The sequence below is a fragment of the Tamandua tetradactyla genome, chromosome 15 (genome assembly GCF_023851605.1).
Source record: "Tamandua tetradactyla isolate mTamTet1 chromosome 15, mTamTet1.pri, whole genome shotgun sequence".
Lineage (NCBI taxonomy): Eukaryota > Metazoa > Chordata > Mammalia > Pilosa > Myrmecophagidae > Tamandua > Tamandua tetradactyla.
In genome coordinates, this window is record NC_135341.1 from 12,178,071 (window position 1) to 12,322,249 (window position 144,179).

The 144,179-nt window shown below is 40.2% G+C and overlaps 1 protein-coding gene and 1 pseudogene across 1 annotated transcript; one reads left to right on the forward strand and one right to left on the reverse strand.

The window, feature by feature from the left end:
• Positions 1-27,072: 27,072 nt before the first annotated feature.
• Positions 27,073-86,924, forward strand: EIF4E3 (eukaryotic translation initiation factor 4E family member 3). The gene is made up of 7 exons (XM_077128728.1): positions 27,073-27,248; positions 42,337-42,409; positions 59,590-59,684; positions 61,414-61,474; positions 63,892-63,958; positions 68,077-68,232; positions 72,460-86,924. Exons 1-7 carry the CDS (start codon positions 27,073-27,075, stop codon positions 72,504-72,506), a joined length of 675 nt encoding a protein of 224 aa, XP_076984843.1. The 3' UTR covers positions 72,507-86,924.
• Positions 86,925-138,390: 51,466 nt separating this feature from the next.
• Positions 138,391-138,483, reverse strand: LOC143658151 (U6 spliceosomal RNA; annotated as a pseudogene).
• Positions 138,484-144,179: the final 5,696 nt, after the last annotated feature.

A 144,179-nucleotide genomic window follows, 5' to 3' on the forward strand; every position in this document is an offset into this window, starting at 1 on the left:
TCTCTCTCCCCCCTGTTGCATTCAGCACTCCTCAGGAGCTTGTGTTCTGCCCTGGGTCTGTGAGCCCTGAATCTATGTAGCCTGGTCTTAGTGGGACATATGTGTCCACTATGTGGACATATCCTGTGCCTGTATGTGTGTAGGGTTCTAACTCACCGCTGTGAGTGGGTTTACAGTGTGTGTCCCTGGTGGGAGAGGGGAGGGATCCAGGCCACTGCCTCTGAGCAACTCCCAAGCTATCGTGGGACTAAGTAAGGGGAAGTGAAGAGGACAAGCAGGGCTGAGATGGGAGTTTCCTACCTGGCATTTTCCTCTCTCTTAAAGTCAGCATTTTTGAAGTCCTACTCCAGTCTCTGCTGTCCTCCAGAGTTCTAAGCAAGTGAGATTTGTCCTTTCATTCGCAGCATCTCTGGGGAAGTTTTTTTTAGAGGAGTCTTATGTCACCCTGTTGATGACATCACCCCTCATCTGTATCTTCTATTTTAACAAGTCTCCTTTGAAACTGCTTCTGAGGGGGAATGGGAGGCACCCCTTCATTATTGCCAGGTAATAATGAAGTCCAGGTTCCCCTCTGAACCTCTGTTGAAGCCTGGGGTGGGAGAGATAGTTGTTACTGCGGGGTGGGGCGGAAATTCAGCCCCCCACTAGGCCTCCATTAATACAACCAGAGGTACCTCGTTATCGCTCCCCACGTGGCCTCCTTACATTGGGCAGTGGTAAGAGTCCTGACTCCTCAGTTGGCCTCCTCTGACGCCACCCCACTGGGGAGGGGGTGGCACACCATTTTACTGCTGGGTGGGGGAGGAGATAAGTCCTGCGTCCCCATGCGGTCTCCACTGGCACTGTGGAGGAGAGGAAGCCATGCTCCTGCACAGCATGGGTGGAAGTCCAGCTCCCTACTCAGCCTCCTGGGGCTTGCCCTGGTGGGGAGATGGGGGCACCTTATTACCACCTGGCACGTGTGGGCCTTTCGACTCCCTGTTTGGCCTTTGCTGACTTGGGTGGAAGTGGGGTTACAATTTTTTCTGAGGTGTTTGACTGAATTGGGGCAGTTACTTTCTAGAGGTTTCCTGTCGTGCCAGGCTGCCCCTTTTCTAGTCCTTTGGTTAGAGTTAAGTATCTTTTTGTTGGAGCTTTCTTTTGTCTGTGCCTATTGGTGTTTCGGGGTTACCATCTTCTCAAACACTGAATCTAAGATGTACCAGGCAAAAGTAAACTTAATGCCATGTTGTTCCCCAGGTCTGAGGATCTAACCACCTTCTTGCCACCTTGCATTTTTTTTATCTAAAATGTTCAGAGATTTTAGCTGTACTGAGGAGAGGAATAGAGAAGTATAGGTCTACTCCATCTTTCTGGAAGGAGAATTCTCCATTGTTTTTGAAAAGATACTTTTTGCTGGGCATAGAGAGAAAGGTATTTCCTACATGAAAACAGCTTTAAACCTTATATTTGTGGCTCTGTATATAATGTCTTTTTTTTTTTTTGGCTTATTTTAAGGTTTTCTCTTCATCACTCGTTTTGGTTATGATGTTTCTTGGTGGGATTTTCTTCATATTTCTTTTGCTTAGGATTTGTTGGTGTTCTTGGATTTATAGTTTTCATCACATTTGAAAATCTTCAGCCATTATTTCTTCAAATATTTTTCTGTCACCTCCTTCTCTCTCCTGTCATTTGTGGACTTGTATTTCCCATTTATTAGGGTGTTTTTAGTTACTGCAATTCACTGATGTTCTATTCATTTTTAAAAATTCTATTTTCTCTCAGTGTTCCAGTTTGGATCATTTCTATTGCTATGTCTTCAGGTTCACTAGCTATTCTGTGATGTTTAATCTTCCATGTAATTTTTTCATCTCACATTATAGTTTTCATCTGTAGAAGTATTTGAGTCTTTTAAAATATCTCCATATTTCTCTTTTTGAATATTTGGAACACAACTATAATGTCTTTGCTAATTCTAGCATCAGTCAGGGTCAATTTTGATAGATTTTTCTGCTCATTATGGCTCATGTTTTCTTGCAACTTGGCAAGCCTGGTAAATTTTCATTGGATGCCAGACATTATAAATTTTATCTGGTTGATCATTTGATTTTTTCCCCATAAGTATTCTTGAGTTTTGTTCTCTAAGGTGTAGGTAAGTTGAAAAATATGGTTTTGCTTTTAAGATTTGTTAGGCAGCATGAGAGGAATATTTCTTTTGACATATTCCCACTATTGCGTTTCCTTCTATTCCTAGTTTTCTAAGGGTTTTAGAGGGAGCTGCATTTTGTCAAATGCCTTTTCAATGGCTATGATCATGTATTTTTTTATTCTCCGTTCTATTAATGTGGTGTATTTTATGAATTGGTTTTCTTATGTTTAACCACCCTTGCATACCTGGGATAAAATCCACTTAATCATGTTGTATAATTATTTTGATGTGCTCTTAGATTTGGTTTGCTAGGATTTTGTTGAGGATTTTTGCATCTATATTCATAAGGCATATTGGTCTATAATTTTTTTTTCCTGTGGGTATCTTTGCCAGGCTTTGGTAGTAGGGTGATCTTGGTTTCATAGAATGAGTTAGGGAGTTTGCCCTATCTTCCTGATCTACCTGAGCAGGGTACGCATTATTTTTCTTGGAATATTGGGTAAATTCACCAGTAGAGTCATCTGGTCCTGGGCATTTCTTTGTGGAGGTTTTTGATGAGTGATTCAATCTCTTTACTTGTTATTGGTCTGTTGAGGTCTTCTGTTTCTTCTTGAGTCAGTGTAGGTAGTTGGTGTGTTTCTAGGAATTTGTTCATTTCATGTAGATTATCTCATTTGTTGGTGCACAGTTGTTCATAGTATCCTCTTATTTTTTTTTTCCTTACTTGGTTTGAGTGTCATGTCACCTCCTTCATTTTAAAATTTCGTTATTTGTGTCCTCTCTTTTTTGCTTCGTCAGTCTAGCTAAAGGTTTGTTGATTTTTTTTTTTATCTTTTTGAAGAACCAACTTTTGGTTGCATTCTTTTTCTCTCTCTCTTTCTCTCTCTGTCTCTCTCTCTCTCTCTCTCTCTGTCTCTCTCTCTCACACACACACACACACACACACACACACACACACACACTCTCTCTTCTTTATTTAATGTATCTTTATTCTAATCTTTGCTACTTCCTTACTTCTGCAAGCTTTGGGTTTAGTTTGCTCTTCTCTTTCTATATACTCTAGTTGTAAGGTTAGCTCTCTGACTGGAGATCTTTTTCTTTTTTAATGTAAGCATTTAGAGTTATAAATTTCCCTCACAGCACTGCCTTTGCTGCATCACATAAGTTTTAGTTTGTTGTGTTTTCATTTATATTAGCTTCAAGATATTTTCTAATTTTCATTGTGTTTTGATTTATTATTTGACCTTTGTTTAACAGTGCATTTTAAAATTTCCACATATTTGTGAACTTTCCTGTTCTTCCTCTGTTATTAATTTTCAGCCTCATTCCATTGTGGTTGGAGAAAAAAACATTATATTATTTCAAATATTTTTAAATTTTTGAGACTTGATTTGTGACTGAATATTATGGTCTATATTGGAGAATGATCCATACGTACTTGACAAGAATGTGTATCTGCTGCTGTTAAGTGTTCTGTATATATCTGTTAGGTCTAGTTGGTTTAAAGTATAGTTCAAGTCTTCTATTTCTTTTTATTGATCTTCTGTTTAGATGTTCTATGCATTATTGAAAGTGGCATATTGAAGTTTCCTACCATTAAGATAGAACCCTCATTTCTCTTTTCAAATCTGTCAATATTTGCTTCATATATTTGGGGCTCTGCCATTGGGTACATATCTATCTATAATTGTTAGGTCTTCTTGTTGAATTGTCCCCTTTATCAGTATATAGTGACCGTCTTTGGACCTCACAATATTTTTTACTTGAAGTCTATTTTATCTGATATTAAGTATAACTACCCCAGTTCTCTTGTAGTCACTATTTGCAAGATATGTATTATTCCTATCTTTTCACTTTGAACCTACTTGTGTCTTTGAGGTTAAGGTGAGCCTCTTTTATACAGTATATGGTTGGGTCTTGTGTTTTTATCCATTCTGCCAGTCTCTGCCTTTTCACTGGAGGGTTTAATCCACTTATTTTTAAAATGACTACTGATAATGCAGGAGTTTCTTTTCCTGTTTTTCCTTTGGTCTTTGTGTATCTTACACCTTTGTCAGTCCCTCAGTTCTTCAATTACTGCCCACTTTCATTTTATTTTATTTTTCTTAGTGTACCATTTTGAGTTCCTTCTTGTTTCTTTATATGTTTTTCAGACTTTTTTTATGATTACCATGCTTAGACTTAACATCATATATATATAACAATCAGGTATGATTTGGTACCAGTTTAGCTTCAATAGCACACACACTACTCCTATATCTTTTCTTTCTCCCACCTTTTTATGTAATTATTACAAGCTATATCTTTATGCGTGGTGTGTCTTAGACCATAGATTTATCATTGTGTTTTAGGCACTTATACTTTAGAACCTGTAAAAAGTGGAGTTATATACCTGTTCTAGTTTGCTAGCTGCCGGAATGCAACACACCAGAGATGGATTGGCTTTTAATAAAAGGGGATTTATTTTGTTGCTTCTTCAGAGGAAAGGCAGCTAACTTTCCACTGAGGTTCTTTCTTATGTGGAAGGCACAAGATGGTCTCTGCTGGTCTTCTCTCCAGGCCCCTGGGTTCCAACAACTTTCCCCAGGTTGACTTCTTTCTGCATCTCCAAAGGTCTGGGCTGAGCTGCTAGTGCTGAGATGAGGAATGCCGAGCTGCTTAGCTGTGCTACGTTGCAATCTCTCATTTAAGCACCAGCCAATTAAGTCAAACGTCACTCATGGCAGCAGACACGCCTCCTAGCTGACTGCAGATGTAATTAGCAACAGATGAGATTCACGTACCATTGGTTTGTGTCCGCAGCAACAGAACTAGGTATGTTCACCTGGCCAAGTTGACAACTGAATCTAACTAACACAATACCAAAACATACAATCCTGTAATACTGACATTTGTAAACACCCGTATAGTTATCTTTACAGGAGGTTTTTATTTCTTTATGCCACTTTGAGCCACTGTTTGTTGTTCTTTCCTTTCAGTCTGAAGGATTCCCTTTAGCCCTGCCTGTAGGGCAGATCTAGAGGTGACAGACCCCCTCAACTGTTATTTATCCGACAATGTCTTAATCTCGTTCTCATTTTTGAAATAAAGTCTCACTGCCTATAATATCCTTGGTTGGCACTTGTTTTCTTTCAGCACTGTAAATATTTTGTCCTTTGCCTTCTTCTCTCACTGATTTCTGATGAGAAATCAGCTCTCAGTTTTACAGAGACTCCCCTGTGCATAACATGTTGCTTTTTTTCCTTGCAGCTTTCAGAATGCTTCTCTTGTCCCTGGCATTTGATAGTTTGCATGTATCTGGCCATGTTTCTCTTCTTGTTTATCCTGTCTGCTATTTGTTGGGCTTCTTGAACATGCATGTTCATTGCTTTCATTAAATCTGGGAAGTTTTCTACTGTTGTTTACATGAATATTCCTTCTACCGCTTTCTCTTCTTCTTCTGAGATTCCCATGATGCATATATTAGTATGCTTGGTGGGGTCCCACAGGTCACTTAGATTCTGTTCACTTTTATACATTACATTGGCTTTCTGCTCCTCAGTCTGAATCATTTCAGTTGTTTTATCTTTTGAGGTCACTGACTCTTCTGTCAGCTCTAATCTGCTGTTGAAACCCCTTAGGGAATTTTTCATTTCAGCTACTGTGGTCTTCAACTCCAGTATTTCTGTTTAGTTTCTTTTTTAAAATTTCCCTCTCTTTTGTGAGATTCTCATATTGTTTATTCATTATTTTCCTGACATTCTTTAGTTCTTTCTCTTTGAAATCCTTTATCTATTTGAGCAGTTTGCCAGTTTGAAAGGATTTATATACCCTAGAAAAGCCATGTTTTAATCCTAATCAGTCTTGTGGGAGCAACCATTTCTTCTCATCCCTATTTAGTGCTAGAGGTTAGAAACTTAATTAGATTATCTCCACAGAGATGTGACTCAATCAGTTGTGGGTATTAAACTTGATTAGATGGAGACGTGTCTCCACCCATTCTACGTGAGTCTTGATTAGTTTAATGGAATCCTATAAAAGAGGACACATTTTGGAGAGACTGCCTTGAGAATGAGGAGCGAGCCCAAGAACCATGACCAAATGATGAGAGAACCACGGAGTCCACCAGCCAGTGATCTTTGGGGATGAAGAAAGAGAATGCCCTGGGGAGCTTCATGAAGCAAGAAGCCTGGAGAGAAAGCTAGCAGACATCGCCATGTTTGCCACGTGCCCTTCCAGCTGAGAGAGAAACCCTGAACTTCTTCACCCTTCTTGAACCAAGGTATCTTTCCCTGATGCCTTAGATTGGATGTTTTTATAGCCTTGCTTTAATTGGGACATTTTCATGGAATTAGAACTGTAAACTTGCAACTTATTAGATTCCCCCTTTTTCAAAGCCATTCTGTTTCTGGTGTATTGCATTCTGGCAGCTAGCAAACTAGAACAAGCATATTGAGGTTTATTTTTTTTAAGTCTTTTTCCAGTATGTCCAAAGTCTGGTGTTCTTTATTGATGATTTCTGGATTTTTATGTTGTTCCTTTAGATGGGTCATCATTTCTTGTTTCTTTTCTTGTTTTATAACTTTTGCATACCATACACTTTATTATTTTTAAATATTCACTCTGAGATTTAGTCCCTGAGTTATCTTAAGTTTGTATCCAGCAAATGATATGACAGATTTCCTTGAGTGCCAGGAGCTAACAACAATAAAAAAAAAATGCAAAAAACACCTTTTATTCAAGTTGACTCTGCATTGGCTGGTGCTGTCCTTCAGAATTTAGCCCTCCAATCAAGAAGATCAGCCTGAGGTGAATGTAAAGTAGTGTCCTATTTGTCTTTTTTTTTTTTGGTATTCTGAGTGGTAGAGGTCACATTTCATTCTTTTTCCATGTGAATATCCCATTATCACAGCATCATTTGTTAATTTTTTTTGGATTGCATGGGCTAGGAACCAAACCTAAGTCTCTCACATGGCAGGTGAGAATTTTACCACTGAACTAACTATACACTCCTTTCTGTCTTTTTTGAGCTTGAATCTTGTCCTGTGCTTGTGCTCACTCATGGCCCTAGGAATTTCCCCATTTATAAGAAGTTAAATGTTCCTGTTTTAGTTTGTAAGCTGCCAAAATGCAATATACCAGAAATGGAATGGTTTTTAAAGAGGAATTTATTAAATTGAAAGTTTACAGTTTTAAGGCTGTGAAAATGTCCAAATTAAGGCAAGGCTATAAAAATGTCCAATCTAAGGTATCCAGGGAAAGATGCCTTGGTTCAAGAAACTGCTGATGTTCAGGGTTTCTCTCTCAGCTGGAAAGACACATAGCAAGATCTGCTAGCTTTGTCTTCAGTGGCTTTCCTGGGGCTCTGTTGATTCTAGTGGCTTTGGTGACCCTAAAGTTTTTTCCAAAATGGTTCCCTCTTAGAGGGCTCCAGTAAGGAACCCCACCTTGAATGGGTGGAGACTCATCTCCATGGAAACCACCTGATCAAAATTTACCACCCACAATTGGGTGAGTCATATCTCCATTGAAACAATAAAAAATGTCCCACCCAGCAATACTGGATGAGGGTTAAAGGACATGGCTTTTCTGGGGTATATAACAGATTCAGAGTGGCACATTCCACCCTTTGGGCCCCCCAAAAGACATGTTCTTTCCAAATGCAAAATAGATTCATCCCATCTCAATATCAGAAGGCCTTAAACCATTTCAGTAACAATACAAATGCAATACACATTTAGCAGAAGAGATTTCCAAATTAAATGTGGAAAGTGCAGCCTGGTTTGTCCTTGCAGCTTATAGTGAAATGCAATGGGAAAGAGAAAAGATGAGAACTGAACTCTTCGGTATAACAAAATCAGAAATTGATGGTGTTCTAGTTTGCTAGCTGCCAGAATTCAATATACCAGAAAAGGAATGACTTTCTAAAAGGGGAATTTATTAAGTTGCAAGTTTACAGTTCTAAGGCCATGAAAATATGCAAATTAAAACAAGGCTATAGAAATATCCAACCTAAGGCATCCAGGGAAGGATACCTTAGTTCAAGAAGGCTGATGACCTTCAGGGCTTCTCTCTCACTGGAAAGGCACGTGGTGAGATCTGCTAGCTTTGTCTTTAGTAGCTTCCTCAGGCCTCTGTCTGTTCTGTTAGTTCTGGTGGTTCTGGTGGCTCTAAAGCTTTTTCCAAAATGGTTCCCTCTTAAAGGGCTCCAATAAACAACCCCACCTTGAATGGGTGGAGCCACATCTCCATGGAAACCATCTAATCAAAAGTTAGACCCACCCATTTGTGGGTGGGTCGCATCTCCACTGAACAATAAAAAATGTCCCACCCAGCAATATTGAGTGAGGATTAAAGGACGTGGCTTTTCTGGGGTACACAACAGTTCCCATGGACTCCCTATAAAATTGATTTTCTCAGTTCCCATGCACTCCCTATAAAATTGACTTTCTCCCCATCTGGGGCTCTATGCTATGACTTAAAGCAGGTAATCCTTTGCTCCAGGTCATTTTGATTTAGTTGTTCCTTACACTGCTTTAGTTTTATGTGATTACCTGTGTCTGCCTGCAGGGCAAGTTCTGGGAGGGTGAGCCAGAAATGAGTTTCCAGTCTTTCTGGCTGCCACCTGTAGATTGGTGCTGACATCCAGGCTCCACAGTATTTACATAGGGATTATTCTGCTTCCTCCAGAATAGGGCAGGGATGCAGTGGGAGCACAGGCTGACTCTACATCCTGCTGGGGATGGGATGGGAAAGGGGCTGGAAAGGACACTATGAGCTTCTCCTAGTATTTTTCAAAGCTGTATTTCTTGGTTTACTACTAACCAAGTTATGTAACCCTTTAACTGTTTTGCAGAGTTCGGAAGAAGATGGCTCTGCCAGTTTTTGCTAGTTGTTCACAGATTCTGTAGAAGAGTGGCTCTCTGGAGTGTCTAAAGCTGGTTTTGGTCAACCAGAAGCCCTCAACCTCTAGTTTTGATCTTCCAATAATCTATTTCTTTCTGATTTCCATGAGATTCAAAAAAGTCAACCTCAATGTCATATACATTACATTAATTTTTAATTCCTGTAACCATATTTTTTACTTAAAGTACTTTTTCATATTCTGAATGTCTCTCATTTATAGCATCCTATTCTTTTTTTCCTTTTTTTTTTTTCATGGGCAGGCACCAGGAATCAAACCCGGGTCTCCGGCATGCAGGCAAGAATTCTGCCACTGAGCTACTGTTGCACCACCCAGCCTCCTATTCTTTCTATATGGAAGCTGTCTTTTCTTTTATCCCTTGTCTTAGTTTACCAGAGATGCTGTGATAAATCCCACACAGTGAGTTGGCTTAAATCACAATACTTTATTGGCTTATACTTGGGAGGCTAGAAGTCCAAAAGCAAATATTCCCAAGGCCATCCTTTGTCCCGGAATCGATAATGTTCTGGTGGTGGCAGTTCTCTGTCACATGGCCATATCTTTGGCTTTCTCCAGGGACTTTCTCTGATTTATGGCTTCTAGGACTGCCTCTGAATTTCCTTTCTTAATAAAGTTCAGTCATTGGGATTAAGACCCAACTTCATGCAATTTGGCCATACCCAAGTAGGATATTTGAAGATCTTATTCATAAATGAGTCCACACCCTGACTTACCTTAACATATACATATGCAAAGATGCTGTTTACAAATGTGTTCACGCCCATTGGAACATGGATTAAAATTTGAACATGTCTTTTCTGGGGTACCTGATTCAATCCCCAACATCCCTCTAAGACTAGGGATTCTCAACTAGAGTGTGCATCAGCATCACGTGGAGGGCTTTTTATTTAAATTAGTATTTTGTATTTATTATTTATATGGTGAAAGGAATTAAATATTTTTTTTCACAACATCATCATATAGCTGTGCCTTTATCATCACAATTGGCTTTTTTTTCTTTTTTGTGAAAAATAACATATATGCAAAAAAGCAATACATTTCAAAGCACATTACAACAATTAGTTGTAGAACAGATTTCAGTTTGGTATGGGTACAATTCCACAATTTTAGGTTTTTACTTCTAGCTACTCTAAGATACTGGAGACTAAAAGAAATATCAATATAACGATTCTGCAATTATACTCATTTGTTAAAGCCTACCTTCTCTGTATAACTCCACCATCACCTTTAATCTTTCTTACTCTTTAGGGGTATTTGGGCTATGCCCATTCTAACTTTTTCATGTTGGAAGGGGCTGTCGATAATATGGGCTAGGGGGATGGAATTAGTTGATGTTCTGGAGCGGTTGGCCCTGGAGAGCTTATTTAAACACAGATTACTGGGCCCCATCCCTATGGTTTCTGATTCAGTATACCTGGGTTGAGACCCAACAATTTGCATTTCTAATATGTCCCCAGTGATGCTGATGCTGCTAGTCCAGGGACCACACTTTGAGAATCACTAATACAGCTTTATTGACAGTTTCCTTCTGCTCTTTGCTTTGCCATTCTCTTTGCCACATTCTCTTGCCTGCTCGGTTATTTTGGCCTTTGTCTGTAGAACCTTTCCTAAGTATCTGATCATCCATGACTGTGCCTTAGTGGCCTTAAGCGGGCATTTAAAAGCTTATTAGAACCTCTGTGTAAAAAGGTGGGCTAATTTAATGGTGGGTCCCTTCACAATGGGATTACATGGGAACTGACCTGATATGTCATTTTCTATTATTATTTTCTCTTTGGGCAATCAGATTTCCCAGAGAGGGATCCTCTAATTTTCTACTGGTGGACTTTGGGGAGAAGAGCAAAGAAGAGCCCTCTGCTTTCAGCTGCTTACTCTTGCTCCCAGTGGCTGTTCCTAGTGGCCCTGGGCCCAAAGACTTTCTAGTTCAGGGTTCTTAAACATTTGTATGCCATAGACCCTTTCGATATCTGGTGAACCTGCAGAACCTTTCTCAGAATACTGTTTTATGTGAATAAAATGCAGGGAGTTACAGTGGATACCAATCAGATTAAAATATAGTTTAAAATATGCATATTTTAATGCATTAAATAACCAAATCTAGTAATAGGCCTAATAATGCCATAATGTTGAAGTAGTGAGGAGTATAAGTTATATTTCAGGATATTTAACAAGTAATCTTTGCATCTATTAGTGACAGGGTCATTGAGACCAATGATATTTCAGTTGCTGCTGTCTACCTTTACAGTGAAGCTAATGCTACATTTTAATAAAAGCTTAGTGAAAATAAAGATGTAAAGTTTTTTCCTATGTCAGTACATGGTTCCCCTGAATTCTGTTTACATGATTAAGGTCTACAGTTAAGGTCTGCTTCAACCTCCTCCTCTTCTGTCTGGAGAGGAGTGGTCACATGATCGGGGGAGAGGCTCTCAGGAGCCTGAGTGCCTTTTTTCTTCTGCCTTTGCTCCAGCCATTCTTTGCCTTCTCTGTGCTTAAAACAGTTACCATTCATCTACCCAATTCTAGCTTCAAAAATGTGATTGACACCTCTCATACTGTTGCTTCCTCTTTTTGTTCTCTTTGTCTTTATGAGTTTGTGACTGTTGTTTTTGTTTGTTTTGTTTTGTTTTACTCCGTATTGGTCAGGGTTCTCTAGGGAAATAAAATCAACAGGAGATATGTAAATTTGAATTTTATAAAAGTATCTCACGCAACTGTGGGGATGCACAAGTCCAAATTCTGCAGGGCAGGCCATGAGCTGGCAACTCCAAAGAAGTTCTTTGATGAATTCACCAGGAGAGGCTGGCTGGCTAAAGTGGAGAGAGAAATTCTTTCTTCTGACTTTTTCTTTAAAGCCTTCAACTGATTAGATTAAACATCTTCATTGAGGAAGATACTCCCCTTAGTTAATTATAGATGTAATCAGCCATAGATGCAATCAACTTACTGATGAGTTAAGTCCACAAAATGTCCTTGCAGTAAGGGTTAGACCAGTGCTTGCTGGCCTAACAACTGGGCACCCTTACTTGGCAGAGTTGACACGTGAACCTAACCATCACAAATTCCTTTACTGTCATTTTAGCAGGGGTTCAATCAGGGGTAATACTGTGTTTCTCAGCACATCCAATCCCACTCCAGCCATAATCCAGGAATAGGTCCTGAAGTGCCCTTGTGGGATGGGATTGGAGAAGTTTGGATGTCTTGGGGGAGGGCCAGGGCAGCTGAGTGACAGGCATGAGCTGAGGTCAGGAGCCATTTACCAACCAGTGAAGAATTATTTCCAAAATGTTTGAACTGGTACAGCTGTCCTGGTGCATACCACATGAGTACCCTGTTTTTAGGAGGCAGCAGAGGTAAACAGTCATATTTGACTGGGATTCCTCTCTAAGTGACTTTCCTAGCAAGCCATTTAGATGACTAGGCCTGTATCTTTGTTCCTTTCTGTTGCAGGATGCCTGGCTTTAAATCAGCCAAATGTGTATTCTTTATTTTAATCATGTATATCTGGATATAACTCCAGGTACACTCAAAGTAACCTTGACAGAGCAATTATAAGAAAAGTAGCTGCTTAGCAGTTGCGAATTTAACAACTCAAAGCTCTGACTACATGGGGTCATTTCACCTACAGACTAAATTGTTCGTGCACTTCGTTCTTAGTGTGCCAAGTGACTTAGCTTGTGAGTAAACCTAGCCAATTGTCCAATGTACATTTTTTGCCTCTAACCAATTGGAATAACTTTCCAGAAGTTATAAAAAATATTCCTCCTAGAAAATGGCACTAGGAGTGTAGATTTGTACAATCATATTGGAGAGCAATTTGGCAATAACTAATAGAAGTGGATTTGCACATACTCAAAGATGCATACGCCATTTTTCCTTCTTCACAACTACCCAAGATAATCTCTTCAACTTGTCCTCAAGAAGGTCTGCACAAGGATTTTCACTGCAGCATGAATTGTAATAGTGAAGAATTGGGCACAGTCTAATTTACCATCAATAATGGAATGAATAAATGAACGGTTTAGGTCATCTAATGGTTTACTCTAAAGCAGTTAAAATTAACCAACAAATGCTGAAGCCATATACCCTCTAGATTCTTTCTACATACAATAAAAAAGTCACTCTGGACAGAGACCCGGGTTTGATTCCCGGAGCCTGCCCATGCCAAAAAAAAAAAAAAAAAAAGTCACTCTGGAAGTCCTGAGATATCTCTTAAGATCTGAAGGCCAATTCACTTCTTCCCTGTCTCGATGAAAAATAAATGACTAGCATCACTGTTTTCAGAGATCTTGATTTATGTTCTACCAATTTCTTGAAGGATTAAAAGTAGAATAATATATTATGTAAAATAAGACATTTAAAAAAGAAAATATTCGAAAACATAAATATGAAATCAATTAGCTGGGTAGAAAAAATTTATCAGATGCCAGAAATAAGTTAATTTTTCAAATTTTACACTGTGCTTAGCTGTGATCCTAACAGTGGAGGCAGAAGGGAAAACTCATCGCCTCTATGGTTCTTTTCTTATTTTCTTTTCATGAGCAGGTACTGGGAATCGAACCCAGGTCTCCAGCATGGGAGGCGAGAACTACCTCTCTAGTTCTGAATGTGTGAGACAAGAAAATATCTGGATTTTTCTAGAGAAAAAATGTTTTCGGTGCTGAACACTGAGAAGAATTTATCTTCTTATTTAAGTCCTGGGATATTATCCAATGACATCTTCAATTAGAATTTTGATAATACAGAGTTTTATATACTCATTTACAAATATTAACATGAATACCACCTATATTTATTATATCACCATTGTGAAAATCAGAATTAAGTCACTCCTCCATAAAGGTGACTGCTGTCTGATATTTGATCAAATTACCAAATAGAACCTAAGTAACATGTCCTTTAAACTCTCCCTCTCCAAAAGCAAATGACTCAGCCCAGCTTATGGCAAATGCTAGACTGCGGTTACTGCCTAGCTGGAGTCTGACACTTGCCATACGTACCTTCCTTAGGTTGCTCATTTAAGAGCCATCCATCTACTTTGGCAAGCACTTTCCCCACAGTGTTCTTTGGACATTTAGGGTCATGGTTTGAATACTTTCCTACATCCAAGGCCCACCTGATTTTTCACATGATATAAGGATAACATCAGGGAGATGAAACTTGTCCTCAGGAGGAAAGTTTTCAAATGGTTAAGAGCACAGACTTGGAACCAAGTAAACTTGGATTTGAACTCCATACCTCCTGTTCTTTGACTGTGGGAATGTTATTTAACCGCAGGCACTACTTTGATATGTAGGTTGCCATGTAGATTAGATGAGATAAGTAAATATGAGTTAAACGCTCAGGAAATGGTCCGAGTGTTGCTGTTGGAATTTTTATTTTATTTTGTCTTAAGTGCTTAGAGGAGGGCTTCATTAAGATCCCAGCATTGTAGACCACAGAGTACACGCAAAAAATTGTTTTGTTTTTTGGGTGGAGGTGTAGAAACTATCTTCATTTGAAAAGAACAATGAAAAGAAGTCCCATAGGATTGCCTTGATGCAGAAGAACTTTAGGCTGCCTCTCAAATCGAACCATGACTTCATGAGTCCTCCGCTCCATAAATACCCTCCCCACAAAATTAGCTAAGGCCATGTGTTTATTATTGCCTTCATAAATACAGGAAAGTGCCTACCTAACGCAGCACCGTCTCTTCCCCTCTGTCTTCCTCAGAAGTCTGTGGATTAACAAGGTCCTCTGTACCTAGAGGCGGTGACATCCACCTGTTAGCAAGTCACCCCACCTTCCAGAGAACTAACTGTTCTGGGCCTGCAGCATTCTGGAAAAAATAGTCACTAATGCAACGGAAGAAAAATATGAACCGTTGTAGGTCAAGGAGGTTTTATATTATCTGATTTCATTCTCCCACCCCTTTGCTCTGCATCAGTAAATTTCTATCATGGGATCCATTTCCTTTTTATATCTTTTTATCTATGCCCCAATTCTTTTGCCAGTACTTTTAATTCTCCATTTTATGAGAGTGTTTGTATTTCTACATAAAATAAAGGAAATGATTGTTTTTAATGCAAATTTGAAAGAAATATAATGGATTTCAACTACAACAGTTTCTCCCCATTTAGGAGAGATGAACACCTAGTTAGATTGAAAAGCGTCATCATTCCTCATATAATTTGAATACATCCTGTTTCCATGACAACTTGTACTTACCAGCTTGCTTGGTAAAAGAAGTGTTTGAATTCTTTCTTTGATAAAAGATTTGTCCAAACACTGGGGTTTCAGTAGTTTAATTCCAGTTAGGGGCTTTTTTTTTTTTCTTCTTAACATGGTCTGCTTTTGGGGGTTAAAAACCTAAGGACCATTTTGGAGGTAAATTCACCTTCAGAATAAAAGGAGAGGAACTTAACAAGCTAAATGATAACAGCATAGGAAATGAAGATATTTTTGCTGGTGGTAATCATTTTCTGACATCTTCTAATTAAATCACATCAACAGAGATGATGCAACAACTTATTAAGATGCTATTTGATTTGAAATAGAATGATTCAGTTATTCATTCCATCTGGACGTTATAATCATCAGACTTGTTTCTTCACTGCTTATGTCTTGCCTTTATGGGTGCTTTGTACCTTCTTATTGCTGAATTTTGATTCCTGCAAGGAGATTGGTTTTATTAGTGATTTTTCTTTGGAGTGAAATGTAAGAAGCTATTTGCATCATTAAGTTGCTTTTGCAAAGTATGAAAAAGATGGAGCTGCATTATTTTTATTGACAAGATTATGTTTCATGCACTATAAAATAGTTTGGTCTAATAAGGCAAAAACAACATGACACTTGGGCATTTTAGGAACAATAGGGCATCCACCCAATGTTAAGATAATTCAGTGTCATTCCTCTGAGAGGTCTGAAAGGTTTTGAAAGTGAAAATGTCATTTTTACTTATCTCATTATTAATGATAGCATATATTAGTAACATGGAAACAACCAGTGCAAAGTGATCTGTGGAGTTCCATATTTATCCTAACCCCCAGTTGTAGACCACATTTTGTAATGGATGATTAACAGGTGTATATTTTTAGCTTCCAGAAAAATACACTATCACTGCAAAAACTAAGAAACTTCTAAAGAAATACCACAGTGTTGCAATTTAACATTATGCACATATAATAGATAACAAATGAAAATAAATAGGAAAGGAGTAGAAATTTAACAATGTCTTTCTGTATTAGGAGTGTGTAGTTCCTGCTGATGGTAAAAGGAGAGATATTAAGGAACTGCAGAGATTTCCTTGGCCTAAAATGCTATTTAATGTCATCTTCATGCTTCCTGATGTAGTACTTTGCACAGTAGTTCTGGTCCTGAAAATTTTATGCAATTATAATTTTTTTTAAAAGTGGCTTCATTTTTAAAAATTCCTTTTCTATGTGCCATGGCTTCTCAAATTTTAGCGTATTCGGCCCTCAAAAGGACATATATTATAGTATATACAGTATATTCTTTAATGAATGTTTTAATCATAGGGGATTCATTCATCACATATAGATGACTATCTACTACATGAACTGTTTTTTGTAAGATTCTCTGTCTCCATCTTTAAGGAACTTAGGCTAATGCACGAAATAAGGTACAGGTGGTTATTTTGTAGCATGACTCATTACCCCCTAAATTTTACTAAGTTTATATTTTCTGTATCAGGATGTCTTATGCTTTAATATTATGCAGTTATTTAAACTTTAAAATAAAGCTTTAGAAAGCACAGTGTGCTTGCTCAGAGCACAGGCTTGCAGAATGTTCCCTGAAATGATTTCCTAGCCATAACTGAAAGCTCAAAACAAAATCTTATCCCTAAAGCAGCCTCTTAGTTATAAAGAAGTAACTAGCTTGCTATTGACTTAACCCACTATGCAAACAACTGTCAGCTTATAATGCAGATAAGAGGATTTGCTTGACCCCATGATGATTGCAGAAAATCAGGTAGAATGAGCATTGCTTTATGAACATGCTAAGGTGATAAACCATACTCTGTGCTCAAATCTGGACGGTTGATCTCTCTTTGAGCTCCTTTCTTCTAAATCCCCAGAGATTGCAAAGAACACCAGTGTTCAAACAGCAGAGAAGATACGGGGTTAACCCTCCAGGAAGTGTGAGAAGGAAACCAACACTTGTGAGGTATTTTATGGCTTATGCAAAGTGCTCCCAAATGTATCAGATTTGATCCTCCTTATTGCATTATGAAGCAGGTATTAATGGCACACATATTTTTTTAAAATGCTTTTTGATAAAATAGATAAAATAAAATTGCCACTTTAACCATTTTTAGGTGTGTTATAGGCATTAATTATACATGGTAGTTTCAGCTTCCTCGTCCACAGGCTAGCCTGGGGCTTCTCTGGCCTGGGAGCCTGGGAAGAGTAGGGGCTAAAAGAAAAATGGGAATGTGGTGGGTGCCACAATTCTCCCCTGCCCCTGTTGTGTCACCCTTGACCATCTTCTCATCAGAGGTCTGGTTTAACCCCTCCTCCTCTACCAGGAAAGAGTTAAGGATGCTTGCCATCTAGAAAACTACGACTTTTTCTGGACCAGTGGAACCTACAGGGCTGTCGGGAATAACTAGTGAAAAGTGTCAAACACAGACTTTTATTGTTCTTGCACAGGACTGCAGGCCCAGGGGGTCAGGCACCTGTGGACCCTCGAAGAGCCTTGTGAGTTCTCCGCAGTAGGCAGGGCAGCAGGGAGCTTCTCCTGCAGGTGGAAAGAACTTTCTTTTTTAGTCGTGGTAATAAATATATATAACATAAAATTTGCCATATTAACCATTTTTACGTTTACAATTCAGTGACATTAATTATGTTCACAGTGTTGTGCAACCATCACCACGATTTCCAAAACTTTTTCATCAACCCAAACAGAAACTCTGTACCCATTAAGCAATACCTCCCCATTCCTTCCTTCCTCAGCCACTGGCAACCACTAATCTACTCTCTGTTTCTAACGCAGGCATTTATTTTAAGTGGACTCATACAGTATTTGTCCTTTTGTGTCTGATTCATTTCGTTCAACATGAGGTTGACACATTGTATCATGTGTCAGAACTTCATTCCTTTTATGACTGAATAATATTTCATTGGATGTATGTACCACATTTTGTTTATCCGTTCATCTGTTGATGGATACTTGGGCTGTTTCCACTTTTTGTCTCTTGTAAATGATGGTGCTGGAAACATTGGTATATAAGTATCTGTTTGAGTCCCCGCTGTCAGTTCTTTGGGGTATATAACTAGGAGTGGAATTGCTAAATCACAACATAATTCTATGCTTAACTTTTTGAGCAGCCAGCAAACTGACTTTTCATTTGAGAAAAAAGGACACCCAATGAATAATTGATTTGCCCCAAATTACACAACTCTTTTTTTTTTTAACTTTTTTATTGTATGGTATAACATATATACAAAGCAAAAAGATAAAAAAAGTAATAGTTTTCAAAGCACTCTGCAACAGGTAGTTACAGGACAGATCCCAGAGTTTGTCATGGGCTTCCATACGATCCTTTTCAGGTTTTTCTTCTAGCTGCTCTAGAATATAGGAGGCTAGAAGGCTTAAATATATTTTTATCACTACATTCGGCTTTTTTCTTTCTTTTTTGAGAAAAATAACAAAAAAACACAAAAGCAATAAATTTCAAAGCATAGAACCACAATTACAAATTTGTAGAACATATTTCAGAGTTTGACATGGGTTACAATTCTACAATTTTAGGTTTTTACTTCTAGCTGCTCTAAGATACTGGAGACAAAGAAATACCAATTTAATGATTCAGCAATCATATTCATTTGTTAAAACCTATCTTCTCTGTATACAAACTCCACTATTGCCTTTGATCTTTCTATCCCTCTCTTTAGGGATGTTTCGCTTTGGCCTTTTTAACTTTTTCATGTTGGAAGGGTGTGTCACTAATATGGGGTAGGGAGATGGAACTATCTGATGTTCTGGTGAGGCTGGGTCCTTTAGGTTTCAGGACTTATCTGGTTCAGGGATCCATCTAGAGGTTGTAGATTTCTGGCAAATTACTCTAGTGCCTGGAACCCTTGTGGAATCTTATATGTTGCCCTAGGTATTCTTTAGGATTGGCTGGAATGGTCCTGGTTGGGGTTTGGCAGGTTATAATAGATAGCAATGTTTAACTGAAGCTTGCATAAGAGTAACCTTCAGAGGAGCCTCTCGACTCTATCTGAACTCTCTGTGCCACTGATACTTGATTAGTTACACACTTCCTTTCCCTTTTGGTCAGGATATAATTGTTGATCCCCAAATCACACAACTCTTAAGCAGTGGGCTCAAACATACATTTTTGGAATTTCCACTAATCACATTACCCCTCAATTATCCATCTTTTCCTGTCCTTTAAAAAAAGACCAAGTTAAATCTTGACAGCCTTTCTTTTCAAGTCCAGTTTCTGATCTGAATGATCCCTGCATGTCTGATTGATTGGCTGGCCTTGGAGCTTTAATGACTACTCTTTGACAAGGAGCCAGTGACTTGTAGAGTGTATTTATTGTCATGTTCACATCATGGAGACAAACATTGGTAACCATCTGTTCTAGTTTGCTAGCTGCCGGATGCAAAATACCAGAAACAGAATGGCTTTTAAAAAGGGGAATTTAATAAGTTGCTAGTTTACATACAGTTCTAAGGCCGAGAAAATGTCCCAATTAAAACAAGTCTAGAAATGTCCAATCAAAGGTCCATCCAGGGAAAGATACCTTGGTTCAAGAAGGCCGATGAAGTTCAGGGTTTCCCTCTCAAGTCAGAAGGCATATAGTGAACACAGTCAGGGCTTCTCTGTCAGCTGGAAGGGCACATGGCGAACATGGCATCATCTGCTAGCTTTCTCTCCTGGCTTCCTGTTTCATGAAGCTCCCCGGGAGGCGTTTTCCTTCTTCATCTCTAAAGGTCGCTGGCTTGTGGACTCTCTGCTTCGTGGTGCTGCAGCATTCTCTGCTCCCTCCAAATATCTCTCATTCTCCAAAATGTTTCTTCTTTTATAGGACTCCAGAAACTTCTCAAGACCCACCCCAGTGGGCAGAGACATGTCATCACCTAATTCAGCTTAACGACCACTCTTGATTAAATCACATCTCCAGGGAAGTGATCTGATTACAGTTTCAAACATACAATTCAAACATAATTGAATAGGGATTATTCTACCTTTATGAAATGGGATTTTTATTAAAACATGGCTTTTCTAGGGTACATACATCCTTTCAGACCAGCACACCATCTAAACATCCAACAGTGGGAGTTGGTTGTATGGACCATTGCTTCTCCAATCAGTGGGGTACCGTGTAGCCACAAGAAAGGTCCCTCCATCTGAGTCTTAGCCTGGCCACGGAACCAGTATTTCTGAAATCATTGATAATATTTTTTTTAATCAAGAAAAAGCACTGTTCCCTTTGGTGGGGTGAGGGGATTCCAGGGAAAAGTAGTATGGGCACCTGCCCAGGCATGGCTTCTCGAACTCTCTGGCTCTCCTAGCCCTTTAGGGAGTATGTTGTGAGAGCTGTCTCCTATGATCAAACTTGTCCTGGACCTTGAAGGATGGTGAAAGAATTTAGATGGATAGGGAAAAGAAGAAAAGTTTTCTGGAGATGTGAACAGTGTGTTCATTGAATATTGATATTGAAAAGATTAATTATTAATTCAGTGGAGCTTATTGGACATCTCCCATGTGCCAGACACTGTAGTAGGAATTGGGTTGCAGTGGTGGAGGAGACGGTTCAGATTAGGAACTCATGTCATGGCAGAGCTAAACACTCAGCAAGGGGAACAGGGGCAAATATATCTGGTTTATATGTTTCCTAATACATATATTTTCTATTTATACACATATATTTCCAAGTATATGTATGTATATATATGCAGATATGTGTGTATGTGTGCTTTTGTATACATTTGGAAAGGTGGGTTGGGCTGTGGAAGATTTCCAGTGCTGGATTAGAGATTTCAGACCTCAGCCTATAAGAGATAGGAAAACCTTGTAAGGCATTTGAGGAAGGAAATAATTAATAAAAGTGATTTTTAGGATGACTATTATGCCATCCATAGAAAGAATGTACTGACAGAGGAGAAAGACGAGAAACTAGAAGATGAATTCATAGAACATTCATTTAAGTCAGTATTTGTTGGATTCCCAGCTCACTTCTTTATCAGACATTGGTGGCGTGCCATCCAGGTGGCACATGCTAGCCCTGGAGTTAGAGGTGAACAAGAGAGGCACTGCCCTGCCCTCTCAGAGTGTATATTCTGGTGTGGGAGAAAGGACAGCTAGATTGGCACAGCTATGCTGTGAAGGAAAGAATAGGGGAGGGGAGGGAACCTGCTTTAGAGGTATAGGGTGGAAAAAGATCTTGCCAAGGGGCCAACCATGAAAACAAAGGGACTGGTGGTTCCGGGGAGGGAACAGTATGGCAATGCCCCATGGGAGCAAAGACTTTGAGGTGGGGGAGAGCAGCAGGCCAGGTGGCTGGAAAGGCAGGCAGTACCCAGAAGCCCTATTGGCCATTGAAATGAGGTTGGGCTTTATCCTGAGCACAACAGGTCTAGTGAAGTGTTTCAGGCATAATGGAATTGATATTGGGGCACAATTCCTCATGGGTTGGAGGGGCAGATATTGGAAGCAGGGGACCTAGTTAGGAGAGTTGTTGCTGTCTTCCGTACCATCCTTGGCTGGAACTCAGGAGGTGAGGACTGGGAGTGGGTGATGCCAATGGGAATAAGCAAGGAAGACCAATGCAAGGAGTGCAGGAAGAACTAAATGAGGATTGTGTGATGGATGGTTGGGTGTGAAAGGTGGGATACTCAGCCCTCATTGCTATACTGCGCAGACTCGGTGACCAGGAAGATCTGTCTTTGCATTGCAAATGTTCAACCATTGTTATTTCCATTACCCCTTTCCCTTCCATTCTGCAACTCTGAACCAAACTTTCAGAAGTCTTTTAAATTCTAGATAAGTATCTGGTTGAGCTTCTTCTATGTGTATCGTGGAAGGAACATTAGATGTGTCATCACTAACATGTTTCTGATGAGGAGCTGAAGCTCAAGGCTAACAATTTACCCATGTCATACATGCTGCTTACCCATGGCTGGGTCTTGATTAAATATGGGATCAGTCTCATTCGAAAGCAATCACTCTTAAACCCTCGCTACAGCCTCCCCAACACTCACTTGCTCACCCAACCCCCGTGTCCCAGGGCAGACCTGAAAGTCTCATTACTCAAAGCCACTTTCCTTTGCTGGAAGCTTTAGGCAGGGCCTGTGCCTCCTGTACCCTGTTTCTAGGGGGGGCTGAGGTCTGCCATCTAGTGGCCACTGCCTTCCTTTTTCTCCTGCACTAAAAAGAAAAAATGGAGTTCCGCTGTGAAGAGAAGACAGGCCTGCATATTTGTAGCATCACGCCTTGCAAACAGGAATCTCCTCAGCCTTAAGAAAAGGAGCCCAGCAACAGAACATAACATATTGGCTGTGATTCCTTCATCCACTCAACAAACAATTTGTATTTCTGTGTGTGTGTATTTCACTGGAATGCAGTCTCCATGAGAGGGCTTTCTTTTGTCTGTATTTTTCACTGATGAATCCCAAGAGCCTAGAGCATAGGCAGTTACATAACAGACATGCCACAAATGTTTACTGAATGTGGAATAAACAAATGCCTAACATTTACTATGTCTTTCCTACCTACCAAGCACTTGATGTGTATTTTCTCATTTATTCCTAGCGACAACTTGGAGAGGTAGGAGCTATTAGTATGCCTATCCCTCACATGTGGAGACTGAGGAGCAGAGAGGATAAGAAGCCTGCCGTGTTTGAGGAGTGCTGTGTTTTGACTCAGGTTTTTCTGAGCTTAGAGACCCTGTGTTTATTGTGCATGGAGTCTTCTGTGAGCACCTCCTGTGGGTCAGGTCTGGCCTGCAGCATCATCACTGTTTGTAATAGTGGTCAAGGTATCTCCAGGGGGCCATCAGCCATCCCACTCCCATGTTTTACCTTTATTGAGTGGAAGTTTTCCTTCCCACAGTGCCACAGTAGAGACAGAGAATGGAAGAATTTTTGGAAAGACTGGCCAGTAATGAGTGCCTGCCACTAGTCAATTCTGTGGCCATGTGACCTTGGATAATGTCCTTGAACCCCTCTTTCCTCATTAGTCAAAGGAAGGGGTTGAGTTGGGATCCCTGCTTTCTTTTCCAACTCCAACATTCTCCTGTGCCTTTGACTCCCAGGGATGTGAGAGGAAGAGAGAGGACCACTTGTTACTAGGCAACCAGCACCCACCTCACCCATGTTGCCATGGTGATGATGAAAGTTGGGCTGATGGGATTACCAGCTCCTGCTAATTGCATATGAGAGCGCAAGGTCTCTGTCTTTTGCTTGCTCGCTTGTACTCACTCTCCCATTCTTCTAGGAATCTCATCCACTTGCACCCTCTCCAAGGCAGCCTGGATGCAATGGAAAGCAACTGGAAATGTCTGGCTGTGCCTCTGAGTAACTGTGTGACCTTGGATAGGTTACTCTGCTTCTCTGGGCCTCCATTCTCTCATTTGGGAAATGAACATGCTGGAATAGTCTAAAGCTCTTCTGGGCTCTCAAATCCTGTGATGCCTAGGGAACATGTCAGGGGAGCAGACCACACTGTTACTAGGCAACCAGCAGGCACCCTGCCCAAGTTGCCTTGGTGACTGGATGCTGGAGGGGAGGGGAGTAGCTGCTGCGGCTAATTGCTTAATTATTTATGAGTGCCTCAAGTCCTTTTTGTTGTTTTCGTTGCTAGGGGCTGTAGGGTCACCTTCTCTTCTTCCCTCCTGCCACCTCAAGTCGTTCGTGTTGTGTGTCATGCAGTGGGAGAACACGTTGGCCTGGATCTCAAGCTACCCACGTTCTAGTCCAGCCTCTGTCATTTCCTAGAGCTGTGGCCTCAGGTAAGTCACCTAACATCTCTGGGCCTCAGTTTGCTCATTTGTAAAATGATGGGCTTGCCCAGATGATCTCCATCGTCTCTTTCTACCCTCCAATTCTAATTCCTGCTGTCCAATTGCAAAATGGGAAGAGGAGGGAAATTTCCCTAATTTGTTTCCTAAGGATGATTCTGAAAAGCAGTGAGAATAGGTAAGTCTCTTACATATTTCAAAAAGAACGAGAATGCAAGTTGTGCCCACTGATTTCTCTGGCTCTCACTTTACTCATGCTGACTCTTTTATTAATCTTAAGTCATTCAAATTTATTTATTTACTACTACTTCCAAAATAGACTTGAGTTCACCGTATAAGATGCATATGTAAAATTACACCCTTAAGCTATAAATAGGAATAAATTAATATAAAAATACTGATGATTCTTCAATGATTAATACCCATGTTGTGATTGATCATAAAGTATGAAACAGCATAAAGTATGACTGAGCATCCTAGAAGCCAAAGTAAAAATAGAGGAAGGTACGCAATTACTATTTAATAAAAAAAAAAAAAAAAAAAAAACTGCCAGACTATTCCTCGTTCTAAATTCTGAAAGGACTTTATCATGTGCTAACATCTCTTTTACAAAACTGCAGATAAAAATTTGCAATTGCCCTTTCTTGCTGAGGGTATTTTTAAAGGATATAAAGAAGCTAAACTTGACAGTTTAACCACTTCTGAATATAGAAGAAAAACTTTCCCCTCACCAGTGCCTTAGTTTTATAAATGTAAATGTCACTTGTTAAATACGAATTTCAGAATCAACCATTATTTATAAATCCGATATATATACATTCATGTGACCACTTTGCAGGACAGTTTGTCAATGTGCACAAAATTTTAAAATCCAGCCAAGAATTCCACTTCTTCATACTTATTTTGAAACTTATACGGATGAGCAAAAACGTAAATATGAAAATGCTTATAGTAGCATTAGTTATAAAAGAAAATGTCTGAAAACCATATAAATGTTGATTTAGGACTACTGTATTAAATTAGAATACTTCTTTATAGTGGATTACTTTGCAACCCTTAAAGTGAAGCAGATCAATATGTTTTGATTTAGTATATCTTTAAGATATCTTTAAGATATACTAAATAAAATAAAGGATGCAGCAATAGTAGAAAATGCTTCTATTTCTGTTTAAAAAGATAGAGATAAAGATTGATCTGTATGCAATGTATATATGTAGATATGCTTGTATATGCATACTTGCATTTTTTTGGAAAGAAGCTGTTAACAGTGGTTTCATTTGGGCCACAAGATTGATAGTCTTGGGAGAGAAGAAGACTTACTCTTCACTGCCTTATTTTTACATTGTGAACCTCTTTATTTTCCAATTAGACAGCAGAGGCTGGCAGTAAAAAAATATAGACTCTTGGGTCTGAATACCTGTGTTCACATCCCAGCTCTATCAGCTTACTAGTTGCGTGACCTTTGGAAAGTTAGTTAAGTGACAGTGCCTTCCTCATTGGAGTGCTGTGAGGGTTTAATGAATAAATAAGTGTGAAGTGCTCAGAACAGCCTAAATAATGCCATAGATATGTTTTCCTGAAAAAAAAAAATGAACAAACTAAACAAACAAAAAAATGCATCTAGCCAAAAAGACCTTCCAGTATCCCAGAGTTGAAAGGGTTTTATTAAATGTCAGTGCTTCCAGCATTACAGGTTGTTTAGGGGCTGTTTACATTGTTGTCATTTTATCTGACTTTGATGATGATAGGCCATTATTATGCCTGTGAAGCTCCTAAACACATCTTATTTTGTAGCTCCTTTCTAGGTCCATCCCAGTGATTGCTCAGTTTAAGAGCAGAATGTATGCTATGTCAGGAAGATAATCTATGTGGAAATGGAACTCTGTGTCCTCAACTGTTAAAGGCCAGAAAGGGACTATCCAGAAATTCAAGCTTAAAGAGGACATCATACCCATTATGGTTATATGTGAGATGTCACTTTTCTTTTCTTTTGAAGAAAATGGCAGAGTACTGAGGAGGAGCTGGGTTGGACCGGTTACTCTTATTTTGGGCTCAGGAATCGCATGATTGCCAGAGGGACCTCCCAGGTTTTCAGAGTTGCAGAAAACAGAAGGCTCTGTGTTTAAGCCTGAGTCCTGGAAGACACCAGTGTTTCTTCCTCCTTTACCTGTGCTTTGGGGCAGGCTTGGAGAACTCTGGCTGACCCTGGGAACCCTCCTTTGAGTGGGCTACACGTCAGGCTGGCCTCATGCCTCGCTCTGTGACCATATGGTGGCCCAAAAGAGGGTGGGATGGGATCTCCGGACCCTTCAATCAGGTGAGTTAGGAAATAGGGCCTCACCATGAGGAATGCAAACTGACCTGCTGCAGCGTCCTGCAGGCGTCACAACGTTCTCAGCTTCTTCCTCTGTCTGGACCTTTCTTTCTGCCCTTCTGAACATTCTGTCCTTTTGACCGGTGGTTCCCCTCACATCCCCTGACACATCCAACTGTGTTTCCATCTGCCCTTCCAACCATTCATCCTTCCCTCCTCCAACCATCTGTCAGCTTTCTCATCCGTCCTTTACACCGCTGGTATGTGGATCCATTCCTCATTACCTCCCACCATGTGAGTTTGCGACTCCATCCCTGGCCCATCCCTCTCTACCTCTGTTTGTAGCCTGTCCATCCTCAATCCTGCCGACCTTCTGTCTGTCTAAACAGACAGAACCCGGTCCGTTCCTCTGCTCCCCTTCCCGCCCCCTCCGCTAATCTGTCCCGGGCCGCCGCTCTGCTAGCCCTTGGACGCCACTTCCGACTGATCCGTCGCTTCCCCGTACGCGGGGTCCTTGTCTGGGCCTATTCTGTTCCCGACCAGGCCGTGGGGCGGCCTGCCTTTGTTTTGCGCCCTCGGCTGCCCCCACCGGGCTGTGCCCCCGCGGCCCCGCGGCGCGGTTCCCAGGCCCGGCGGGCGGCAGGCTCGGGGCGGGGCGGGCGCAGGGCGGGGCGGGCGCGGGACCCGGGGTGACTCAGCCGTCGCTCGCCTCGCGGTCCGCGCGTCCGCCGGCCTCGCAGGCGGGGCGGAGAAAATGGCGCTACCCCCGGCCGCCGCGCCCCCCGCCAGGGCCCGGGAGCCGCCGGGGTCCTGCTCCGCCTCCGCCGCCGCCCCCGCCGAGCCAGCGCTCGGCCTGCAGCAGCTGTCGGAGCTGCGGCCAGAGCCGGGCGGGGTCCCGCTGCACTCGCCCTGGACCTTCTGGCTCGACAGGTGAGGGGGCGCGGGGCCCGCTGCGTCCGGTTCCCGGACCCGCCGTCGCCGCCGTGCGCCCGCCGCTTTGTCTGGACGCCCCGCGTCCCCGGACCCGGGTGCGCTCGGGCCAGCCCGTAGCTCTCCTCTTCGTCCCTCCGCCCCTGCTCCCACACCCAGGCTCCCCGGCCCCCGGCGCCGCTCAGCAATGGCGCAGAGCCGGGCCCCGCGGCGTCTCTGCGCCCGCCGGTGCGCGTTCCAGGGCTCGGGCTGAGCCGGGTGGGCAGACGAGGTTCGGGCGGGGGCGAGCGGCTGGCGACCCCGCCTTCCCGGCCCGCAGAGGAGATGCTTGGTCCCGAGAGTTTCGGCAGCACTTTTCCCCTTTATTCCCTTCAAAAGGAGCTTGCCGTCGGGCGGACGTCCTAGCTTGGCTGTGGGGACACGCGTTCGAACCCCAGCGCCACCTCGGCGGGATAGTCGGGTCCTCTCTGTAGAGTGGGGAGCGTGATCGCTGTCCTCGTTACCCCACAGGGCTCTTGGGGAAGTCAGGGCAAGACGTTAGCTGTGACAGCTCTCGGGAAGAGTTGACCAAGCCCCTAGAAGGTGTGGTGGTACACTATTACCGCACAGAGAGCGCCTCCACACCGTACCAGGCCGAAGCTGCTGTGGACACCTCTGTGAATCCTTCCTCATCCACTAGGCAGGTTTTGAGCACCAGCTGTGGAGCCACACATCTCCTAGGCGCTGGGGATTCAATGGTGAGCAAACAAGCATAGGCCAGGCCTGCACAGGGCGTCCCTCACTTTAAAGTGAGGTAAAGTGGGGACGATTATTGCTTTCTCAGGTGCCATCTCCTCAGAAAGGCCTCCTTGCCTGCTGCATTTAAAATACCCACCTTTCCGTCATTTTGTCTTCCCCTGCCCAGCAACTTTTTTCTTCATAATGCTTCATGCTACAGCATTCTATTTTATACGAATCTGTTTATTTAAAATTTGTCTACCCAACCCCTCAACACCTCCTGACAGTTAAAGGGCAGGTAGCAGGTACTTTGTTTTTGATATTTGTTAGAATTCCAGTACCTAGAACAGTGCTGGATAAATAGTAGTAGCACAAGAAGTTTTTGACATCTGAAGAAATGAGTGACTGCAAAGCCCCTTCTTAGTACCTGCCCAGCAGTGAGAGCCCAACATGGCCATGGGCACTGTCCTCAAGGGTGTCCCGAGAGCTTACAAAAACTTTGATGAAACTGGGACTACTATGGCTAAGTGCTAGAAGAATATGTATCAGTTTTCTGTGAAATTTTCTTAGTAGACCCAGTCTGGTCTTAAAAGACCTCACGTAAAAATGCCTGCAAGATTTCTTAAAAGTGGTTTTCCTCATTTTTAGCAAAGATAAGCTAATTCCTTTTTCTTGTTTGAAGCAGCTCCTATCTATAAGAGTTGACACACAGAGCCATTATCTTTTCCTGAGACATGAAGAAATTGGGGGCGTGGAAGTGGAGTGAGTCTCCAGTGTTTCAAAACATTTTCACTTTCATTTATGAGATGCTAAGAGAGCATTTTACTGTCATTGCAAGAGTGGGTTTGGCAAACTTCAGCCCAGTGAAGTCATTTGTATCTTTGTTTTCAAAGGTGTGCTGTATTGTTACCTGGTATCTGTTTTCAAGGAGCTAAACCTGGATCTGTGGTCTAAATTTGGGAGGCTGTTGACTGGTGGAAACAGTATCAAGACAGTTTCCTTTTAAAAGTCAAAAATTAGTTTGCACACAAAAGGACAAATACAATATGATTCTCTTGACATGAAAGATCTAAATAAGCAAATTCATAGGGACAGTAAGAGGATTATAAAGTTATCTGGGGGTAAGGGAAGGGGTAGTCGAGAGTTATTGCTTAATACAGAATTTCTGTTTTGAGTGATGAAGTCTTGATAATGGATGGTTTGATGGTAGTACAGCAGTGTATATCTAATTAATATCACTGAATTGTACTCTTAAGATGGTTTAAATGTCAAATTAAACATTACCACAATTTTTTCAAAAGAGTATATATATAGGAACAGCACATAAGAATGGTCTAAAATATAAATACATAACACACAACTTTTTAGGACTATCTGGTATCTTTTAAGAAAAGAATAGAGTGACTTTACTGAAGACACAAACTGTATTTTTCCTATTTTTATTTGCATATTTTTCTTCCCTAAAATCCAGTAATCAAATGAAATATGTTACTGCCACAATATCCAAATCTTTAATAGAAAGGGCTGTGTTAATTTAGGACTTATAATTAGTTCCGACAGAGCACATATGAATTCATTCTGCCTGATAAATCATCTCATAGCTTTTATTGAACTTTTTCCACTTCTCTGGGAATCCATTACATTTACTTATATAGGCTGGAACACATTGTGTTCCAGAAGTTTATTTGTAATTTCCTCCCCAGAGAATCAGCATTCTAGGGAGTGATAAGGTTTTCAGGAGCACCCTCACGGTTCCGTTCACCCAACATAGCTGATTTCTGACATCAGTTTTGAGTTCCATGACATCCCAAGCCTTCCTACTACTTAAAACTCCCCTTTGACACCTACTTCCTGGCCTGTCCTGCCTGTCAGCCAGCTGTGATGATAGACAGGTGATCTAAGCCTCACTATCACTGTTTGTAAAATGAGAATAATCATAGAATATATCTTCACAGGGCTGTTTTGAGGATTAAATGAGAGCAATAAATGCAAAACATCTTACACGGTGCCTGACATAAAATAAGTGCTGAATAAATGTGAAATATCAGCATGGTTATTACCAGACTCTCAGATATCTACTTCTCTCCTCCCTGTCCGCAGTTCTCCCCCCCATCCATAGTCCCTCAAGCAGCTTATATTAATTAGTGTGAGGATGCCAGTGATTTAAATTCCTCCCTCTGATGGATGAATTGGAAAGCCCCTCAATAGAGTTATTTGCATTTTCGTAAACTCCAATAAATCCTTCTTTTAAAAAATTACACTGTATTGTTAAGAATTTATGATTTTGGAGATATTTTTCTAGATGTTTAAAACTCTGTCATGTTTTGATTCTTGAAGGCCATTCTGGGTTGTGTGTCTCTGACTGCTTTCATTTTCATGTCATAGTGAGCCCTTTTCCTCTGAGTTTTATCCACAAGGCTCAGTCCCCAGACCTCTTTCCTTCATCTGCATCAGTGATCTCATCCAGTCCCAATGCTTTAAATATCTGCTGTACCATTAGTGATTCCCACAACTTGTATATTCAGTTCCTCCTCTCCATCTCTATGTGGATATCCAATACACATCCGGGCTTAGAATGTGCGAAACAGCCTCATTCTCTTCCCTCCTAAACTTGCCTCTCCCTGTCGGCCTGTTTTGGGAAAGAGCAGGTAATAGCAAAGCCACCCTCCCATTTGCTCAGGCCAGAAATCTCACAGTGATCTACGACTCTCCTCCTTTTACCCCTCTCCTCGCCACTCTCCTCCCTCCTCTTCTTCATCTTCCTCCTCCTTCCCACTACATCCATTATGAACAAATTATATTAGTTTTACCAACAAAATGTATCCAGAGTCCAGTTAATTCTCACCACTGGCATCTGAGACGCTGGGCCACACCATTTCCCTCATCTGGATCACTGCAAGAGCCTCCTGACTGCTCTCCCTGCTACTGCCCTTGCCCCGTACAAATCCATTCCCATCACAGCAACCAACGTTGTCCTTTTTATACATAGTTAAGGCAGGTCACTTCTCAGCTCCCCATTTCACTCAGAGCAAAAACCGGAGTTCTTATAAGAGCCCATAAAACTGCAGCTCTTCCTGCCCCTGCTCAGTACACCTCCAATTCTGCCTCCATTTCTCTCCCTCCTGCCAGCTTTCTTCTAGCTCACTGAACCTTTGCTACCAGTGTTCCCTGTTGCCCAGAATGCTCTTCTCACAGTCACCTGCTTGGCCTGCTCTATCTTATCCTTCAGGACTCGACCCAGTGAGACCTTCCTTGACCACTAATATGGAAAGGCACACATAACCTGTCACACACTCTCCAGCCCTCTGACCCATACTATCACCACCATTTGTCTGTCTTTTCTCACTAGAATATAAGCTTCATGAGGCAAGGAATTTCCCCCCATTGCTTTATACTCAATTTCTGAACAGAGCCTTGCCTAAGTTGACCCTTATTAAATATTTAGGATGTTATTGAATTCTACCCAGAATGAATTTACCTTTTTCCATGGTGGTTTATGTTACTCTGATTATCATTTGCAAATCATCTTTACCTATGACCTCTTTCCTGAGTTCTGAACACATGCTTCCAAGAGTTCAGGAGATCCAAGTGTTCTTTAAATATGGTATTGATTATTCAGTAACTGAGCTAATTTCTTTTCACTCTGTTCCTTGGTCTTCATCCTGTGTGTTGGCTAATCATACCACCCTAGTGCACATTTTTCTCTTGATCTTTGAATTTTCTTCTCTTAGGTACCCTGCTGCATCCGATTCCATAGTTCACACTGTGCATTGGCCCTTGGGAATCTTGCTGCAAATCCAGTCCGTCCCCTCCCTAGTACAGGACTTGGTCACCTCTTACACCAGCCTGTTTCATTACCTCCCTTCTCCAGGCAACCCTCCACTAGGGTTCTTAACGTACACCTTATCTTGTCATTCCAAACTTCTCTGCCCCCCTCCTCCTCCGCCATGGCTGTAGATTTTACTCCATGTCTCTTACGCCTTAGGAATAACACCGTAGTGGGGTTGTGTTATGCAAACAGGTGGGATTCTGGGATCTCTGTCATTACTTTTATCAGCACATCTCTGTTGTTTGCTTTTAAAAATGGGTCACTTTAATTTGAAGAAGGGTTTCCACAGTTTTGGGAAAAATGGAAAACTAGATTTACAGATTATGGTCCGTATTTACATATTGATATTTTTTTATTTGTAATCCCGGTTCCCCTCTACCTGACTCCTTTTTAAATTTATCATCTGCCCCTTTCCAACAGACAATACCATTTAGTCTGTCCATTCTCACAAGGAACATCAGACTGCTTGTCCCATTTCTGGGATAAACACAGACTTTCCAGACTCTGAAATTTGTCTCATGTTCTTCCTTTTGCTTGAAATGCGCTGCTCCCCTTTGACTCCCTGAAAAGCTGCCATGCATCCTTCAAGGCCCTATGAAAATGCAAATTCTGTAATTTTCCTTAAATAGTCCTTATCCAAGGCAGGATTAAGCCCACCCCTCTGTGTTCTCATGGCATTTTTTTATAGTTCAGTATTTCTGTTATGGATAACTGCTTCCTTCTCTTGTCCTTCCCACTTGACTATGGGACTCAATGGCTGCCTCATTACTGTGACTCCAGGGGCTCACATTCCAGTGCTTGACACAGGGTAGACACTAAGTGAATGTGTGTGGGCTTTTGATTTCAACCACAAAGGTGGGCCGTGGCGTGCCCCTCCCACCCAACCCCCATCAGGGTTTAGCGCCACCAGGCCAGTTTCTCAAGAGTGTAATCCCTATCCCTTTACATCAGAGCACCTGGCTGTGCTTTTAAAAATACAGGCTCCCCGACCCTGCCCCAGAACTGCTGATGAGACCTGTGACTACCCAACACAGTCCCCGAACTGCTGATCAGACCTCTGAGGGTAGGCCTGGGAATCTGGAACAAGTGCCTCAGATAGGTCTAGAATGTACCAAAATTTGAGAATTACTGCTCTATTTATTAGTCATATTAATAGAGCATATTAATTGCTGGGACCTGAGCATGCAAAGATCAGTACAGCGTGGGGTCCTCCCCTCCGAGGATGGATGTCTGACATGTCATATGCTTCAGCAGCATCAATGAAGGCTTCAGAGAGGTGGGATTCCAGAGGGACCCACCGAAAAGATTGCAGCACTTTCAAATGCATTCCAGTGGTGTGGGCCATAGGAACTAATCTGACATAGGGAGATGGAGACAGCCTTGACAAACAGGTTCCCGAAGTCACCGGATAATAGAGTGGGCGTAAGAGGAAGCTGGATGGCAGGGAGAGTGACTGATATCTTGACTTTTCCCTTTCTTTTCCCTTCTGAATACACAGGCTTTCTAAATTGCCTAGGATTTTTTTATTATTATTATTATTTTGTAAGGGACAAAGAGCCTCTGGGTAGGTCTGGCAGGGAAAGGCCGCAGACTGTGGGGCCCAACGGTGGGTCAGAGGTTTTCCTCTTGCAGGTAGGTCCGAAGGCCCTAACTACCCTTGCTCAGAAAAGTTGCTTGTCTTCTCCCAGGACCAGATGCTCAAAAAATATATTTTCCTGTTTGTAACATTATAGATGCCATTTACTTATTTCCAAATCTAAGACAATTGTCAAGACTTTAGTGGTCTGGCATGAAGATGGTAGTTAAAAACTTGGCCTTGCTGAATTCTGTTGCAAATGCAGACGCTGTTGTATTTCTAGTCTATCCCACCATGTGTTGAAGGATCAATTAGACATCAAGATGAAAGAGATCCAGCTGCTACCCAAGCAGATCTAGGCTAGGAGTGACAATAGATAAAAGCAGGGAGAAGTCAAACTCAAATAAACAAACATGCAAAAGTAAAAGGCTTAGATTCTGTAGATGGTTTCAATACCTACATTATTAACAGACAAGTAATAGACCTCGGACCAGTTTTCTATGCGACTCTTCAGATAAGAAGCTGGGGTAGCCACAAGCCACAGATCTATCTAAAAGTGATTAAAATGAAATCATCTCTAATGAAGCGAATGATATACAAGGGCACACTTAATCATTAACAAGACCTGAGAAAATTTTTCCCTCTGACAGCTGAGCCAATGCTAGTAAATTTAGCAGGAAGACTGAATTTAGGGTCTTTCCCCTTTTAGGGTGGTTTCCTGGCTGAAATGAAATTATCTTTCATATATTGTGGAATATTGCCATCATTCACTTTTTTGCCAAATATTTATTGTGGGTACATGTATCCTGTACTTAACTATATTATGCCATATAGATTTTTTTTTCTAAGTATCACTGTTAATGCCAGGTACTGTATTAGGGTTCTCCAGAGAAACAGAATTGATAGGATATATATATACTCTTAAGAAATTTATCATAAGAGGTAACTCACATTCCAGTGGGGGCTGGCAAACCCTAATTCTGTAGGGTAAACCACAAGCTGGAAACTCCGATAAAGGTGAAATTAAATTCCCCTGGCTGAAGTAAAGGCAGAAATTCTTCTTTCTGACTTCTAAAATCTCAATTCTGGACTTTAAGGCCTCCAGCTGATTGGATGCTCAGCCCCACATGACTGAGTGCAGTCTCACTTGTTGATAGCAAATATAATCTGCAGTCATATAGAATTTTAAACTGTGCTTCCCTGAACTCATTAATATTAACTATTTACCATTCTGTAGCAGGTACTGAATTGAGTGCTGTACATAAACATCCAGATAATCCTCACAAGATTCAAGTACATCATCTGAGCAGCATTTTGTAGTTAGAAATTTGAGGCTCAGAGAAATTCAGTAACTTGCCGAGGTCACACAGCTAATATAAAATGGAAACTGGATTTGCACTGATGCCTCTAAATCTGATGAGCACTGCTTCCTTGTGAAAATGACAGTAAATGGAACACAGGTCCCCCATACCCTAAAATATTAAAGCTGGACAGAACTTGAGAGGTAATCTGGGCCTTCCACTTTATTTCACAAGTAAGGAAATTTAGGGCCACTTTCATGGGACATACTTAAGGACCCTCTGTTTCAAAATTTTTTAAAGATGAGAGCTTGAAAACCTATGTTTAAGCACCTTTATAGGATTGTCCCTCACATGTAATGATAATCCCTTTTGATAATCTCTTTTTGGGTCAGAGTGGTATGAGAGTAGTGATTTTTATATTTTTCTTGTGAAACTAATTTTACTGCCCAAGTTGTAACCATTTCTTATGGTGACCTGATTTAAATGGCTGTGGGCCATTTAATGTTTCAAATTTAAATGTACGTATGAATCACCTGGGATTTGTTAAAATACCAGTTCTGATCCAGCAGGTCTGGGGTGGGGTCTGAGATTGCATCTCTAACAAGCTCCCAGATAATGCTCCTGCTGGTTGATGGATCACACTTTTGAGTGGCAAGGATGCAGGCAGGGCTTGAGAAAAGCTTTTCAACTTTTTTTTTTGTAAACGGCATCTCCAGGTATTCACATGGCTGGTAAGTGGTGCTATTGCCTGCTGACTCTTAACCAAGTAATGATCAGATGATTTTATTAGATATTTAAAGACCTCTGTCCCCATGAACTTAATTACTGAGTGTATACTGCAATAGCAGTATCGTTATGGGTGGCATTTAATGGGGAATGCATATTTGGATTCCTGGAAAGTCTGAATGAAGGTCTGTAAGCTGCAGGAGAGTTGTGTCATGCTGCCTAGCAGAATATCTGCCATCCAGTTAGTGTTCCGTTTTAAGCTGTTGACTAAGAACAAGGTTGTTGGGCAGCCCTTGGTTGAAGTGTCGGCTCTGCCTCTGAGCAGCTGAGTATCTTTGTGCGAGTTACCTTAGTTCCGTCAGGCTTGGTTTCCTTATCTGCAGAGTTGTGTTGGAAGTATTATTTGCCTCAAGGTGTTTTAATTAGGATGAAATGAGATAATGTGTGCAACCAGCACAGGAAGTGGTAGTCTTATAATAATCTTTTAGTTTTGGGGGGCTCAGTAAGTATTCTTGAATAAGAAAGAGAATAAAATACTTAAATGAAGCTTAAAAATGTTGTCTTATGGGCAGATGAGTAGATAATTAGGTAGATTGGTGAGTAGATAAAGATGATTTGTAATTAGCATACTGAATTTGTGCAAATAAATGATGCTACATTGGTGCTTGGAAACCATTCAAGAAGAACAGTTAGTCCAACCTTAAAGGACTTTCTGCTTTCTCCTAACTCCCCAAGTGAGAAGGAATTTTAACCTGTTTTACATATAAAATCTTAAAATGCATTTGTCTTTTTTTCCTCTTCAATGACTTTTTCATCCAAAGTGTAACAGTGGTTCACAGTATCATCATACAGCTGTGCATGCATCATTACAATTGTTTTTTTTTAACATGTTCATTGTGCAAAAAACTAATAAAAATAAGAATAAAAGTAAAAGAGAACACCCAAAATATCCCATACCTTCCCAACCCCCACTGTTGTTTATTTATTTTTTGTCTTTTTTTTTCTAATTCATCTGTTCATACACTGGATAAAGGGAAAAGGTTTTCACATCCAGACATTCACACCTTAAAAGCTCTATAGATTTTTAATCATCTTCAAGAATCAAGGCTTTTGGATTACAGTTCAATAATTTCAGGTATTTCCCTCTAGCTCCTTCAAAACACCAAAAACTGATAAGGGATATCTATGTACTGCATAAGAATAACCTTCAGAATGACCTCTCGACTCTATTTGAAATTTCTCAGCCACTGAAACTTTATTTTGTTTCATCTATCTTCCCCCTTTTGGTCAAGAAGACTTTCTCCTTCCCAAATTGCCAGGGCCAGGCTCATCCCCAGGAGTTCTGTCCCATATTGCCAGGGAGATTTACACCCCTGGGAGTCATGTTCCATGTAGAGAAAGAGGCCACATCTGAGGAAAAAAAGAGGTTCTCTGGGGCTGACTCTTAGGCATAATCAAGTAGACTTGGCTTCTCCTTCACAGGAATAATTTTAAATGTGTTTGCTTTTAACCCGTTGTTGGGTTGGAGATCAAACAGGAGTGATGGAAAACTGGAGTTGGGAGTTGTGGGCTTAAGTAGCATAAACTGCTCCCCTGATATTTTCACACTAATCATCTACTTGGCAGACCTTGAAGGGTCTTCCTACTTCAGCTTTAACCATCACAGATTCTAGATTGGCCAAGTCCAAGAAGAAGCAGCTCTCACTGTAGCTATGATCTTAAGTCTAGAGATTGGTACCTGGTAGGCTTTCCTTTTCTTAGCTATGCGTGTAACTTTCTCCGGCTTCTTGTGGTCCTTACTCTCTGTCACATTTTCACTATTAGAAAATTTGCTTGGTGTCTTAGTTCTGTTGGCTTTCTTGTCTGCATCCTATTCTGCCCATCTCAGTGATGATGATGATGGTGATGATGATGATAATAGCAGCAGTTGCTTATTAAATGTCAGGAATGTGTGAGTGCTTTATAGAACAGTAGCTCCTGTAGTCCACATAGCATATTAACGAGGTAAAGACCATGTTTCTAGAGAGGACCAGAGTCTTCACAGGGCTGGTAGGTGGCTGAGCTGGGAAGGGAGTTAAACTCAGGTCTGTTGATTTCAAAACTCATGTTCTTACCCCCTATGCATTCCTGCCTCCCTACTCCATCCTGTCTGTTGCTTTTGTTTGATACATTATCTTCCTTCCATGTTCAACCCCAGAAAAGGCTGATGTGTAGATGTGTTCTTCTTGAATTGTGTTACTTGCATGCATTACATTTTGGGATGTTGTGATTGCCACGGATTCTGGCTGCGTCAAACTGTTTCCTGCATCTTTGCTTCTTCTTCCCTCCCAATAATTTTTGTGGCTAGAATGGATTGCCGAAGAGCAAAGAATGATAGGCAGGAGCAGTGGGTAGGCCCAAGGAGGAAATAGATAATCTAAGAAGGGATGAGAGAGGGATTCACCATAAGCAGGTATTTGAGCACCCATGCTTGGTTTTCTGTAGTCCGATAGGAAGGTCGCAGGATCCGAGTCAGACTAGAAGAACAATACAGATGTGCCACTGAAAAAGAAGTTTCCTGCTTATCAGTTTTTTAATCTGTCAAGGGAGATAATGATGCCAACCTAGCAGGCTTGCTGTATGGTAAAAAAATAATAGATGCAGAACTCTTCATATAATGCATGCTCAAAAAAGGAAGCCTTATTAATCCTATTAAATCAGAAGAAAAACAGGTGGGACAATGCATATTCCTTAACCTGATCCATCCATTGGGCATGTGTTGTTCATTGCTGTGCGCTCAGCTCTACCTTATACAGGAGGAAAGTGACACAGAATTGGAGAATGTGCAAGCAGGTCCTAATTCTTTGTTTTCTGTAGCTCTGGCTATGAATTGTTCTAAGTATGGTCATAATCAATATGTATGTATCTCTCTCAGCCTTTCCCCCCACCTCCTTACTCCAAGGCAAATAAAAATGAATCTAAACATTGTTTCTTTGCCTTTGGGAGCCAGTTACTTGAACTCCATGGGATTGGGGCTTTATTTAGAATGAACACAGCTATATTTAGCTATAAAAGGTATGTAATAAATCTTTGTTGATCAAATAAATATAAATCCCCTGAGACTATTGATTACATATCTGTAGCAGGGTTTCTCAGCCTTGGAACTATTTAACTTTTGGACTTAGTAATTCTTTGTTGCGGGGCTGGGGTAGGGGGGTGGTCCTGTCCTGTGCTCTTTAGGATGTTTAGCAGCATCCCTGTCCTCTGTCTACTAAATGCCTCTCCCCCGTTGTTCCAACTACAGAGAGCACCAGATATTTGCCAGGTGTCCTCAGTTGTTGCCAAATTACAACATTATCCCCAGGTGAACACCCCTAGACTGCAGAGAGAGGGTTTGGAGGGTTCTGTTGAGAGGTTTAGGTTTGTAACATGAATGGCATTAAATGATTTTTTTAAGATGTGAGACTATACTGAATATGTGATATCAGTAAAAACATTTTCTTTCATTGAAATCTGTTACAAGCATGGGTCTTCAGTTGCTACAGTTTTCAGAGTGATGGGGCAAAGAGGGGGAGGGCTGTCTGCAGTGCCATGAAACAGCCTGTGCTACTACTTTAAGAAACAGTAACAGTAGACGATACAGCTTTCGGTTCAACTTTGAATCAGGAAGGCCAATACAGACTGACCTTTTTACAAGGCAGATAATGAAAAAAAATTCTCAACTTGTTCGACGTTTTGAAATTGATTTTGCTGATGTGGCCCAATTTTGTTTGTTAAAGATATCTGAGGTTCAGGCATGAGCTTTAGGCGTATGGGTGTTTTTCTTTGATCATCGGAATCAGATTTGGCCGGCAGAAGAGTCCATTCCTTTTGCAGGCCATATTAACCATTTGGTACCAGTAGTTGTTGTAGAGTTATTGTTTTGTTGCTTTGAAATCTGTAATTCATACAACTGTCTGGCATCTGGAAGGAACATTTAAAGTCATCGAGTCCAAAGTCCTCCATTAAGAAACGAGGAAACTGAATTTCCATAGAACATGACATTCCTTTTCAAACCCCAGTGTATCAGCATAATTAAGTGTCAGTTGATCCAAATGGAGCTATTGTTGAATCATCCTGTTGATTTTAGTGAGAACCTTCCCTACCCTGTTTCATGGAAAGATTATTTTAATAATTTCCCCTAAGAAGGTCATATGGACACAATTTTGTATTAAAAATGGGATTCTGCAAAAATCGTGGTCTTGATGATAACTGCACACCAACAGTTTTGTGTCTGACTAAACTGGGTAGCTCACCAGTGGGGGGTGAAGAGTAGGAAATCTCAGATAAGCCACTTGCTTTTGTGGCTTTGGTCTAGTTACCAGACGTCTCTAAACCCCACTTTGCTAATCTGTAAAATAGTGGTAAATAATATTAACAGTTGCAAAGATTAAATCTATAGTAGAGGTAAAATGCTGCACACACTGGCAGGTATACAGAAGATATATATTTAGCTATTGACATTGCTGTCTTCCACTAATAAGTGCTTCCCAATTGTTTCATTCTATACCTGTTTCTTAGGTTCCGAAAACTAGACTTTTCCAAAAGGCTCAGATAGTAAAATAAGGGAGCCTAAATAACTTTGTATGATTGTCTCCTACACTGGCACATGAGTAAAAGACCAAACGTGGAGACTGAGGCCATGAAAAAAGAAGCATCTAGAACATGTTTGTTGATGATTTTTTGGGTTAAATATTATCTTCACATTACATTTGTTTAAACTGACTTAGGGCTATGTGAGGTGAAAACTTAAATTATACTCATTCTAAACCTTCATATATTGAAGTGAAAAATTAAAAATTGAAATGTACAATTTTAATAATGAAAACAGTGCAAATACAATTCCTCTTTTTGAATCCTACCTGCCTCCCCCAACATTTGGGAAGAAGCCCTGTATATAGTCTCCTGTGCTTTGGGGGTTCCGGGGATATATTTGCTGAACATATTTGGTAGAGAGGTCCCCTAAACTTTTCAAAGGAAGGAAAATAAGTATTGGAATAAAAAACAGTATATTTTCATATACGAGCAATAGATTTTTTTGCATAAAAACTCTATTCAGAAAACAGAGTTTTGAAGCTTCCAATTGTTTTATTATTAAAGAAAAAAGAGCACATAAATGTGGATTAAATAGGAAATTAATATTGATTCAAGTCCACATTTGATAACACCAAGCCTAGTCAATCCACACAGGCTGATGTATTTCATCACGGCAGGCACTGATTAGCAAGGTGCTGAGTTACCTCCCTCTTCACTACACCATTCAACATAGTTATTTTAGGTTTCATTCTGGCAACAAAATGCAATCCTGGTGGTTGCTAGGGATTTGCTTTAAAAAACAAAAGCCCTGCAACTTTATAAACAAGAAAAGTGTTGTAAAATCAGTTTAGATTTATTTTATTGGACTTCACCTACTAAATGGGAGGTCCCTTGTTTACCTCTGGACTTATCCATACTGTGCTTCCTCAGGGACCTCCACATGAGGGAGCTGTATTCAAAAATGCAATTTTGTGCTCAGGTTCAGCGAGTTAGGCGCATTCCCTGGTGAGTAGTAGGAGTGTTGGCTGGAGAGCTTGGCCTCTGTGCCCTGTACCCGTCCCACCTGTACCCCTTTGCTTTGCCATTCCCTCTACCTCTAAGCTAAGTTCTGTTATATAGGTGGTGTACAGTGTTTTAAAGACTGTCTGGGAAGTTAACATCCTGAGGGCCCCAGGACTGCATCTCTGAGGGTTGGTCATTGTAAAGAGCATCCCTCTCATAGATTTCAGATTCCATCAGGTCAGCTCTGAACCTCTTATTTTTCACCTAAACAACCAAGCACAGGGCATTGATAATACTCTGGGCATTATTTGCATGGTAAATTATTATCTTAGGCCCAATGTAATTGGACCCCAGCATTCTTGAGCAAACCTGTGAATGCAGTATAGGAAGAAGAGGCAGTGGGTTTGTAGGTCTTACCTTCTAAGAATTCATGTGAGAACCTAACCTCATTTTACCTTCAATCCCAGGAAATGGCGCTTGGTTTGGTTTTTATGGTGAATAAACCTGTCATATATTGCCATCTAGTGGAACATATAGCAAATTAAAGATTAATGTATTTTGGCCATAGAGTTCACAGGAAATAATTAAATTAGCCAGAGAACACAAATGAAAATATTTTCTAAAGGCAACTGTTTTGGAAAAAAAAAATGCAAAGCCAGATGAAGCAAAAGTTGACCTTTAGTAATAATGTTTCTTAAAGCAGGCATAGGTCACTATATTTCTCAAGAGCTTATGGATATTTACCACGAGGGAAATAGATGATCCCTCAGTTTTTCAAGCATACAGCCAGGTCAGGATACTGCATTTTCATTGTCATCTGCACAATAGGAACATTTTCTTATCTGAAGACTTAGACAGAATGCTTGATTATTACAAAGTTATTTTAATCTTTTTAAAATGTGATTTTGGGCAGTCCGATGGTGGCTCAACAGGCAGAATTCTTGCCTGCCATGTCAGAGACCCAGGTTCGATTCCCGGTGCCTGCCCATGTTAAAAAAAAAAAAAAGATGTGAGCAGGCCATGGTGGCTCAGCAGGCAGAGTGCTCGCCTGCCACGCCAGAGGACCTGGGTTTGATTCCCGGTGCCTGCCCATGTTCAAAAAAAAAAAGATGTGATTTTAAGGTTTCTGAGACATACATTTCCTTTTTTTTTTTTTGGTTAAATTTCCACAAAATAAATTATGCTTATTTTTAAGAGAAGCAAACACATTACTTCACAAAGTAAGAATTTTGCGTTTTAAATTCTAAATAGCATCCCAGAAATGGCCAATTCTGTGGCTTTAGACCTGATTTTTTTTAAGTACTGTGAAAATATCTTATGGAATATTTCGTGAACATTGACTAATTAGTTGTTTTGTTTATTCTTTTGCTTATGCTTGCTTAGATCCCTCCCTGGTGCCACAGCAGCTGAGTGTGCATCAAATCTGAAGAAAATCTACACAGTACAAACAGTTCAGGTAAGATCAAAAAAAGGAATACCCGGGATAGTGTAGTATATGCTAGGCAGTTAATCATCCAACTTACAGATTCCCTCGTGTTGCCAGCCCCGCACACGGACCTGTTTCATCGCTGGCTCCCTGTCCATTAGGGTCCTCTACTGAGCTCTCCCCAGAGGCTGGCTTAGTGCAGCCCCAAGTGGCCTGCTCTTCTCTTGGTGAGCTGCTAAAGCATTATCTACTACCTAAATCTTTTGCAGACCCACGTGGAAAGCAGACCATGCTGTGGTTAAGAGGGAAGGTTTTAAGGTATCTGTCTGGGTCCCTGTTCACACTCCAGCCCTGCTGCCCCCTCTCTGCACCTTTAATTCCCATCTGGGAGAGGCCGTGGAGCCTTCCCCAGGGTTACGGAAGGTTAAGAGCACAAGATAGGTTTGAATATAAAAGCAGAGGGTCTCAGCCCAGTTTCCTCCTTCAGGTTCTAATTCTGTCATCCTAAATCAGGCAAGAATCAACTCTTCTTGTTTTTGTAACATTGGTAGCATAATCTCAGGTACCTCCATAGGTTACTGTGTGGATTGAATATAAGATAGTGTTATACCACACTTAGCAGAATACCTGATACATAGCAGGGTCTCAGTAAGTAAAACTCTTAGTTCTACTAGTTCTTTCTCCATCCAACTCTTAGTGTGAAAATTTATTTTTAAAAAAACTGATTTATTTAGTTTATCACATTTCTGTTTTCTTCAAAAGCAAATTCTATCATGTTTCCCACCTCTGCTGTTACAGATAGAAAAAGTCTTTTGAGTTCACCTTCATAGTTGCATTTACCAAATGCACTGAATTTTCTTGGAGGGCTAAACTTCAGATGTTTTTCTGGTAAGCCCCTAAATGTTTTAATGTCTTAAAAATTCCAATATCCTGATATTTAGGTTGTGTCTCTTAGGTAGCCTCTCACAGGAGTAGCACAAAAATAATTTTTTTTTTATTGATTAAAAAAATTAACAAATAAAACATTAAGATATCATTCCATTCTACATATATAATCAGTAATTCTTAATATCATCACATAGTTGCATATTCATCATTTCTTAGAACATTGGCATCGATTTAGAAAAAGAAATAAAAAGACAACAGAAAAAGAAATAAAACAATAATAGAGAAAAAAAAGATTATACATACCATACCCCTTACTCCTCGCTTTCATTTACCACTAGCATTTCAAACTAAATTTATTTTAACATTTGTTCCCACTATTGTTTATTTTTATTCCATATGTTCTACTCTTCTGTTGATATAGTAGCTAAAAGGAGCATCAGACACAAGGTTTTCACATTCACAGAGTCTCATTGTGAAAGCTATATCATTGTTCAATCATCATCAAGAAACATGGCTACTGGAACACAGCTCTACATTTTCAGACAGTTCCCTCCAGCCTGTCCACTACATCTTGAACAACAAGGCGATATCTACTTAATGCCTAAGAATAACCTCCAGGATAACCTCTCAACTCTGTTTGGAATCTCTCAGCCATTGACACTTTGTCTCATTTTACTCTTCCTCCTTTTGAGAAGTTTCTCTCAATCCCTTGATGTTAATTCTCAGCTCATTCTAGGGTTTTTCTCAGTCCCTTGATGCTGAGTCCCAGCTCATTCCAGGATCTCTGTCCCATGTTGCCAAGAAGGTCCACACCCCTGGGAGTCATGTCCCACGCAGAGGGGGAGGGTGGTGAGACTGCTCGTCATGTTGGCTGGGGACAGAGGCCACATCTGAGCAACAAAAGAGGCTCTCTTGGGGGTAACTCTTAGGCCTAAATTTTAAGTAGACTTGACCTATCCTTTGTGGGGTTAAGTTTCATATGAACAAACCCCAAGACTGGGGGCTCAGCCTATAGCTTTGGTTGTCCACACTTCTTGTGAGAATATCAAGAATTCAACTTGGGGAAGTTGAATTTCTCCCTGCTCTCACCATTCCCCGAAGGGGGCTTGCAAATACTTTTCCAGTCACTGATCAAATCACTCTGGGACTCATCGGGGCATCACTCTGGACAAACCAACAAAATCTCATGTCCTACCTGAGATTCCAAATACTTATGACGTTCAATCAAACTATCTACATGAGTTATATTAGGAAATGCTCTAGTCAAAATATAAATTTTGTAACACATAAACATTTTTTGTTTTAGTCTCACACATAAGATGACATTTTAAAGTATTATCATCTATTTTCAGCACCCTGCAATAATGACATTCCTTTGTTCTTCCTCATGCAAAAACATTTTTAAAATTTGTACATTGTACATTTCACTATTATTATACACTCTAGGCATTCCTAGATTATACCATCTCGGTCTTTAACATCTATCTTTCTTTCTGATTTCGTTTATGTCCCCATCCCTCCTCCCTCTGTCATTCTCACATGCAGCTTCATGCAGTGTTTTAACATAATTTCATTACAGTTAGGTAGTATTGTGCTGTCCATTTCTGAGTTTTTGTATCCAGTCCTGTTGCACAGTCTGTATCCCTTCAGCTCCAATTACCCCACTATCTTACCCTATTTCTATCTCCTGTTACCAACGACATATTCCAAGTTTATTCACTAATGTCAGTTCATATCAGTGAGACCATACAGTATTTGTCCTTTAGTTTTTGGCTAGTCTCACTCAGCATAATGTTCTCAAAGTCCATCCATGTTGTTACATACTTCAAAAGTTTATTCTGTCTTAAAGCTCCGTAATATTCCATCGTTTGTATATACCACAGTTTGTTTAGCCACTCGTCTGTTGATGGACATTTTGGCTGTTTCCATCTCCTTGGAATTGTAAATAATGCTGCTAATAATAATGCTAATAATCTCACACAAATAAACATTGGTGTGCAACTGTCCGTTTGTGTCTTTGCCCTTAAGTCCTCTGAGTAGATACCCAGCAATGGTATTGCTGGGTCGTATGGCAATTCTATATTCAGCTTTTTGAGGAACCGCCAAACTGCCTTCCACAGTGGTTGCACCATTTGACATTCCCACCAACAGTGAATAAGTGTGCCTCTTTCTCCACATCCTCTCCAGCACTTGTCATTTTCTGTTTTGTTGATAATGGCCATTCTGGTGGGTGTGAGATGATATCTCATTGTGGTTTTGATTTGCATTTCTCTAATGGCCAGGGACGTTGAGCATCTCTTCATGTGCCTTTTGGCTATTTGTATTTCCTCTTCTGAGAAGTGTCTGTTCAAGTCTTTTTCCCATTTTGTAAATTGGATTGGCTGTCTTTATTGAGTTTGTTGTTGAGTTGAACAATCTCTTTATAAATTCTGGATGCTGGTCCTTTATCTTATATGTCGTTTCCAAATATTTTTTACCATTGTGTAGGCTGTCTTTTTACTTTCTTGATGAAGTTCTTTGATGCACAAAAGTGTTTAATTTTGAGGAGTTCCCTTTTATTTATTTATTTCTTCAGTGCTCTTGCTTTAGGTGTAAGGTCCATAAAACCGCCTTAAATTGTAAGTTTCATAAGATATCTCCCTACATTTTCCTCTAACTGTTTTATGGTCTTAGACCTAATGTTTAGATCTTTGATCCATTTTGAGTTAACTTTTGTATAGGGTGTGAGATACGGGTCCTCTTTCATTCTTTTGCATATGGATATCAGTTCTCTAAGCACCATTTATTGAAGAGACTGTTCTATCCCATGTGAGTTGGCTTGACTGCCTTATCAAAGATCAAATATCCATAGATGAGAGGGTCTATATCTAAGCACTCTATTCGATTCCATTGGTCAATATATCTATCTTTATGCTAGTACCATACTGTTTTGACCACTGTGGCTTCATCATATGCCTTAAAGTCAGGCAGCATGAGACCTCCAGCTTCGTTTTTTTCCCTCAAGATATTTTAGCAATTTGGGGCACCCTGTCCTTCCAGATAAATTTGCTTATTGGTTTTTCTCCTTCTGAAAAGTAAGTTGTTGGGATTTTTATTGGTATTGCATTGAATCTGTAAATGAATTTAGGTAGAATTGACATCTTAACTATATTTAGTCTTCCAGTCCATGAACACGGTATGCCCTTCCATCTATTTAGGTCTTCTGTGATTTCTTTTAACAGTTTCTTGTAGTTTTCTTTATATAGGTCTTTTGTCTCTTTAGTTAAATTTATTCCAAAGTATTTTATTCTTTTAGTTGCAATTGTAAATGGAATTCGTTTCTTGATTTCCCCTCAGATTGTTCATTACTAGTGTATAGAAACACTACAGATTTTTGAATGTTGATCTTGTAACCTGCCACTTTGCTGTACTCATTTATTAGCTCTAGTAGTTTTGCTGTGGATTTTTCAGGGTTTTCGATGTATAGTATCATATCATCTGCAAACAGTGATAGTTTTACTTCTTCCTTTCCAATTTTGATGCCTTGTATTTCTTTTTCTTGTCTAATTGCTCTGGCTAGAACTTCCAACACGATGTTGAATAACAGTGGTGATAGTGGACATCCTTGTCTTGTTCCTGATCTTAGGGGGAAAGTTTTCACTTTTCCCCCATTGAGGATGATATTAGCTGTGGGTTTTTCATATATTCCCTTTATCATTTTAAGGAAGTTCCCTTGTATTCCTATCCTTTGAAGTGTTTTCAACAGGAAAGGATGTTGAATCTTGTCAAATGCCTTCTCTGCATCAATTGAGATGATCATGTGATTTTTCTGCTTTGATTTGTTGATATGGTGTATTACATTAATTGATTTTCTTATGTTGAACCATCCTTGCATACCTGGGATGAATCCTACTTGGTCATGATGTATAATTCTTTTAATGTGTTGCTGGATTTGATTTGCTAGAATTTTGTTGAGGATTTTTGCATCTATATTCATTAGAGAGATTGGTCTGTAGTTTTCTTTTTTTGTAGTATCTTTGCCTGGTTTTGGTATGAGGGTGATGTTGGCTTCATAGAATGAATTAGGTAGCTTTCCCTCCACTTCAATTTTTTTTAAGAGTTTGAGCAGGGTTGGTACTAATTGTTTCTGGAATGCTTGGTAGAATTCACATGTGAAGCCGTCTGGTCCTGGACTTTTCTTTTTGGGAAGCTTTTTAATGACTGATTCAATTTCCTTACTTGTGATTGGTTTGTTGAGGTCATCCATTTCTTCTTGAGTTAAAGTTGGTTGTTCATGCCTTTCTAGGAACTTGTCCATTTCATCTACATTGTTGTATTTATTAGCATAAAGTTGTTCATAGTATCCTGTTATTACCTCCTTTATTTCTGTGAGGTCAGTGGTTATGTCTTCTCTTCCATTTCTGATCTTATTTTTTTGCGTCCTCTTTCTTCTTCTTTTTGTCAATCTTGCTAAGGGCCCATCAATCTTATTGATTTTCTCATAGAACCAACTTCTGGTTTTATTGATTTTCTCAATTGTTTTCGTGTTCTCAATTTCATTTATTTCTGCTCTAATCTTTGTTGTTTCTTTCCTTTTGCTTGCTTTGGGGTTAGTTTGCTGTTCTTTCTCCAGTTCTTCCAAGTGGACAGTTAATTCCTGAATTTTTGGCCTTTCTTCGTTTTTGATATAGGCATTTAGGGCAATAAATTTCCCTCTTAGCACTGCCTTTGCTGCATCCCAAAAGTTTTGATATGTTGTGTTTTCATTTTCATTTGCCTCGAGATATTTACTGATTTCTCTTGTAAGCTCTTCCTTGACCCACTGGTTGTTTAAGAGTGTGTTGTTGAGCCTCCATGTATTTGTGAATTTTCTGGTGCTCTGCCTATTATTGATTTCCAACTTCATTCCTTTGTGATCTGAGAAAGTGTTGATATGATTTCAATCTTTTTAAATTTGTTGAGACTTGCTTTGTGACCCAGCATATGGTCTGTCTTTGAGAATGATCCATGAGCACTTCAGAAAAAGGTGTATCCTGCTGTTGTGGGATGTAATGTCCTATAAATGTCTGTTAAGTCTAGCTCATTTATTGTAATATTCAAATTCTTTGTTTCTTTATTATTCCTCTGTCTAGATGTTCTGTCCATTGATGAGAGTGGGGAATTGAAGTCTCCAACTATTATGGTAGATGTGTCTATTTCCCTTTTCAGTGTTTGCAGTGTTTGCCTCACATATTTTGGGGCATTGTGGTTCGGTGCATAAATATTTATGATTGTTACGTCTTCTTGTTGAATTGTTCCTTTTATTAGTACATAATATCCTTCTTTGTCTCTTTTAACTGTTTTACATTTGAAGTCTAATTTGTTGGATATTGGTATAGCTACTCCTGCTCTTTTCTGGTTGTTATTTGCATGAAATATCTTTTCCCAACCTTTCACTTTCAACCTATATTGATCTTTGGGTCTAAGATGTATTTCCTGTAGGCAGCATATAGAAGGATCCTGTTTTTGAATCCATTCTGCCAGTCTGTGTCTTTTGATTGGGGAGTTCAATCCATTAACAATTAGTGTTATTATTATTTGGGTAGTACTTTCCTCTGCCATTTTACCTTTTGTATTTTATATGTCATATCTAATTTTCCTTCTTTCTACACTCTTCTCCACACCTCTCTCTTCTGTCTTTTCGTATCTGTCTCTAGTGCTCCCTTTACTATTTCTTGCAGAGCTTGTTTCTTGGTCACAAATTCTCTCAGTGACTTTTTGTCTGAAAATGTTTTAATTTCTCCCTCATTTTTGAAGGACAATTTTGCTGGGTATAGAATTCTTGGTTGGCAGTTTTTCTCTTTTAGTAATTTAAATATATCATCCCACTGTCTTCTCACCTCCATGGTTTCTGCTGAGAAATCTACACATAGTCTTATTGGATTTCCCTTGTATGTGATGGATTGCTTTTCTCTTGCTGCTTTCAAGATCTTCTCTTTCTCTTTGACCTCTGACATTCTGACTAGTAAGTGTCTTGGAGAACGTCTCTTTGGATCTATCTCTTTGGGGTGCGCTGCACTTCTTGGATCTGCAATTTTAGGTCTTTCATAAGAGTTGAGAAATTTTCAGTGATAATTTCTTCAATTAGTTTTTCTCCTCCTTCTCCCTTCTCTTCTCCTTCCGGGACACCCACAACATGTATATTTGTGCGCTTCATATTATCATTCAATTCCCTTAGTCCCTGCTCATATTTTTCCATTCTTTTCCCTATAGTTTCTGTTTCTTGTCGGATTTCAGATGTTGCATCCTCCAGTTCACTAATTCTAACCTCAGTCTCTTGAAATCTACCATTGTAGGTTTCCATTGTTTTTTTCATATCTTCTACTGTATCTTTAATTCCCATAAGTTCTGTGATTTTTTTTTTCAGACTTTCCATTTCTTCTTTTTGTTCATTCCTTGCCTTCTTTATATCCTCCCTCAATTCATTGATTTGGTTTTTGATGAGGTTTTCCATTTCTGTTCGTATATTCTGAATTAATTGTTTCAGCTCCTGTATCTCATTTGTGCTATTGGTTTGTTCCTTTGACTGGGCCATATCTTCGATTTTCCTGGTGTGATTTGTTATTTTTTGCTGGCGTCTAGACATTAATTACCTTAATTAATTTATTCTGGAGATTGCTTTCACTTATCTTATCTAGGGTTTTCTTACTAGATGAGTTTGTTGTCTATCTGTTCTTTGACCTTCAGTTCAGCTTTTTCTGGGCCTCTAGCTTAAGTTTTGTTTAACAGAGGATAATTTTTCAGTTCTTGTTTTCTTGTTTCTTGTCCTGCTTGTAAGGTGCCTTTTCCCTCCCCACCTTTAGGAGAATCTGCATAGTTATTACAGACTCCAGCCAGGTTTTCCTGGACTAAACTGGCCTCCTATCAGGGGGAAGGAGTCACCTGTGTCAGTTTTCCCTGAGGGTGAGACCCAGCAGGTTGAAAAACTTTCCTGTGAAGTCTCTGGGCTCTGTTTTTCTTATCCTGCCTAGTATGTGGCGTTTGTCTCCCTGCGGGTCCCACCAGCATAAGATGATGCGGCACCTTTAACTTTGGAAGGCTCTCCCTGCTGGGGGCGTGGTGGAGACAGAGGAGAGGTTGTAGGCTGGTTTTAATGGCTTCAAATTGCCAAGCCCTGGGGTCTGAATTTCTTGAGAGAGGGATTCCACCTGAGTTACGTTTCACCCCTCCCCTGGGGAAGGCTCAGGTGGAAGACAGCCCTGAAAGCAGTCCATTTCTGCCTATGCCTGGGGCAGTTGCAGCCCGAGTAGTCCCACTGCTGAATCCAGAGGCAGCCAAGCCTCCGAAGAAACAACCACAAAAGCCTCCATTTCATCCCCTTTCCTCTTTTTCGGTTAGCCCAATAAACGGCCTCCGTCTTGACCAGTTTCGCCTGAGCTGGGGGCCGATTTTTAGTAGTCAGACTTTGTTTATTAATGCTACAATTAGTGTTTGTTTGGACTCAGTCCCTCCTACTGTTAGAGTGTCTTTCCTTTCCCTCCGGGAAGCTGCCTGTGGGGGAGGGGCGCCAGGCACCGGCCGCCGTGGCTTGGGGGAACTCACTGTTCCGGAGACTCGCAGCCGGTCCAGCTGGTCCAGACTGGGGTACGCTGTGTGCCTGGTCACTGTCGTGGCTCCAGGAGCTGTTCTGTACTGTTTCTGGTTATTTAGTAGTTGTTCTGGAGAATGAACTAAAATGTGCACATTGCTAAGCCTCCATCTTGGCCCCTGGTCTCTCTCCAAAAATAATTTTTACACACTGATCTCAACATTTGGTTCTGGAAATTTAGTATTTCCTAGTTATGCTGGCCTAGCAATCCACTTTACAACATTTGTAAGGTGCTACACACAGCTACGATGGCAGTGGGACAGGGAGAAAGACAACCCCGACCACAGGGTGTCCTGGTCTAGCTGGGCAGATGGCATAAGCATGTGGACAGCAAAATAACAGCGCTGTCATGAATAATCGTTCTGTGTCAGAGTGCAAGTGGTGTCTCAAGGCAGCACGTGGACCACTGCCCAGAGGGACAAATGTTGTCAGAGTCCAGGAAAGGCATCCCCTTTCTTCTCTCTCTGTGCCTTTATGGATTTTCATTACTTCTTCCCAGTAAGCTTAGAGACCTCAGAAAACTTGATTTTAAGGCCTATCTTCGTATGATAGCTCGTAAATCCTATTGTTCTCTTGACTACTCATTAGATTTTTTTCCTAAGAGATTATGTCTCTACCGATTTGAAGACATCATCTATACCTGGGCTTGGAGGGCAGAACCAGTAAAGTCAGATTAATGGGTTGATGTGGTTTCTCTGGCCTTACATGATAAAACTGAGTATCTAAAGGAACCTTTGGCTCCAACTCCACGTGGATGGAGTCTTCAGGAACCAACTCTAAGTACCTAGACTGGCATATAACAGGACTGGCATTTTTTCTTAAAAAACTGGACTCATTTCCTAGGGTCACCATAGCAGAGTATGACAAATTGGATGGCTTAAAACAGCAGAAATTGACTGTCTTTCAGTTCTGAAGGATGGAAGTGCAAAATCAGGGAGTAAGCAGGGCCGTGCTTCCTCGCTATGTATAGGGAAAAATCCATTCCATGCCTTTCTCTTGGCTTTTGGCAATGACTTGCCAGCAATCTGTGGCCTTCTTTCTTCTGCCTCTCTGTGTCCAAGTTTCCTCTTCTTTTAAGGACACCAGGCATATTGAATTAAGGGCCCATCCTTATCCATGACCTCATTCTAGCTTGCCTAATCCTATCTGTAACGACCCTATTTCCAGATAAGATCACATTCTGAGGGTAGTGGGGATAGAATGTCAGTGTGTCTTTTTGGGGGACACAGGCTACACTTCATACTATGTATAAATTATATATATTAAGTGTCCAGTTTGATAAATTTTGACACATGAATGCACCCATGTAACCATCACCCAGATCAACACAGAAAACATTTTCATCACCCCAGAAAATTGCCTGTGCCTCTTTCCAGTCGGCTTCTCACCTCTAGGAGCGACCACTATTCTGCTTTCTATAACTGTAGATTAGTTTTGTCTGTTATTGAACTTCATATAAGTGAAATCACACAGTACTATACTCTTTGTATTTCATTCCTTTCACTCAATAAATATTGAAGAAGTGAATGAGTGAAGGACAAATTAATAGATGAATCCCTTTTCTGGGTCTCAGTAGCCTGCTTATATAAGTGTCTGCTAAGTTGTAGGTCACACATTCTCGACCGGCTTGAAAATTAGTTCTTAGAAGTGCAAAATAAATTTACTCTTTTTATGTATAAAACACAGGCATACATATAGTACATAAGCATATACTGTGTCTCTGCAGTATAAAAATTTCAAGGGGGTGATTAGGAAAAAAAGTGTCTGAAAGGGCTCCTTTGGTGGCAGGAGGGTGGGTGGGGGACAGAAATAATAAAAGATTGAGAAACACTGTTCTAAGTGATGAGGATGTTCCTTCATGTCATTGACATCTGTGCCCCCTTCATTTCCCTCATCTGTAAAATTAATGCAATGATAGCATCTATTTCCCAAGAATAATGATGAAATGAGATATGTAGTTCTTAATAGTTCTTGGCATGTTGTAAGCCCTCAGATGTTGCACATGGTAAATGCATAATAATAATAATAATTTCATCTGCTATCCTTTGCATACTTCTTTTGGACATCTTTTTGTACGTTCTTCATTTGGGCTTTGTATCAGGAAACCATATACCATTGCTTCTAGATTATTTATTTAAAGCGGTCATACCATGGACTACACCACTGCTAACACTTTTACTTAGAAAATCATATTTAACTTTTGGAATTTCAGCTTGTGAATGTCCTTAATACCTGGTGAATAGTCCTTAGTATTGAAGAACTAGCTTGGGTGCTGATTTGTAATTCATTTGAGTACCTGCTCTTTTCTCCCTGTCTTGTTATTCTGTAATTATAAGTTGATTCTTTAACTCTCACTCTGTCAGCACTAAAAAAATATATCCCTCATCGTGTCTGTGTTTTAAACCCACATATGCTTTGATAAAATATAAGAATCATGCTATTAATGACAGCTGTATATAAAGACATAACTTGTCTTTTTCATATTTTGGGGGCCTTCAGCAAAATAGAAAAGTTGAAGTGGGGGATATAATTACCCCCATTTATTAGCTATAGAAATTGAGACTGAGAGCTAAGTGGCCCATCCGTCCAGCAGAAACAACTGATCATGCCTTGTCCTTGGGACTGAACGGTCAGTTCTTCATGCCTCCAGAGACCCAGTGACCCTTACTGAGGCCATTCTCATCACAGCCAACAGTAATTTTTTCTGCTTGGAGTGCAATTTATTTCCTATTTGCCTGCCTTTTTTGGAAAATTCCATTTTTTCATCTAGATTTGTTTTCCAGGCTATTATTGATTCCTTTTACTCTTTTGTAAATATTTCCAAATTTTCCACATTTCTCCTACATTTTTGTATCCTGAACGGTTTCAGTACAGAGAAGAACATGGCTTCTGAACAAGGCCCATGTAACATGTGGGAGAAAGAAGAGCTATCTGTGCATGTGATTTGCAAGGGAGTGCTTCCTTGTCCCCAGTATCTTCTTCAGGCCTCTGTCCTAGTTTGCTTGCTCCTGGAATGCAATATACCAGAAATGGGATGGCTTTTAAAAGGGGAATTTAGTAGGTTGCTAGTTTGCAGTTCTAAGGCTGAGAAAATGTTCCAATTAAAACAAGTCTATAGAAATGCCCAATATAAGGCATCCAGGGAAAGATACCTTGGTTCAAGAAGAAGCTGATGACATTCAATGTTTCACTCTCAGCTGGAAGGGCACATGGAGAACATGGTAGCATCTGCTGGCTTTCTCGTGGCTCTACAAAAAGGGACTGTCTCCAAAATGTTTCCTCTTTTAAAGGATTCTAGTAAGCAACTCCACCTTCAGTGGGTGGAGACATACCTCCATGAGATCACCTAATGAAAAGTTACCACAGTCACCACTCCATGGAAACAATCAAAATGCTCCCACCCAGCAATACTGAATGAGGATTAAAGGACATGGCTTTTCTGGGGTCCACCACAGATTCAAATCAGCACAACTTCCTAGTACAAGACAAGAAAGTCCTACCCACCCCACCAATAGAATGTACAGCATTCTATTCCAAACCTGTTATTTGATTATAACCTTTAAGATTTAGCACACTGTGTCCCACTTGTACTGTGCTCTACCCAGCATTTTTCATATTTGACTTTTACTTAAATTCACTTAGAATAGAAATTTCCTATTCTGTAAATGGAAACTCAGTATCATTTGTCATAAACAGAAGGTATTCCTAAAAAATATATAGAAGCTATTAAAATTAAGAGAATGTTCCTCTGTACCTATTAAAATCATCTCGTGTACTGCTGATACAGAGCCTAGACATCAACCCTTATTAAAAGTAAAGCCGCCTAATGTAGTATAGTGCTGTGATAGGTCATTAAGTTAGGGCATCAGGTTGCCTTCCAAATCTATGAGAAATGATGGCTGTTCCTTTCAAAGGGAAGGTGTTACACATTAGTATTGATAAGGGAGGATAATGGAAAAATTGTTTCACGGTACTCACTGACTTGGACATGGAAAGGCATCCATGGTGGAAGGTATCCTGCAATGGAATGACCTGGAATGGACTACTTATGTGAACTGAGAGAGCCATGGAAAGATAGAAACTCAACACTGAAATGAAAGAAAGAGAAAGACCTGAAGCCAGGTCTATTTCAGAATTCTGTCTAGTTCAGTCTTAGTATCAAATATAACAGGATTCTTAATCCATCGATTCAGTTAGTCATTACATGAACATTTGTAGTCACAACCCAGTTATACAGAAACATGACTGAAGTCAAATTGCCATGATCTTCCATGTCTGATAATGGTAGTAGTGGCCTTTGGGAGGGAGGGGTGGGGGCTCTTATTTTATCTTGCATGTTAAAAGCTATTTAGTCACTTCCAGTGTACAACTTCATCTCTTCCGATTTAAATCTCTTAAAATCTTTAGACTTTCCCCTTCTCTGTTTGAGCTGGCCTGTGCAGCTGATCCCAGCTGACCTCGGGCATCGCACCGGGTCCTTGTTCCTGCGATGGCTTCAGGTCCTGACGAACCCTGCAGGTTATACCTATACCCAGAACTCAGGCCTCTTTTTGCCTGTAGGCAAATTTCATGCTACAACTTGGGGACCTAGGAAATGTTGGCTCCTTTCCCCACACCCACTAGAATGAGAGGGTATTTCTAAATCTATTGCAGGCCCATTCACCAAAAGTAAGCCCTCCTGTCTCCTGGGCTGTTGTCAGCCCGGCCGCCATGTTGCTCAGCACAGTAGAATAAGGGCCTTCCAGAGGAATCTCGTGGCCTCATAGCCTATACCCAGGAAACAAGTTGCACACTGCTCTGTTCTAAGTTTTTCCAAATCACTTTTCCAGGGGATTCTTTCCCCTCCTCTCAACATTTGAACCCCATTCTTCTCTCAGCCTAAGCTTTTAATTCCTCAACTCAGTTTTCTTGTTGTTTTTTAATTGACTTCCTATGTGATGGGAAATTGTCCGTCCATTCTTGTCTTCTGTCTTATCTACTCTATCTACCGTGGTCTTCCAAAATCAAGTGAATTTGAATTTGCTTTTTTAAATTCAAGCAAAACCTTTTTCTCCCTCAGGTATGTAGCTCTTCTTATAAATCAGCAGTGCTTTGCTTTTAGCCTATTGTGTCTACTCTGAATTTTAAAAATACCCATTTAGTTCCTAATTTCCCTTCTCTGTTCTGGGTTCTATTTGCCTTCCCAGCCATTAGAAATACTTAATGAACTATTTCTGTTTAATATTCAAAAATACTCTCCTGCAACACATCCTACAGTCTTCAGAAGAAATCCTGGACTTTATTTTGATTTTGAGGGAAAGTGTATTTGCTGTGTGTCTTTTGTTTGTTTGTTTTTACTTTGTTTTATTTCACAAAATAAATGAAGCGCCTTGTTGCCTGTCACTACATGGCATCCTTTCTTCTCAAGTATTTCCAAGTATATTCTGTATTTTTTATTTTAGTTCAGAGTATTCCAGTAGGAAATTTGCCAGTGTACCTGGTAATGAATTATGATCTATTTGGCAGAAGACTATCAGGTGGGGCATAATTGCTCCATTCAGAACTAGAAGGTTATGGATTTATCAAGTCACCTGTTTAATGAGCTGTCTATACTTGTATACTGCCTTACTTAAGGCTTACAAAGGGTTTTCACATTGCTTGTAATCATTGAGTGGTCCAATGAAATAACCACACAGGGGGGAAAAGTTGGGTTTCAAAGGCTAAGTGGGCTGAAAAGGTTATCTTGAAAATCTGAGTCTTAAATTCAGGTCTTAGACTCCATTGGAAGACTGTGTGCTCTGCCTCAGTTCCTCAAAGAGAAGTGTCAGAATGCTTCAGAACTTTACACCAGGGAGTAGACTCCATGGGGGCAAAAAACACCCCTCATGCATTCAGTTTGGTTCCTCAAGGACTGGTCACAGTTGCCTGGCCCATGGCTGGTGTTCATAAATGTTGACTGAGTGACTGATGCCCACCTTATATGCTTCCCTTTATCCTTGGGTTGTCATTAATGTTTTTGAGAAAGCACTTAGCTATCATTTATAAGCATTGTACCTAGTTTTACTTTTATGACAATCTACTGTTTGCAGGTCAAATAGAAATAACTATAAGCTTAATGGCTTTTGAAATCAATTTGCAAGTCTCTCTCTGTGGTGAAGTTTAGGTATTTCAATTTAGAAAATGTTTTACAGAGAATATAATCATGTGTTATCAAGTTTCCAGTGTAACAGCCCTTTTAGTTTCTCAGGGGAGGAAGAAGGAGGTAATCAGAGGCTGTGAGCCACCAGATTCCTTCCTCTAGCTATTTCACCATCCTACATACTTACCCTCATATTACCCTCATATTGGATGAAGTTTGCAACAAGGCAACAGACCAGTTTAATACCAAATGCTTTTTAAATGGGGCTCTTTTCAATGATGCCTCTGGCTGTTTCACTCCCATTTTGTGTCTGTGCACAAATGTGCAACTATATGCTTTAAGAAGTATGTTAAGTCAGAGTTTTCTGTCACCATATATTCCTGGGCTGTGATCTCTTCCTGTCAGGTTTGCCAAGACTAATAAAATTTGTTGTCTTTGTTTTCAAGAAGGCTTCCTAAAGCTGCACTTACCTTAGCACATTCCTGAGTGTTTTTCTTACCTTTAGAACATGAGAAGCATTTTTTTTTCAAGGTACTTCAAACACTAGTGGTCCCAGGCTAGAGCTTGGGCAATCGCCAGACTCGATGGGGCTAAGGACATCTGACTGGTGGGAAAACATCTTTAACCAGTATCCCTCCTCCTGTGACTTTCTGGTCCATGGCTTCCAAGATGAGAGAAAGATGTGCCTGAAACATATAATGATATTTTAGGAAATGGCACTAGTGGTTAAGAAGTTAAGAACATGAGTTTGGGATTGAAATTGCCTAGTTCAAACCCTAGCTCTTTTTCCACTCACACTGTAGTGCGAAAACCAGGAACTCCAGGAACGTTCCTCGAAGTTAGAACAGGCTGAGACTAAGGATCCGTAGTTTCGGGAAGCAGGTTTTATTAGCTCGTGCGCATGAGGGCCCAGCTGAATCACCTCAAAAGTCTGAGCCCCGAACAAAAGGCAACCTTAGCTTTTATAGACTCTTTGACATGTTAAAGGCAAGGTACACAATTGGCTGATTTAAGTTGAGAATGGCCCAAAGCTGAACCGTTGAGGGGCCCCCACCCCAGGAATGTCTTCTTTTGCCTATGTGCATTTTTACTAGTTCCTGAAAGCTAGGGGAGGGGGTTTCTATACCAGGAAATGAACCTTATCTCACTTGCCTGCAAGGAGAGGGGGTTTGGGGATTTTCCACAGAGAGCACAGCTAAACCAGAAAGAGGGCAACGCCTGCCTGCTACACCACCACAGACCATAATGGAAATATTTGAGTAATCTTAATATTTGCATTAATAACAAGGTATTTATAGCTTATTTATCTCCATAAAGACAGATACCTATTTGAGGAATTAGTTACTACAGATCTACTTTCAGCTACTTCCTCTGTTAGCACCGTTTTTTAGTACAAGACATCCAAGATAGATTCTCAGTGAATAGATCTACCCTCATAAGTTTTTTTCCTTCCATTTTATGTTTCCATTAAGTCTTGCCACCCCTGCAATTCATTCAGCTTTAATTTTTACGCAAACCAATCAAACAACCCATCAGAATTATCATTTACCATAGATAAAATTCCATTCCTTTCCACCCATACTGCACAATTCATGAAGCCCTAGGATTTGTTTTTAACTGCTCTATTACTTACACTGTTTTCCTCAGACCTCCTAGGAGACCCAGACAATCACCCTTCAATGGAATCTTTATCTACCTCATCAGAACAGTATTCCTCATTCACATCGTAATTCTACAGCCTGTTCCGAATATGCAAGGGAGGATTTTATTTTTCATAGCCTCAATCCTTGTCCTAACCCTGATCAACATACCAACAGTAACTCTCAGTCAAGTTTCTATGCCTCATTTCCTTACCTGTAAAACAAGGATAATCGCTGTCCCTCCTGGTAAGGCTGGCATTAGGGTAAATTACATAAGCATGGCAGTATTCATAGGACAGAGCCTGGCACTTAGAACACTGTTAGTATTAGTTGTCATTACTGTTACCATTTCTAGTATTATTACTGTATTCTTAGAAAATCTGTTTCCATCCACCAGTTGCCCTGTATCTTGGGCCGTTAGTTGCTTTAGCAGCTAAGCTTTTCCAAATGAGTTGCTTTTACAACTGAGCTTCTCTTCATTGTAGGAGAGGAAGCGGAAGAGGACAGAGCACACAAGGTGGTTCCTCTTTTCCTCCTCCTCTGCAATCCTATTCCTGGATCAAATGTATAACAGATTCCCTCTAGACTTAGGAAGAAGGCAGTCTGTGTTATGATGATATATGGTTCATTACATCTATTGAACTACAGGCTTTATTAGATACTATCTACCTGTCAGAAAAATCATTAGCAAGGTCTTTCCCCAGTTTTATGTGCAGACACATTGCATAGGAATGTTTACTTAATAACCTTGGCTTCCTGAAAAAGAGAACTTGGTCCAACTTCAACAAGGAACATTCATTAAAGTTATGCAGAAAATTAGAAAGGATATTGAGAAAAATCTATTTTGAATGGATAAGACTTAATGAGAATCTAATTTTTCTTTAATGCATTCAATTTTATAATCTAGTGATATTAAATCAATGCTAGGTATATTAAATAAAATGTTTTTCTTTTAAAGATATTCTGGAGTGTGTACAATAATATTCCTCCTGTGACTAGCCTGCCTTTGAGATGTAGTTATCATTTAATGAGAGGAGAGAGGCGACCACTTTGGTAAGTGTTTAACATGTAATTTGAGATTAGGGTGGGAGGGAAATGGTTGTGAACTTCATAAAGTATTTACTTCATACTCAATTGGAATGCCAATGTATAGGTTCCCTAAAGTCTTCCACTGACCTCCCTATTGCAGTCTCACCACAAATAGATCATAATTAGCACACCAAAGGCATGATATAGCCCTTTATATGGGGTGATGCATCATTTTGGTTTGTTCTTTGATCTGTTCATAATGACCTGGCCAATGGGGATAAAGAAGCTGATAGACTGGTGGGGAGACAAGGGGGGACAGCCACGGTGTCCAGGTTTATGGCAGTGCTGAACAAAGTCATATCACCATGGGAACCAGGTAGAAGGTGGTCATACTGATCATGGACCAGAGTCTAGAGCAGGTCCCCTTCCTTCTTGAATAGCTGTGTATGGTGATGAGACTGCTGGCCAGTGAGTCTCTTTGCCCAGGCTGGAGTCACAATTAGAAAAAGATCCTTATAATGCATCCCTCAAACTTTCAGTTTATTTACTCATTAATAAAATGCAAATGTGTCTTAGCTTATTTGGTAACAAATAACAGAAATCTGGGGGCTGCAATGGTGGCTCAGTGGCAGGATTCTCACCTGCCATGCCAGAGACCTCAGGTTCGAGTCCTGGTGCCTGCCCATGCCAAAAAAAAAACAGAAACATAATTAAGCAAAAATGGAATTCTGGCCTCCTATAACTGAGAACCCAACCACTGGTAGGGTTGATTTCCAGCAGTTTTAGATCTGGGTGCTCAAATGTTATCAGAAATCTCCTGTTTCCCATCATATTTGTCTTGCTTTGCTTTCAGATTTGCTTTTTAGACAGGTGGAGAACCATTTGCAATGGTAAAATGGCCTTCCTAAGCTCCAGGCAATCACCCTCCAAGCTTGGCAGTGTCAGCATTCACCAGCTCCACCGAAATCCCAGGGCTGTCTTTTCCTGGCCACCTTGGGTCACCTTTGCATCTCTGACTAATCACAGAAACTAGAAAGAGGCAGGATCCTTGTAGGCAAACCTGGGTCAGATGCTCATTCCTGAGGCCAGGATGTGAAAACAACTGATCTGAATTGTATTGCATAAGAATGGGCGGGGGTGGGGGTGGGCCACGGTGGCTCAGCAGGCAAGAATGCTTGCCTGCCATGCCAGAGGACCCAGGTTCTATCCCCGGTGCCTGCCCATGTAAAAAAAAAAGAGAATGGGCCGGGATAGGTGGCTTCTTAAAGGAAGATTGAGGTGCTCTTACCAGAAGAAGAGGGAGCAGATTTAAAACAGGGAAACAACAGAAGTTCACTGCAAGGTCACCTATCAGGCCTGTAACACAAGGTTGGTGTGAGAATCAAATGAGGCAATGTCATGAATGTGCTATTGAAAGAAAGGCCTTCACATATGTAAAGCAGTTGTATTAATCTGTCCACTGCAGTTCGTCCAGAGAACCTCCCATCACCTCTCCTTGAAGATGAGGACCTTGAGTCCCCGGTCCTCCCTGCCCTGTGGCCACCAAATTCCACTTTCTTTCCTGCCTGTCCCCACCCCCTTTCTTTTGTCTACTTTTTCCAGTAAAAGATCTGGGGAAGAGGTTATTAAAGAATGCCAGAATGCTTTTGTTTTTAAGGTTATTTAGGTAGATGTATATAGAAATACTTAATCTAAATGTATATAGAATTACTTAATCCATGAGTATAACTTTAAATGTTGATCTCTGATCTAGGGAAGAGGAGAGTAATGCAAAGGGTGGCGTATGGAAAATGAAAGTTCCCAAGGACAGCACGGTATGTTTATTCTAATCCCTTCCTAGAACTGGTCAGGCTTGGGGGTGTTGTTGACCGCAGATGATAAGCATGCTGCGCTTTTCAGACAGCCGACCTGGCGTCTCAGAATAGGACTGTGCAAGGAAAATCCTGCTCTGGCCTTGGGGATTTTCTGCATTACACTGTCACCCTGAAAACCGATTATCCGTGTTTCTCCATAGAAATAGGTTAGTGTGACTGTGTCTTGTGGTCTGCAAGAGCTAAAAGCCTATAAACTTTCCCAGAAACTGATGATCTTTACAATGATCATTTCCTCACAAGCCATAGCTAATGGTGGATGCTGGCTTTACAGAGCAGGCGAGAGGATCCCTCCCACCGAAAGCTTGCCCCTCCTCCACAGAGCACCCAAAGCACTTCTGAGAGTGACCATGGCATGGAGAATGGGGATGCCTGGGAGACTTGGCAGCTAACTGTTCCTTGGAGTTCCAGACTTCTTCTGGGGTTGGGGGAGCCTGGGAAGAGTAGTAGCCTGTTGGGATGCTGTGGTTTGCAGTGGCTAGCCTGATAAATTAGGCTTTGTCAGGAATAGAATATATATATATATATGTATTTTTTTTGGCATGTCTACTTGGAATCTAATTCATCGTATTAACTGAAAATGAATGTTAAAATCTGTTATCTTAAGCCCAGGGGATCAAAAAGCTTCTTTAAAAATGGATGAAAAGGCAAGTGCTACCCAGTCTTACCATCTCATGTTTTTTTTCATGTGGATGAACTCAAAAAACTGAAATGTCTCTCGGGACCCATACGTTTGAGCTGGAGTCCTTTTCCTTTAAGCACGTTTTTGAGACTTATTTTTTTAAATTTTAGTGAGTATGCATTTTGCCTTTTCATGTTCTTTATTTACGCTGGAATTTGAGTTCAGATACAAAATGATCATGTCAACATCAATTGAGAGGCAGTTTTGTCCTTTCTCTACTTATTAGCCCACTTGGCCACACTCAGTCACAAATAATAATGGTTCCACGTCCTTCAAGTGCCCTCATCCCAAGTAGTTCAGCCCACGCTTAATCATCCGTGAGTGGGCGTTGGGTAGGCCAATGCTGTCTGCGTTCAGAATGGGAGATGAATTCTCACTTCTTCTGACCTCCTCTCCCTACTCTTCATCACTACCAGTGTAAAAGACTGCAGTTGGGACCAGCAGAAAGTGAAGGGATGGTTTCTTGATATGAGGCAGGTAAACCAGAAGGGGGATCGAAGAGAGAGGAAGGAAAAATTTCCCTGAGGGTGAGGTCACTTTTTAGTTCCCTGGTTAACTACCATTATCTTGTTCAAAAATTCACCCAGGCTGCTAAAAGTTTATTAGAACATAATAATAAACACTGTTATTATAGTTGACATGCATTGAACACATGGCATTGATTAAGCATGCAGCCTGGAACGGGTCTTGAATGTCAGGTCCTTTTGTTACACGCGTTGTGCTGAGCCCTATCAGAACGCATTGATTGCTAATTTTATGTCCAGAACAAACCTGGAAGGTAGGCCCTCTTATTATTCCCGTGTCCACAGGAGGAGACTGAGGCTCAGAGAGGTTAACCTGCCCAGGTCACAGGTAGTAAGCAGCCTGGCAGGATTCAAGCCCAATTCGGGGAGCCTTCAGAGCTCGTGAATTGTGGTAAGGAGGATAAATGGGACCAAGAGCTTTGGAAGGGGGATCGCTGAAAGAACTTTTAGTGCCCCAACAACTTGAGTGGATTCTGACAGTTATTGAGTGGCATTAGTAGATCTTGGGTAGAAGGAAATCCGCTTTCTCCACAGGTAGGAGGTAGACCAGAGCATGTCTTAATTCTTTCAGGGAAATGCATATAGACACACACAAAGTTAGAGCATTTCGTATAAACAGTTTGCCTCCAGCAAATGGAAATTTGCAAGTTTCTAATAGTCAGTAAACCAGAAATTTCCTTAAGCATGCTTTCTTGTGTAACTGTTGATGCATCTTATAAGCTGAAGAAAAAAGAAAACCCACAAGGGAAAGGGTTTTGAAAGGAAGGATGATTACTAGTATTTCAGTATTATCAGTTAATACTTTTTAAATCAATGGGAGGTAAAGAAATCAGAAGGTTATAAATCAATTCAGTACTTTTTTTTCCTTATTTATTTGAATTTCATGAGGGGTTTTACTAGAGATTCACTTTCTGAAGACTCTGTAGCACTTTTATCTATCTGTGTAAAGTTATTTTTGTAAACCGATAAAATATATGCCATTACTGTAAGTGTTTACACCTGTGATTTGGGGATGTCTGCCAGCTGCGAGGATGGGCATGGAAAATGTCCAAGTTGAAGACAGTGTGACTTGTTTAGTTCCTGAATAACTGTCTAAAAATATATGTGTTTTTTTTGTTTGTTTTGTTTTGTTTTTTATTCTTTTCCCATATCAGTCCACAGTTTGGAAAGAATTGTTGTTAGCAACTATCGGGGAACAGTTCACAGATTGTGCCGCAGCAGGTAAAGAAGTACGCAGCTTCAGGCGTCCGTGTGTCCTTGCGTGTGTTGCATGCTTGTTACTTGCAGAGGGTCGTTTGTATGTGTGAATTTTTAAATGTTTTGAAGTTGTTTATTTTGTAACCATGAAGTTTACTTAGATTTTCTTCATGTGATTATAGTGTTTAGTGTTTTATTAATATATATATTTTCATATCCACTGAAAGGTTGCCACCAAGTTTGGTTTTTTAACTCTTTTTTGTCAAAATTCTTGAACACTTTATAGATGTTTCTCAAACTTCGTTGTAACCACTATAATCACAATCAAATTAGTAGTTCCATAGAGTGTAACAAATATCCTCTGAGCTGCACAGTTACGAAGCAGCCAACAGCAAAAGCTGCTAAAATATCCCAGTCAATACATATTAGTAAAATATTAGAGCAGGATGGCAAATTTTTTTTTCAGAGACAGAAAGTAAGTATTTTAGGCACTGAGGGTCATAGAATCTTTATGGAAACTCCTCAACTCTGCCATGGTGGTATGAAAGCAGTAGAGACAGTTTATAAATGAATGGGTGTGGCTGTGTCCCAATAAAATTTAATTTGCAAAAGCAGGCGGAGAGCTGTATTTGGCCTGTGAATGGTAATTTGCCGCCCTACAAGAATTAGAGGCAAATAGACTATAGGGCTTGAAAACACCTTTGCTTTATCTTGAATGTGTGTGTGTACATATGGGTACATTTTGAATATACATATAATACATGCATGTGCATATATAATTTTTCCCTTTATGGCGCAACTTAATAGTATCCACGACCATTTGTTCAAGATTAATAGGAAGAAAGAAAAGAAAACCTTGACATCCGTTGGGCTCTTAATGCATTAGGTTTTATTTGTTTCGGTTCTTCCAGAAGGGAAAAGTGCCTTTAGTGTCCAGTGAAGTTTGTAGTTAGGCAACCACGATCCTTCTGTACCTTTCAATCCCTTCTCCCCTTCCCTCTGTTCTTTTCTTAATCCCCTGTTTCAAAGAGAGCTATAAAGTGTAGGCATGGATGGGCTCATGTTGTCACTGTGATCCTGAAATTGAGACTAAAGCACAAAGTCTTCAGGCCTTTTACTTTGGAGACTATTTTCAAATATTGAGTGGATTTCTGAGAGCCCCAGTGTGTACTTTTGTTTTTTTTTTTTGTTTTTTTTTTTTGCTCTTATCATTAAACCACTCAAAGGGGATAACTTAATTGCTTGTTGAAAGGTTTGTTTTCTTCTTGGGTAGTTCCTTCTGAATGCTTCTGAGGTAACATTTAGAGTAGCATTTTTCCTATTGAGCTTTCAGTTAATTTTTTTTTTTAACTAATTGGTATTGATTGAGTAATTTGCTCTCAGACTTCTCCTGTGGTCTTTCTCAGGAGTGCCTATTGGCCATGCTGATTCCATGGTAAATTTCCAATTCATTGCACTAGCAATTTAAATAATTCCACTTCTGTTTTACTTATTTCTTATGCCATGTTTAATTCACTTAAGACAAAGCCTGGGTTAAGACGAAATTTGTCTTAGCAGTACAGATTTCTGTCTTAACAGAGAATGGTCAGCAACTTCACAATAGGCAGCCAAAAATGCATCCTTTGTTAATTATAAACACATAAATCCCTGCGAGAGTAAGTTTTGTGTGTGAATAATTCCTCTTTCCAGAACCAGGGGAAAAGGCCTATGTAATAATAAATAGCTAGTATTGAATAAAGAAGACCTATTGTTCTGTGGTTGATGTCAGAAATGAGAGCATCATTGACTTAACTGTTAGTTCTTCTGTTAACCATCTGTGTGTTAAGCAAGCTAGCTGACCTCTCTGCGCCTCACTTCCTCATTTTTGAACACAGCGCCCTTCTAGCTCTCAAGTCCTTTCCTCCCAGCACACTGAAATAATCAAGATTTTGCTGGTTGATTCTCCTTATGAATACTACATGTTTGCTTTGCATAAGAGTTGCCGTCTTTTACCCTGCAGTTTGTGAAAGTGCTGTCTTAATACATCTCCTAGCTATGCCTAGCTACCACAATTCAAGCTAAACTAAAATATTACTAGTTCAGCATATTCATCATTCATCAGTTATAGCACCATCTAACCAATATTGCAGAAATGAACATCAAAAGATTGGGAAACACTGTTTTTTCCCCAGAAGGCTGATCCAGGGAATTTGTTGCCATTATTGAAAGTGGTAAACTGCAAAGCTTCCTTCATTATGTCATGATTTTATTTTCACATAAAATTTACACTAATCTTGGCGGTGCAGGATTAGTTCAAAGGTAGAATTCTCACCTGCCATGCGGGAGACCTGAGTTGATTCCTGATCCATGCACCACCCCCAAACAAGCAAACAAATGAAAATTCAACAAATGGTGCTCGAATAATGGGATACTCACGTGGAAAAAAAGATGAACTGTGACCCTACCATACGGCATACAAAAAAAAATTGTACACTGATCTCTAGCAAGTACATTTTAGTGTAAATTAAAAACTAAAAAACTTGTACACAAAGCATTTTATTGATGGGCTCATACATTTCTGTGGAGGGCCATGAAAAGGTACAATTTTTTTATTTTTAAATTTTTTATTCAAGTATGACATATATAGAGAGAAGTACACAAAACACTGTTTGTATAATGTGACACATTTTCACAAAGTAAAGAATTCCCTGAGAGTAGCATCTGGGTCAAGGAGTGGAATGTTGCCAGCCCCTTTCCACCAGACCAGCTGCCAGTCTAACTTCTGACACCATGGATTAATTTGGCTTGTTTTTGAACATCTGTATCAACGGAATCATTTAGGGTCAAGTTGTACAATCTAGGAGGATCAAATTCATTTCAAAAGGAAAGATGGAAGGGAGGTAGGAAAAGAAGGAGGGATGTGAAGGTAGAGGAGAAAGGAACAAAGGAATTATTTTACTGAAGATAAGTTCCTTTAGTAAACTAGATATGCCCTTATTTAAATCGTATGTAAATACTGGAATGTTTTAACCTGCAAAAGGCAACTGGACAAGCTGCTGGCATAAATATTGAGACTTACAAAAGCTATCAGATTTAGGCACCTGAGGCAAAGCATTTTAACTAAAGCAAAATTTCCTAACTTTGGTGATGCTTATCTTTTGCATTGTGCTTATTGGTGTTGAATATGTAAATGCAGAGAGCTGGCTCTATTTCATTAGTGTGTGACCCTATTTCTTGAGCTTGTAAAGCCAAAAGTCAAAAGTCTGTACTCCTGCCATTTCACTGCAAATCAGTGTCAACAGAGTGGCTGCAAGGGAGAAAATAACAGTACAAGGAGACCTTTTCTAGTCCCCATTTTCAAATGTTTACAAGACAGCCCCAAACCAGTAAAACAAACAAATATATAAAAGAATGAATGCTAATCATTGTAGCCTTAATGTCTATTTACAGTAGTACTAGAATAGCAGGCCCGTACTCAGAAATTATTTACTCTGACTTTACACAGTTTTATCAGAAGTTCTTCCATTCCCTAGACCACAGTTAAGAGCACAAAACCAGAAGGGGGATTACTAAAGGAAAGCACCCAAGAGCAAGAAGAATTCATTGGAAAGGAGCTGACAAGGAAACCACAAAAAGCATCTCGGGACACATAGTCAGGTCTAGTCGGTGGGGTGACATAGTCTGGGCCCACGTAGTGTTGGGACTCATTTTAACAGCCACCCCAAATGTGTCTGAAAGCTTGGCAGGAAGTCAAGATAAATACTTTCTTAATAAAGACAGGCATCGAGGAAAAGTTCATTCGAGTCCACTTGGCTTTCAGAGAGGGCAGAGAATTATGCAACCCATTTTAGGAGTCTTATCAAAATAGAGTAAGAAATAGGCAAAAAAGCTTTGGTAACATGTTAAGAAAAAATCATTTGGCTGGAACACTTTGTTTATCTAAATCCCTTTATAAATGTGACGTGACTGCTACAGCTTTTGTAAGCTAACTTGCTTTTCTCCCCCCGCTGATTTCCCTTAGAAACAACTGTTTATTATGCCTTCTCTTGTGTTGACTCCTTTTTGTCAACTGATCCATAATTTACAGATAAAACAAGTGCTTGAAGACAATGCAGACTGACTGGGAGGCATCACTCATTCCTTTTTGTTCCTTCGCCCCCCAGACGACGAGGTGATTGGTGTGAGCGTCAGTGTTCGCGACCGGGAGGATGTCGTCCAGGTGTGGAACGTAAATGCCGCTCTAGTGGGTGAAGCGACTGTTTTACAAAAGATCTATGAACTTCTGCCCCACATAGCTTTTAAAGCAGTATTTTATAAACGTAAGTGCTTCATTTCCAGTTATTACTCTCTAGTTTCTATCATACTTTTAGAAATAGAATTTGCGCTGCAAAGGAGGTGAAGGGAGAATCATTCGAAATTCTGTTAATTCAGAAAATAATTCAATAAATTACATTTAAGTGGTTTTTTTAAAAACACAAATTTTTTTGTCTTGGATATCAAAATGAGGTTTCATTCTCACCTAACTGCAGGTTTCTCAGAGAGAGAGAAACATCTTGCATTTTTTTATTTCAGAAATTTAAACCTGATCTTAAATTTGTCATTGTCAAAAAAAAATGACAATCGATTTGAAACAACAATAACAAAAATGTTATTGTATGAGCTGGCAGGTAGTTATTCAATCATCCCTTTCATAAACAGGAATTTATAATGTATAACATCTGTATTTTGGAGGAAACTCATTCTGAGCACAGAGATGATTGAATGCTCTACTGAAATGCTAATATGTCCTCATTATTGATGACTGTGACACAGAACCAAAAGAGAATTCACACATAGTGGTGAAATGTTAACAAAAGTATGAATAGGTGTGTGGACCCATTGTTTCTATCATGATTCATGTTCATTGCTTTTGTGTGCTCTTTTTAAAAAGTCATCTTTTTCATAGTGAAAGCAGTTTAGTGCTATTAAACCCCAATATTTGGTAGATCAAACTGTGGGCTACACTTTTAACAATGAGTTAGAGAAAAGAATTGTCAGCCCTCCACATGTATGATAAATTTCCCATTTTCCAAATGTTCCAAGAGTCAATAACTCATTTTTGTAACTACTCTATTTCATTTGATCCAAGATCCCCTTGATGATAAGATGCCACATTATTTTAGTACTACTAAGAAAGAAAAATAAAAAGCTCCCAATGAAACTGTGACATATTATTTTTGAGAGGTGGGGGGATAAACCTTGGAATTGTTGAAAAGTATCTTCTCCGTTTCATTATTGTTTCATTTTTCTCATCCTTTTGCCAAAGAGGAGAAAAAAATAAAACTTTGTTTCAGAATTGTTGTAGTGCAATAGAGGATACTAAAATTAAACCCTCCGTGTGAGGAATCAAATCATATCATCACAGGCCAACTAATTGTAATTTTAAGCAGTGAGAGTGACCTGAAGTGCTGAGCATCTGAATTTTAAATAAAAGTTTAAATAAAAGAGACAGTGATGTCACTGCAGAAGTTCCTTATTGACTGTATAGTGAGAAAATTGCAAACATGTGCATGTGTTTTTCCTTAGGGAACATTAATTGCATTTTCAACCCTGATATTAATTGAAATGTTTCCAAGGGTTTTTCTTCTTTTTTCTTTCCTCGGCAAGACTCACCCTAGTAGAAACTCTCCCCAGAGAAGTATGTTTCATTGCCATTTATGATTCTTCATCACCTTTGAACTGGGTCCACATTTCTGAATTCTTTGACTCAAAAGAGGAGAGAGGCAAATTGGAGTAATAAAATCAGGCACCCTGGATTTTTGTCCCAGTTCAGCAAGCGTGACCTTGAACAAGTCACAGCTTCTTACCCTTTCACTTTTTCATCTGAATATCAAGGAGGATGGTCTTAGATGGTCTCCAAGGTTCCTTCTGCTTCACAATTCTGTGACTACATTTCCAGGTAGCACGTTGGCTCGCAGCAGGCTCAGTAGGATATGAGTATTTTATTAGATAGTTAGACCCCAAAATGGTTAGGCAGCATAAATCAGGTAAGACTGACCGATGGCAGGATGATTCACTGCCTAGCAACTAGCTCTTGGGATTGCTGGCAGCGAGAAGAAGGCCAAAAAAGGTGGGGGGGGGGGGAGTGTTGCAACTTGGCCGGTTGAATTAAGCTGGATAGACACCCTAAAGGTAGAAGCCATTATAAATTTGTGAGTAATGCCGGACTGGCTGAGCTCTCAGTAGAAATCCATATTTTAATGGCATAAATTAACATTTAAAAACTCAAAGATTGTTCATATAAAAATTTGGATTGGAAAAAACAAGCAATTTTCTTTATTTTATATAAAGCAGGCAGTCCTTTACTCATTAGGGGTGTATACCACGTGCTGCAGAATTGATTTGGGGAAATGAGGTTTGAGTAGAAATCTTATTCACAGCATGATAAAGAGTAGTAGCAGGGTGAGCAAAACTAGAAATGTCCAACTTCATGCTTTTACTTTTTCTAATTAACAAGGTCTCAGCGTAAAGATTCACAAGCTTACAAAAGCCAGGTGATGGTATATTTTGCAGTAAAAACTCCATTGCAAGGGCTCTGGTAGGGGGGGTGAGGGTTGGGATATTGGTAAGGTACATATGATTTGGATACAGATTGATCATTTGACTGAGAAACTCACAATATACAGTGACCCCACCACCACCAAATTCTAGTAACACAAACTTCTGATATGAGAATTGTTTAGAGCAAGGGTTGGCAAAGTATGGTCTGCAACATATCTGTGTGCTCCCCTCCTTGCCTGTTTTTGTGCAGGCTGTAGCTAAGAATGGTGTTTGCATTTCTAAATGGTTGAGGGAAAGTCAAAAGAAAACTTTGTGACACATGAAAATTATGTAGAATTCAGTCTCTGTAAATAAAATGTTATTGCTACACATCCTTGCCATTTATGTACATGTTGTCTACTGCTGCTTTTGTGCTACAGTGGCAGTTAATAGTTGGAAAGAGACTATTTGGCCCACAAAGCCTTAAGTAATTTACTGACTGTCCCTTTGTAGAAAAAGTTTGCTGACCCCAGGCATGGAGCATTCTTCTGTTCCCTCCAGTACCAAGGCCATCCTAAGGCTGACAGAACTTCCTCTTTACCCCAGGGCATTCTCGGTTCTGAATATTCTGTTCTACCATCTCCATGACCCATCAGAATTATAGTATTTTCAGTGTCTCAACTGTGATCATCTGAGACTGTCCCTCATACCTAAAAGTAATAATAATCTGTGTCTAGTCCATCTTTCTGCATTCATAATTTGGGAGACTAGCATCAGTATAGTATACAGCTGTTCTACTTTACCCAGCTGGTCTGTGTATTTTATTGCAGAGCAGACCACATTGTTTTTTCAGTTTCTGCCCTAAAAACCTTTCTTCAAAAAAAATCATAAAAAGTGAAATATTTGTATAGTCATCACTGTGAGACATGCTCAGTTAAATTAGTTCAGATTACAAGCTGCCTTTAGGAATTTGGCAGATCCCTGCAACCCTGGGAGTTTTAAGGTGCCTCTCCCTCAGGGTTCTATCCAAGTGAGGAGCAGATCGGGGCAAACATCCAAGATGATCTGGTAAGGAAACTAGTCCCCTGCTCACAGCCCCTGCAATAACGTGGAGAATTTAGTCCCTATTAAAAACAGAGAAAGGGAGAAACTTGTGCTTTGACAATTGATAGGAGTTTAAGAGGTTTCAAAAAGGGCAAACCCATCTCTATCTTCCTAGGCTACCACTCATTGCCAGTGGAGGGGGCAGTCAAAGCACACTCCATCCTGAGTCACCCCTGGCCTTGTCAGACCCAAGCCTGGGTGACTTTTTCACTCGAGGAGAAGATCCCATGTTGTATATTTCCTAGTTCTCCCACACCTCATCCTTCACGTTAAAACATTATAGTAAGTCTTTGAAAATATTTTGGGAGCATAATTTTTTGATTCTAGAATTCCCGATTGTATAGCCAGGCAATGGTATTGAGAATCCACTGAAGGAAAATCCATTTCAGGGGGAGGTGGGAAACCCATCAACTTCATGAAATGTCATTTCCCAGAGTGGAGTTCAGAAGTGGGGGAGGGGCATAATATAATTGTTACCACCCTTGTGTTGTTCTTTTTTTATTTTTATTTTTTTGTTTGTTTTATTTTATTTTGAAAGATAACGCTTGTCACTGGCCCTCTCTCGGATAAACTTTAGGTTCTCCCCACCCCACCCCAGTCCTTCTGTGGGGTATGTTTTCCCTTGCAGCATTTGCTTGCAGCCCAACATATTATCTTCATCAGCTTGTCAGCATTATTCATCCTCTTGGGCACAGCAAGACGAAACAGGCAGCGCGCCCATTGCTTGTTTATTCCTTGTTTTAATTTTCATTATTACATTTCTCAGGAAATGCGCGCCTTAGCTAACAGATACTGGCAAAAAGGTATTTGAGTTCTTGCCAACGTTTGGGGAAACTGAATGAGATGCCTAGAGGAGGGTTGCCCCATCCTTTGCTTAAAGTTTTCTTTCCTTTTTTTCTTTTTTGTTTTTTTCTGTCCTTTAGCCCATGAAGAGCATCATGCTTTTGAAGGTGGACGTGGAAAACACTAATTGCACTCTGTAAAGAATTCTTTATCCTTTGCTGATTGGTTTTGGAAACGGTCTTAACAGGAGGGAGAGTGAAGAGAAGACTTGCCGAAGCCCGATGCTGGTCAATTTAGAGTGGTTTTCTGTCCTTGCAGATTGGGCAATTAGGACTCAAAGTGTCAGGTGGGGGGAGATTGTGTGGGTTTTTCTCCCCGCCACATTACTTGGGTTTTTTTTTTTAGCTTTTCTAAATTCTCAGTTCTTTTCACTCTGATTTTTTTTTTGCCCTTTTTAATTCCTTTTTCAGTCTAATTATTGTTTCTATACTCCTCTCTCATTGAGGCACAAGAAATTGGTTTCCCTTTAAGTAGCTATGCTGTACCTAGTTAACGAGAATCTGCATAATCGTGACAATACTGCTTTTGAAAACCCCACTGTGCATGGAGGAATGCTAGCTTGGTGAAACCTGTCTTCTGATTATTTGTTGTGACACATTCCTTCATATTATGTGCTGGGCGCTGTTTTTTCTGTCCCAGGGAAAAGGAAAACCATCCTTAATCTGATTTTGCACTGACAGCACACACATCTTTTTTTTTTCTTTTTGAAAACTTCGGATTTGGGATTTTTGTTTATTTTGCTTTGTTTTAGCAATAAAAAGAAAATAATAGTTGAATTACCTAACATGAAAACTATAATTTCAGTTCAGTCTCAGGATATAAGTCAATTTCTGGACTCTGAGGAAATATTTCCAACCAGAATTTCAATGTGGCCTTTTGAGTGAATGAAGTCTTACAGTAGTAGCACAGGATTTCCTCTAATAGGAAACCTGGTATTTCTGATTCAAAGAAGAGGTGTATATTAATTGTTTGAATTAAGCGTCTTCTGAATTTTGGGTGTATGTACCCACTTGAAGCTTTACAAATCAATCCTGAAACATTTTGCAAAAGGATCCCGTTTTTCTGCTCATATTGTGTGGAGTTGACCATAATCAATAGTCCTCCAAGGGGGCAGCTTTTACCTCCCTTTTTTATTTAGGAGCAGGAAATTAAACCTCATTTTCCAGGATGAGTGTGAACATTCATGAAGTTGAACTTTGGGTGCATTCTTTTCACATTAATTATTGGAATTGTTGATATATATTGTGTTATACTACAAAAGAAATACTGGATTTAGTAGGAGGAAATGCCCACCCCCTGGAACATTGAGACCTGCTCACACTGCACTGATTTCCCTCCCTCACTCTGCCCAGCCGCTGGCTGCTTTTTCCTTAAAAAGGGCAGGACCTTTGGAAGAGTTTTCTCCTACTGGCTTGTCTTAGGAGCCCCGGGAGCCAATGTGGGCTTATACTGTTTCGTGAAAGGGCTGTGCACTTGAACCTTTGTTGTGTCCAGGATTTTTAATTCCTCTTGCAGTATTGACCAGCAGAGAGATTTGGGGCTACTTCAAGCCTCCAACATGTGTTTGTAAATGAAATTCTCCACGCAAACATTTCAAAGGACTTTCAACAATATCTATTTCTAGAAATTGTGCCCATCTTGTATTACTAACTCTGCATCAACCATGATGACAGTGATCATACTTAAAAAAAATACTTTGTTTCTAAACAGGTTTTTTTGGTGATTGCAAATTGAGCTGTAAGAATAACAGTTCCATTTCTCAAAAGCCTGGGATTTGTTTCTCTATACATTGCAGTAACATCCAATCTGTTTTTAAATTAGTCATTAAGGATTTATAAAAAATTTTTTTTTATAATATAAGTATTTTTCTGATAGATTAGAAAAAAGGATACATTGACTTCATTATAATTGTCATATATTTCCATAAGTAAATGGATTTGGGGATATTTTTATTTTTAAACTTTATTTAAAGCATTTGTGATGACATGTTCAACTTTTGCATGTATGTAGCCCTTGGAACAACCAAAAAAAAACAATAAAATAAAATAAATAGGAATGTTAGGCTCACATTCATGTTTTCTAGTTTCTGTTGTTTATGATCACATAACATGACCAGCACATGAAGTAGATTTTTGTCCTGGTGAACTTTTGCAACTATTTCTGACTCTTTAGAAAATACCAACTGTGAGAAGGATTTAATTTGCTTAATGTTAAGATTCTATCATCTAAATTACTTTTAGAAGGGATTTTGTCAGATTTTGCTTTGGAAATTGTTTTAATTGAATGTTTAGTCCATAATAGACTTTGTATGAACTAAGCTGATTTAATCAGTTTTAAAACCTCTCATTACCTTCTTCGATTAAAGAAGTAATACTCTTTTGAGATACAAGGAAATATTTTGTGTGGCATGTGACTTTTGTGTTAGGGCAATTTACCAAGCTTGGCCTTGCTTGGGAAGTGCTAATAACTTCCAGTAGATTCCTGGTCTTCCCAGCCAAGTCCTTGCAGGTTCAGCCTTGTCCCCACTGCAGGGAGCCATGCAGAAGCCAAAGAGCTCACTTTCTTGTCTTTGTAATTCCTTGGGGGTTAAAAGCAATACATTTTTTCTCCTCCTAATAGTACCTAGGATGTCATATCACATGTGCGTGCTTTTATCAGTAAAGTTGCACTCCTTAAATAAGAATGAATACTACCCATTTAAACTAACTTATTTATATTTTAATTTTTTTTGAAAGCACTTTCTGAAATCTTGACTTAGTTTTTAGATTTCCTCCTCCTTCCCCATTTTCCCACATTTCTGAAATGAGGCTCTAACTTACAGTGAATATGTACATTTAATATAATACCACTATTAAATTCATGGTACAGTTGTTAGAATTAAAAAACACAAGAAGGAAAGTACAATTTTGGTAGTCTCGAGGTATATTTGTTGACTAAACTTCTCAGCCCTCTTTATTAATTTATCTTATGTCTACATCATATGCACAGTCTTAAGACTTTACAATTGAAGGAAATTCTGGATAAATTGGGTTTGGTAGACACAACATACAATATATCAACTGAGCCTTGACCAAGCCTGTTCCTTGTTGAAGGACATAGGACTAGCAGGCAGCAGAGCTGGACTAGTAAGTGAAATCTGTGTGCTGCATTCCAATCCAGGCCTCCTTAAACCAACCACCCTCAGAGACTGGCAGCCTAAACCCTGCCACCCAATATCCAGTCACCCCCATCAAGAAATGATTATCTGATCCAGTCGGGCTGCTGAGAAGTCACTCACCATTTTCCCTGTCTCACTCTCAGTGGCTGAAGCTGTGTTACAGTTTGGTGTTTGAAAATAACCTTATAATCATAGGAGGTGGACCTTTGTAGTTAGATGCTCCACCCTTAGAGTATCCCAGTTTTTGTGCTTATACAAAACTGACAGCATTTGGAGTGATCACATGGTGGCGCTGCCTTCCAGCCATCGGTTCTGGCTCAGCGGCATCACTACAGCATTTATCCAACTACGTTTGTGTAATTATTTTACACAAAATAATTGTGTGTTTTATGCTCTTCTTGTTTGTAAAAATTGATTAGAAAATGTGAAAAAAATGATAATAGTGATAAAAAGTTTAGGTCATATTCATATCCTAATAAAAGGAGACAAAGAAAGAACTTTCCAGATTTGCTAAAAGTCTCAAATCTTAGGCTTTCATTGAGCCTATAAGCAAGCCAATACAGTTGTGAAGAGAAAGAATGAAATAAACACAAAGAAAAATCCTGGAAATATTTAATCAGACATTGTGCCCAAAGGGAGAAGTAAAATTAAGATTTTGCTTCTGAATCCTAAAATTAGGATTTTTTAGCTTTTTAAATAGGAAACTCCCCCTTAAAATATGTCTCCCTTACCATAGTGTACATTCTATTGTGTATATTGTATGTTTCTACAAGATTTCACTTATTACAAATGAAAGTAGAGGACTGCCTGTATATGGTTTATTTCTTAAAATAATACATTCCAATCAATTAAAAATCACTCAGGGGGTTGTTGACTCAGGATTGCAAAACACTTGGATAATTGCTCAAAAGCTGGGAGAAGCCAGAGGGTGAAAAGAAAAAAGATAGGAGTCAAAGTACGGTGAGAATTCCCTTAGAGAACCTGAGCTGCCAAATAGCAAATAGAGTAGTCCCCCTCTACTTCTCCCAAGAAAAAATAGATTCCATACACATCTGATTATGCTATTCTGCTTTAATTTTCTACTATTTTTACATATGCATCAAAGTCTTAAGAACACTTAGGTTAACCCGTTCAGGCTAAAAGTTACCACTTTATGTTGAAAATCTATTTCCATCTAACTGATGGAACTGCATTTTTATAAGAAGACTCACAGACTCTTAGAATTGTAGAGTGAAGGGGACCTTTGAGATCATCTGTAAGGGCTTCTTCGCATGCACAGGGATCACTGAGACACTTACTCAATATGCAGGTTTCTGCATCTCAACCCTGGAGATCTGATTCAGTGCCTCTGAGGAGAGCTGGATAACTGCATTTTTCACAAGTGCCCCAGTGACTCTAATGCTGATGGCCCTTAGACCTCCCTTTGAGAAACTCTGATTATATCCAACCCCGTCAGCTGGAAAAAGGAAAGCTCCCCCTCCAAGCTCTCTAGGATGATCTGATTCGAATGTAGAATGCCAACAATATTTTGAAGGCTGGAGAAAGCCATTATTATTGTAAGACTTGAGTAGGCGATGCTAATAAGTAAGAACTTTATGGCTAGGACCACAGCAGTGATAGAGGTAGCCCATCTCTGGAAGTCCATAATATAAAACCTTTAACACAGAGTGGTGGCTCTGCTCTTTTCTAAGTACCACTTCAGCCTGTTAAGTGAAAAGAAATTAATGTTCAGAAAAAGTAGTTACTCCATATGTGCTAAAACTACTTTTCTATAATGTCTTATGGCATCTGGGGTTCAGCATCATTGAACAAGATTAAATGAACGTTAACAGAGCTATAAAATTGCATGTAAAATAACGCAAAACTGTTCAAATGACGATCAAAGTAGCCTGGGAATGAATTTCCACTAAAATTAATTGTCACTTCTAAACGTAGCTTAGCAAAGCTGTTATACTAAACCGGAGGGATTCTTTAATAAGAAGTGTCAAAAATAAATAAAATAGGTATTCCCCAAATCATATGAATGATAAGCAAAGGCCATTGTGAAGTCAGTATTTTTTTGTTCATCATTGCTACTAAAATTTAGAGTCCCATTGTATATGTGTGTGTTCAATGTACCTTGTTAGAATATCCAATAAGATATCCCTTTGGATATTCTATGCTTTTGTGTCCTTCAGAAATCATGAGGTTGAAGGAATCTGTGTTAAATGTTTTTATTTTGGTTGCTGCCTGAAAAAAAAAAAAGTTATGACTTCATCTAAAAACATTCAAAATTTTTAAAGGAACAAAAATTTCACCTTGAAGTCAGAGAATTTTTCTAGAACTTCTGTTTTGGAACAAGTGTTTGGGATTTATTGAACTGGAAACTTTGCATTATAGAGTCTAGCATGAAGTAAATACGAGTGTTTCTGAATTTTCTGCAGGAAATTAGTGATAGATCTCACTGGTCTTTTTTACATACAAAGCAGCAATTTTTAATGAAGGTTTAAGAAGATTAAAATTTTAGCTTTAGCACTTTACATGAAATGACAAATGCACAATATTAAAAGACTTCGAGCATTTTAATAAATTTATTCTAGACTTTTTTTCTCAAATAGAGTTATTAATTTTGTGGGCAGACATTGAAGTCCCCCATGTTTCTCATACCTTATCAAGTAATGTGATTGACAACCATTGTACGGTTTTAAAGGATTTAATTTTCGTCTTAGTGTTCATTTACTAACAAGTCACCATCATTTTGCATGGTTCATCATTGAGAACTTAGTTTCACTTAAATTATTATTCAAAAGAGTTTCAGAACTTAAACTAGCAAGCAGACTTTGGCTTGGGACATCCAGCACCATTTGTCCCAAATTTAAAATCTTAGTTGCATTCAAAATTATTCATTCTTTAGAACTGTCTTACCTGTCTAAGTTGAACCAGGTTTATTTGCCTTATGTTTTGGATCTGTTGTGTTCCCCTCCTCCCTATTTTATACCATCTGTGCCCTCTGCTGTTGGGACCCTTTCACATCTGGCTACAACCTGGTGTAATGCCCTTCCTTTTGATCTGGCTTCATCTAGTGATTTGCTCAGTATTCTTAAGGTCAGACTGAAAACTTTTCTGTTCTAGATATTTTTTTATTTTATATTGTGTGTTGTGTTTGATGTTCAGATGCATGTGAAGGTTGCTTCTATAAATCAGTAATTTTTATTCCAGCCCTTTGCAACAATAAGGTAAGACTAGAATGTACTTTTCTTACTTGAAACTTAGTGATTTGTGTGTTTAATGCAAACATTTTTAACTGCACAAAAGTTCTTGCAATTTTCTAGTATTTGGGACAATTGCTATGAATTTATCCTCCTTCCTTTTTCAAGTTATAATTCCATGGAATTTGTTAAGGTGTTCCTTAGTTTGCAGAGGACCTTAAATCCCTAAACTTTTTTTTACAATCTTTTATAACCTGTTGTCTCTAAATCTCACTCTGTATTTGGGTTCTTATAGGATAGAAATGTCATTTTCATTCTGCAGTTTTAAAGTTTCATATCATTTTATCAACCATGTTGCTTAGTCTTAATTAGGTTCTGAGTATGTGTGTGGTGATTATTATATCCCACTTATTCCAGAACGTATTGAAACTTTCTGTCCAACTGCTCTAATATGTGTATAAAGCTTGTACCTGACGCTTAGGTTCTCTGTTACTCTGATAATTCCATTTCTTAGACTCCCTATTGAAGACATTTGGTAACAGGGCTTATCTTGGTTTCTTAAAAAAAACACATTTCTTTTATTTTCATTGTCTTTTCTAAGAATGGTCTCATTTAAAATAAGCCAGTTATTCACAGTTCTGCCTTGTCCTCCAACTTGCTCAAGGGTCCCCCATTTGGTCAAGAAAAGTGAATTAACTCTTCCTTTCTGTCAAAAGTAAATCTTTAAAAAGGAAACTAACAGCAAACTCTTCTCCTATTCATCTGCAGACTTTTCCATTTCTTACCGTAGAAGTAAGCAGTTCAGGGTTATGTGTGTGATGCTCAATTTTAACACTGTGAATTTAATGAAATCTTTGAGGGGTAGGGCATAACATATGAAGGTTTTAACATTTCCTAATATTTCCTTCTCACATTTGACTCTGCCACCATGTATTCTATGTGTGCTTTATCATTTAGCATTTATCGATATACTTTTTTTTCTTTTAATAAACTTTATTTTTAGAGACATTTTAGGTTTACAGGAAAATTGCACAGAAAGTACAGAGAGTTTCCATACATTCCCCCCACACACACAGTTTCCCCTATTATTATCATCTTATGTAAGTGTTGTGTATTTATTATAATCAGTGATACCAATATTGATTAGTAACTAAAATCCAGAGTTTACATTAGAGTTCACTCCATGGATATATAGTTCTAGGGTTTTGACAAATGCGTAGTAGCATGAATCCACCATTACAGTTTCACTGCCCTAAAAAATGCCTTGTGCTTCACCTATTCAACCCGTCCCTCCTCCCCACCTCCTAGCTGTGGCAACCACCACTCTTGTTCTGTCTTTATCAATGCACTTTTTGGAACTGTTCTTGTTTTATTTGCATCAGCTCTATCATTACACTTAAGATACGGGTTACTGGAGGTCAGGACCATTCATGCTTTGTCTCTCCGGTGATTCTTTCAGTGCAGTAAATGCTGCTAAAGAAATTTTAACTGCTTTTCACCAATGAATGTATTAAAAATCTCTGGAATCCTACAGAAAGATAGGTCCTTGGTTATAGGAAGAAAAGAAAACAGTAGCATTTACAAGGCTCAGCAAGTTAAAATATATATCACTGAAATATGTATCTATTTCCCATCAGCTGGCTAGGCTATGGTGCTGACTAGCTTATTTCTTGCCAGAGAAAATAAGTTTAAATTATAAGCGTACTCAACTAGCAAGAATAAATCATGCACCTTCATAATCATAAGCATGTTGAACTTTGGTACCATTTACACAGATGGTATGGCTAAATGTGTTTGCCCCTCCAGCCTTAAAGATACAGACAAGTTCCTACTCCCCAATTTCCTCTTCAACTCAGGAAACTTAAATCATTTGTTTTTTACACATAGAAAATTCCGTAAAGTACAGACCTAGAGGAATGTTTCAGGTCTTAGGGCACTTTTGGGCGTTATAACTTTACTCAGTGAGAAAAATGATGTAGATGATGATTATGTTCCCTTTTTAGGCAACACAAAACAAAAATAAAAACATAAAATAGTGGTTTATGAAAATAGTTGTTTATGAAGGAAAAAACTTCAGTTCTCAGAAGGTATCTATTTTTTAAAACAAGCATCATGAATTCATAAATAAAATTTTAACAGAAGGCCATTGGTTCTCAAAGAGTATTCCCAGGAAGTTAATTCTATAGAAATACTTTTGGATACTGCAAACAAAAGTTCCTATTGTAAAGTATATTTTTAAAAGTATTTTAAATGGTATAGTAAAACAAGAGCGCATCCTCAATGCACATTGCATGGCAAGCTTTTAACATTTTGAAGCCAGTTAGTATAATTTAGGGACTCACTAATTTTGTTTTATGGAACATCACTTTTTCAAGAGCATTTTTATTGCAAAATAATACAAAGATACAGAAAACCACCCAAAACAACTGTGTAAGTTAGTGAATTGTTGTAAGATGAACATCCCTGAACTTTCCCAGCTGCCCCAGGCAGCCCCTTCATGTACCCCTCTCAATCACACCCCTCTATCCCCACCAACAGAACTGCTATCCTGACTTAAGCACTTCCTTGCATTTCTTTCCAGTTCGGTATCACTTTTATCTTTTTATATATAGAAACTCCTCTACTTATGAAAGGTTGGGTTTAGTAAATAACTTATTAATAAGTCCTTAAAAGGATAAATGCGAAATAACACTCTATTAACAATTGCTACCCCCATAAGTTAGTGGATGGCAAATTTGACATGATTTTGCTGGAGTCTAAAGTTCTGTTTATAGCTATAATTTCGATGATAATAATATTAGTTAACAGATGGAGTTACATATTATCTCATCACATTGTCTAATTGATTTAATGCCCCCCCAAACCCTATGAGATAGATATTATTGTTGTCCCCATTTTCTATATGTTGAAATTGAAGTTCAGAGAGGTGAAATTACTTGCCCAAGATCATACAGTAAGTCACAGAGCCAGCATATGTTTAAGGTAGTGTGTTTGCAGCCTGCTGGCCTAATCCTGGACTGTCCAAGTAGAAGTTGAAGATTATGCAAGAATCTTGGTACAGATGTATGAGAATTTTGAGGTTCCTGGTTAATTTCTAAAGAAAAGATTCAACAGCCTTAAAAAAAAAAAAAAGAAGGAGGAGAAGGAAAAAGTTTGAAGAATCACTGTTCTAGTTTAATCTTCTCATTTTACAGATGAAGAAATGGCCCACAAAGTTTAAATACTGTGTTTAAGGCCACAGAAGCAATTGGTGGCAAAGTTGCAGCCAGATCCCCAAATCTCTTGGCCGTTAAAATCAATGATCTTTCCATCATTCCATACCTTATGTGGAAAAAATACACATTTGAATATCTGCCTCTTTGTATTGGCCTCACATGAGCAGATTTGCCTTGAAACCAGTTTACAACAGGACACACCAACTACTTGCTTATTTTCTTGAGGTTTTAACTGGGAATTATAAAAATTTGTATTTGAAGCTTGCTTTCTTGTCTCACTTATTGAGAACTCAATCTGTAGATGCATGTTCCTAACACCCTTCTCCGAAGAACGTATGAGAATAACACATTTGACTGGTGTGGATGACAGGTGAAAAAGAATTACTGGTGTAGTGTGGTCCTTAAACATATTCACGGCCAATTCTGGATTATCCCAGCACAGATGGATCATGTAAAATCTCTCTCCTACTTCTTACTGGTGACCTTTAACTATTTGTATTTGTAAATGCTTCCACCAAAAATTTGAAAAGAGAAATGCAAAGAAGATGGAATTTTGTTTCTTGACCAGCAAGTTAGGTGTCCTGGTGAAAGGTTTGGAGGTTTTGCCATTTAAGGCTACTGGGAAACTGTGGGATTCTCTCTGGATTGAACCCAGCTAGGAATGTTCCACTTTAGCCTTGAATGCAAACACTCATAGGAAAGCAACATAGTGTAATGCAAAGAACTTGGTTTGGAATTTGCTTTACTGCAGTGAAATCCTATTAGTTTATGCTTTGAACAAATAACTTCTCTGAACCTCAGTTTACTCAACTTTAGAAAGGAAGAAGTGGAGCTTCTTCAAAATAAATAACATATGGAAAGCACACAGCCCAGCACTAGCTTTTGGTAGAAGTTAGTCCCTTGGTTGGTTGTATCCCTTCAACCATACGGCAAAGAGATTAACTGGCCCCGTGAAACTTTCTCAATTTACACCTGAAGTACTGGCATCTATATAACTCATCTGTGGTCCTAAAAGTTGTTGGTGGCAACACTCTGCCAAACCTACTAGCCTCCTAATTGCTTGTCCACCAATTTCTCTATCAGAGTATTGGGGGAAAACAAATCTGCCTTCTTCACTTGATTTCTGAGTCAATTTGCCATGAGACCAGTTTAAAATCTGAATGAATGTTCCAATGTATAGTTTTCTGAGTAAGTGATCACTGTTGTTACTCGGGAATATAAGAAGGCGGTTCAGGTGGTAAGAATGTATTCCAGGCTGAAAAAAAGTCTTATCGAACCTAACTTCTGTGTTGGCCACTATGGATTGTAGGTACTCAAACTCTTCCTTGCAGGGAGGACTGTGGTAAGTTCCCAAGGTTCCTATGTTACATGCATATTTTAAATTTTCATTTATTTCTTAATTTTTTGGCATGTTCAGGCTCCAGGAAATGAACCCAGGTCCCCGGCATGGTAGGCAAGAATCCTGCCACTGAGCCTCTGTTGTACTGCCCTACATGCATATTGTTTTAATCCTGAATATCTTAAAAGAAAGTTGATGGGCATCAGTATAGCTGAGATATAGATCATGTGGGATATTGACTCATTCACTCAGCAAGTGTTTATTGAACTATCTATGTGCTGCTAGGCACAGGGGCTGCAACAGTACACAATACAAACATCGCGGAACTTACAACCTAGCAGATGATAAATATTATCAAAACTTTGAACTACTAGAACCATAAGAAAGGCAGGTCATATTTCTTAAACATGTTTGAGTCCCATTTACCTGGCACATAGTATGAACTGAATATATATTTGAATGAGAAGGAAAGTTTGAATGTTGTAATAGAGTTGTTTTTTTTTTTTAATAATCAAACTATCCTTAGAACTCTTAAGCTCTTTTCACTAATATCGTTATTGTTTAAAAATTCTCCTAACAGTTTTGACACTGAAATCAAGACTCACAAAGGCCATTTATAATATGTTGGCACTTTTCAAACATCTTTAACAACCAAGCAAGCCCTTGACTTTTGCTCAGTGATTCACTGTGTCTTTATATATATATACCTGTGGGGGCAGCAGTCATGAAAGACCTGTGCACCAGCATGTTAAATATGGGGGTTCTTACACTGTGGAATTTATAAAGATTGCTTACTCTGTAATTTTTAAAAGCCCTGTAACTCCTTATAAAGCATATATAGCATCTGAACAAGAAATATGACACCAAGTCTAGGATTAAATAATATCTTGGGGCCACTATCTTATGCCTTTTCAGCGGTTTGGGAACTGCACTAAGTGCAGGTTAACAAGAGCAGAGCATCATAAATGAGCATCTGTCCCCTGACCCAGCTGGAGACCCTTCCCCCATTATTCATCCCAGAAGCACGTGCTGACACCAAGTTCAGCCCTCTCGGCTCTCCAACTCACAATGGTCTTTTAAGACTGGCCTGGAGGTCAAATCTTTCTACCCCCCTATGCTTTGTGGAATGGCTTCAGGTTTTCTGAGCCTTACTTGCTCTGTAGCCCTGATAACTCTTTTTTTTTTTTTTATTAAAATAAACAAAATGCATTCTGCCATTCAGAACATTTGTATGGAAAAGGTAACAAAAAAGTAATTTTTTGTTTAAATGTTTAAAATGAAAAGGCAGCTCAGAGAAGGAGAACTCATTTGCTTGGGCACACAGCTGTTTCGCCTGCTGACCTGGATGCGTTTGCAGCCCAAGTTCATATTTATACTTCAAAGGCCAAGCTCTGAGCAGATCACACATTTTCCTTGATGACAAATTAATCAAACTTGATTTCTTGGATGAGATGAATACAAAAGAACTACAACTCCCCAGGGCCTGAAAGTCAATACAGCCCTTCTGGCTCTGATTAGGGTAACAAAAGGATATCTGAGAGCCATCTTCCTCCCCAGCCCTCTGTGGGATGGAGCTGAAAGCAAGCCCGGCTTAGAAAGGAGAAAGGCCTTATTAAAACACATTTCAGCTGCGACCGAGTGCATGGCGAGACCTCCTGACAGAGAAAATTACTTTTTACTAGATGCTCACCTTTTCTCGAGAGCAGTTTCCGCTTAGAAGAAGCTGAAGGAAGTAGTATATTATGAATCTGAAATGTTTATAGATCTTCCCTTTTATGTTTCATCTGTGAGATGAGGTTGAAAAAGAAAAGAAAAGAAAAAAGAAAGAAATAAGCCTATAGTATCTGGCAAATGTTAGAGCTTGCCCAAGTTTGGGGAAGTAAATTTAGTTCTACCTGGTTAAAAAAAGAAATTCCCAGAGTCCAGAGAATTTTAGTTCCTGTTACAGCTGACCCAGGACAAGGTGAAGTAATGGGCTTCAAAATGAACCTGCTGTGGCTGTGCTCTGGGAACCCACTCACGTGAAAGGGTGAAATAAGCCTTGCTGCCAAATCGGGAGTGCAGGATTTCAATGAAAACCCTCTTCTCAGCTTTGTCATCTGCCTGTTCTGTGGAGCATCCAAGGACATTGCTTGCATCTTCTTGTGATTGCTCTAGGTTCTATTTTTAGAAGAATTGCTGTTGCACAAAATATGGTCCCCTAACTGCTCTTGGGTTTAGAACGCTTTTCCCAGAAGACTTCAGCTAAGTGAAGGGTTTATACCTTTATGTCACAATTTTGAAAAGAAGGCCCTGATGGTATTTTCCTTTAATATATGGGCAAAATGCACAAATCTAAATACTGTGGGCTCCTATTTTATAAGTTTGTAGGATCTACTTACATGCAACCCCACTGCGGCCATGTGGGGTCCCAGGCATGCCGCAAGATTCTCAGTTGATAAACCTAGGCGGAGGCGAGCTGGGTCCCTGGAGCCCATTGCTTGTCTCTGATACTTGGTTTGAAGACCCTCCTTCCAAGTACTTTGACAGGCAGTTTTCAAAATGTGGCATTACTGAACCCTTAATAATTTAAAGCTGTTTTTTTAGGTTTCAGCCTTAAGTAAAACATACCAAGAGTTAACCTCCCCCTGTGATCTGACCCCAGCCCTGTCTCCCACTGTTGTCCAACATGTGCTCCAAGCTGCAGCCAGCCAAGTCCCTTGTTTCTCCCTGCATCTCCCTGCTTACACTTAGGGGACCCTCTGAAGGGGAGCCAAGGCCACCTTCTCCATGGAGCTTTTTCTGGTCTCTTTGGCTTAAGAGGACCCTCTTTTCTTGAAACACAAAAGAAGGCACTTTCATTTCCCTTTCACCTCCTCTATGGCCCTTGATGCATTGTATGGTGTGTGTCATTTGTATGAGTGACCTGTAGTTGGCACTACAGTGAGAGTCCCAAGCCTTTTTAAGCCTCCCCACCCTCCACCCCTGCAGACCACCTCACACAGAGGCTCAGCGCTTATTGAATAAAGGAGTGAAATTTCCACAGACTTGTCAGAGATTCCATCTTAAGAAACCCATTCTCCACTCTTGGAGAACTGGTTTTGTGCTTGGAAATTTTGAGTGGAAAGACTGGCTCTCTCTTCCCTACATCCCCTTCACCTTGAGTGAGCTGCCTAACTTTTCTGAGCCTCAGTTTACTCATCTGGGTAACAGGAATAATGAATGCCCCCATCATAGGATGCATACATTAAAGAGAAAATACATGTGAAGGCCCCTCACAAACTATTAAGTGTTGCTTACATAAAGATCTTGATTTGAATGCCTCATGATAACACAGCTCAAGGTAGACCTACTTTTTAGACACTTGGACAGTTTTTTTAAAATTGCGTTCTCGGTAACAGAGACCATCAGGAGTTAAAAATAGGGTAAGATAATGGGTAATTGGAGCCGAAGGATACAGACTGTGCAACAGGACTAGATACAAAAACTCAAAAATGGACAGCACAATACTACCTAATTGCAATGTAATTACGTTAAAACACTGAATGAAGCTGCATCTGAGCTATAGTTTTTGTTTGTTTGTTTGTTCTGTTTTTTATATATATTTTTTGTATTTTTTATTTTTATTTTTTCTCTATATTATCATTTTATTTCTTTTTCTGTTGTCTTGCTATTTCTTTTTCTAAATCGATGCAAATGTACTAAGAAATGATGATCATACATCTATGTGATGATATTAAGAATTACTGATTGCATATGTAGAATGGAATGATTTCTAAAAAAAAAAATTGCGTTCTCAAGTAGAGTTCAGAAACCTTTTATCTTGATGAAGGTCCTTTTTTATACTATGAACTTACTCCATGATTGTATTTAAAAATGCAAACAATATGAATGATGGTTATGCCTCCCCCCCCAAAAAAAAAAAAACTCATTGTATTCTTAAATGCCACTAGTAGGAAATACAGTGCTTATGGATAGGTAAAAACATGGAAGGGGGCAGCAAAGGAGATGAATGCAAAGTAAGGAATGCTGAATAGGAAAAAGGAGGCACAAACAATACGGTAAGCCCTATGAAGGGGCACCCACCTTGTTTCAGGTGATACTAAAGAATTTATCAGTAATACATTTATCCTCCCCACATTTAGGAAATCCTTTAAAAGAAATGTAGCCATTATGTTTCATTTGTGTGGGTCCAACACCTGTAGAAGTTTCTTATCCGGATACTTGGAAATAAGGTGTGAGGGTGGGTAAAACCCTAAACAGTCCCTGACATTGCAGAGCTTACAACCCTCCTGTTATAGATAATCAAGTCTCCAGACCCCTTGGACCACAAATATTCATTATCCTCACACTCAGGTGCAGAGAGTGTTGGCCCCAAAGAAACTTCAGTAGAGGTTTGTGACTTTAAATCTAATTATTTTTCTTGCCATTGTTGTATTCATTCTTAAGAATGGATAATGCCTTGTATGTTTACATCTTAGAATTATAGCCACCAGGATGAGAATTGTGCGCTGTTAGCAGTTTTTGCACAGGACATTTTGCTAGAGCATGAGTATGTGTCTAGTTCCAAGAGTACACAAGTGAGAGTTAATTACTCTGAGTGTCTCTTTTTGGTTCTGCTAAAATAGTCCATTATGTCTCTTTGTCCATGTGGGGCCTCCAGACAAAGCAGCCCTAGACTGTCATTTCAAATGAAGAGTTAGAACTTCCCCACGACTGCGGGTGAGTGAGTCTGATTCCTCGTGTGATGGCAGGCTGAGTCGAGTTCCCCAAAGGGAAAGGCATCGGTGGCTTCCAATTCCAGCATACCTTCTGTCTAACAAATCTCAATAACCATTTTATGTCTCCTTTCATATTTTTTATTGTAAACACAATTTAAAATCTATGTTGCAGTTGAAATCACTTAATTAGTTCAAAGATGGATCTGTTGGAGAACAAAATGTACTTATCTGTGACAGAATATAGGTTTTAAAAAGCATATTCTGTCAAAAGTCTGTTGCAGTGACAGAGTTCATGGCTCCGATTCTTACAGATACTTTCTGCATTGCATGAAGTTCAAAATAGGTGACAAGTATCTGTTCAAAAATTGCAGAAATTTTTAAGGTTAATTTCTAGTGAAATAGGTAAACACTTACCACACAAGACCCTTGTAAAGTCACTATTCTTGTGCAATCTGACCATGTGTCAACATTTGTAAGCTGACAAGTTTTCACATGGTCACTGGCAGGCTGCCTCCCGGTGTGTTAACTGGGGACATCAATAGAAAAGCAAGGTCAGCTGACCCTTGGGAATTTGTCCTAAGGGTTTAGTATAGAGAGAATCTATTGTGGCTGAGAGTGAGGCAGGGGAATGTCCCCTCTCTCAATCAGTTAGGTCGCAGGGTGCCTTACCTGCTGATCCTCACAAGCTGTGCTGGAGCCATCAGTCTCTCTCTGCCATTGAGATTCACAGATCTTGTACATCTCTGGAGTTTTCCAGGTACATTGTTCCAACTCGCTGGGCAGAAGCTCTGTGATCTGCCTCTCTCAGCAGCATCTGCCAGATGTAAACAGGTATAGAAATTAACCCTCCATTTACCTGTACATATGTATGGGCTTCCTAAATCTGTGTTAGTCAACTTTTGATGATTCAAAACCGGCCTAGGAAGAGGTCAGGGACCCTGGGTAAGGGTCCAACTTAATGGCACTTCCTTATTTTATAGCTGAGGGTACTGAGGCTTAGAGGGGAAAGGTCACAGAGTTAGTGCCAGAGTGTGTTCCTCAGCCTCCTTCACTTCACATCCAGGTCCCTTCTCCGCAGGCAACTATCCACAGTTGTTTAAATAACACATCCTCGTCCTCTGCCTTTCTTTTCAGAGTTCAGTTTATTTCATAGGTTTAAATTTTTCACTGAGATTTAATATTTTTTAATTTGCAAATTTAACGAAACGAATCAATTTCAGTATCTTATAACATCAGGGGTAAAGTAAGAGAGGGCACTATAAGTGCCATTGTATTAGGTCTACTTCATTACAAGTGACAGAGAAATCAATTGAGACTGGTTTAAGAGAAAGAAAACTATTGATTAATACGAATGAAAAGTTGGTGAGCAGTGGCTTCGGGCATCGTCTGATCCAAGAGACTAAACGATGTCATCAGGATGTGATCTCTTGGTTGTCCTCTCTGTGTGGTCTTCATTTTCAGGGTCGAGGTCTGAACTTACATACCTTCAGTTTTAAGTCCAAAAGAGGCAGAATAGGCCACATTCTCAATAGGCCCAGTAAGTCCCAGAATTATATGCTGTTGGCTCTAACTAGCTTTCATGCTGATTCCTGAGCCAGTTGCTGCACACAGGGGATAGCAATGCTGTGGTAGGCCAAGCTTAAGTTACACACCCATCCCTAGAGGGGATGAAATCATAGTGGTGATTCCCGGAAAAAAAAGGAGTGATTGATAATGTGCGGCAAAACCCAAAACAGTCCTTTACAGCATCAGGTCCCAATAGCTAGATGATCTTAGGCAAATTACTTAAGGTCAGAACCTCAGTTTTTTTCAACTGCAAAATAGAGAGGATAATGGTGCCTCCCTCATTTTATGTACTATCCTGAGCTTATATATAGTCAAGTTTAATATGGTTTATCAATTAACATACACATACATTGAGAGGCCAGGAGTCTGCAACTTGGTGATGTAGTATCTCCCAGTGGCCCTTTGGATGAAGTCCAAACTCCTTGATTAGCTCACAAGGCCTGCACGGTCAGGTGCTTGCTTGGGTCTTCAACCTGTTCTCTCTACTCCTACCTGGTCCTCAGAGATGAGTGATCTTTCATGGTACTTTTCCAGCTCCTGCTATTGCAGATGCTGTTCTATCTACTTCGTGCCATCCTCCTCCTTCCCTCTCCCTACCCATGAATCTACTCATCCTTTCTCAACAATCCAGCCCTCTGCCCCACATGAGTGGATGTGCCTCCTGTGTTCTCGTACAGCCCTGCAACTCCCCAAGGACAGGACATATCAGAAGGTGTGGAGATAACCTGTTTGTCCTACTAAATGCTTAACTAGCTCTTTAATACTGCTTGTCTGTAGGTTTGTAGACAACATTGCAGTTTTGCAATAAATTCTTCTTAGAAAGAATGAGTTTGTTCTTGATCTAAAGAAGCAGATTTTAAATGCATAAAAGAACTTTCCTGAAAGCAAATATTTATCTTTTGTGTTAGAGCTTCAAAGACGCTTAAGGTAAAAATGTCCCTGACTACATGGGAAGGGAAATTTACTTTGGAAGTAGCATTAAGACTGTAGAAGAAGCACACATTTGGAAATAACACAACTGGTGATTGGACCCATCCTCTGCGCAGGCTCCCCACCTTTTTATGAGTAGCAGCAGGCTGCTGTTACTATCTTCTGAATTTTTGACAATAGAAGACTATTTGATATAAGTATTTCTAGTCATATTCAGTTTTGACTGCTCTCCAGCTAGAACCCAAGAAACGCTTCGTTGTTTCCTTGGAGGTATACCAAAGAACTAGACCCCTGCTGCAAATGATGCTCACCATCTGAGACTATCAGATACTGTATTCATCTGACCTAGCTTGCAAGTTATCCTCTCTCTATTGCTGCCCTCCGGTTTCCTTTTGTGGAGCTGGTTTCTCTCTTATTGGAGTATTTCCCATGTGTTTGCGAAAGGGAAATCTCCACCAAAACATCTGCAAAGTCTCCAGGCTTTGAAGTATCCACTGGAAATTCAGCAAAGAGAAATGCAGAGTTACTTTGAGTCTCCTGGGTGGTTGGACATACTGTTTGTTTGGTTTGATTTCACGGCAGCTAGTGATGAAGCCTGAACCCAAGATGCAGGCACCAACAGAATTTGTGTCTTCATTCTTCTCCTGCCTCAGACAAAAGTTTAATTTCTTTTTTTTTTTTTAAATTCAGGGGAACAAAAATAGAAGCACATGTAGAAAAAAACTGTTTCCCCTTGTTCAAATGGAAATTCAGATTTTTGTACACTTTTTATAGACGTATTTTTCTGGATTATAACCCTTTTAATATATGTAGCATTTAAAAGGTTTACAAAGAGCATTTGGGTACATTAACTCATGGAATCTTTCTCACAAACCAGGTGGTTCACAAGTCACCCTTATTTTGCAGTTTCCTGAAAACCAGAAATGTGAAGTGCATTGCCTTGCCCAGCATCATTTGGCCAGTGAGAGGCAAGCCTCAGGTCTCTCTGATTCCAGAGGGAGTACTTTACAACTAACAGATCTTTATTCCAGCTCACTGAGGGAGAAAGGGACCCTCTACTGAGTGCTTTCTCCTCTACATTACCTTCAAATTGTAGAGTGATCTCTTTTTGGTGGAGGCCAGCACTCATGGTTTTGCCAGAAAAAAATAGAAACCACAAGAATTAAACAATAATCCAACATGATTAATAGTAACATTTATCTAGCAAGGACTCTGTGCCATGATATTATAAATTACATATATTAACTTGCTTAATTCTCATCAGAACCTTCCAAGGTTAAGTGACTTACTAAGTATCCACCGAGGTTAAGTGACTTGCCCAAGATAACTTAGCTAGAAAGTGGTGTGCCAGGACTCAAATGCAGACAGTGCTACTCCAGACTCCTCATAACCCCATCTATAGGCTTATGGAGCACTGACAAGAGGCCGGACACTTTAAACATGCTGTTTCATATAATCAACATCAACCCCATTTCACAGATGAGGAAATAGAGGCTCAGAGAGGTTAAGTGACCTGCCCAGTCACAAAACTTAGGAAGCTTAAGAGCCAAGATTTGAACCAGGCCACCTATCTCCCATGCATGCTCTTGGAACCACTTACTCCCATGCCAAAGTGTGCCGTTTACACCATAGGGCATAAAACTGCCTGGTGCTCTTCAAATAACTCATTGGAGGTTGAATTCCAGGGCTGAACTTACCAGTAGGGAGGGCTTAAGAAAGAGAGTCTGAGCAACAGGCAAGCTGAGAGCCGGAGCAGCTGAGCGGTCCTTTTGATAACCACATCTCGTTGATGGATCTTCTGCATTAGATGGATGGGAAAACGAGGCCCATGGAAGATAAGTGCACAGAACCATATGTTTTTTAAGTGATCGCCTCAAGACCAAATATAAATGGTTTATGCAATGGCTTAGGGTACTGGGTTGGGCAGTTGTGTACTTGATGATGCTCAACTTGACCATCGAGGACCGTTTGGGTGAACAGGGTTCCCAGAGCCCACTTGCCACTTCTGAGCCATCTGCGTTTTACTACAGGCCCTTTAACCTCATTGCTCTTTCTCCTGCAGAAACTTAGAGAAACTGCCACCCACCTTCTTCACAGGAATTTTACAAAGATTAAGTGGATAATTTCAGAATAGTTCTTTGAGCTGCTTGAAGGAAAGGTGCCATTTAGAAGAACAAAGTAAAATAACAATAATAATTACCATATTTAAATGTATTTATGAAAATCTCTGTGGGGGCAATTAAAAGGAGACCAGCTTGTACTTGTAGAAAATTCAGTAGTTGCTGCACACCCATATTCCTGCCATTCCCCCAGATTCTCTTGGGTTGCTTGTGGAATCACAATGTTGCGGCCCCAGCATGGAAGTGCTTGCGTAAAGGGTGGAAGTGCTTGCATAAAAGGGTAGAAACTTCACAGCCAGCTCCAATTCTTCTGAACAAAAATAACTTGTCTGCCCTGTCTCAGGCCTGCAGGGGACAGCACCTGCCAAGGCCCCAGCCTGCTTAGCATGAAGTGCTCCCATAGTTCTTTCCAAAAACTGAATTCACTTGTCATCTGCAAAAGGGAACTTACTTTTTTGGCTCTAGCATCTGTCCTATAGTTAAACATTGCCCATTTACCATGGGAAAAGAAAATCCCTACTGCCTTAGCCCGGTACCTCGAAGAACTTCTTTCACATCTGCTTAGAGTCTGTGTTTGTATTTAGCAGTGGACCTGGCAAATAAGGAGGTTTTGATGCCGTGGAGCTGTTTAGGTGAGTTTATTCTAGGCTTTAAGGATCCTTCAGCTGCTGACATCTGGTCTACTCAGATGTTGCCCTCTCTCCATTCAGAAGGCCCGGGTTTGGTGGGTGAGATGTTCTCTTTTACAATGGACTTGCCTTTGATCTTCAGGACTGGCTTTCCCAGTTCAACACCTGGCCATGCTTAGCCAATTCTGCACTCCTGCACAGTGTTTCTTTGCTTTCCTGTTTTTTCCAACTTCACTTTTTATACACAGATGGCCATCATGCTGTGTGCAACTGTAACCACAGCCTGCTCATGATCTGAGAACAGATTTTTTTCTTCAGCCGATAGAGACAGGATAACCTTTTAAGCAAACACTTAGGTACCTTCCTATTACTTACAACTTCATTTTCTGCTCTGCACCACCCCCACTAGCTCCTTTCCAGCAAATGTGAGCAGAGGCTGGACCTTCTACAACAGAGCATCTCAAACAGTCATGTGCGTACAACTCACCTGGGTATCTGAAGAAAGCACAGATTCTGATCTGTGAGATAGGTGGACCTGGGATTCTGATTTCTGACAGGCTTCCAGGTGATCCTGAGGCTATGGGTCCATTGACCACACATTGCATATCAAAGTCCTAGATTACTTCTTTTCTGCCTCTGGAATAATTTCCAATCTGTCCTACCCCCAATAATGTTCCTATCTTTTCCTCTTTAATGAAACTTAACTGCCGAAAGTTCTATTTCCATAAAAGGAAACCCCTCCTGGCTCCTACATGACTATTTCATACACAAGTGCTAATAGCTGATAGAGACACAGGATATGGAATTAGAAAACTGTGTCTTAGAGAGTAGGATATAGCACAACATGAGAATCACATTTCTAATTGGTGATCCATTATTGTTTTTAATATATTCTGGCAATATTCTGCCTTGCTAAAAATTTTTAGAGAAATACTTTTATTGATAGTATGAATTTGGGTATTGAATCTTTTTTACATATTTTCTCTTCCCACCCTCAGAGACCACAGGAAACCATATAGGTACAACTCACTGCTCATTCAGAGCACACAAACGTGGAAATAACGTCATGTCAACTAGTGGTTGAAAAAATTAGCTGTGCCTCTGTCAGATCTGATTCTGCAGCTGAGGTCAGTCTATTCCATTTAGGCTAAAGGGAAACAATTCCCATGTAATATGTCTGCTCACATAATTAAAACATCCCCATCCACAACTGGGTCCGCCCTTTCCTTTTAATGAATCCTCAGGATGACATTGAGTATGCACATGGATATCTGAGGTCTAGCTGATACCTTGGATCTCTCTAGGAAGGAAGCTTTTTTAAGCCGTCATTAAGTGGGCTCTTATGCTTCTCCCCGCTGATACAGCAGGGTCTACAGACATGGACTTGAGATTCCATCTCACCTACATTTTGGTATCCTGATTCCATAACATGGCATTAACCCTGCCATTTAACCTTATTTAGCCTAGCTTTCCCCTTCTGTAAATGGGTATAACTATAATTGTTATTTATTTGAGGGCTACTGTAGGATAGGCACTGTAGAATCCACTTTTGTTCCTATGACAGCCCTAAAGCTTTGCAGCAACTTGTATGGTGCAGGTACCAATCAGTGAGAACAAACCAGCCCTTATGGATGGACAGACCCTGGAGACTCTGCTTTGCCGGTGCTTCCCTTTAGTCACTGGAATGTGGTGGTCCAGGATGGGTGGGGTAGTTCCCAGGGAGGGGCTGGTCGCTTCAGGACAGTCAGTGAGAGGGTGTGCACTCTGGGGACCCAGGTCAACTGCTCCTGTCTGATATGAAAGGATTCCAGCATTTTAACTGGTATGTTAAAATTTTGCTGATGAAAATCTTGGGAATTAGAGAGAGTGAGCAAATTGCACAAGAGTTCAGAGCCAGGAGTAGTGGCTTGGTGTGTCAGACTTTAAAGTCTGTGACCTTAACCACTGAGCACTCTTCCCTACTTTGAAAGTGACCCTATAGAACAAAAGATAGTGTGTGCAAAAGTGCCTTGATACACTGTCAGGCATGGGATTGGTGGGTACTCATCAATCTTAGACTTCTCTGCCTTCCTCTATACTTGGTTTCTGTACATTTCTCCATGAAATTCCGTGCCAGCCTCGTTTTGGAGGTGGGATAGGGTGGCGAAGCCTAAACCTCTGACCTCCTCATTCCCCAGCGGGCCCTGGTTGGTGCTGTGACTCAGGCTTTCCAGTTCTCCCAGCTGCTCAGTGGTGCACAGGAGTTTTCTAGCTACAGGTTGGTGAAGTATTCCAGAGCAGGATGTTTATGTCCCCTAGAGGAATGGGCACGGAATCAAGCCAGCCCTTGCTTGGCAACCCCTGGCTGTTCTTTCCAGCCTAAGGCGCCCTGCCAAACAGATTCAGGAGAGGAAAACATAACAAGTGCTGATGTGCTTCCATTTTACAAAGAACATAATAAAAGTTTTCAGGATGATTTATTTTCCTAAACAAGAAAATATAATAGGTCCCATCCATTATTCAACATGCTAATGATAACCTTTACTCTCTTGTCAAGGATGATCTAAGGTGGTGTTCAGTTGAAGTACAAAGGAAAAGCAGTGAACACACACACACACACACATACAACCCTACAGCACTCTATGCCATGACAATGAGAAAGTAAATTGTGGAACAACTGGATTAAAAACTAAGGGGAAAGATAGGTTTCTGCATCACAACTTTCTGAGCATCATAAAACAGGCCTTTAATTTTAGGTGATTGACTTGAAAATGATCCCCATGGAAAATGAATATTGATATGCATGTTTTATGGTCATTTTTGTAAAATTTATTTCTTGCAACTGGCATTATTCAAAACATGGCACACAGGGCCCAGAATAGCATCCTTTCCGAAGCTCCCTGTATGTGGTTCAGTTACCACCTACTCTGTTGGGAAGCTGACCTGGAATCCCACTGTTCCCTTTGCACCTGGGTACTTTTTTTCTGAGAATTACAGTTAACCGGGAAAATTAAAAAGTTCTTTAAATTTTGAGCAAGTTTGTTAGTTTGACAAAAATCTTCTCTTTTGGATGAACGAGAGCTTTTCCAAGTGGGGATAAATGCTAATTCAAGTTATTCATTTTCCACATGTTTAGTGATATTATGTATGTTCAAATGGGTATCAATAAAATTAAATCAGCACCAACAGCTTATTTTAAAATTAGCATCATAAGCCAGGTACTGGTGTCACCAAATATAAGTTCATTTCTAAATTTCCCTTTCATTTTAAGCTTCATAGGTAGCTTGTTGATCAAACGAGTCTACTGTGAGAGAGGAGAGACCCTGGAGAGGAGTTCCGAGCTGGGCATATAACCTTCAGCCATGTCTTCCAGGAGACTCTGTTTACTAAAGAATTTTCTTTTTTAATGACGTGAAAGCTTTTGCTGATTCCCTTAAATGGTTTTTTAGCTATGGAAATGTAAGCATTCTTCAAATATTTTAATGGCTTCAGCCATTGTCCAAAACTTTCCTCCATCTTGATTCCCAGATATATGAGGCATAACAGAAGGCAGCATTTCTCAATTCCGAATCCCAGGGGAACAGGCCTTGCTGGCGAGTGGTCGGAGCAGGGGCTCTGCAGTTGGATGGCTGGGTGGTCCCATCAAGCTGGTTAACCTCTCTCAGCCAAGTTATCATTCCCTTGTACAGCGCGAATGATTGTAGGTTGTTGTGAGGTTTAAGTGAAGCAACACAGGTGACATACATAGTCCAATATGTAGCTCAAAGGAATCCTTCAAGAACTGTTTCCTCTTCAACGCCCCATCCCTCCCCCCAAAAATGCGATTCAACTGAAATATGTGTCAAAGTTAAAAAGTAAAATGGAATACTTAAGGAAACTCCCTTAAATCTATGTAGTGATATATTAACACTAATAAGATGTTGTTTATATTCTTTTGTCCTTTCAGTAAATGTTGATTGAGTGCCTGTGACATGTAAAGTACATGGAACAACGTCCTTCTGCTCCATAGCTGATGACACCCAGCTATGCAAGTAGTCATGTTGAATTTTAGAGGTTTTCAAGCAGCGAAACCAAAATAGTGGCCAGGGACAATGCTATTAAAACCAATAGGACATAGGCACGTCCCTCCCTTGAGCACATCCATGCTAACCTCTTTAATGTATACCCTATCTTTTTTTGGTATGGGCAGGCACTGGGACTCGATCCCGGGTCTCCAGCATGACAGGTGAGAACTCTGCCTGCTGAGCCACCAGGGCCCTACCCCAACTCTCTCTTTTAATAAACTTTACTATTTCTTCCTGCTGGCCCTCTCCTTTCTAACTTATTTCAGTTGTGAGACTACTCCCTCTTTTTGATAAACTTATTTTTTAATAAACTTTACTGCTTATTCCTAAAAAAAAAAAAGAATCATAATCATAATAACCAACAGATTATAAAGTTGAACCATGGGGTTTCCTTCTAGAGATTTCCAAAACACAGTTCTAACACCATGCCCTGATTTATGAAGGGGCTTCTAAAATGCTGTAGGCTGAACTCCACGGTTACCACCTTGTGATATCATGTTCAGGATTCTTCTAAATGTTTCTCAGTCTTTCCACAACTGTGTCTATTTCAAGTCTGTTCTCAGAAGATGGAGCTCCACAGAAGGCAGTTCACGTGATTTTTAGTCCGAATCTATAAATAATCGGTGTATCCATTTTAGCCCCAAGAACTCCCATCTGGTTCTCTGTTCACACAAGAGATTAGGCCGAAAGCTTGGAAGGATAGTAATCCTGCGATGCACGGATGTCGGATAATTGTGATTATAGTAGATGCTCCTCGCGCCTGGTTTCTGAGGGCTGTAACTCGGCCGTCCCCAAGGTGATTTGTACTGGATCAAAGGCTGGTTGGAGAAAAAGAAAAAAAATCACTTCTAGGGAGGCATTTATTTCATCTTCCCTGTTCACTTACCTTGTGCGTTTCCGGGCGCCACGGCTCTCTGCGGTCAGGATTGAGAAGGTCTGACCTCATCCCTGCCCGCATTGTAGATTTTTTATAATTCATGACTCTGAGATAGGCAGAAGAACACAGCTTGTTTGGGGGATCCCAGATGGAGTTTGCAGGATGGATATTAGAAAAATCATCTCTTTTGACTGGTAAACTGAGAAATTTAAATTGGAACAGCCACAGAAAACCATACATGTTGGGAGGTGGGGTGGGGGTGAGAAAGCCCATGATGTCACTTTTGCATCTGTAAAGAGTCCTTTTGTATAGTTGATCTGCACTTTAAGAATTCTAATGGGTACAGGCAGTTCAGACTCTGAGCTGAATGTGTTGGAGTTTTGGATAATGTTCTTCTGATTAAAGGAGGGAAAACAATAACAGACACACAAAACACACTCAACAAAAGATGGAAAAAATGTGGGTACCAGACGCATCCCTACTGATTTGGGGATGGCAGTTGAAGAGAGAAGAACATTTCAAGTGCAGGGACTGAAGCAAGAACAGCCCCCAAACAGGAGAGGGGAGAGGGGGTCCCCAAAGGTAAGATCATATGCAAAACAGGTGGGATCGGGCGCGGGGTGGGAGGAAAAAGAGACTAGATGAGGGAATCAAAGAAGCAGAAGCCAAGCAAACAAAAACCACCATAATTTATTAGGAATGTTTAATTTGAAATTGTGATCCCTACAATTATTGAAAATGGAGCAGTTAAAAAGGAAAGCATTTCAATTGTGACAGGGCAGGAAGAAACCGAGAAATATTTGACATTCAAATACCTTTTTTTAAACTGTCTTTGTTCCAAAGTTCTATTTTGCATCTGGTTAAATGCATATTAATTCTTCCTTCATAATGAATCGCTGTGTATTCTGTATCTTCTTTGTGAAGAGAAAAGGGGCATCTGTAGAGTGAAGATTGAAGGATACCCTCCCTGCCTTGCACCAACTCAGAGGTTTTCTCTTGATTCTATAGGAGTGATGAAAAAAGTAAATGGGGCAATCTGGAAAGGGCAGGAAATGGTATGAAGAAAATTCTTGAACGTGGGAGTTAGACGTAGATCATTCTGTTGGCAATTAGATTGTTTTGCCATTAAAGAAAATAGGGCATTTACTTTAGCAAAACCCTTCCTGACACCCCAGACACCCCAAGATTACCATCTCATGAACTCATTTCATCTCCCATAACCCCTCCCAGCAGAGCTGGGACTGAAACCATCCTTTGTCTTGCATTTTCCTGAGAGTGACTGGCAGTGCAGCCACAGAAATGGCAAGTTCTGATTAAGGAATTAAATTCAGGCCTATTCACGATGCACATTAAGCTTGTGGGTGGAAAGAAACCTGGAGAAGAGAGAGGATACAAGCCTTAAAACCTCCAGAAATTGGCAGGCAGAATTCCGGAATGAGGCTCCTCCAAGGAATCTTCTCCTAGAATTAAACCTAGGACTGAAATACTTTTGCAAATATCAGGCTTAACAGTGGGGTCGGGTTTCCTTGTGTCATGCTGATAGGGGCCCAGAGAGTTTTATGAGGCTTTTTTTTGGAGATGAGGAGGGACAAATGATGTACAACGAGAATGCAGAGCTGAAAATTCTGGGCCCCAAATCACTTAGAACATACTCCCTGTGATGTCCTTCCCCAGTGCATCATGCCGTTCACAACAAATACTGCCGCTTAAATGCTGGGTTATGTAGTAATGGTCACCGAATGAGAACTTAACTGCCTTTAAAAATTAATCAGTTGTCTTTAGGATGTACATGGCTACTTAAATATCCATCTCTGCCATTTGGCCTTCAGCCGACTATGTTGAAACAGCTTTCTTATTTACAGACCACCATATCTGAGACATTTATCTGGTGTGATTAATTAAAGATGATATTTAAACCCATATATTTATTTCAAATGCTGACGAGTCAGCTCAGAGTTTTTCCATCTATAAATGGTGATCATAAACTACCATAAGATGGCACTGTAACATAAATTATGGAACGAGTCAGCGATCTGGTACAAGGATTGAAAAATGAAGAGGTCCACGGTCAGGTTTGCATATGAGCGTCTAGGATTTATTCCCACAGAGCTACATTAACTAGGAAACACGCTAAGAGCTGGTTCGCGTTGGACTTGAATCAGTGAGAAGCTATCTGGGAAATTCAATGCAGACAAGCCCTTTTACATTTTCAGAGAAAATGAATTCAAATATAACCCAAAAGGAAAGATTTTAAAAATAAGACAGAGAGAAATCAGACTGAAACCACAAGTGTGAAAATGGAAAGGTGCTTTTCACTCTTAGTTCTGTCTCAGGTATAAGATAACTAAGGACAAAGGGAAATTCTTGTTTAACCACTTTCCCATTCCTTTTTCCTTGTCATTGTGGAGGTTTGGGGGATGTCGGTATTCTCAGTAAAGTGGCCAACTCCACTGGGCCTGGCTGTGAAGCCCGAATGTCGGTGCCATGCCATTCATCCCCTTGTTTTGCATAAAACGAGTATTGCCTTTTACGTATGGGCATTTAGGAATAAGATGTATTCTGGGATATTGATGCAGCAGTCATGTTTTTTGTTGTCTGGTTTTCTGTTTGTTTTTTTGCCATGCTCCGTTTGGGAAGGGCTCCATCAGTGCCACGTTGTCTGCTAACGTGGCTCTTTGTTTAGTGACAAGCCTCTAAGAGATAACAGAGGAAGGAAGTGGAGAAAAAGATCATCCAAATTCCTTTGTAGGGGCACCATAGCTTCAAGTACAGCTGAAAACAACAACCTTGCCAGCACATTCTCTGGCTTCATAGAAAAGCAAAAACAAACAAACCAAAAACAGAAGAAGGATGAAGAGGGAGGAATAAGGAGAAGAAATCACAGTTTCTTAGTGATCTTAGGCTATTGTGATACCAAATGGGCACACACTTTGGCTTGGCATAGAACCAGGTGCATGCTTTTCTCTGCTTAGCAAGCAGGTATCCAAGTCGTATTCAGTACATACACTGCAGAGCTTTGTTTTCAGGGGAGAGGTATAAGATGCTGCTGGAATGTCCATGAGATGGTTTTCTGAAGTGCTTAGCATCTCTGCAAACAGCATGCTACACTTGGCTGAGAGAAGGTCACGGGGAGCTTAGCTTTCTGTGGAAACATCAGGCTCCTTTTCTTAATGATTTTCCTCCCCGCCGTCCTAGTAGAGAAAATAGATGGAACATCAGGCAATTGGCAAAGCTGGTCAAAGTCCAATCAGAAATACACAGGGGGATGTGGGGTGGTCTAGAAAGTCCATGCATGGCAATGTGGTCCTGGAAGCCCCCAGAGCTCTACTTCTGGCTGACAGAAAAGCCTGCAGGTTCTCTCTTGGGTGGGTTAAGCCTCAACTTTTGGACAAGAAGGTTGGCTAGTTGCTCTGGCAAGCACATGCCAGAGGATCTGTGGGACCAAAATGGAGTAACAGCCAATCTTATTCCAGCAAGTCGAATTACGACAATTGCAGCTTCTTTCCTCCACTAGTAAAATTGCTGTGGTATTAAGATATCTGTTTCTCACTATGTGAGGAACATTATGTGAGGTTTGTCTGGGAATGGAGCAAAGAGAAATTACTTGCTTCTTAATAAATGTGCATCTCTGCTTTCTGGTGGCAAAAATCTGTTGTGAAATCATGCACATGCTTTGTTCCTCCAACTTGTTTATTTTTTAAAATACTGCATTATCTCCCCTCCAACCATTGCTTTATTGTCTTCATAAATGTTAATTTGAAAATACTGTTTTAGTCTCCCCCACCCCACCCTTTTTTTCCAACAGGGTTGCTCTTTGTACTCAAATGGAGATAATTCATAGGTGTATGAAAATTGACATTAAGGGTCCCAATTCCTTCCCTGAAACCCTCGGTGCCAGAATTTAGATTTTTTTTATATAAAGGTACTATGGTGCATAGACCACATATTATGTACCCCATAATTGACACATTAATATTTCTGCAGAGGTATGTATGACTATTCATACCAAGTTGGATAAATCAACATTATAAAGACCCCATCAACGTAGGTCAGGTCTTGCCACCGTTGAGTTAAATTTAGAAGATAAACAGAACTTTGTTTCCCAGAGCCTTTAACTTTCAGAATTATGGATAAAGGAATGTGGATCTTTGTATTTATATGTCTATATGTATATTTATATTTTAGAAGAAATGTGATATAGAAGTTACACTAAAATTCTTTGGATTATGGAAAAAAAAAGAAATAGCCTTTGTGATCTCTATCTGAAATTACCTCTAATCGCCATCTCTTGCATATTCATTTGTTTCTGCTTTTCCCTTTTCATTTCCTAATTGGAACCTCTAGGCCAGGGGTTGCAAACTGATATGTTCAGAGGGCCAGGAGGTCATATACATGGGTGAGGTGGGTTGGGGTAGACAACAGGGAATGGTGAGGACCTTGGCACCAGAGAACCCCTGCACCAGTCAGAGGAGGCCACCAGCCCTCAGCTCCTGATGATTGCTACGAAGTGGGAATGTGCCCCCAAGTCATCCAATTCATTAAGAGAAACCAGGAAAAATCATTTGTATAAGAAGTATTCCCAGCATTTAAATGTTAGCAACTAATTCAATTCTTAAAATATTCCATGTAGAACATGTCACTTCATGACATTTTCACTAGGCACTCAAAGCCATGCAGACCTTTGGGATCCTGCCAGCCCCCAGCAGTTTCTCCCTATGCATTTTCATTTCCATTCTGGCTCTGATGACCTCCCTACCTAATCCTGACCTCCATAGCCGGGTATTTCAACCACACATTGGGTACTATAAAAGAACTCCACTCCCACTTGACTGTGCACTCTTTCTATCACTTCGCTCATTAGCTGATCAATGTCTCAGTCTCAGGATGCCCTCTTCCTGCTCTAACTTCTCCTTTCCTTCCCTTGCTCACCTCTCCAAAGAGCACTGCACATTATACCTCCAGATAGTGTCTTCACTCCTTTTTCTCTTTTACTCTGACTCAGACAAACCAGGTACCCTAATGAACAGATTGTGGGGGCTTTCTCCACGTTCATCTTAACTTGCATTGTTCAAGACTTTGAAACTGCTCTCCTCTGTGTTCATATCAATACATGCTCTGGATTTCACTGACCTCATGTCTGATTTCCCTTGCTAGCTACTGGCCTCACCTTTCTTCTTCTTTACACTCAACTACTTTGTCCTCTCTCAGAGCCTAAACATTCCCTCTACCCAACCATCCTGCACTCTGGACCTTTTAAGTGTGCCTTTTCTCATCACAGACAAGACCTAAGCTTCCAGTTGGATATCCACAGCCTCCTCAAACTCAACATCTTCAAAACAGAACCACACACACTTCCCTCTAATCAACACCCAGCTCCTCTCCCTAATCTTCCTTTTCCTGTCCAATACCCTTATACATTCCAAAAGTCGCAGAGGCCAGTCAGATCCATCTCCTTCATGATTCTTTTGTCATTCCCACTGCCACTGCCTCCTGCACTCTTATCACAACCATCCTCACTTTTGGGCTCTCATCCCCCACTCCATCCTATGAGATTATATTTCCTACAACCCAACACCAACCATGCCATTCGCCTGGTTGGTGTTTGCCCAATAGCTGTTCATCGCCATCCAAATTAAGTTGATTTTCCTTACCAAGCTTTTTAGGTTATCAGTAACCCCAGCTGTGCTGGTTTGAAAGGATTATGCACCTAGAAAAGCCATGTTTTAATCCTGATCCATCTTGTGCAGAGAGACTTTCTTTTAATCCCTACTCAGCACTGTAGGTTGGAAGCGTTATTAGATTGTCTCCACAGAAATGTGACCCCATTCCAGATGGGTCTTGATTAGTTTACTGGAACCCTTTAAAAGAGGAAACATTTTGGAAAAAGCTTCAGAGCTGCAAGAACCACAAGAGCCCATACAGCCAGAGACCTTTGGAGATGAAGAAGGAATATGCCTCTGGGGAGTTTCATGGAACAAGAAGCCTGGAGAGGAAGCTAGCAGATGTTGCCATGTTTGTCATGTGCCCTTCCAGTTGAGAGAGAAACCCTGAACATCATTGGCTTTTTTGAATCAAGGTATTTTTCCCTGGATGCCTTAGATTGGATAGACTTGCTTTAATTTGGACATTTTCATAGCCTAGAACTATAAACTTGCAATTTAATAAATTCCCCTTTTTGAAAGCTACTCTGTTTCTGCATTCGAGCAGCTAGCAAACTAGAACACCAACCTACAGTATTTTCAATTGTATCGGCCATGATTCTCATTTGTATACACTATTTGTTTGATGAACTACACAACTTATTGAAACCATGTCATATCCTCTGGGGTCATTTCTTATGTTCTTTCTTCTTATCTAAATTGACAGCTTGCTTGAATGCCCAGAGGTTAAAGTGCAGTTGCTTTCTTTAGACCAATTCATGGATAGTACCACGCAATGTTGCTTTTTGCCATCTCCATTTGGACTTCCTAGAAAATGTTGTGTCTTACATGTACTTCCCATGGTAAAATGGAAGAAAACAACTGTATGTTTTCTGCAAATACTTGAAATCTTTTCTATTGCATTAAATATTTCCTGAGCAAAGCAAATGCAAAAAAAAAAAAAAAAAAAAGCCATGAGACTTGGCTAAATAAAAATTACCTGTGTGGCTGAGAGTTTCCTTATTATTAATGGAATTATGGTAGCAGGAAAAGTCAAGTTTAAATTTTCTGCTAATAATGGTCCTCAGCAGCATCTAATAGAATTATGATAACTTAAATATAGTTAAAAATGGAACATATTACTGAAATATGGTTTTACAATATATATGATTTATTTTAAAAACCCAGCATAAGGGAAACTGTGCTATCTATTGGAAAAGATTTCTGGCACTCAGTTTTGGAATGGAAATCATCAAAAAAGGCTATTGGCTAAACATGGGGTATCATCAGAAACCTGTTTGTTTTTTCATTTCATTAGAAATACAGGTCCCTTATAGCTTACTAACACTAAGAAGCAAGAATTTAAGCATTTATATTGGCCCTTAAGTCCTTTAATGATATGATAGCAATGAAATTTTTTTTCTATCATCATTAAAGACAGATGGAAATCCATGTTTGGAAGATGGTCATGACTCAAATAGCACCAGGTAAAGAAAACTGCTTGTGGAATCCATCCTGAATATATTTTCCATAATAAAAAGGAGTATGGAGAAATACTGCTCCTTTCCTCCTCTGATCTCATAAGGAAGGCCTAATGTTCTATGATGAAATTTTAGGAGGAGATAAGTTAATCTCTCCCAGCATATTTGAGTTAGATTACCAGCCTTTTAAACTAGTAGATTGTCTTTTTTTCAAAGTAGGTGTGATGGCTAGGTTCTGTTGTCAACTTGGCCAAATGATTATGCCCAGTTGTCTGGTCAGGCAAGCACTGTCCTGACCATTGCTGTAAGGATAGTTCCTGGCTGGTGGATAAACTGAAAGGCTGGGATATTAAATCCTCAGTCGGTTGATTGCATCCATGGCTGATTACATCTGTGAACAACTAAGGCATGTCTCCCACAATGAGATAATCCAGTCAGTTGAAGGCTTTTAAGGAAGAAGACTGTTTCACTGCTTCTTTAGCCAGTGAGCTAAAGTGTAGAGTTCATCCAGACTTCATTGGAGCTGCCAGCTTCACAGCCTGCCCCTACAGATTTTGGACTCTTCCATTCTCACAGTTGCATGATTCACCTTTATAAATCTCATATTTACACATCTCCTGTTGGTTTTGTTTCTCTAGAGAACCCTGACTAACACAGTAGGTAAACATATACTAGCATTCAAAGTTCAAATTCGTTCTCAAGTAGTTGGTAATTCTCACATGCCCTCCAGAAACTGTTGGGTTTCTTGAAGTATTATTAATGCCAAATTCAGATACTTTAGCATCCACCAACACAACCGATGTGAATTAAGAAAGCATGAAGACCAAAAGAAAACAAACTAATGATTTCACTGTGTACAGGTTTCACTTCCTAATGAAACACTGACACACCAGGGTAATAAGACTTGGCTGTCTTGAACCTTACTACCAAAAGGGCCATTTCAACCTAACTTCAAGTAGTAACCATAGCGTTAGTGGACTCAAAACCTATGTAATTGTAGAGGTGATGGAAAAATGGGTGTCTAGAGAATGTTATACTCAGCTAAGGTTTTTGAAATCTTCCCATACCAAGTACATATCCCCAGATTTCTGTTCCGGTGGCTATGTGGTTGGAGAAGCAGTTTCCAAGGTTATCACCCAAAGAAAATTCTAATATCTCCTACATCAAGATGACATATTCCACATGTTGACATGCCAAAGTATTGCTGCCCACTTACAATCAGCAGCAACTAGATACCTGCATTGAAGATTATTCTGAGTGGAAAACATTCGCCAGCAGAAGATAAATAGCTGTCTGAATCCCATCTTGGTAGCCATCATTTTACCTCCTTGTGTGATCACATTTTTCTTCAAATGCCACCAAAGTATTCAAATAGATGTTGGCAATTTTGAAGCATACTTCGAACTCTGAATGCCTGGTTTTAGACAGAGCATCTTCTCCTAGTTTCCAAGCTGATTGACCCTCACTGTGATAGGTCACATCTGGTCATGTCACTCCCATTCTGTTTACGTAGCATAGCATGGTGTCAAGTGGTACTGGATTTTGGCACAATGATCAGCCAAAGAGATCACAAATCAAGCATTATTTCTGAAAACTGCAATAGAAGTGCCAGTGTATTTAAAATTTTGTTCAGACATTTTTTTTCCAAGAAAGAGAGTTATGTATTTTAGAGGCTTGTAGTTTTAAAAATTCTTTTTCAATGAATGGCTATTCACACAAGCTAGAAGGCCAAGAGTTTAATTATTCCATTCACCAAATATTTATTGAGTGGCTACTATATGCCAGGTACCATGTCTGGCACCATGTTTATTTTCAGGGCTGCACACAAGTGAACCGAAGCTAAGCAAAACAGTTCAATAAATGGGAATTGCGTGCTACTGATGACTCCCAAAATTATGTCTCTAGTTATGATCTTTCCCTTGAACCACAGAATCAATGTATCTAATCAATTGCCTATTAATATTTCCACTTGGATGTCTGGTAGGCATCTTAAACTTATATGTCCAAAATCAAGCTCTTCATTTCCACCCCCAAACCTGGTGTTCCTGCCATCCTCCCTATTTCAGTAGATGGCACCTCCATTCATCTTTAGGCTCATGTTAAAAACTTAGAGTCCTCATTCTAAAAACTTAGAGTCCTCCTTCTTGATTCTTCTCTTTTTCTCACATCCAGGTTCTGATCCATCTCTGAGTCTTGGTGGCTTTATCTTCAAAATACATCCAGAATTCAGCCACTTCTTATAAGTTCCACCTGACCATTTGGTCAGGGCCATCTCTCACTGCGCCACAGCAGCCTCCTAACTGGCCTCTGTGCTTTGAGTCTTGCCGTCTTTAGTTCATTCTCCACTTAGTACTAGAGTGAGCCTCTTAAAATAAAATTGAGTCATGCCATTCTTCTACCCCAGCCTCTCCAATGCTTTCCCATCACAGCAAAGTCAAATCTAAAATCTTTCTGAGTCCAGGAGGCCCCAAATGATGTGGCCAATGGCTCCTAGTGAACTTACCCTCTCTCTCTCCCCTCCCTACCCCCAACTTTCTTTCTTGCAGCCACACTGGCCTCCTCAGTGTCCCTGGGACCTTCCAAGTACACACCTGCCTCAGGGCCTAAAAATTAGCTGTTCCCTTTGCCTAGGATACTACTCCCCAACTAGCATTGTTTCATGGCAGTAATGTCAAGAGAGTCTACTTGGTTTTCTGTCTAAAAGTGCAGAATCACCTCCTGCACCATTTTCTCTCACTTTATCCTGCCTTGCTTATTTATATATTTGTCTGTCTGTTTCTTCTCCAGTTGAATATAAGTTCCATGAGAGAAGGAAATTTTTTTCTGGTTTTGTTCACAGCCTTATCCCCATCAATATGGAACCTAGAAGTTTTTCAGTACATATGATGTGCAAGGCATGTAACATTTTAATTATTTTTCCTTTCTTAATATGTTAGTCAGGTTTGTTGTGGAGAACTGAGTTATCTAACAAATGGGAACGAATTGTGTTGTTCTCTTTATGGCTGGAAGTAAAAAAAATAAAATAGATGGTAAATGTTAGGCAACTTCATGGAGATTTTTGAAGACAGTAGCAGCAATTCAGAGTAGGTCAACGTGATTCCAAACATCGTTTGTATTGCTTACGGCTCATTTGGTTCAGAGATTTTAACTAGCTTCAAAAAGAAACAGAGCTTCTGGTTTACTTTGTAAACTATAAAGTTCAAGGCATTGACTTCAGGTAAAGCTGCATCCAAGGGCTGTAATAATGCAATGAGTTTTAATTCTCCTCTCCATTTCTTAGTGGCTCTGCCATCTCCAGTGTTGGCTATATTCTCAGGCATCTCTAGGCTTATGTCTTCTTTATAGCTGATAATCCCACTGGAAGGAAAGGGTCTTTTTATCCAGGACTGTGTCATGTGAACTCACTTGGGTGTTCACACATGAACCAAATGTTGTAGCCAGGAGGATAGAGACAACTGTTTGGCAGGCCTGTATTTTGTGCCCACCCTGCACCCAAGGGAGGAATTAAGGTCAGCCCACTCAGCCATATGTACCAAACCCCAGGAAGGGTATTTTTGGGAAGGGAAATCAAAAGAAATTGAAATGGATGCTCTGAAGGCAAATACAGCTGCTACTCACTATATCAAGGAAAGAAAAAAAAATTCCACTTGGTTATGTGATGGCATGCACTGCTCTCAACATAAATATTTTCGATTGGTCTTAATGAGTTGTAGTGGGTTTCATGTTGATTATGAACAGACTCACATAGAGTATAAAATGTAAGAGTGTGTTTTTAGGATGGAAGAGATCACGTGTGCACTTTAGGATGGTAAGATGATTTGGGGGCTCTTGGAGCATGGAAGCAAAAGGGATTTAGAGGATTCAGCCAAATTCTTAGAACCTTTATTCAGCCCATTACAAAAAACGGAGACAAGGTTTCTCCGTAAATTAGGCAACAGTCCATTCAATTGACAACGTTGTTGAATAGTGCAGGGTATAATGACGTGCTGCGTCACCCCCATCCCTGAACCCTCACTGGACTCAGCCCCCCTCTGTCCTTTGAATTTCTCTGCTTTGCCCATTAACCCAGCCCCAGTACACTGGAAGCAGTGTGGTACATGATAAGAGCATTTGCTTTGGTCTCGGAGAGACAAAACTTTCAGTCCTGACTTTGTCACTCACTGTGTTTTTGTTCTTGGGTAAGTTACTTAACCTCTTCGAGCTTAGTTTCCTCATCAGCAAAGGGGGATGATAATGACTTCCTCAGAGTATTGTGATGATTGAAAGAGAAAAATCTAAGGAAGAGAGGTAGTGGAGTTCCAGGCTCATAGAAGCACTCGGTGAATTATGCTTGAATAAATCATTGCTCCATGCCACTGGCTGTGCCTAATTCCAGGTTGTGGACCTTCAGTGCTGCTCAGTGCTCCTGTGGGAAACTTTCCTGGGTCTTGCCACCTCAGGTATGGTATAAACAAGCAGGTTAGAATACAAAGTAGCAGACAGAATGATTTGGTTGCAGGCAGTAGAAACCAACTCTGGCTCAGTTAAACAAAGAGGGAATTTATTTGTGGCATAAAGGGTATTTCTGAAAACTGAAGGAAAAGCAGAACATACGTGCTTGGAAAGTATAGGAACCAAGGTTAGATCCAGGATGCAGATAGCAACCCCTCTCGGGTGCCATGTCAAGATAAAACAGTTCCGGAAAGCTCCCCATGTTTCATTCCATTTACATTCCCAGGGAAGTGCCTAATTGGTCTAGGATAGACACATGACCAGACTGGACCAATCAGGACACTTCCTAAACTCAGACATTGTAGAGAACAGCATACCAGTATATTATACCTAGTGTGTTATGTCCATTCATTCATCCATAAAATATCTGTCAAGCACCCAAACTGTACCATGTGCCAGGTTCTGAGTTTAAAAGGAATAGTGCCTGTTCTTAGAAGCTCACAATCCAGTAACTTTTGGCACTAGAGATTAAGCTAGGACCTTTGTCCCACAGCAGCAGTGTGCAGAGGGCAAGGATGGTTCTCCAAAGGAAAACTGAGGCACTATTGGTAGAAGAGGGGAATGACTGCTGGCAGGAAGAAATAAGAGCCCTCCACTACACCCAATTAGTATGTCAGTCCATATTTCTGACCCTGTAAGATGAGGATATTGATACCTACCTTACAGGGTTAGTTGAATAAAGGTAAAATGAGATAATATATATGGAGTGCTTAGAACATAGATAGTGCTACATAAGTATTAGCTATTATTGTTGTCATCATTGTCATTATGCCAAGCTCTTAATCTACTCCTCTTTCTTGCATGTCATTTTCGTACTGGGAGCCCTGAAAGGTGGTAAACTCCTGGCCAACCCTCAAACATCCCTCCCCCAGCCCAAGCAATAGGGCTTGATGAGCAGTAATAAAAAGAGGAGGGAGAAATTTGGCAACTTCTCCTTCTGCAATCACATAACCAGCGCATTCTCAGGTTTTCCTTTTGACTGGTGATCTGCAGCCTGTAAGTGTAAATTTAAAGTGAACTATCTAAATGGCAACTTGTGCTGGAGCCTCAGGCTGTGCAGACAGGGCCCTTCTTTGCTGAAGGTTCCAGGCCAGTGGCTGGGATCCAGCCCTAACCCTGCACAGACTCATAACCCAAAACTGACTGAAAGTGATTGAAATGCAAGTTTTTGTTGAGCTGAGATGCTAAATACAGGATTGGGAGCATATGGATTGCTCCATATTTGTTTTCTGCATATCTAATGTTAGCAATTCAGAACATCACTGGGACGTTCCCTAGAGAATTTCAGTTCTGTAAATGAAACAATTATTTTGGCAGTTTGGGAAAGATATATTCATAACTTTCATGGTATTTAAAGGGGAAATACACCTTCCTCACGTCCCCTCTTCCTCTGCCAAATATGAAGAATGAAATTAGAGTGCAGAGGGAATAGATGGCATAAATAGAAAAATCGACAGTCAATGTGTTGCTTCCACAATTGGATTTCTAGGATTGACAGTGAGACAGGAAGCAGAAGAGTTTCTCTAAGTTTGGACACAAAGAAGTTGTAGAGAACACCACATCTGGGATATTCCACTCATTTGTTCTATCATCAAATACCTAACAAGCACTTTGGATGTGCTATTGCTAAGGTCTGAGATGAAAACGGCCAGTGCTTGCCCTTGATAACTGCTTGCAGTCTATAAACTGTATGATTAGGACCACTTGGATATAAGTAACAGAGAGCAACTTACAACAAACCTAGGTAAAAATAAGAGAAGTCACAGGCAGTGGGGACAGCCAAAGCAATAGGCTGAGCTTCCAATCTTGGGGTTTGTTCATATGAAACTTAATCCTGCAAAGGATAGGCTAAGCCTACTTAAAATTGAGCCTGAGAGTCACCCCCAAGAGAACCTCTTCTGTTGCTCAGATGTGGCCTCTCTCTCTCTCTCTCGGCCGAGCAAGCTAACTCCCTGCCCTCCCCCTCTCTATGTGGGACATGACTCCCTGGGGTGTGGACCTTCCTGGCAACATGGGACAGAAATCCTAGAATGAGCTGAGATTCAGCATCAAGGGATTGAGAAAATCTTCTTGACCAAAAGTGGGAAGAGCAAAATGAGACAAAGTGTCAGTGACTGAGAAATTCCAAACAGAGTTGAGAGGTTATCCTGGATGTTATTCTTAACGCATTAAATAGATATCACCTGTTTAGTTAAGGTGTACTGGAGAGGCTGGAGGGAACTGCCTGAAAATGTGGAGCCGTGTTCCAGTAGCCATGTTTCTTGAAGATAATTGCATGATGATATGGCTGTTGCAGTGTGACTGTGTGGTTGTGAGAGTCTCGTGTCTGATGCTCCTTTTGTCTACCTTATTGATGAACAAGTAAAACATATGGCTTAAAAATAAATAAATAATGGGGGAACAAATGTTAAAATAAATTTAGTAGATTGAAATGCTGGTGATCAGTGAAGGGGGTGGGGGGGGGAATAAGAGAAGTAGTATAATGATGAAGGGGTGACTCAGAGAGCCAAGTGAGGAAAAGCCAAGAGGTGAGAGTTGGACGTGGACCCAGCAGTTACAAGCTGCAGAGCCAGGCTCTTGGTGTCTCTCCTCTTGCATGCTGGCTCAGTCCTTCTGTAACTCCTAGTGTTCCCTTTTTCTCAATAACAGAGTGAAAAATGCCAATCCCACCGCTCTTGAGTTTTTATGGGTCTCTACATTTGAGAAACTATCCTCCAAGGAAGAAAACCTCTTCATCCCAATTCTAAATTACTGGGAGGGAGGCGGATTGGCCCAGCTTGTAGGTGTTTTTCCCTAGGTCCAATCATCTGAGCAAGGGTTTGAGTCACGGGCAGCCTTGTGGTTCCGGTGTGGTCCTTGGATCAGCACATTGGCCATGGCCTGAAGGCTCACTAGAAATACAGACTCTTTCACCAGCTTCCTGGGGGAGGGTGGGGAAGATGAGGGATTGAATGTGCCTTAGAAGCTTGAAACTCCCTTCTGAACAACCAATATGGCTGCCTGGTCCTGGTCTCCATGTATGAGGTGGCAGTTGGGTTGCTGTGAGCTGAGCAGACAGCCCAGGAAGTTTGCATTATAATAACATAAAAACACTCGACTTTGGAGGCTTCTTCTTGAGACCTACATTAGCTTTTAAGAACATCCCTAGAAGAGAATGACTCAGATATTTATCATAAGATAAATGAAATTGTTGTGTCTGTGACAATCTCACAATCATTGTTTGATTCTCCCTTCCCACTTGCGTGGCATTTATTAGGCTTCTAATAGAGCTTCTCTGATCTCAGATGAAGTCTGGAGGGTTCAGTCTCTCTAAGCTGGACGCAGGGGTGATTGGTGAACCATCCCACAGCGTGCAAGTCCAAATATGGGAATCCCACGGCACATTCTGTGGCTCTGTCACTACTCCTGTATGTGGACATATAGAACATGCGTCTGGACACAGACCCTGAGACCTGGATTCCAGTTTTGGATTTCCCATGGGGGATGCTGGGATAGTGGAGAAAGGGAAGATTTTATTTTGAATCTTCGAGCACTAATATAAAATAAGACTATTTTTGTCTTCAGCACATTTTCCCCCCTGTGACATTTCCATTCCAGCATGCACCCTCCATCAGGGAGCCCTGAGTATAAGGCTTGTGGTCAGGCATATATTATTAGTTTCTTGTAACATTTCTTAGCAGTTTAGGGACATACCTCATCTTTTATTTTATTTTCTTTGTTCTGCCACTCAGGTGCATGGTGGGTGCTCATTTCATGCTTATGGTCACTCAGAGCATCATGTCATGCATAAAAATGGAAATTGGCCAGGGTCCCTTGACCCTGACTTTGCCAGTCTGGGCATGCTTGTCCAAGGCTTGCCCAACTGCCTCACTGTAATCCTGAGACAAGATTCAGGTGCTGGGCATCACAAGCCCAGGACACTGAGGAAAAGCATGGCAGTGGGTCTCACGTCACTCACTATTTGCACCCCCAGTTTATGTCCACCACAGAATTGTTTGCTCACCTTCAAACAACACACAAAATATATTAGACCAATTGTGCATGTATCTATATAAATGTACACACCTGGGGGCTGAATTTCTTTTCTGATTCAGATTTTGTTTCAGAATTTCTTTTCTGAAAAGGATGGACAGTCAGATAAGTTTAGAGATTCCTAATTTAGAGCTGTAGTTTTAAAACATTTTTAAAAACACGGTACAACTTTTCTTTATTTAACAAACCCTTAATGATGTTTGCCACGTGCCAAGCTCTGTTCTAAGTGCACTATAGATCTTAACATATTTAATCTTCACAGCCACCCCATCAGGTTAGGTACTGCTGACATCCCGTTTGTGGAAATCGAGGCACAGAGAGGTTGGGTAACTTGGCCAAGGTCACCCAGCTAGAAAGTGGCAGAACTGAGATACAGACCCAGGCGGTCTGGCTCCAGGGTTCAGACTCTTAAATCCATATCAGGCTGCCATTTTAAGGACATCCTTACATGGTGCCAAATGCATAAAATGAAAACAAGCAAGTAGAGCAGCAATTTGTTTACACAGAGTAAGGATCATCTTGGTCTTCCTCTCAACTCAACCCCTTCCTTCCTTCCTCAACCTTCTTCCCCCTTTCTGTGAAGTTCAAAGTACCCCAGGGATCACAACCTAATCCAACCTGTTCATTTCATGAATGGGGACCTCCCTTTCCAGAGGTGAACTGATGATGTGTTTACCGTGGGTCACCCAGTTACTGATTGGTAGAAGTAGGGGTTCTGTTCCTCCGAAGAAGACGTATGGGGGGGGAACATGTTAAGAAAGCCTTTCTCCACATTTGTGTCTTCATATTTTCCTGAAATCAGGAAAATGTTTGGTAACATGGGTCATTACTGTAGCAATGTAGATATTTGGAATAAATGTCTACTTGATATTTTGAGAACATTCACAGTTTTGACAGCTGATCAAGTGGTATTTAAGTTAGTGTTTAATATTTAGAATTTAAGAACTTTGCTATCTAAATTTGTAGATTTTTCCCTTGTTGTCTTAATTTTAAATTGGTTTATGAAACTTATGGTGCAAATACAAACACACACACACAGAAGAAAACCTTTCTCCAGTGTCTGCACTGCATGAAAATATCCCCTGGTTTGTTTTTTTATTTTAAGCAAATATAAAACGTATGGGTATCATTCCCTGAGTACTAAAAGTTCTTTGCTTTTACATAATTTACCTTCCAGTTCCTTCCTTTTTCTCAAGTACTGGGTTTCAACAAGTTTCAGGTTTTAAGATGATTTCAGGTGACTAATTTTGTTTGTTTGTTTTTTAAACTTTTTTTTATTATGAAATATAACATATATACAAAGCAAAGAAAGAAAGAAGCAATAATTTTCAACAAATAGTTACAGAACAGATCCCAGGGTTTGTCATGGGCTACCATTCCACCATCTCAGATTTTTTCTGCTAGCTGCTCCAAAACACTGGAGGCTAGAAGGAATATCATTATAGTGATGAGTGGCCATACTCATTTATTAAATCCTATTTTCTCTGTTATACCTTCTCCTCCTTTGATCCTTCTCCCAGTCTCAAGGGATCTTTGGGCAACGCTCATTCCAACTTTTCATGTTGAGAAGGGGTGTCAATACTAAAGAACTGGGGGATATAATTAATTGATAATCTTAGAGAGGCTAAGGCTCTGCGTTTCAGGAACTATCTGACCTAAGAACCCTCTGGGAATTGTAGATTTCTCAAGGCAAACCTAGTGCATGAAACCTTTACAGAGTCTCAGTTTAAGCCCTAGGTATTCTTAAGAGTCAACAGGAGTGATGTTGGTTGGGGGTTAGAAAACTATGGCAATTGGCACTATCTAAAGGAAGTTTGCATAAGCGTAGCCTCCAGAATAGCCTCTTGACTCCACTTGGTGTCTCTTGGCACCTATGCCTTATTTTATTGCACTTCTTTTCCCCCATTTGGGCTGGAATGTGCTGCCAGTCTCACAGCAGGTAGCTACTTTTTGAAGAAGACAGAGCAGACTCTAATGAGACATAGTTGTAATGCTAAATGTCCTAGCTGCACTGGCCATTCGCAGCTATGTGTGCTGACGTGCCTGGTGCTTCTGAAAGGGACAGTGCATACCTGATTCTGATGGCCCACGTGTAAGTGCGGTGCCCAGGACCTGTTGGAGCCACCTGCCCAAACCATGACAGTCCACTTATAAAAATTATTTGTGATTTGTGTTCTGCTATCAATCCAGATTGAGAGTATTGATTCCAACTGATTGCCAAGGACCAAAATAAAGTGAGAGGGTAATTGACTGCCATGTCCCCCATCGATCGAGCGCCACAGTTCATAGCCACTGAAATTATTTTCAAGTACTTTGGTTTATCATTCCTAATAAATATAGAAATTGAGTAATCAAAATGACTTACATTCACATCGAACCAAAAGCTTTTAAGGAAGTGTCTATGTTTAAGTGAGTCCATATTCTATACTGGTTTTTCAGTCGAGCCCCTCGAGTCCATTCTGACAGCACTGGGGAGAAAACCTGGCATAAGATAAAAATAAAGCATCACCATCTCAGAGGCAGAAATCCCAGGCAGCGGCACTTTATCTGTGATGTCATAGTAATAGTGGCCCCTGGGATTTTAAGGAAGCGCCCTCCTAAATAGTTCCCATTGTCATCCCATCCATAAACCAAATATATCTTCCTCAAAGCAGCAAGACCTTTTATTCCTTTCACTCCCCTGGCACTGCTCATAAAAGCACAACAGTTGTGTTCAGGTTTACGGCAATGTTAGTAGTAGTGTTATTAAATCAAAGTAATCATTAGGCATATAAATATAGATTATTTGGCACGTGGCCCCACAGGGCCTTAGGAACATAGTTTTTGTTGTGTGTGTGTGTGTGTGTGTTTTAATCATTTCAAAGGAAGAGGCAGCATCCTATTAAGCAGGAATAGGACCAAGACTCTAGAATTTGCTTTGGGAACCAGAGGCTCTGTAGCACAGTGCTGTCGAATAAAAATATAGTCATTCATTCTAAAATTCACTGCAATATGCAAAATTGTGCAATTAAAAACCCAGAGCTTATGGGGAAAGTAGGGTTGGGGGCACAATACTCAAAATGTTATCAGTGACACATACCAAAAAAAGATGGGGCCTGGTAAAAACACTATCCGCCTTTATATTTGTTAAATGACTAATAAATAAATAAATGCTGCAATACATATGGTACGTCACCTAGAAAAAGACCTACGTTTGCTTGTGGAAATAAGCATCAAAACGGTTGCAGCTTGTGAGTGAGTGTGGCAGAAGGAGGGCGATCTGAAATCAGATGGAAGATTGTAGCACCAGATGTGAGTGGGTGTGGCATATAACAGGTTTGGTAAACAGAGGTAGCTTGTGGGTGTTTGAGGCGTGTGTTCTGTGTATTCCCACATGGCTCATTTCAGCCAGGTATGGTTTTCTGTGTTTCTTGCAGATGAAATTGTGCAGAAGCAAACGCAAAATTCGTGTTATGCTCAAGTTGTTCCTCAATATATCAAAAGTGTTGGAACAAACTTGCATTTTCAAAACGAGCATTATAGTAGAACTGACTGAGCCATAAATGTGAGCCACACAGGTAATTTTAAACCTTAAATTATCTAATAACCATTTTTTAAAAGTATGAAAAGGTGAAATTAATTTAATAAAAAATATATTTTCAACATATCATTTCAGCATGCAACCAATATAAACTATATTAATGAGGTATTTCATATTCTCTTTTTAATTGTCTTAGGAATTGTATGTGTATTTTGCATTTAGTGCAAATCTCAGCTCAGACTAGTCCCATTCCAAGGGCTCAATAACCTTATTTGGCCCATGGCTACCGTACTGGACAGCAAAACCATAGAGAAGAAGAGAAATCTGCAATCTGGAAACTCACTGTAGCTTGTAGAATCCCCCTCTTTCTGTTGACCAAGGCTAGAGGTTAGACCCAGAGTCCAGCTCTTAAAATTAGATAGATAGATAGATAGATAGATAGATAGATAGACAGATAGATAGATAGACAATGTGTGTATGTGTGTGTGTGTGTGTGTGTGTAAAGAGATGGTGAGAGGAGGAGGGAGGAGGATAGAGAGAGAATGTGTCTGTCTTTAGAAAGCAGATCTCAGAGCTTAATCCACATTACAAATCCACTTAATTTATATAGCACTTTTGGCAATAGTTATTTAAGTGTCAAAGTATAGTCTTTGATGGCTGTACAAATATCAGTCACCTTCGTGAATTTCTCCAGAGCAAGAGCCATGTCTATGTATCTTTTTATCCAGGATGCTTAATTAACACATGCTTGGCAAGTTGTAGGTACTCAATAAATGCTTGCTGAGTTGACTTTAACCCATTCGTCAAGTTGTCACTTGGTAGACAGAGTAAGTTCTTGTGTGGCATTATTACAGAACTGGAAAAGTCAGATTAGAATTTTCTTCCTTTTGGCTTGTGTCTCCCCACTCATCCATCCATTCGTTCTTTCATTCACTTATTCACTCAGCATTAATTGAGCACTTGAAATATTGCCCCTCTTCACCCTCATTTCTCACAATCCCTTCTGATAGTCTCTGCTTCTGTCAGACCTAATTTTTCAGTTTCCCCAAATGTACCATGCTGTTTTCCCTTCAGTCTTTGCACATGAACTTATGTATCTAGTTAATTCCTACTCTTTACTCTTCTGCTCTGAGACCCCCTGACACCACTAGGCCAGAGTTCTACATTTCTCTACCATGTGCCCATATCACCCTCCACTATCACTCAGTTTCATCGGTACTTTATCACTTTTCCATATCTGACTCTAGCTCATAGGCTCTGGAAGAGCACAGATCATATTTCTTGTGTTCTCTGTTGTTTTTGCCTGCAGCATACATGCCTTCAAGGGGAGAATGATATGAGAATTAGAACCAACACTGAGTGGAAAATGATGGTTAGATTCAGAGGACTGCTAGGTTTGCACTCTTAAGTCTCCAAATATTCTTTATACAGCAAAGTGATCTTTCAAAATCCAAATCATGGGCAGTACAATGGTGGTTCAGTGGCAGCATTCTCACCTGCCATGCTGGAGACGCGGGTTCAGTGCCTGGAGCCTGCCCATACCGAAAACAAACAAAAAAATCCAAATCACATCATGCCGTACCCTTGTTTACATCTTTTCAGTGGCGTCTCAGTTTTTAGAATAAAATCCAGACTCCTAATCATAGCGCAGGAGGCCTCATCTGCTCTGGCCCCTGCCTGCTTGTTCTCCCTTATCTTATACCGTTTTTTCCTAGGTTTCACCTACTATGATTCCCTTTCCAGTCCTTGAACATACAAGCTCTTTCATACCTCCAGGCCTTTGTCTCCATGGTCCCCTCTTCCTGAAAACCTCTGGCCTCAACTCCAGATCTTCATGTGGCTGGCTCATTTTGCAGGTCCCAGTTCGAATGTCACCTCCTCAGAGAGGCCTTCCCTAACTACTTTACCTTAAATAGCCTTTTTCAATATCTCATCTCATCACCCTGTTTTATTTCCCCCTTAAAACTCAACCCTATCGGTAATGGTATTGCATATGTATTTGTCTACTCTTTGTCTCTTTCTAATTAGAGGGTAAGCTTCTTGAGCACTTGAAATGCTGCTTCAATATCAGCTTCTTTTGGTCTCATCTATAGCCTTAATCACAGATAGACAGGTGGGGACCCTGTCTATCTTGTTTACAGCTGCATCCTAGCACCAAGCAGATTTAGGTCCTCAGTAATATATATATATATATATATTTGTGCATGGTCTGGGAATCGAACCTGGGTCTCCCACATGGCAGATGAGAATTCTACCACTCAACTACCCTTGCACTGCCCCTCAGTAACATTTTTAAATGAATGACTAAGGTACTATTGTTTTTGTGGTAGTTAGACATTGTTGGTCAAAGAGAAGGAGTCAAAGATTTCCAGTTCAGGAAGGGAAATCATTTCTTTTTAGTTTGGGTTACCCCAGAAGCAGGCCTTGAGACAAGTTTCTTATAAAAATAGTTTATTTGGGAGGTGATTCCAGGAAACACTGGTAGGGAAACGGAGGTGTCAGAAAAAGGAAATCAGCCAATTATCAAGCTCACTATCATTGTGGATAAATAGAGCTATTGCAGGGGAACTCTGAGAATCAGAGTATAACATGTGATCCCATTGAGGAATGAGGGAGCTCAGGTTTAATCTACCAAATCTGCAGGCATTGGTTGAGGACTGCACCTTGGGGAGAGTTAATTCTAGAGCCATGTAGTGGCCATGAAAGTGTGTTTGATGCATGAAAATCGTTGGCAGATGAGGGCATGCTAAAGCCAAGGGTCTGTACAAATTAGCCCTTGTTTACTGAGCTCTTGGCAGTGCTTGCCATTGTTGACCATTTCATACTTATTGAAGCAGTCTTTTCATTTGTCTTTCATGATCCTGCCACATTCTACTTTTCTTTCTGCCTTTATGGACAGATGGGAAGAGGAATAGGAAGGAAGGAAAGAGTCTGCCCATAGCTGAAGGGTAGCTGTGGTGGCTGAGGACAAGTGATTAAGGCTGTAGATGAGACCGAAGGAAGTGGACGTTAAAGCTCCATGTGAAAGAGGGTAATGATGGATCAAAGTCCTGGGAGAAATAAAGGTTTTGGGTTCATAGGTTTCCCTTCAGTCAGTAGACAAATATTTCTTGTTTCATTTCAAACTGCTTTGAAGACCTTGAAAAAGAAGAAATAAGTGCTTCTAAGACAAAAGCAAAGAAAGCAGGATGGGTACAGTAAAAAAACGACATGTAGTTATCTATTGCTGCATAATAATCAGCAACAAAATCGTGGAGACATTTTTTTTTAAGTGCTTATTTAGCTCATGCAGCTGCAGGATAGCTAGATATTGCATGGCCTAGGTTGGCACTGGCTGGGGTGCTGAGTAGCCATGCCCTGCTCATCTTCTTCCTGGCACCTGTGGGCTAGCCTGGGCATGATTTTCACAAGGCAGTGGCAGGAACATAAGAGAGCATGCCGGATCTCACAAATGCTCTTTGAGCCTCTGGTCACATGATACCTACTGACATCCCATTGGCCAAAACAAATCATGTGGTCAAGCCCAAAGTCAAGAGGTAGGAAAGTGCACTCCATCCATGGCGGTGATGGGGGTAGGAAGTGAATGTATCTCTTCTACCACATAAGTGTAGGGATCAGAGAGAAAAGAAGTCGAGGGGGTCCCATCTGACTCCATTCCTGCTTACATAGCACAATTGGTTCCTCATTCTTGAACTTAAGCCCTAGTGAGATAGTGGTGACTTCGTTGGTGTCACTGGTAAGAGTGGATTAGACAGAAGAGGTACCAGGGCCTGACTGCTTCCTCTTCAGAAGAATCCAGTCGGAGACTCTGGGGAATTGCCAAGGGCCCTGCCCCAGAGGACATTCGCTTTGAGCCCTGGTTTCCCCAGTGCAATTTGAGGAGGCTTCAGAACTTCCTTCTGCATGCTGGCCCCTTCTCAGCATGGCTGCATAGTGGAGAGAGAAAGCATTAAGAAGGTAGTGGAGAATCTCATAACTCTGAACACTTGTATCTCCTCTTTTATCATTAAGATTCATCATTTAGTGTCTTTGGAGTCATAAGTTTATTCATCAGCATGAGGCAAGGAGATCAAAACACGTTGCTACAATTACAGGAGGTGAGCCAATAATTATCATCAAAGAGTGCAAATGAAAACACATTTTATTTAAATATTTGTCTTAGAGAGTTGTGGTTTGAGAGTTTACAGTGCTTCCAGTGTGTACCGGTGGTTTGGGGGCCAGTAACCTTTCATTTCTGGCTCCTTCAATGACTGTCAGAGTCTGGAAGTTTTTTTATCCCGGATTCTATCTTACCCAGCAGTGCCAGGCACATGGTGAAGACATGGTACATTATCATGGAATGAATAAACTGTAAAGTTTGAACAGAATAGCCCATGGAGATAGGAAGAATATGAATGAAATGACATTTAGAAGAATCTTGAGTCTTAAAGATAGAAAATCCTGGATTCTGCCCACTTTGAAGGGAGTATAAATTCAAGATTATGTGATTTTGTGCAATGAAGGGATTGTCAATATCCCCAAATAACATAAATATGTTTTTTTTTCTTAGCATCTCAGGTACAGAATCTTGTAGGCTCATCAAAAAAGGGATGTTCTAACCACAAAGGGGTCTCTTCTTTGGATTCTCTTTTTTATTGACAGCTGGGTTGATACAAAGCTGATTCCTGTGTTAAGAGAGTGTCAATTACTTAGCTAATTGCATTTATCAGCTAGGATTCTTTTTTTTAATCTGTTGATAGCAACCGTGTATATTTGGGAGTTTTTTTATGCTACCGATATTTCCCTAGCTGCGGTGAATATGGTTTTTATATTTATGCGAATCTGCTAATGTGTTGCTCAGTAGATCATGAGCAATGGGCTTCTGACAGCTCTGTTCATTAGTCAGCTTGGGGGAGAAATAAAAGAAAACACATTGATATAGAGACAGAGTGTGAGCCAGCAATTACCATCAGAGAGCACAATTGAAGCCACATTTTATTTAAATATTTATCTTGTGAATTGATTCATACAAAACAAGAAGCTTTTTTTTTTTTTAATGAATGACTTCACTGCCGAAATCTGAAGACCAAGGATTCTATTTGAGTTAGGTTTGATGCAGTCCACAGCTTAGTGTGAGGAGAGTTAAATAATGACAAATTATTCATTGTGATGTATCATTTAGATTGTTATGTGTGAATGTGTAGAAAGATGATAACAGTGTGCAGCTGTTCCCTTCAGAATCCTGACTTTTCATAGTAAGCAGAAGAGAAGAACCTTATAGATAACTCCAAGTACCAATAGTCATAGCAGCAAATGCTCACGTATGCTAACCACAGGCCCATTGCTCTTCTAAGTACATCGTGTGTATTAACCCTGTGAGGGAAGTATTATTCTTACCATCACTTCAGGAAATGGGGGTGGGGTTTAGGGGCCTGTCAGAGGACACAATGAGGTTAAAGAGCTTAGCCAAGGTCACACCAAAGTGAACTTATACATTCTGTAAGAGAGGATTTCCGGGGTTCAACTGAAAGACCCAATTTCTTCCTGGTGCCAGTGGCCTCTTGGCACTACTTGATGGTGACGGGCCACCACTGTGGGGATGATCCTGCAGCCTAGGTCTTTGTGGGACTTTGAGTGTGGCGACTCCAGGAATCTTCTAATTAGTTGGCATCCATTTCATTAGCCCATTTAGGGAGATTATGTCTGGAGAATTCTGAGGAGATACATGCATTCAAAGTTACGGGATTCTCCATTACCTTCTTGATATTTCTCCTTTCTTTCCAAGACAGGATTGTCGACATTTCGCCATTTAGCTGCTCCTCCATGCTTCCCCTACACATAAGAAAAGAACTTCTTTTCTTTTCTTTGTTCAACAGCTAGATTGTGGACAGTTGCCCATTCACCAAATACATAATCTACAACTTTGCATTATCGTAAATATTTATTGTAAGGTGACTTTTTAATAGATCGCCTAATGTTGGACCTTGAACTTATTTGCAATTTGTCAACATTATAAACATCGCAAAGCATCTATGACTAGACAATTTTGCATGCTTATCTTACTGCTTTTTTAGTGCAAATTCTTGGATGTGCCATTGTTGCATTAAGGTTCTTTATACGTGTTGAACTCCAAAAGTTTGAACCTGTTTAAATTCCAATCAGCAGGGAAAGTGAGTGCCACTTACATTGTTGTATGTAATGTTGTGATAGAGAGAAGCAGGCAGGCTATCAAGCATACATATTCGGGAATAAATATCAAGGAAATATATTTTTTAGATCATGGGTTATTAATGGCAGCAATTAGTTTAGTGAAACAGAGAACTTTGGAAAGAAATGGTGTCAGTTCAGCAAGTTGTACATACAGAGAAATACAATGGAACAACACTAAAAGGTGCTTAAAGCCCCATTCTGTGTGAAATCTTACAAACAGACCTGGGTTTAGGGAAGGGACCATGAAAAAGCAACACTAACTGTAGATATTTTATAGGTCATAGGAGATAAGGGGAAAAAGCAAAACAAAACAAGAGAGATAAGATTGATGTAAACAAAGCAAAATTAGAAACAGGAGAAGGACAGAATGAAAAGGTCCTGCCCTCTGTTGTCTATATTGGGAGGAGATCTCCAGACCACCCAGGTTTAACAACTTTTGCTAGTTGATTAAGTTCTGCCTGAAACAGATGCAGTCTCCACCCTGGAGGGTCCTCCATGGCATGTGGGTATCACCTTCTTCCAAGGATTGGTTTTGGATATTGTTTGCTAGGTACATCCAGATGTTTTCATACCCTGGGTACTGGTGTAGCTTATAGGAACCAAACTCATAAGAGACTGATGTATAAAGTAAGACTGCAATTCATTTATAATGCTATTTATATATACAACTAACACCACATTCTCATGCTTATCAAGCACTATATTCTCTCCCTGTCAACCAAGCTTTGTGGAAAGCCTTATTACGATTAGAATGTTACTTTATAGCAAGGAGAATATTCTTTAACAGACAAATGATTAGAAATCAACTTAAACTGTCTTAAGCAAAGAAGGATGTTTAAATGCTCATGTGAATGGGGAGTCAAGGGGTTTGGGCACAGTTGTATCTAGTTCAAACAATGTCATCTAGACTCTACTTCTCTGTCATTCAGCCTATTGTTAGGCTGTGAGCTCTATGCTAGTCAATAATGTGTCTTTTGTAGCCACGTATGCCCAGCCCAGTGGTCAATGAGGATTTATTGAATATGCAGAGAAGAGATTCTTGAGCCAAGGCACTCTCTCCCAGGTGGTGGAAAGTAACTGCTAAATTTGTCCCTCTCTGGAGACATTGGAGTATCCCAATCCTTCCTGACCCTGAGAATCATTTTAAAATATCAACTCCCAGTCCTTTCTCCTAGAGCACTGATGCAGCAAATTTGGTGTGGGATGCAACAATCTGTTTTTTAACGAAACCTTCAGGGATTCCTGTGATAGAAGGGATGGGAAGGGACAATGATGTAGTCCAGCACTTCTCAAATTTCAATATGCATAGTAAATCTTAAACTGGTTCTAATCAGTAGGTCTGAAATGAGGCCTGATTTTTGCAGGCTTAACACGCTCCCAGGGGAAGCTGCTGCTGCTGGCCTAGGGAACACAGGTTAGAAACCCCTGCTGTAAATCAGTGGTTCTCAACTGGGGGTGATTTTGTCTCCCAGGAGACATTTCTGAGCATGAGGAGCTCCTGCAGCATCTAGCGAGTAAACAGGCCGGGGTGCTCCCAAACAACCTACAGTGCATGGGACAGGGCCCGTAGCAAAGAAGGGCCTGGCTCAGATGCCAGCAGTGCTGCATTGAGCAACCCTGATGTAGACTGCTCCTTTGTGAAGCACCTAATCTGTCAGCATAGAATGCACTTGATTTGGGATAAGCTTTATTAGCTGCCGCCAGTCTAGTCCTGTCTCCTGGGGTTTCACTCGTGACTCCTTCAGATTTTGACTGTTGTGGAAGCAATTTAATCACATACTAGCAATAGAAACAATAGCCTGGGCCATCACTCAGTGAGATCGTTTCTGTGCCAGGGGCTGTTCCGAGCACATGAGGCAGTGTCTGTGAGGGAGTGACCATTATGACCCCCGTTTTCCAGATGAGAAGTCTGAGGTTCCAAAGGTTAAGCAACGCTCTTGGGTTGTTCACACAGCTGTTCCAAGCTATATTTGAAAAAAATCACAGTAACTGTAAAATTGTTTATTTTTTAATAGATAGCATGTGAACATATATAAGAGCCAAAAAGTACAAAAGAGTATGTACTGAAAAACAAACCTCGGTTTCTCCCCTTACTTCCAGCCACTCTCTTCCCTTTCAGAGACCGTGCTTGTTCTCAGTTTCTTGGCTTTCATTTCAGAAAAGTCTCTGTACTAAAAAAATAGATAGGTCAGAGAAATAGATAGGTAGAGATATTTCCAGAAATTGGTAGTCCACCACACACCACTTTGTTTCTTTGTTCAGTATGCCTTGGGTTTTGGTTCATATCTGTATGTAGGTAGAGTGCTACCTCACTCTTTTCAGTGGCTAAGTTTTTATACTCACTTCCATTTGCCTCTTTGTTCATTTTTATAGACCAACCAAACAAAATGGGAAAATAAATTACATCCCAGATATTCATAAGTCTGGATTCATGAATGATCTGTGAGAACCTGTCCTGAGTACTTCAGAACTCTCTTGTTTTCCAGCACGGATGCCCACAGTTCCATAAACATTTATTGAGTGGTGAGTGGAGTGGTTCTCAACACCTACTGTGCATTTGCATCACTTGGGAGCTGCTTAAGAATTCAGATAGTGGGACTGCATCCCAGTCTACCTCTCAAGGAGGTGTGACCCAGGCAAGTGTATTATAAAGAAACTTCCTTGTGATAATCAGGACTGAGAGCCACCGGGCTGTGCACCTTGTACTGTGCTGAGTGCTGGGAACATGGGGATAAATACAGCATAATCCCTGCCCTGAAGGAGCCCATGAGCTCTTGGAGAATGCAAATCTTTGCATAGATCATTGCAATGTAAATCAATAGGTGGAACTATCATCTCAGCTGGGAGGGTAGGTGTTGGATAGGATGCAAGAGAAGAAGGTAACAGTTCAGTTGAGAATTGCAAGGTAAGCAGCAGTCAGCTGAACCAGGAAATAGAAGGGCAGTCTAGGCAGAAGGCAGGACATAAGCAAACACAACAGGGCACCAAAAAAGTGTAATGTGCATGGGAGAACCTCCGGTGTTTCAGTTTTGTTGAAACACAACAATGAAGTTCGGAAAGGAGAAAGGGAATTGGGAAGGTGGAAATTGTTATATGACAGTGATCTTTAGTCTCCCCTTCTCATCCTCTGATGCTGAAAATTAAATCGCAAGCTGTAAAATGCTTTGTCTCCAGAGTCCCCTCAGGCAAAGTTGCTCACCCAGCAAAGCAATCCTGAAGATCTGAGGAGGTCTGGAAGTGTCTCTCAATCTTATTCCTGGCACCTGAGAGCCGGGACGGGGCTGGTAATAGAGGAGGAACCCTGAGGACCCAGAGCAATAAATGTCAGTTCAGAAACAGCTTGGGTGCCACTGAGAAATAAAAAAGAAAGAACGTGGGAACAGCATCCCTTACAATCCTATCCTTGTATTTTAAGAAAACTGATGATGCAAAACTTGGGAAGAGGCTGGGGGAAGGTGAGAAGAAATCTGAACCATGGCTCTCTGGAGGCTGGCCATCTGGAGCTGAATCTGCCTCATCAAACAATCCCTAATTGTTTTTAATAAGGTGCATAAGTTATGTTTGGCGTCCTCTGCTCCATGCAGTCTCCCTGTTGAGACTGTTTTTTATTTTCTTATGAAACAATAAGGCCAATATAATTAAAAAGCAACGAACATATTCACCTCCCAGTGACTGGGGCAGGTAATTACCGGCTCCTTCTTGGAGGAAGGGTTGTTTTTCTTTTTCTTTCTTTTTTTTTTTAATGTTGCAACTTTAATAAAAAAGGAAAAGGCAGTGGAAGAAGAGCGTTTGTTAGGTTCCTAGTCTTCATTTTCCCTTCCATTTGCAAAAAAGGACTTATTAAAAACTTGAAAAGGATAAAGACAGTAACGTGGTCTGCTCATTGTATGTATATCGCCAGGATTTAGGACAGTCCCTAGTATTTAGGGGGCCCATGATAAATATTTGTTGACTGGTAAATATTTGTTGAAGAGCGAAAAAAGGACAGAAATATTCTAGGATTACCAACCTAGCATGAGACACTATCAAAGGGGTTATTGCAAGCCTTGTTCCACTGAACTTCCTTGGATACATTTTTTTTAAATGACCAGGATTTACAAGTGGGTAACAAAAAGGGAAGAGTTAGTACCCCAAGACATCATGCTCAGGAGGACCAATTTTGGGGTGAAGAAAATAAAAGGATAATGGACATCACAACTTTTCAAGGTGAAATAAGGGAACAATATAGCTTGCCTAAGATGGAATACTGAAATTTCAAGATCTAGAAAAATGAAAACCAAACAAGCCCCAGGTAATGTAATGTTCAAGAGTAGGAGGATTGGGGAAGTGGGAAGGGCAAGAGGGAATTATCTTGCACAGGCTGTGGAATCTCAGAGAATCTTCCTTCGACTGCTGTTTCTTGAATATGCACTAAATGTTGGGTAGTGAGCTCAATGCTTCACTTATACTAGAATACTTCAGCCTCCTGACTACCTTGTAAGATGTGTTCCATAAGCTGCATTTACTGATGAGAAGTGAAGACTTAAAAGGCTAAGAAACTGGCCCAAGCTTGCATAACAGTGGCAAAGCCAGGATCTGAACCCAGACTTGTTTCTCTCCAAAGACTGTGCCCCTAATATTTCACATTCTAAGTATGTTTTAGTTTCTCAGCTGCTAAAACAAGTACCATACAACAGGTTGGCTTAAAAAATGCGAATTTATTGACATACCAGTTTTGAGGCTAGGTGAAATTGAGGCGTCAGCAAGCTAATGCTTTCTTCCTGAAGACTGGTATTCTGGGGCTGGCTGCTGGTGATCCTTGGCCCTTAGCTTTTCTGTCACATGGTAATGTACATCATGGCTTCTCCTGGCTTTCCCCTCCATCTGACTTTCACTCTGCTGATAAAGAACTCTAGTAATCTGGTCCAGTGGAGCCACGCCTTAATGGAAGTGACATCTTGAAGGGAGCTTATTTACAGTGGGTCCATCAGCAGTGGACCAAGACCAGGAACATGTCCAAACTGGAGTGCACAGTTCAATCCACCACAACGTATGTCCCACTTTCCCCAAACTTCCCATTTCATCGTCTCGGATTCAGGCAGAGTGGGTTCCTTGTAACTGATTCTGTGCCACCATCACATGATTTCCCTAATGGTATTATAGAAACTGATCTTATCTTTAATAGTGTAATATCAAAATATCCGCATTTGTACTTCATCATTCAATAGCCTTCATAGTACTACAAGGGAATTAAGGATGAATGGGACATGGCTTTCAAGAAACTTACAGTTTAGTAGCTGTGTTAAGGAAATAGGCATAAAGAACAAAGTCACATGTCACAATAATGGTTAAAATATTACTGATACCCCCATCTCATACCATATATAAAAAATGAACTCAAAAATATATCAATGACCTAAATATAAGAACTAAAACTATAGAACTCTTAGAAGAAAACATAGTGGTAAATCTTCATGACCTTAGATTTGACAAAAGATTCTCAGGTAAGGTAACAAAGGTGTGAACAAGAAAAGAAAAACTATATAATTTGGACGTCATCAAACCTAAAAACTTTGTTACATCAAAGGATGTTCTATCAAGAAGGTAAAAAGGCAACCTACAGAAAGAGAGAAAATAATTACTAGCCAGATATCTGATAAGGCTTTATATATCCAGAATATATAAAGAACTTCTATAACTCAACAACGAAAAGTCCAACAACCCAATTAAAACATGGGCAAAGGACTTCAACAGATATTTCTTCGAAGAAGGTATACAAATGGCAAATAAGCACATGAGAAGGTGCTCAACATCATGAGTCATTAGGGAAATGCAAATCAAAAACTGGAATGAAGTAACATTTCACAACCACTAGGATGCCTATAATAATAATAATATAATAATAAAGGTTAATAACAAGTGGTGGCAAGAATACAGAGAAACTGGCACCCTAGTACATTGCTGCTGAGAATGCAAAATGGTTCATTCACTGTGAAAAACAGTTTGGTGGCTCCTTAAAAAGTTAAATATAAATTACCATATCACCCAGCAATTCCACTCTTAGGTCTATTCCTTTGAACCCCAAAGAATTGAAAACAGGGAATCAAGTGCATGTCACACATGTTCATAGGAACATTATTCATAATAGCCAAAATGTGGAAACAGCTCAAATATCCATCAGTGGATAAATGGATAAACAAAACGTGGTATGTATGTACAATGGAATATATCATTTAGCCATTAAAAGGAATGAAGCTCTGACACAATTTACAACATGGATTAACGCCCAAAATGTTATGCTGAGTAAAAGTAACCAGACATAAAAGGTCACTATTGGATGCTTTCATTTACATGAAATATCCAGAATAGATAAATCCAAGGGACAAAACAGACTGGTGGTTGCAAGGAGCTGGGGGAGGAGGATGGGAGTAAACTGCTTCATGGTTACAGGGTTTTACTTTGGAATGACAGAAATGTTTTAGGCCTCTATAGAGGTGGTGATTATACAACATTGTGGGTGTACTGAATTGTTCATTTTAAAATGGTTAATTTCATGTTACATGAATTTCACCTCAATGTATTACTTTTAAAATTGCTATTGATGCCTTCCATGTGCCTTAGCTGTGCTCCATACTTTCCTACACGGAGAGGTCTCTAAGCAACAAGCTAGAGGAACTCAGACCAGGGAGCCATGACTTTTAATCAGTGGTATTGCAGAATGCTTGGTGGAAGGGGTGATGTTTGCTCTGGGATTGGAAGGCTGTTGAAGCCCTAGGGCAGAGGTGAGAATGGACAGGCCATGATGGAATGTGGTAGGGGGATTCTGAGGAACCGTAGGCAAAAGTCTGTATGATACCAGAAAGGAAGGATTGGGGTAAAGGTTTCGCAAAGATGACTCAAGTCAGGTGCCAGAAAGCTTGAAATGCCAGACTGAGGAGTTGTACTTATGTAATGGGACACTGGACATCTATAGCCATCTTTTTAGGAGTCCAAAGGAAAGGATGTATGGAAATATGCAGTGGATTTGACTTTCGATTTTCAGAGGAAGGCTTAAATTTCCCACGCTTGTCAAGGCTCTTTCAATTGCCAGTGACAGGAACATACCCAAAATTGGCTTAAGCCTAAAGGGGATGAACCGGTTATGATAAGTAGAGTCCAGAGTAGTGGTGATGGCTTAAAACAGGACCAGATCCCCAAGCTCAGATCAGGCTGTGGGGATGAGGACTCTGTTTCCACTTCTTGGCTCACCTCTCCCTCCTGCAGGCCTCTCTCTTGGGCAGCTCTCCAGCCCCTGCCTAAGCCCTGTCCTCTCAGCAGCATCTGTGGCTGGAGTCATTCTCGTTCAAAGAGAAAGGTAATTCTGCGGGAGTCCAGCTTCCTTGGTCCTGTTTTGTGTATGTGTCTGTCTTTGAACCCATTACCATGGCCAGAGGGCTACAGGACTCTGCTGAGGCAGGTCTGAGCACCAGCCTCACACCCACCTGGGGGTGGGGGTCCACGTAGACCTTGAAGACTGACGTGGGGAAGAGTGGTTCCTTAGGGAAAAACAAAAAACCAGGGTGGTGTAGGAACATGGGCCTGGCAGACAAAAGCAACAGATGTCCACTACAACATCTTTGAGAAACCAGGCCAAGCACAATTGGGAACGCATGCTGGTGGTGGTAAGTTCTCTGAGGCTTAAGGATCAGAGGTGTCCTCCATGGTCCCTTCCATTTCTGCTTGCATTTCTCAGGTCTCGCATGTCCACCGTGGATTTTGCAGTTGCTATGAGGTGTACTGAGAAAGAGGGAATGCAGCTAACTAAAAGGGCTGGAAAAGTGCAAAGCAGATCACAGGAAGTGGGAATTCTGGTTTCTCTTAGGGTTTAGGAGCTGAAAGCCAGAGGAAGCAGTTGATGTCTTCATTTTTGCAGCATTAGGCTTGCAGGTTCCAAATCAGGCTTAAATTTCCATGTCCAGTTTTCCATATAGAAAGTTGTTCTCATGCAAATAGTTGTTACAAACACACATCTGCCCAACTAATGAATAAATCCCATATTTCAGAAGAGCTGTTGCTGTTAGGAGCTTGGGAATTGCAGGGAAGAGTATGTATGATGCCAGAAGGGAAGGATTGGGGGAAAGGTTTGCAAAGGTGACTCAAGTCAGGTGCCAGAAAGCTTGAAATGCCAGACTGAAGGTGTGCTGATGATGGAAGGAGGGCAGTTTTTGTTTAATAATTGAGAGCCAGGAACTTGCTTTTCCTAATGATTACCTCTTTCACCTTTGAGGGGAAGGAAAAGGCCCTCTTATTTCACTTATGGCTCATGGTGAGCTGTTCTTCCTCAAGGTAGTCTAGAAGTCATCTGGACAGGCTCTGAAACAACCAGCACATTTTCAGAGGACCATGGTCTGGAGAGTCTCCTTCTAGATCTAGCTCTAGACCAACCCTGTCTGCATCCAGAGAGTTTTCAAAACCTACCAAACTCCAGGCCTCCTCTCCAGAGATTCTCATTCATTTGGCCCAAGGTGGAGTCCAGGCATTGAATTTTGTTTTGTTTTTTAAAGCTTCTCAAGTGGTTCTAGAATATGGATAGGATGGATAGGATTGAGAGCTACTGCTCTCTAGACCTTGGAGCATATATTTGCAGCCTCTGAACCATTTCTTGACACAACTGCTCATTCCCTTAGATCCCTTTTCCTTTCTCTCTGCTGTAACTCCTTTTTTGCCCCTTCCCTCACACATCTCCCTTTCTTTGATGCCATCAAATGAAGTACTTAGATCAGACAGTCACTCTATCTTGGGCTTCAGTTCACTGATCTATAAAATGTATGTGCTGTAGCTACGTGATTCCTCCTGGCCCTCTCTGGGTGTGAGTTGAGAATTGAATTTTTCAAATGTAGCCAACCCATCTGCAGGACCCCAAGAAGCCTATTTGGTTGAGCTAATGGAATCACCATTTGAGATTCATCTACAATCAAAATGCATACCTTAGATTAGTAGTTCTCACCTGGGGGTGATATGGACTCCCAGGGGATACCTTACAAAATTTGGAGGTATTTTTTGGTTGCCACAAATGGGTTGTTATGGCGGTGTCTTGGGTGGAGGTCAGAGATACTGCTAAGCATATTACAGTACATAGGACAATCCCCCACAACAAAGAAATATGCAGCCCAAAAGTCTATAAGTGTTGTTTTCCCACATCTACTGCAAGAAAGAAGACCACGCTCAGCAACCAGACTGTCAACATTTGAGAAAATGTTAAAATCACACTGAAAGGGCACACCAGTTAGTTCCTGTGAAAGGCCCCAGAGGAACCCTGTGGTTACTAGTCCCACTGATTTAGAACTCAGTCTCCTATGAAAGAAAAAGGAGGGATATGAGATGACAAGCGGTGGGAAAATAGAGAGGAACTGGCTACAGTTTATACTGCCTGTTGTCATGTATAGAACATGGTCAAGAGTGTTACAAGATGAGGTCTCTGTCTGCTCACCTTCCCCATCAATGTTGTTATTCAGGAGAGTGGGTTCTCTTGGGTGAAAAATACACCTATAAAATTCAGTTGAGGCCAGGCGTTGCTTGTTGTGTGTCTCAAGCCCCAAAAGATGAGTTAATTCTTGGAGAAAATGACATTGAACTGGTATCAAATCCAGCTGCTTTGATTCATCAAGCCACAACAGTTAAAAACAAGGATATTAGAAAATTTGATGGTGGTTTCTATGTCTCTGAAAGAGGAACAGTTCAGTGGGCTGATGAATAAGATCTTCAGATTTGTCCAGCTGGGAAACAAAAGGCTACCAGACCTATCTGTGACATTTTATAGAGGCATTAAATTGATCTGTTGGTAAAAAATATATCTATACATGTTGAGGTTGAGAAACCCTGACTCTGGGTGTTCAATTTGACCTTCCCTGTCAAAACCCCAACCAGTTGAACGTGTTATCATCAACTTAATCATCTGACGCGCACACCCACTTGGTTCAGTTGGAAAGCTGCTCAAAGTTTTTTCCATGATTCTCATGAGCTATCTGCATATTTTCTGGTTTTGCATTTTGACTTTCCCTTAATGTATGAACTACTTTCTATACTGTGACACATGGTTACCAAGTCTTTTTTTCCCCTTCTCTCTTGTGTTCCCTCACGCCACACCATTTTGAAGTGGAGGCGAGAGGGACATCTGTTTGGGCCTAAGCCTCTGGAGGAGGCCCTAAAAATGGCTCTGGAGGAGCTGAGTTGGAGTCCAAAGAGGCAGCTATGCGTGAAGGCCCTGGGCAGCCCTCTCAGCTCCAGAAAGATGATGCTAAAAGAAGCGTTAAGTGCTATAAGCTTATGTTTATACCGTTCCTGTTTCATAAAGGAGGAAAATTGAGCGATGCTTACCAGCTTTCAGGAATTGGAGACTTAAATGTAGTTCTTCAGAGCTAACCAGCCAACTGAAGGGGTGTGCAATTTAGTAGCTAAATGTAATGTACATGTGGAATGATGGCATTTGGACTACCAAACAATTTGAAGGCCTTCCCTTCTTCTCCAGATGAAATGTTCATACATCACTTATCTTGAGCTTGGTTTGACAAGGTCTATATGTTGCTGGCAAAGAAAGGAAGGGTAGAGAAAAACAACCATAGGGTGATACAGGGAGCTGGACCAGCAAATGACTTATTTCCAAACCTGTGAAAGAGATTTGATTTAAATGTGCTTCAGGGAGATTGCATGAGATAAAGAGATTGTTTTTCCTAATGGAGAGCAGGGAAGCCCCTTTGAATTTCAGCCTCTTTGACTATTCAAAAAAATTTTTTTAAAGATTTTCTAACAAGTAATATGCATGCTTGATCCAGTACTCTGTAGAGAGCTTGTTAGATAAAATAGTTCTAAAAATGTGAAGAAATTTAGAAGAATTTAGAATTGCTATGGATCATTGTGAAATCAAGACATACAAGTAAGAATTAGTTTTTATGGAATTTAGTCTGCCATACCATAAGGATTGAAATATGTAATCTCTGCAAAAGCGTCAAAGGACATCTTAGTATAGTTTTATTTTACTGTAGGAGGACGGATGGATGGAATTTGGCCTGGAATGCCAAGGCCCCTGGATGCTGAGGTTGTTTAAGATGAGCATTTGATAATTCTAACTTATTTATTTACATAAAACAACCACCTGAGACCTCTGTGCTCTCCTCATTGACAAACCACAAAGACAACAAGCTAAATCAGTTCATTTCGTGGATGGGTGGGGTGAGTCTTTATTAACGGATTCCTTTTAAGCCACATTTCTCAATAAAACGCCAGTTTTGAAGGCATCTGGGCCAACAGCCACATGATTTACAAGTCACATGTTTTTTAACTGGTATCTATCCCAGTCTGTTTGGAGAAGCGAATGGCTTGTCTTAGATGGGTGGCGGTATTTGCTCAAGTTTTGGGGAGGGTTTTCTCCAGAAGAAATCTAATAGAAGGTGAAGCCAGAACTTTTCCTTTTTTTAAAAAAAGAGAGAGATAAAGATGAGTAATCAGAGTATGGCCAGTTGGTGGGTAAGCGACATACATCATTTAAGCTGTTGGTTGCGTTACAGGCTGAGGAAGGCACTGAGGAAATCAGGGATAGGAAAATAGGAGGGAGGTGCCAAAATCACCTCATGAACTTTTGTGGATACAAGTTCCTACTTTGGCAAATATCTTAACCTCTCAGAAGGCTTCATCATCTGCAAAACAGGGATGATAAGAGCATGAACCCCATGGCATTGTGGGGAGTAAGCAGGAAAATGTGCATAAAGTCCCTAGCATGTGCTTGGCATAGTGTAGATGCTCAAGAATGGCAACTGTTGTAGTTGCTGCTGCTATTTTTAATATGTAATACTACTATTCGTGATATAATGTATTCATAATTTTAATACTGATAAGGTAGGAAGAATAATGTCCCCCTCACCCAAATTGTCTACCCCCTAGTCCCTGGAATCTGTGAGTATGTTAGCTTACATGGCACAAGGGACCTGGGCAGATGTGATTACATTATGTACATTGAGATGGGGAGGTGATCCTGCGTTATCTGGGTGAGCCTAGTCTAATCCCATGGGTCCTTACAAGCAGAGAACCTTACTTGACTGTGGTCAGAAGGAGCTGTGACAACAGAAAATGGGTCAGAGAGATGTGAGGTGGTGGCTTCCAAGCCAAGGAAGGTGAGTGGCTCTGCTAGAAAAAGCAAGGAAAGAGAGCCTTCAGAAGGAACCAGCCCTGTTGATACCTTGATTTTAGCCCGGTAAGACTCATGTTGAACTTCAAACCCACAGAACCATAAGATAACTTTGCTGCTTTTAGGCCACTAAATTTGTGATCATTTGTAACAACAACAGCAATAGAAAACATCTGATACAAATACTATTGGTAATATTACATATTTTTTTGTGGCTGTTAGTAATATTTTTTTTTCTTATTTATTACTAAAGTGCTTAAAATTCAAAGGAAAAGGTGACCACTCTTTTTGAGAAAAGAAAAGGCATCAGCCCATTGGAAGAGGCACATCATTCTGCCATTTGGCACTGAAAAGACATGAATGGGACTAGTTCTAGGCAGAATTGCAGGGTGTGTCAAGATAGCTTTGGATTGCCTCCAGCCACCCCTTTCCTTGCATTCCCTTTTCCCCACCTTAATAGCTCAGTGCTCTTGCTGCTTGACCCTGGTCCATCCATGTTGGGTGATACTGATTTTTGTGATCTTTCTCTAAATTTATATGACACCATGTATTAGTTTGTTAAGCTGCCAGAATGCAATATACCAGAAATGGAATCGCTTTTAAAAAAGGCATTTATTATGTTACAAGTTTATAGTTCTAAGGAAGTAAAAGTGTCCAAATTAAAGCACCAACAAGAGGTTACCTTCAAGAAAGGCTCAGGCTGTCTGGAACACCTCTGTCAGCTGGGAAGGCATGTGGCTGTCGTCTGCTGGTCCTTGTTCCTGGTTCATTGCTTCCAGCTTCTGATGCCAGTAGTTTCCTCTCTAAGTCTGTAGGCCTTCATTTTAGTTCCTCCAGGATACAACTCTGGGTGCAAGCTTGCTTAGCATTTCATGAGAGGGCACATGGCAATGTCTACTGGGCTCTGCCCATGTCGTGGCATCTTCTTTCTCTCTGTGGACACTCCAAGCATCTCCAAACATCTGTGTCTCTGAAGTAACTATTCTCCAAGCATCTGTATCTGTGTCAGCTCGCTCCAAAATGCTTCCTCTTTTAAAGGACACCAGTAAATTAATCAAGATCCACTTTGAATATGCAACTATGTGATAATATTGTGAACTACTGATTATATACATAGAATGGAATGATTGTAAATTAAGAATGTTTGTGTTTGTTGATATATTTTTTAATTAAAAATTAGTTTTAAAAAGATCCACTTTGAATGGGTGGAGTCATATCTCATCTAATTAAAAGGTCACACTCACAGTTGGATATACCACATTTCCATGGAGATGATCTAATCAAAAGTTTCTGCCCCATAATACTGAATCAGGGTTAAAAGAAATGGCTGCCCCCCCCACAAGATTGAATCAGGATTAAAACATGGCTTTTCTGGGGCACATAATACTTTCAAACCAGCACAGTCCATTAAAGAAATATTCTTCTACTGTAAGGTATCTAATAATATCATTCCCACTGAGACAGACAATATTTAAATCATTTCCTTGTTGCCTCTATCCAAGGATATTAAATTTTAATTAAAAAGAGAAACTTGAAGTTTAATGGATGTGTAATTGTGGAATTTGGGGCTTTGGAGAGATGTTAAGGACCCTTTGGTAGGGGCACTGGAGCCTTTTAAGTCTGTGAAATCATACCGGTTGCCACCCGCTCCTAAAGATGGTAAGAATGTTTGCTTGAGCCCAAACCCAGAGCCATATATATTTTTTAATTTAAAATTTTTTTTAAACATAACTTACAAACAAGAACATTCTTACCATATGATCATTCCATTCTTGGCATGTAATCAATAACTCACAATATCATCACATAGTTGTATATTCTTCACCATGATCATTTCTTAGAATATTTGCATCAATTCAGAAAAAGAAATAAAAAGAAAAAAGAAAAAAACTCACACACACCATACCCCTTACCTCTCCTCTCATTGATTGCTAGTATTTCCATCTACCCAATGTATTTGAGCCTTTGTTTCCCCTATTTTTTTCCTATACCCCTTATCACTCCCTTTCATTGATCACTAGCATTTCAATCTACTAAATTTATTTTAATATTTGTTCCCCCTGTTATTTATTTTTAATCCATATGTTTACTCATCTGCCGAGCCATATTTGACCAGGGTAGCTTAGCTAATCACGTTCTACAGTACATATCAATAAGGTTATTATCAAGATTTCCTTTGCCCAGTGTATTAAAAGCCTTGGTTTTCTGGTCTGCAAAGCAGAGGTGATGGGTTACATGTAGCAGGACAGACTCACGGTATTTGCGCTGCCCGGCAACCATCACTTGCACATGGCAGAGCTGACTCAACTCTGTATCAACGTTCCCTGCAAATCTCACCAGCTTTTCCTCACAAACCTCCAGGCAGCCAAGGCCAATGGGGCACAGAAGGTTAATATTCCATCCTCATGAGATAAATAAGAAGGACTCTTCCTGCTCTTATATTCCATGGGCTTAGGAACTGTATATAGGTCATGTTAAATATTTAGTAGGCAAAAAACATGTTCGATGGATTTGAGGCTCATTTTGGAGACTGGAGAAGTTTGAGGAGTTGCTTTTACCTGAACACAGATAAAGGAGAGCTCTCATCTCAGGCAGGACCAGGCCATTATGAAGTAGTGGTGTCACTTGGGTGGGGTGATGCCGCCAGGGTGGGCACCTTTAGGACTGGATCCCTTTGACTACACAACCCTGTAACCTTTGAAAATTGGACAGAAGCAGCCTCAAGGAGCTAGTTTCTATTTGGGGTTCTTTCTTTTTCAAATATGGAAGGCTTCACGAATTTGCATGTCATCCTCGCTAATCTTCTCCTATCGTTCCAATTTTAGTATATGTGCTGCCGAAGCGAGCACTTGGGGTTCTTTTTAAGGCTAATGTGAATTGTTTAGGACAGGAGTTGGCTCACAGGACACCAAAAAGACTAAATCTTTCGGTGCAGCTGGAGTTGTTTGATGCTTGGAGGTCCGGCATCTGCACTTCCAACACCCACAGATTCTGGGATGAGCAGTGGGGAGCCATGGGCGTCTAACAGAGTAGAAGGTGGCGAGTTCCAACTACACTGGAATCTGATACTCTGTAGCCTCCACTTTTCTGGTCCCATCCAGACCTTTCTCCTCTGAGGAGTCATGTTGCCCTGCATAGACCAGCCTTTCTGATAAAGGAAGTGGCCCTGGGTTCTCCTGGGAGCATTTTAAAATTGGATTCCCTGCTCTCTCCAGATTTCCCATTTAACAGTTGCAGAAGCTGTCAGACCAGTCACTGTGTTGCTCAAAACCCTTCAGAGGCTTCCATCTGCACTCATTGGCCCACAAGGCGCTATTTGATCTAGCCCTGTTACCTTTCTCACCTCCTGCTACTCTCCTTGTTTCTTCTGCTCCAGCCACACTGCTTCCTGGCTGTACCTCTAACATGATAGACCTGCCCAGGGCCTTTGCTTGTTCTTCTTCTCTCTGTCTAGAATGCTCTCTCTCCAGGTATCCTCATGCTTGACCCTCAACAAATTCAGTAAACCCTTCCTGACCACCCCAACCACTTTCTATCCCCTTTTCACCTTTATTTTCCCCCTTATCACTTTGTATCATAATAAAGAACTTATTTGTCTTATTCTTTCTCTATCTCCCCCACTATAACACATGCTCCATTAGTATAAGGATTTTGTTTTTTAATTCACTGCTCTATTCCTACAGACTGGAACAGTAACTGACCCCATAATAGGAGGCCAGTAAATATTTGTTGAATGAATGAATAAACAATATATAATCTCCTCAACATCTTTCTTGCTGACTTTTATAATCACTTTTTTAGCATAAGTTATAGATACCCAATGCACACCAGTTTTAAGTGGAGGTAGGCTCCTGTGACCAAGCCATGCTAAAGACACATAGCCTTGATTTTCTCCCACTGTGAATGGGCCCATGGAATATTCTCCATGGAATATGGAACATGCTTGCCAGCAACTGTAATCTTACATACCCTTACAGATTTTATCCAGAGAGGGGGATGAAGAGCTAATTTCTCCAGTTGAAAATCAATTGTATCAGGACTCCTATGGATTGGTCCACCAATCCTGAAGGATGGTGAAGGATGAAGGGTCATCATGAGCCTACTATGGGCCAAGTGCTTCCCCTTACAGCCAGGAGGTTAGAGCTGGCAACCAGGAGAATGGAAGGACAGTGGGTGGCATAGATGTGGTTACTGGGGGATTGTGAGCTGAGCCCCTCTCCATTTACAGCCACCATATCACTCTCTTTGTACATGTTCTTATTTGTCTACCTTGCTCCTAAACAACCCAACATAGCCTTCCAGAAGTGGGCAGAAGAGTACATTCTCTCCATGCATGGATTCCGAAGCGTGGTATACACTTCCAAGGATAATCCACTAATGTGTATAAAGGAAATACTAGAACTTATTTTATCATTTATATTTAATCTCATTCTTTAAAGTATTATTTTATATATGGTTTATAGTGCTGATATCAGCATAGTTGTATATATATATATATATATATATACATTATCACATTAGGATAGTTATGTGTATATGTTTGTATATACACAAATATAATTTACAAATAAGATATGTATGTTGTGCAGGCTTAAAATATTTTAGTGGTAAGTGTACATGATCAAAAAAGATTAAGGCATTGCTCATCATGGATATATATTTTCTTAATGTAGCCCCAAATCATATTATCTCTCTTGAAAACTATAATCTACTTCAACTCTTATAAACAAAAAGCTCCATCTTAAAAAAAAAAAAAACCAAAAACTTATCAGGCGATTTTATCTCAAAATGCTTTTTTTGGTGCTGCCAATCCTTACTGTACTGTGTTATCCAAGCTCCTGACAGTGGGAGTGTGATGTACACAGGTTGATTCTTTCACTGAGGCTCTCAGAGATAACAGTTTTTTATGATTTTTCTGTGAGTTTGATGACAATGTTATAAACAAAGTCTTTCCAGATTGAGTATTATATCTCTTATACTTGAAGTCCAAAATGTTTTTAAAGAAGATGGCTATAATAGCATAGTGAAAGAAAAATTGTGGGTGAGAAGAACTGATTAAAAAAACAAAAAAAGACAACTAATGAAGGCCCAAAGCATAAAGCAAGAAATTATTCTAGAAGGACAGCAAATGTGATTAGAGGACTAACCCATATTCAAGTCAGGAATATATTCTGAATTATTGAAATCTCAATGACTTTCATATTCTATTAAAGAGGAAAAATGGTATTAGAATAAATATTAAAAGAAGTCAAGATCTAGGGGGCATTAATCTTGCCTGAATATTATTAGCTTCCTGCAGCGTATGCATCTGTCCCTTTCCCATAAACTCTTATATATAACCCCCAGGTGCTTTGCACAGAGTAAACTCTCAGTAAGGACTTCCTAACAAATATTTAAAATAAATGTATACTTGTGCTGAAACTGTTTCTATAGGACACTAGGACCATGGATTGAAAAGGGAAAATTCAGGAGAAATTTTATTAATTTAATACCAATTATTCTGATATTATTTTAACAAATGTGAATTGGGTACCTGTGCAGAGCCAGGTATAGTGTTTGGCATTGAAAAAGACAAGTCTCAGTCCCTGACCTCAAGCAGCAGACCATTTTTAGGAAAATGGGCAGGGGCGTAACGGTCCCATAATGTGCTGAAATCTCCACCAGAAGGGTAGAAAGTGTGCCAGGGGAGTATAGAGGCAATGTGTGTGTGTGTACCTGTCTGTCTATCTGTCTGTGTGTCTGAGTGACAGAGAGAGTGAGGGAGAGAGAGAAGACAGAAAGGTAGGGATAGAGTAGAAAGAGAGGGAGAGAGAGAACAGAGGAAGAGAGAGGGAGAGATTAATTCAGATTCTGTCTGGGAACATCAGGTAAGATGACATTTAAATGAGGCCTTGTAGGATGTAAAGCTAAGAGGAAACCGTTGGAAGGGTATTTTTAATATTTTAAGTAACTCTTATGAAAATTTAGAAGACAAATTGAAAGTGGGAGCCAAGAGACCATTTAGGAGACTAAAAAAATAATCCATAAAAAAACTGGGGAAGTCATAGTGGGATTAACAAGGAAAGGACCAATGCAATAGATGGTTCAGATTCTAAAATCAACAGACCTTGATGCCATTATGCAAAGATGGTGGGAAAGAATTAGAACTCGAAGCTGGTTGGCAACCTGAGCTACCTTAATCATTACAGAATGCAGGGAGGGAGGAATGGTTGTCTTTTGGGGTTTTTCTTACCAGTGGGGATGGCTATCAGTGAGATAGCAGGTTTCCTTTATTTCTTTCATTTAATAATTGTTATTTTAAAATTCATGTAACATAAATTTGTCCTTGTTTTAGTGTGCAATTCAACGAGTTTTAACACGTGTATAAATTCACATTACCACCACCACCACAATCGAGATACAGAACAGTTCTGTCATCCCCAAAAAACTCTTTTGTGCTCCCTCTTTGAAGGCAAACTCTACCCCTGACTCCTTGGCAACTAATGATCTGTTCTCCATCCCTATCATTGAGTCGCCTCCGAAATGTCACAAGTAAAATCATACATTGTGTAACCTTTTGAGATTGACTTCCTTCACTCAGCATAATGCCTTTGGGATTCATCCCAATTGTTGTGTGTATCAATTCTTTTTTCATTGCTGAGTAGTATTCCAACATATGGATATACCACACTTAAGCTACACACGAACCTTTAAAGGATATATGAGTTAGTTTCAGTTTTTGGTGGTTAAGACTAGAGCTGTTGTAAACATTTTTGTGCAGGTTTTTGTGTGAACATAAGTTTTCATTTCTCTCAGGTAAATACCTAGGAGTGAGACTGGTGGTCCTATGGGTAAGCATATCTTTAAATTCCTAAGAAAGTGCTAACTCTTTTCCCAGAGCAGCTATATCATTTTTCATGCCCAGCATCAAGGTATGAGAATTCTAATAGCTCCATATCCTTCCCAGTTTTTGGTTTTGATAGTTTTCTCCCCATTCTAATAGGTACAGCTCATTGCTGTTTTAATTTGCATTTCTAACAATGTTGAGTATCTTTTCATGTTCTTTTTGCTATCTTATATCTTCATTGGTGATGTGTCAGGTCAAATCCTCTGCCTATTTAAAATTTGGATTGTTTTCAGAATTGTTTATATATTTTGGATACACGTCCTTCATTGGATTTGTGATTTCTAAATTTTTGTTTTTCCCGCTTGGTAGCTTGTCTTTTCATTCTTCTAATAGTATCTTTTTATAGAGAAAATTTTCAATTTTGATGAAGTCCAATTCCTCAGTTCTTCTGTTGTGGATTGGACTTTTAGTGTAATAGCTAAGAACTCTTTGCCTAACCCAAGACCACACATATTTTCTGCTATGTATTTTTCTAAAAGCTTTATAATTTACATCTATGATCCATTTTGAATTATTTTTTGTAGAGGGCTGAAGTTTAGTGTTATTTTCTTTCCTTTTTTTATTCTTTACATATATATATCCAATTGTTCAAAATCAATTATTGAAAAGACTCTCCTTTCCCTACTGTACTGTCTTTGTAACTTTGTCAAAAATCAGTAGGGCTCTGTATGTATCTACCCTTCTATCAATACCTCACTGTCTTATATATTGTAGCATTGTATTGTCTCAAAATCAGTAGTGTAAGTCCTCTGACTTTATTCTTTTTCAAAATTGTTTTTTTATATATATTTTTATTGATAACACAACATACAAACACAATCTTAACATACAAACATTCCATAAATGGTGTACAATCAATGGCTCATAATATTATCACATAGTTGTGTATTCATCACCATGATCATTTTTTAGAAGATTTGCATCACTCCAGAAAAAGAAATAAAAAGAAAAAAGAAAAAACTCATACATGCCATACCCTTAACTCCTCCCTCTCATTGACCACTAGTATTTCCATCTACCCAATTTATTATAACCTTTGTTCCCCCTATTATTTATTTTTTATCCATATTTTTTACTCATCTGTTCTAATCCTAGATAAAGGGAGCATCAGACACAAGGTTTTCACAATAACACAGTCACATTGTAAAAGCTATATCATTATACAATCATCTTCAAGAAACAAGGCTACTGGAACACAGCTCTACAGTTTCGGGTACTTCCTGTCAGCCATTCAGATACCCCATAAATTGAAAAGGGATATCTATATAATGCATAAAAATAACCTCCAGGATAACCACTTGACTCTGTTTGTAATCTCTCAGCCACTGACACTTTATTTTTTCTCATTTCTCTCTTCCCCCTTTTGGTCAAGAAGGTTTTCTTAATCCCTTGATGCCAGGTCCCAGATCATCTTGGGATTTCTGTCCCACATTGCCAGGGAGATTTACACCCCTGGGAGTCATGTCCCACGTAAAGAAAAGGCAGTGGGTTCACTTGCCATGTCGGCTTAGAGAGAGATGCCACATCTGAGCAACAAAAGAGGTTCTCTGGGGGTGACTCTTAGGCCTAATTTTATATAGGCTTAGCCTTTCCTTTGCAGGAATAAGTTTCATAGGGGTGAAACCCAAGATCAAGGGTTTGGCCCATTGATTTGGTTGT

Coding starts and splice junctions, on each gene's coding strand:
- EIF4E3 (XM_077128728.1), top strand. CDS start 27,073: ATGGCGCTACCCCCGGCCGCCGCGCCCCCCGCCAGGGCCCGGGAGCCG. Junction 27,249..42,336: donor TGGACCTTCTGGCTCGACAG/GTGAGGGGGCGC, acceptor ATGCTTGCTTAG/ATCCCTCCCTGGTGCCACAG. Junction 63,959..68,076: donor CACAGATTGTGCCGCAGCAG/GTAAAGAAGTAC, acceptor TTCGCCCCCCAG/ACGACGAGGTGATTGGTGTG.